The sequence below is a fragment of the Oncorhynchus tshawytscha genome, linkage group LG25 (assembly GCF_018296145.1).
Source record: "Oncorhynchus tshawytscha isolate Ot180627B linkage group LG25, Otsh_v2.0, whole genome shotgun sequence".
Classification (NCBI taxonomy): Eukaryota; Metazoa; Chordata; class Actinopteri; order Salmoniformes; family Salmonidae; genus Oncorhynchus; species Oncorhynchus tshawytscha.
In genome coordinates, this window is record NC_056453.1 from 7,283,658 (window position 1) to 7,427,836 (window position 144,179).

The 144,179-nt window shown below is 43.9% G+C and overlaps 4 protein-coding genes across 8 annotated transcripts in view; 1 reads left to right on the forward strand and 3 right to left on the reverse strand.

The window, feature by feature from the left end:
- Window positions 1-21,523: 21,523 nt before the first annotated feature.
- LOC112224162 (ETS translocation variant 4) lies at window positions 21,524-61,764 on the forward strand. 2 transcript variants are annotated; one of them, XM_024387518.2, is made up of 12 exons: window positions 21,524-21,721; window positions 22,438-22,528; window positions 22,759-22,806; window positions 30,380-30,433; window positions 45,522-45,651; window positions 46,062-46,262; window positions 49,477-49,874; window positions 52,193-52,261; window positions 53,333-53,380; window positions 56,422-56,594; window positions 60,647-60,748; window positions 61,004-61,764. In XM_024387518.2, exons 1-12 carry the CDS (start codon window positions 21,665-21,667, stop codon window positions 61,229-61,231), a joined length of 1,599 nt encoding a protein of 532 aa, XP_024243286.1. In that variant the 5' UTR covers window positions 21,524-21,664; the 3' UTR covers window positions 61,232-61,764. The 2 variants fall into 2 exon arrangements, with proteins under 2 accessions (XP_024243286.1, XP_024243288.1); XM_024387520.2 differs by lacking the exon at window positions 30,380-30,433.
- A 2,402-nt stretch (window positions 61,765-64,166) lies between these two features.
- Window positions 64,167-93,736, reverse strand: LOC112224160 (ATP-dependent RNA helicase DHX8). Of its 3 annotated transcripts, none has more exons than XM_042305901.1 (23): window positions 93,617-93,736; window positions 93,051-93,136; window positions 92,877-92,946; window positions 92,629-92,717; window positions 92,396-92,493; window positions 91,970-92,278; window positions 91,723-91,867; window positions 91,398-91,601; window positions 91,219-91,306; window positions 78,791-78,888; window positions 78,524-78,671; window positions 77,905-78,086; window positions 77,567-77,761; window positions 77,280-77,465; window positions 76,986-77,196; window positions 76,684-76,865; window positions 76,412-76,552; window positions 75,827-75,982; window positions 72,739-72,876; window positions 72,355-72,483; window positions 67,358-67,554; window positions 65,204-65,383; window positions 64,167-64,932 (listed from the first exon to the last, which is right to left on the reverse strand). In XM_042305901.1, exons 3-23 carry the CDS (start codon window positions 92,905-92,907, stop codon window positions 64,713-64,715), a joined length of 3,327 nt encoding a protein of 1,108 aa, XP_042161835.1. In that variant the 5' UTR covers window positions 92,908-92,946; window positions 93,051-93,136; window positions 93,617-93,736; the 3' UTR covers window positions 64,167-64,712. The 3 variants fall into 3 exon arrangements, with proteins under 3 accessions (XP_042161835.1, XP_042161834.1, XP_042161836.1); XM_042305900.1 differs by having other exon boundaries at window positions 93,568-93,728; XM_042305902.1 differs by lacking the exons at window positions 91,219-91,306; window positions 91,398-91,601; window positions 91,723-91,867; ... (4 more) ...; window positions 93,051-93,136; window positions 93,617-93,736 and having other exon boundaries at window positions 78,524-78,709; window positions 78,791-78,886.
- Window positions 93,737-94,106: 370 nt separating this feature from the next.
- LOC112224161 (ATP-dependent RNA helicase DHX8-like) lies at window positions 94,107-116,115 on the reverse strand. The gene is made up of 22 exons (XM_042305899.1): window positions 115,928-116,115; window positions 112,439-112,524; window positions 109,911-109,983; window positions 108,328-108,419; window positions 108,108-108,211; window positions 107,653-108,015; window positions 107,397-107,541; window positions 101,401-101,604; window positions 101,228-101,315; window positions 98,802-98,899; window positions 98,542-98,689; window positions 98,030-98,211; window positions 97,724-97,918; window positions 97,419-97,604; window positions 97,111-97,321; window positions 96,613-96,935; window positions 96,336-96,491; window positions 96,070-96,207; window positions 95,850-95,978; window positions 95,437-95,633; window positions 95,148-95,327; window positions 94,107-95,012 (listed from the first exon to the last, which is right to left on the reverse strand). The coding sequence occupies exons 1-22, from the start codon at window positions 116,109-116,111 to the stop codon at window positions 94,793-94,795; spliced, it is 3,702 nt and encodes a 1,233-aa protein (XP_042161833.1). The 5' UTR covers window positions 116,112-116,115; the 3' UTR covers window positions 94,107-94,792.
- Window positions 116,116-128,024: 11,909 nt separating this feature from the next.
- LOC112224754 (thyroid hormone receptor alpha-like) overlaps window positions 128,025-144,179 on the reverse strand; it is a 197,796-nt gene continuing 181,641 nt past the window's right edge. For both annotated transcript variants that reach the window (XM_042305904.1, XM_042305903.1), the window contains one exon: window positions 128,025-137,899. In XM_042305904.1, coding sequence (XP_042161838.1) covers window positions 137,649-137,899 — 251 coding nt within the window. In that variant the 3' untranslated portion in view covers window positions 128,025-137,648. The remainder of the gene's footprint in view (window positions 137,900-144,179) is intronic.

The following is a 144,179-nucleotide window of genomic DNA, read 5'->3' on the forward strand; positions in this document are numbered from 1 at the left end:
TCAGCAGTCGAGCCGCTCCAGGGGGCCACGTTGTTTTCCAAGCTGGATCTACGGAACGCCTACCACCTGGTGAGGATACGGGAGGGGATGAATGGAAGACCGCCTTCAACATGGCCAGCGGCCATTACGAGTATTTGGTCATGCCGTTTGGCCTCACCTATGCCCCTGCTGTGTTCCAGGCTCTGGTAAATTATGTTCTCCGCGACATGTTGAACCGGATCGTCTTCGTCTACATTGATAACATCCTCGTCTTCTCCCGCTCCACCCAAGAACATGTTCTTCACGTCCGACAGGTTCTTCAACTCCTCCTGGAAAAGTGTGAGTTCCATCACTCCACCATCCCCTTTCTGTGGTACATCATCTCTGCTGGGAGTGTCCAGATGGATCCCGGGATGGTGAGAGCGGTGGTGGATTGGCCCCAGCCTTCGTCCAAATCAAATCAAATGTTATTTGTCACATACACATGGTTAGCAGATGTTAATGCGAGTGTAGCGAAATGCTTGTGCTTCTAGTTCCGACAATGCAGTAATAATCCAACAAGTAATCTAACTAACAATTCCAAAAAAAACTACTGTCTTATACACAGTGTAAGGGGATAAAGAATATATGTACATAAAGATATATGAATGAGTGATGGTACAGAGCAGCTTAGGCAAGATACAGTAGATGGTATCGAGTACAGTATATACATATGAGATGAGTATGTAAACAAAGTGGCATAGTTAGTGGCTAGTGATACATGTATTACATAAGGATGCAGTAGATGATATAGAGTACAGTATATACGTATACATATGAGATTAATAATGTAGGGTATGTAAACATTATATTAGGTAGCATTGTTTAAAGTGGCTAGTGATATATTTTACATAATTTCCCATCAATTCCCATTATTAAAGTGGCTGGAGTTGAGTCAGTGTGTTGGCAGCAGCCACTCAATGTTAGTGTTGGCTGTTTAACAGTCTGATGGCCTTGAGATAAACAGCTTCTTTCAGTCTCTCGGTCCCAGCTTTGATGCACCTGTACTGACCTCGCCTTCTGGATGACAGCGGGGTGAACAGGCAGTGGCTCGGGTGGTTGTTGTCCTTGATGATCTTTATGGCCTTCCTGTAACATCGGGTGGTGAAGGTGTCCTGGAGGGCAGGTAGTTTGCCCCCGTGATGCGTTGTGCAGACCTCACTACCCTCTGGAGAGCCTTACGGTTGTGGGCGGAGCAGTTGCCGTACCAGGCGGTGATACAGCCCGCCAGGATGCTCTCGATTGTGCATCTGTAGAAGTTTGTGAGTGCTTTTGGTGACAAGCCGAATTTCTTCAGCCTCCTGAGGTTGAAGAGGCGCTGCTGCGCCTTCTTCACGATGCTGTCTGTGTGAGTGGACCAATTCAGTTTGTCTGTGAATTGTATGCCGAGGAACTTAAAAGGGTGCAGCTGCAATGTTTCCTGGGGTTCGCCAACTTCTATCGCCGCTTCGTACGGGGTTACAGCACCATGGCTTCCCCCTGTCTGCTCTCACCTCTCCCAAGGTTCAGTTCACGTGGTCCCCTACTGCGGACCGTGCGTTCCGGCACCTCAAACACAGCTTCACCACTGCTCCCATCCTGTTTCATCGCTGCAACTCCCGTACGGACTCGGGAGAGGCGAAGGTCGAGAGCCGTGCGTCCTCCGAAACACGACCCAACCAAGTCACACTGCTTCTTGACACAACGCCCGCTTAACCCGGAAGCCAGCCACACCAATGAGGAAACACTGTACACTTGGCGACTGTGTCAGCGTGCATGCGCTCTGACCTCCACAGGAGTCGCTAGAGTGCAATGGGACAAGGACATCTCTGCTGGCCAAACCCTCCCCTAATCCGGACGATGCTGGGACAATTGTGCGCCGCCCCATGGGTCCCCCGGTCGCAGCCTGCTGCAACAGAGCCTGGACTCTGCTGCCATCTTATCTTGGCGATGGATTTAAAAGCCAGCGAAGATGGATGAAAAGCCAGCCAGTATATTATCCATGTCCTCTTTCAGCCATGACTCAGACAAACAGAATATTACAGTTTTTCATGTCCCATTGATTGGATAGTCTCGAACGGAGCTCGTCCAGTTTGGCCTCCAGTGATTGTACGTTTTCCAACAAAATAGAGGGCAATGGTGTTCTAGATGCTTGCCGAAGTAGTCTTATCATAACGACGCCTAGCTTGCCTCTCCTCCGTCACCTCTTCCTCATTCGAGTCCCGGGGATCAGGGCCTGGTCCAAGCTTTGCATAATGCCCAGATCTGCCGACTTGTTGAAGTAGAAATGATAATTCATATTGAGGTTAGTGACTGCTGTTCTGATGTCCAGAAGCTGTTTTCAGTCATAGGAAACAATGGAAACAGTGTAAAAAAAACACACAAAATAACACAATTGGCCAGGAGCCCATAAGACGACAGCTATCCACTGCAGCGTCATCTTTCTACCATAGTATTAGCAGGGAGGGTTCTTTTGATACCATTCATAAAGGCCTCATTTTATGAATTGTTTATTACTTTCATATTATATAATAGGTGACTATACCCTCATTGGCGCTTTTGACTGAGGTAATAGAGGGAAAATAGATGGGACAGTATATGACGAATGTATGGTCTTTTCATGCTTTTATCCGTTGTACCTGTTATGTACTATACAGCATTTACCCCATACTGGAATTTCCAATGTCATGGTCCCAATCAACTGAGCCATCAAGCCAGATTTATGCAGTGTGCTAGGTCTTTGTGTCACGCCCTGACCTTAGAGATCCTTATTATTTCTCTATGTTTGGTTAGGTCAGGGTGTGACTCGGGTGGGAAAGTCTATGTTTTCTATTTCTTTGTTTTTTGCCGAGTGTGGTTCCCAATCAGAGGCAGCTGTCTATCGTTGTCTCTGATTGGGGATCGTATATAAGTTGTCATTTTCCTTTTGGGTTTTGTGGGATCTTGTTTTCTGTTTAGTGTCTGTGCCTGACAGAACTGTACACTTTCACGTTTGTTATTTTGTTTAAGTGTTTTTTGAATATTAAAATCATGAACACTTTCCACGCTGCGCCTTGGTCCACTATTCATTCCACAAACGAGAGCCGTAACACTTTGGTTACAACACATACTGTTATGCTCTAATATATTGTCACTCTTGCACGTTACAAATCAAATCAAACTTTATCAAATCAAACTTTATTTGTCACGTGTCTACAGGTGTAGACCTTACCGTGAAATGTTTACTTACAAGCCCTTAACCAACAATGCAGTTTAAGAAAGAGTTAGGAAAATATTTACCAAATATACTAAAGTGAAAAAAATATAAAAAGTAAAAAGTAACACAAAATAGCAATAACGAAGCTATATACATGGGGTACCGGTAGTGAGACAATGTGCAGGGGTGCAGGTTAGTCGAGGTAATTTGTACATGTAGGTAGGGATAAATTGACTATGCATAGATAATAAACAACAAGTAGCAGGAGTGTAAAAAAATGGGGGGGGTCAATGTAAATTGTCCAGGTGGCCATTTGATTAATTGTTCAGCAGTCTTATGGCTTGGGGGTAGAGGCTGTTAAGGAGCCTTTTGGTCCTAGACTTAATGCTCCGGTACCACATGCCATGCGGTAGCAGAGAGAATAGTCTATAACTTGGGTGACTGGTGTCTTTGACAATTTTTGGGGCTTTCCTCTGACACCGCCTAGTATATAGGTCCTGGATGGCCGGAAACTTGGCCCCAGTGATGTACGGGGCCGTATGCACTACCCTCTGTAGTGCCTTACGGTCAGATGCCGAGCAGTTGCCATACCAGGCGGTGATGCAACCGGTCAGGATGCTCTCGATGGTGCAGCTGTAGAACTTTTTGAGGATCTGGGGATCCATGCTAAATCTTTTCAGTCTCCTGAGGGGGAAAATGTGTTGTCGTGCCCTCTTCACGACTGTCTTGGTGTGTTTGGACCATGATAGTTCATTGGTGATGTGGACACCAAGGAGCTTGAAACGGCCCGCCTTTTCCTGTAGTCCACGATCAGCTGCTTTGTCTTCCTCACATTGAGGGAGAGGTTGTTGTCCTGGCACCACACTGCCAGGTCTCTGACCTCCTCCCTATAGGCTGTCTCATCGTTGTCGGTAATCATGGCCTACCACTGTTGTCATAAGCAAACTCAATGATGGTGTTGGAGTCATGTTTGGCCACACAGTCATGGGTAAACAGGGAGTACAGGAATGGATTAAGCACACACCCCTGAGGGGCCCCAGTGTTGAGGATCAGTGTGTCAGATGTCTGTTAACTAACCTTACCACCTGGGGGCGACCCGTCAGGAAGTCCAGGATCCAGTTGCAGAGGGAGGTGTTAAGTTCCAGGGTCCTTAGCTTAGTGATGAGCTTTGTGGGCACTATGGTGTTGAATGCTGAGCTGTAGTCAATGAACCATATTCTCACATAGGTGTTCCTTTTGTCCAGGTGGGAAAGGGCAGTGTGGGGTGCAATTGAGGTTGTGTCATCTGTGGATCTGTTAGGGTGGTATGTGAATTGGAGTGGGTCTTGGGTATCCGGGATGATGCTGTTGATGTGAGCAATGACCAGCCTTGCAATGCACTTCATGGCTACCGACGTGAGTGCTATGGGGCAGTAATAATTTAGGCAGGTTACCTTCACTTCAGGGAACCTTCACGGTGGTCTGCTTGAAACAAGTAAGTACTAAAGTCTCAGTCAGGGAAAGGTTGTAAATGTCAGTAAAGACACTTGAAAGTTGGTCTGCGCATGCTTTGAGTACATGTCCTGGTAATCTGTCTGGACCCACGGCTTTGTGAATGTTGACCTGTTTAAAGGTCTTGCTCACATTGGCTACCGAGAGCGTTATCACACAGTTGTCAAGAACAGCTGGTGATCTCATTCATGCTTCAGTGTTGCTTGCCTTGAAGCGAGCATAAAAAGTATTTAGCTCGTCTGGTAGGCTCGCGTCACCGGGCAACTCGGGGGTGTCACGATCATCGTAGTGAGGAGACCAAAGCGCAGCGTGGTGTGAATACATCTTCTATTTATTAATGAAGACGAACACTAAACAAACTATACAAAATAACAAAACGACCGTGAAGCTATCTTACAAAAGTGCAGACACAGGCAACTAGACATAGACATAGACGAAATACCCAAAGAAGATGGCTGCCTAAATATGGTTCCCAATTAGAGACAACGATAAACAGCTGCCTCTAATTGAGAACCAATCTAGGCAACCATAGACATACATAAACACCTAGATGGTAAACAACCCCATAAACCTACAAAACCCCTAGACAGTACAAAAACACATACATCACCCATGTCACACCCTGACCTAACCAAAACAATAAAGAAAACAAAGAATACTAAGGTCAGGGCGTCACAGTACCTCGCCCCCAAAGATGTGGACTCCCGGCCGCACACCTAAACCTGTATGTGAGGGTGTGTGTGGGCATGACTCCGAGGTGGCGGTTCTGGCTCAGGACGTGGACCCCGCTCCATTTCTGACTCGTCACAATTACTTAATGTCTCTGGAGCGGGAACCTTCACCGCTGACCACGGATTAGAGGACGCCACTGGACTGATGGTCGAGTCCGGCGGATCCGGACTGGAGGGAGGCTCCGGCGGATCCGGACTAGAGGGAGACTCCGGCGGATCCGGACTGACTGGAGGGAGACTCCGGCGGATCCGGACTGACTGGAGGGAGACTCCGGCGGATCCGGACTGACTGGAGGGAGACTCCGGCGGATCCAGACTGACTGGACGCTCTGGACTGGATACTGTAGCCAGACGACTGGACTGGGTACTGTAGCCGGACGCTCTGGACAGGGTACTGTAGGCCGGATGCTCTGGACTGGGTACTGTTGCCGGACGCTCTGGACTGGGTACTGTTGCCGGACGACTATGGACTGGCCGGACGCTCTGGCGCACTGTAAGCCTGGACTGCGTGGCTCTGACCGTACTGTACTGGTGCACTGTAAGCCTGGTGCGTGGTGCCGAGGACAACAAGCACCTCAGGGCGAGTGCGGGGAGGAGGAACAGGGCGTACAGGGCTCTGGAGACGCACAGGAAGCATGGTGCGTGGTGTTGGCACTGGTGGTTCTGGGCTGGGGACACACACCTCAGGGCGAGTGCGGGGAGCAGGCACAGGACGCACTGGGCTGTGGAGGCGTACTGGAGGTCTGGAGTGTAATGCTGACACAACCCGTCCTGGCTGGATGCTCATTCTAGCCCGGCCAATGTGAGGAGCTGGAATATAGCGCACCGGGCTAGAAATGCGCTCTGGAGACACCATGCGCATCTCTGCATATCATGGTACCTGACCAGTTACACGCTCCCCACGGTAAGCACGAGGAGTTGGCTCAGGTCTCCTACCTGACTTAGCCAATGTCCTTGTGTGCTCCCCCCCAAAAAATTATTGAGGCTGCCTCTCGGGCTTCCGTGCTAGCCGTGTACCCTTATATCTTCGCCGTTCCTCCATTCTCCTGTATCCCTCCTCGCAATGTTCCAAAGAATCCCACGCAGGCTCTGGCACTCTCCCTGGATCGATCAACCAACTCTCAATTTCCTCCCAGGTTATTACCCATTCGTCCTTCTCCCTGGTCCATTTCTCAATTAAGCGCTGTTCCTCCCAATCACGCTGCTTGGTCCTTTTATGGTGGGTTATTCTGTCACGTTCGTCGTAGTGAGGAGACCAAAGCGCAGCGTGGTGTGAATACATCTTCTATTTATTAATGAAGACGAACACTAAACAAAATGACCGTGAAGCTATCTTACAAAAGTGCAGACACAGGCACAGGCAACTAGACATAGACATAGACAATAACCCACGAAATACCCAAAGAAGATGCCTGCCTAAATAGGGCGTGACAGGGGGTGGGTTTCCCTTTGTAGTCCATAATAGTTATTAAGCCCTGCCACATCTGACGAGTGTCAGAGGCGGTGTAGTAGAATTCAATCTTAATCCTGTATTGACCTTTTGCCTGTTTGGTGGTTCGTCTGAGGGCGTAGCGGGATTTCTTATAAGCGTCCGGATTGAAGCGGCAGCTCTAGCCTTTAGCTCGATACAGATGTTGCCTGTAATCCATGGCTTCTGGTTGGGGTATGGTTGGGGTATGGACATCACTGTGGGGACGTTGTCGTCAGTGCACTTATTGATGAAGCCGATTACTGAGTTGGTGTACTCCTCAATGCCATTGGAGGATTCGTGGAACATATTCCAGTCTGTGCTAGCAAAACAGTCCTGTAGCGTAGCATCTGCGTCATCTGACCACTTCCGTATTGAGTGAGTTACTGGTACTTCCTGCTTTAGTTTTTGTTTGTACACAGGAATTGGGAGGATATAATTATGGTCAGATTTGCCAAATGGAGGGCGAGGGAGAGCTTTGTATGCGTCTCTGTGTGTGGAGTAAAAGTGGTCTAGAGATTTTTTTCCTCTGGTTGACATGCTGGTAGAAATTAGGTAAAATGGATTTAAGTTTACCTGCATTAAAGTCCCCGGCCACTAGGAGCGCCGCTTCTGGATGAGCATTTTCTTGTTTGCTTATGGCCTTAAATAGCTGGTTGACTGCAGTCTTAGTGCCAGCATCGGTTTGTCGTGATAAATAGATGGCCATGAATAATATAGATGAGAACTCTCTTGGTAGATTGTGTGGTCTCCAGCTTATCATAAGGTACTCTACCTCAGGCGAGCAATACCTCAAGACTTCTTTAATATTAGACATCGCACATGTCAAGGGGTTTCCTAGAGGCGAAGTCAGGTGCAGGGGAGTAGTGTTAACAGGCGCACTTTTATTTTCATTCCAAAAACGAGAGCACTACATAAATCAAACGTGCTCAATACAGGGAACATAACAAAAGTCAAGCACGTAATAAAACACCACATAACATGAAACAATTACACACAAAGACATGTTGGGAAACAAAGGGTTAATGTAGATAAATGTAGATGAATTGGAGAATGAAAACCAGGTGTGTATGGAACAAGACAAAACAAATGGATATATGAAAAATGGAGCTGCGATGGCTAGAAAGCCGGTGACGTCGATTACCGAACGAACAAGGAGAGGCTCCAACTTCGGTGGAAGTCATGACAGTACCCCCCCCAAATCAAAATCGAATTTATTTATTTAGCCCTTCTTTACATCAGCTGATATCTCAAAGTGCTGTACAGAAACCCAGCCTAAAACCCCAAACAGCAAGCAATGCAGGTGTAGAAGCACGGTGGCTAGGAAAAACTCCCTAGAAAGGCCAAAACCTAGGAAGAAACCTAGAGAGGAAACAGGAAAATGAGGGGACGCCAGTCCTCTTCTGGCTGTGCCGGGTGGAGATTATAACAGAACATGGCCAAGATGTTCAAATGTTCATAAATGACCAGCATGGTCAAATAATAATAATCACAGTAGTTGTCGAGGGTGCAGCAAGTCAGCACCTCAGGAGTAAATGTCAGTTGGCTTTTCACAGCCGATCATTAAGAGTATTTCTAACGCTCCTGTTGTCTCTAGAGATTTGAAAACAGCAGGTCTGGGACAGGTAGCACGTCCGGTGAACAGGTCAGGGTTCCATAGCCGCAGGCAGAACAGTTGAAACTGGAGCAGCAGCACGGCCAGGTGGACTGGAGATAGCAAGGAGTCATCATGCCAGGTAGTCCTGAGGCATGATCCTAGGGCTCAGGTCCTCCGAGAGAGAGAAAGAAAGAGAGAAAGAGAGAATTAGATAGCGCACACTTAAATACACACAGGACACCGGATAAGACAGGAGAAGTACTCCAGATATAACAAACTGATCCAAAACATCTGCAACCGGAACCCAGCACCTCTCCTCCGGGCCGTACCCATCCCACTCCACGAGATACTGAAGGCCCACCGCCCGACGCCTCGAATCCAGGATGGAACGCACGATGTATGCCGGGGCCCCCTCGATGTCCAAAGGGGGCGGAGGGAGTGGACCAGCCACCACCGGCCTGAGGAGAGACACATGGAATGAGGTGTTAATATGATAATCAGAGGGAAGCTGTAATCTGTAACCTCCTTCACTGTCCTCAGGACTTTGAAAGGCCCCACAAACCGCAGACCCAGCTTCCGGCAGGGCAGGCGTAGGGGCAGGTTACGGGTCGAGAGCCAGACCTGGTCCCCCGGTGCGAACACCGGTGTCTCGCTGCGGTGACGGTCCACACAGGCTTTCTGGCAATGCGCGGCTCGCTGCAGGTGTACACGGGTGGCCTCCCATGTCCCCTTCTTGTGCCTAAACCAATCGTCCACTGCAGGAGCCTCGGTCTGACCCTGATGCCACGGCGCCAGAACCGGCTGGTACCCCAATACACACTGAAAAGGGGAAAGGTTAGTGGAGGAGTGGCAAAGCGAATTCTGTGCCATCTCGGCCCAGGGCACGAACGCCGCCCACTCCCCCGGCCCGGTTCTGGCAATAAGACCGCAGAGACCTGCCCACATCCTGGTTGACTCTCTCTACCTGCCCGTTACTCTCGGGGTGAAAACCTGAGGTAAGGGCTGATCGAGACCTCCAAACGTTCCATGAATTCCTTCCAAACTCTCGACATGAACTGGGGACCCTGATCAGATACTATCCTCAGGCACCCCATAGTGCCGGAAGACGTGAGTAAACAGGGCCTCTGCAGTCTGTAGGGCCGTATGAAGACCGGGCAGAGGGAGGAGACGACAGGACTTAGAAAAACCATCCACAACGACCAGGATCATAGTATTTCCCTGTGAAAGAGGAAGATCTGTTAGGAAATCCACTGACAGATATCACCAAGGTCGTTGTGGAACGGGTAAGGGTTGTAACTTACCTCTGGGCTGGTGTCTCTGAGCCTTACACTGGGCACATACCGAGCTGGAGGAAACATAAATCCTCACATCTCTTGCCAAGGTGGGCCACCAGTACTTCCCAGTCAGACAATGCACCGTCCAACCGATCCCAGGATGACCCGGGGAGGAAGACGTATGGGCCCAATAGATCAACTATACGGAACGTATATATGCCCAATGGGACACTGAAGGGAGCGGGCTCTGTACGTATCGCCTGCTCAATGTCCACATTCAGCTCCCACACGATCGGCGCTACCAGGCAGGAGGCTGGGAGTTTGATCCATGGACCGCTCCTCTGTGTCATACAGCCGGGACAGTGCGTCTGCCTTCGTATTCTGGGAACTTGGTCTGTAGGATAGGGTAAACACAAAACGGGTAAAGAACATGTCCCACCTTGCCTGACGAGGTCTCCTCGCTGTCCAGATGTACTCCAGGTTGCGGTGTTCAGTCCAGATGAGGAAAGATGTTTAGCCCCCTCAAGCCATTGTCTCCACGTCTTCAAAACGCTTTAACCACAGCCAACAAATCCCGGTCCCCCACATCCTAGTTACACTCTGCCGGGCTGAGCTTCTTCGAGAAGAAAGCACAGGGGCGGCGTTTCGGTGGTGTATCCGAGCGCTGTGAGAGCACGGCTCCTATCCCTGCCTCGGAAGCGTCCACCTCCACTATGAATGCCAAAGAAGGATCCGGATGGGCCAGCACGGGAGCCAAAGTAAACAGAGCTCTTAGTTGCCCAAAAGCCCTGTCCGCCTCAGCCTACCACTGCAACCATACAGGACCCCTTTACCAGCGAGGTAATGGGAGCAGCAACCTGGCCAAAACCCCGGATAAATCTCCGGTAGTAATTGGCAAACCCTAAGAAGCGTTGCATCTCCTTTACCGTGGTGGGAGTCGGCCAATTACGCACGGCTGCAATGCGGTCACTCTCCATCTCCACCCCTGATTTTGAAATGCGATACCCTAGGAAGGAGACAGACTGCTGAAAGAACAGGCATTTCTCAGCCTTGACATACAGGTCATGCTCCAACAGTCGTCCCAGTACCTTGCGAACCAAGGACACATGCTCGGCGCATGTAGCGGAGTATATCAGAATGTCATCTATATACACCACTACACCCTGTCCATGCAGGTCCCTGAAAATCTCTTCTACAAAGGATTGGAAAACTGATTGAGCATTCATCAACCTGTACGGCATGACGAGGTACACATAATGCCCTGTGGTGGTACTAAACGCTGTCTTCCACTCGTCTCCCTCCCGGATATGCACCAGGTTATACTCACTCCTGAGATCGAGTTTCGTGAAGAAGCGCTCCCCATGCATTGACTCAATCGCGATATGACGATAAGAGGTATCGGGTAACTGTACCTCACCGTGATTTGATTGAGACCTCTATAGTCAATGCACGGGCATAAACCTCCATCTTCACAAAAAATAAACTTGAGGAGGCGGGTGAAGTAGAGGGCCGAATGTACCCCTGAGGCAAGGATTCAGAGACATATGTATCCATAGCCACCGTCTCCGCTTGCGACAGGGGATACACGTGACTCCTGGGAAGCGCAGGGTATGCCAGGAGATTTATCGCACAATCCCACCGTCGATGAGGTGGTAATTGAGTCGCCTTCCTTTTACAGAAGGCGAGAGCCAAATCGGCATATTCTGGGGGGATGCGCACGGTGGAGACCTGGTCTGGACTTTCCACCGTGGTAGCACCAACAGCAACCCCTACACACCTCCCCGAGCACTCTCGCGAACACCCCGTGAGAGCCCTCTGTTGCCAGGAAATGGTAGGGTTATGATGAGCCAGCCAGGGAAGGCCTAGTATGACAGGAAACGCAGGAGAGTCAATGAGGAAGAGGCTGATTCTCTCCTCGTGATCCCCCTGCGTCACCATGGCCAAGGAGATGGTGGCCTCCCTGATTAGCCCAGACCCTAATGGTCGACTATCCAAGAGTGTGTACCGGGAAGGGTCTAACTACAGGAAAAATGGGAATCCCTAAACTAATTGCTAACGCTCTGTCAATAAAATTTCGAGCTGCGCCTGAATCGTACGAGCGCCTTATGTTGGGAATGTGGGGAAAACTCAGGGAAACAAACAGGTACAAACATTTGGTCAACAGAGGACTCTGGATGAGTGTGGTGCAAACTCACCTGAGGTGACGCCAGAGTGCCCTGCCTGGTACCTCGACTCCCAGAGGAACCGACACGGCACCGACCGGCAGTGTGTCCTCTGCGGCCACAGATGGTGCACGTGATGGCTCCACCTCCAGTCTCCCTAAACGTAGCCCCTCCCAACTCCATGGACAAATCCACCAGATGGTCGAAAGAGATGGTGGCAAGCCTGCAGGCCAACTCTCATTGGACATCCTCTCGCAGGCTACACCGATATTGGTCAATGAGGGCCCTGTCGCTCCAGCCTGATCCGGAGGCCAAGGTCCAGAATTCCAGGGCGAATTCCTGAGCGCTCCTCGTCCCCTGCCTCAAAAGGAAGAGCCGTTCCCCCGCCACTCTCCCTTCGGGCAGATGGTCGAAAACGGCCCGGAAGCAACGGGTGAACTCTTCGAAGTGGTCCAACGCCGCGTCATCTTCTCCCCATATGGCGTTTACCCACTCCAGAGCTCTCCATGAGAGGCATGAGGTGAGGGCTGACACTCTCTCCCTTTCCGAGGGAGCTGGGTGTACAGTGGCCAGGTAAAGTTCCAGTTGTAATAAGATCCCCGGCACTGTGTGGCTGTCCCATCATACCCCCTGGGATGGGAGAGACGTATCCCACTAGGACTGGCTCCAGATGGGACGGGTACTGGTCGAGGCACTGGAGAGACTGCTCGTCTCTTCCAGTGGTCCATATTCTGGACAACGCGATCCATCATGGTACCAAGATGATGTATCATAGCCGAATGTTCCTGGACGTGCTCCTCGACTCCTTTAACCGGGGTACCTGCTCCTGCTGACTCCATAGTCTGTGTGTAATTCTGTCAAGGGGTGTACTAGAGGCAAAGGCAGGTGCAGGAGAGCAGAGTAGTGTTAACAGGCGCACTTTTATTTTTGTTCCAAAAACGAGAGCACTATATAAATCAAACGCGCTCAAAATACGGAACATAACAAAAGTCAAGCACGTAATAAAACACCACATAACATGAAACAATTACACACAAAGACATGATGGGAATCAGAGGGTTAAATACATGTAGATAAATTGGGGACTGAAAACCAGGTGTGTATGGAACAAGAAAAAATAAATGGATATATGAAAAATGGAGCGGCAATGGCTAGAAAGCCGGTGACGTCGATCGCCGAACGCCGCCCGAACAAGGAGAGATGCCGACTTTGGCAGAAGTCGTGACAGCGCACCAGCTGTTGTTGACAAATAGACACACACACCCACCCCTCGAGGGAAAGATTTTGTGTATATAGCTCTGTGCTCCGTTTTAGTTAGTCTGCCTTTTTAATTAGTTTTTAGACGTAGTTTCTCTGTCCTGCCATTACATGGAAAATCCAGCCAGCTCTATATTATCTGTGTCATCGCTCAGCCACGACTCGGTGAAACATAACATATCATAGTTTTTAATATCCCGTTGGTAGGATAGTCTTGATCGTATATCATCCATTTTGTTTTCCAATTATGGCACATTGGCCAAAAGAACGGATGGTATTGGAGGTTTACTCACTCGCCTACCAATTTTCAGAAGGCAACCCGACCTCCGTCCCCTTTTTCTCCATCTTTTCTTCACGCAAATGACGGGGATTTGGGCCCGTTCCCGAGAAAGCAGTATATCCTTCGCTTCGGACTTCCAGTTCGAGGTGAGTAATCACTGTTCTGATGTCCAGAAGTTATTTTTGGTCCTAAGAGATGGTAGCAGCAATATTATGTACAAAATAAGTTCAAATATAAGTTACAACGCAAATATAAGTTACAAAAAACTAACAAAATAGCACAGTTGATCAGGAGCCAGTAAAATGGCAGCCATCCCCTCCGGCGCCATTATAGATGGAGTGCAATGGAGGAAGCAGAATGTTCTGTTTCCTCTTTTCACAACTGTTTGAATGGCTATTTCTACCCTGTAAGCACCTGCAATTTACCACAGATCAGATCAATTACACAGTAAATGAGAATCACCTGCCTCCAACCAAATTAATTCTGAATAATTTAGTACAGGGCAGTTTAGATGAGTTATTTCTTGGTTCTGTGCAGTTGTAAATCGAACAAATACACAAGAGAACACCAAAGGTGTTGTCCATTTCAACACATTTTAGAAGAAATAGTGAAATATTTTCTAAATGTGCAAGTGCCAATATATTAGATGGCAATTGTAATTTCAAAATTACACAGATAATGATTCTCCCTCCCTCATACATTGACTTTATTTCAATAGAGAAATAGATAGACCTCTAAATATTTGATTCAAACCAAACCTATTCAACGCTGTTTCCCATTCAAATCCAGGCCACTGCTAAAGCTATGTTCCACATTTACATACTTTTGCAGATACTCTTATCCAGAGCGACTTACGCTAGTGAGTGGATACATTTTCATATTTGTTTATACTGGTTCCCCGTGGGAATCAAACCCACATCCTTGGCGTTGCAAGTGCCATGATCTACCAACTGAGCCACACGGGATCAAATGTCCACCACTCTCACTCATTAGTTAGAATCCTCCCAGTAACCCACTGGCATTTCCATCCCTGTCCACTGGGTACATCTTCTTCATCTCCTATGTCTAATGGCGATAAAGCATGTCCACACTGCCACTGATCTGTCAGTCCCACATACACGGCTCATCCCAACAGGAGGTCATTCATATACCAGGCCTCACCAATACCCAGATGGCACCTGATGGCTCTAGTGCCAGTGTCACATCCATCTTCCTTCAAAGAGAACTGTGGAGTGCCAGGCATTCTCCACGTGTGGCCTATAAGCCTGGTATTAGCTTGGTACACTTGTGGCTGCAAAAGGTCACCTCTATCTTCAGTGTCTGTATAATCTTGTTGAGGTTGATGGTGGGTGCGTAAGATTTGTAAGAGTATTTAACTAATAGGACAGTGTGTTAAACGTGTATATGTCCACATACTGTATCGCTATATTTATATGATTTCATGTCATACTGATGTAATACGCATACAGGATGTTAGATTGAGCTTAGTTGCTTTGCTTAAGTCCATACCTCTGTTTTCCTAAGAGTGCTGTCTAACAAATGTGAGATTTCAAGTTACATAAGCATTGAGAATTGAGTCAACATGAATTACAGTAAAATATACAGTATGAAGAAACTAAAAACTACCAGCTGCAAAAATCCAAACCAGAACTACAGTATTTCTTGACACTCTGTCGTGCAGTAAATCTGTGATCAAGCTGAGTGACATTGTCTTATCAGGTCAGCCTAAACCGGATAAACCCAAACTAAACACTACCGCCCAGTTGTTTGGAATCCCAACACAGGCCCTCGTGTTTGAGGGGGAAGGTCTAGGGGCATTGTTTAAACGTGCAGGGTTCATAACTAACTACAACAAGAATTTTGACAAAATGAGTGAGGCTCCCTTGTGGAAACAAAACTATAGTGATGCTAAATCATGGAACCTCAACAATATTATTTAGGAAAAGAGAAGGGGTGAGGATGGGCGAGAAGACTGGTTAAATATGAGACTCCACTGATCAGTGAATCTGTGAGAAGTCTCTTCTTTTCTCAACATGCTCTTGTGTAGAGCTTTGATGTCTGTCTGAGTAGCACTCAAAGTGGACAGAGCCCTGCAGGGGGTTTCTGTACATTATGCACATCTATAGAATTATTTAACAAATGTATTCTTTTACAAATGATTTCTCAACATATCAACTTCTAATCAATGATGACCCATACTCAATCATCATGATTTCATATTGACATTTTCCACTGTAAAATTGATGATAAACATTCCACAATACTGAATATTCCTTCTATCCATATAGCCTCTTGATCAGACTAAGACAGTGATGAGGCACAGCACACGCCCCAAAGCCAAACCATTGGCTTTCCCCATGCGCCTAGATGATGCAGCTGGATTACTATAGCTGAAGTAAATGGGATTTTGTTTTATCCCCAAATTAGCATGGAAATGAAGTGGAATTTGGGATATAAATGAAAATGTGGGCGAGTTGGTTGGAGCGACAATAGAGAGTTTACACAAAACCAGTGCTGTGGAGCGACAGAGACAGCAACAAGGCTCCTCTGTGTCTCCTCATCTGAACCATCCCGCCCTAAAAAAAAGAAAGAACTTCCCAGCTCTTCTCTAAGGACTCCTGATGTGTGCTGTTGGCTCGTTGAGAAAACTGGAGAGGGCCAGTCTAAACCTTGAATAAAGGGGGGTTTGCTTTGTCTCTTATCTGGAACCTCAGCTGGGCCAGTGCAGCTGCATGGGGACTTTCAGCCGGCATCTGAAAACACCCCCATAAACGAGGAGATGATTGTATTCACCTGATTGATCTTTCATAGGGCAGTGCAGGCTATACAGGATGGCTTTGGTGGGGCATGGATGGTGGGGTTGACAAACAAGCAAGTCAGTGTCTGTGGCAGGAGACTGAGACTGCAGGTGCTGAGCATGCTTGGGTTGGCGCGCTAGTCCTCCTCAGATGCCAATGGTGACATTTCCTGCCTGTGACTATACACAGCAACGAAGCTATGTCCTGGGGGAATTAATAATAGGCCACCGGCGGGTACAGAGCACACACACACACACACACACACACACTCAGACAGTATACACACATAGATAGAGAACACACACACAGATAGACAATACACACACTGATGAATGCACACACACACACACACACACACAGCCGTTAAAGCTCATCTGTTGTTGTGGGGGAGGCAGGCTGAGCTAAGCCTGTCTGGGGTCTGTGTGAACTGCAGTGCCAGGCATTCCACAGGGTTGGCGGTGGGAAATCAATTTATGTGTTGCGGTCTAAGCCAGCAGCCAGTGACAATCCCATGCACCAGGCCCGAGCCAGGAGACATAAATCAGCTCATGACTTACAAGCGTTCATATCAGAGAAAATGCACCGCAAGTGACTCTCACTCCCTTCACTATTTGGGGCAAATCTGTTCACTATTCAGGTGTAGTCATAACAGGGCAAGTGCCTGACTGACAGGCAGCGGCAGACACTGACAGAAACAGAACAACACAACTCTCAAGGATGAGGGTTCAAAACCCTGATTTGAATTTGTGTAGTGTCAACACCTATTAAATCTGACCTCTTGGCCTTAATAAACATACTTGGCTCTGGTTTATGCTTGAGTTATTTTCAGGTGAGCATTGTTTGCTGTTCAGGAGGATGGAGGAAGTCCTGAAATGAATGGAGACGCCATTGGCCCAGAGGAGTCAGAACATAAGGGCAAGGCAGCCTGGCACAAAAAGGATGTGCGATAAGTCCATGCCCAAATGTGTAGAGTGTATTTTTAGTAGCTATTTCACTGGAAACGTTTGTTTAGCGCACACACACACACAGAAAGACACACGCGCACGCATACACACACATACATACACTCCCTCTCTCACGCACACACACACTCGCCCTGCACCTCTTTTCACACGCCAACTGTTTGGACTGGGAATCATCTTCCAGTTGACATGGCATGTGAGAGCAAGCTGCTCTTCCTCGAACGCCCGTCCCTATTGCAAACAACCAGGGCTGCCTGTCTTGTCTGGCCTCTGCCCTCTGCCTGAGAGAGTATGTCCTGTTTGTTTTAATGGCCCAGAGATTCACCCTCTATGGATGAGAAACATGGATGTCATGCACGGGGCAATGAAATGAATGGACACCCTCATGGGCATTAATGTATTATATTACAGTGTTTAACAATCACTTTGGCACTAATTTCAGAACATTGTGGTCATTTTTCAAAACTCTAGACACAAAACTCAAAACGGTCATCACTTGTAACACAGGATGTCCAATGTTCAAAACATTGCATTGTGCTTTCATATCGTTAAAGAAACCTTGCACTTGCAGAATCATTGGTTCAAATAACTCATTTATCATAGGAAAATTCATTTAGATCACCCACACACAAGATCGTACAATCATTAAATATTGTATGTGATACATGTTTCATTATGCTACTAGACTTAAATACATCACTGTAAAAGGACTAGTAGAGAGAATACTACAGACACAGTGGAATCATTGAACAAAATATGACATTTATTGATGAAATACAATAAAATCACAACATGAATCAAAGCAAAACAGAGGTCAACTGCAGTGTTCCTCTCCTGGCTTACTGTAAAAAGCAAAACAAATGATTGATTACTGTACTTCTATATTTCCATCAACCCTGTCTTGTGGATTTGGCCACAGGTTATCATCCACATCACAATGGATGTTTTCATTAGCCAAAAATCTTGGGAAGAATCTTCGGGCAAATCCAGGCCTGGCACTGGTCTGCCGTGATGTCATTGCATGCTTGAATGTCCAGACTCATTCAAGCTAACAGAAAGGCCACAAACGCTCAAATAACAGCTGTTTAAAACAGTGGTGTGCAGAAGGGCATCTCTTAACGTACAACACCGTGAATAATTCAGGCTGTTGTGGAGGCAAAAGGGGGTCCTACCCAGTACTAGATAGGTGTACCTAAAAAAGTGGCCGGTGAGTGTACAGTAATGTCAAATCTGAAAACATGGTCGGGAAAAGTGGTACATGGGACCATAAAAACGGTTTCTGATAGAGAATGATGAAATATTACATCCAGAGATAATGAAGTCCACGGTAATTTGGTGTCAATGGATCTCGTTATCCTGAAACTTTCATGATCTAAACATGGAATATTGTTTGTCAGTTTCCGTAAAGCTATGCATTAAGAGTAACGCAACAGTTACTTATCATTTTGAGTAGTTGGATCAATTGATCGTTAGATCATTGTAATGAAATGAATAGACAGTCATCTCAGATGTAATGTGTGAATTGCATTTTGAAATGGTAATACTTTGATGTTAAGTTGTGTCATTTTGAACAGGTGATTTTAGTTCAATGAACAAATGATCTTAGCTTTATGTGTATTGTATCCAAGCGATTGGAAAAAGTGTTCGAGTTTTGAAAAATGTGCATTTTGATCATTGGTTGTGAGTTTTGTGTCTAGAGTTTTGAAAAAGGACATCAACGTTCCGAAATGAGTGCCAAAGTGATTGTAAAAAACTGTAAGCATGCTAAATGTAGCATTATAAATATGTCACAATTTGGGGGAATGAAGATTAAAGAATGAAAACTACATGGTTTATAAATCGTAAATGTTTAGTGTCAATTTAGGAATTATGAACGTAGAATTCAGCGATATTATGGTTATTGTTACACAGTAACATAATACAATACTCTTTGAGATATGATCAAGGACAAGAGGATGTATATGGGGGTGGGGGGTGTGGTATTGGCAGAGATCTCGAGTAGCACACATGGTTTAGTTCTGGCATGGTCTGGTCTGGCATGGCTCGACTCTGGTATGGGAACTCATTAGATTCCCAGTGGGGATAATGGTATGTCCCGCCATGGAACCACCGACTTGACCCAGGGCAAGCTGTCTCATAGACACAATAAAAACACGTAGCCTGGCATTGGTCAAATGAATAAAATATTTGGTTGAAAATAAGAATGATTTTCAATAAAATGAGCGGTAAAAATAAGTTGCACAAGCACATCATTTCAGGACATAATCCAAATCAAATCCAACTTTATTCGTCACATGCGCCGAATACAACAAGTGTAGACCTTACCGTGAAATGCTTACTTATCAATGTTCTATATCTCAATATGAGTGAGCATTTGATAAAATACTGGTGTGGTTGTGTTCTATTTTGTATTAAAAACAGCATCCCTTCTACAGAACGCTTTAGAGAGCCTCCTTTCGCTCTCTGTGGACTCTTCTTAACCCTGCTGACACACATTGAGGTTTGCCTCAGACAAGCATACATGGCTATTAGTAAATGTTTTGGAAATGAGATAGACTATATGAGTACTTTTAAGATAATGAAACATCTCCATTAATTTCAGAAATTAACTACCACTATAAGCCACAGAAAGCTTTTTTTTATACCATTTCCCCCCCCTTTTATTTTCATTTTAGAGTGTATGTGATAGAATTGAATTGAATAGAGTATTTGTTTTAAATTGCGTCATAAAACATAATAACACGATAGTGACATGTTCCTTCCAACTCGGTATGATGTTTGTTTAAACGCAACCTGTGACATTTCGTGGCATTTTTTTCAAAAGGTGTTCCAAATAGCTGACCTCTGACTCAGTCAGTGAGCAAAGTAATTTCTAGTTGTACATTACATACTGTAAAACGTGTTATGTAGCCTAGTCATTAAAAGTGAGGAGAAGAAGTGTAAGAAGGTAAACAAATTAACTTATTTGACAGTGTCTGGGCAGGAGGGACATTCAAGCTAGGGCAGGTTTTTATGAATGGAAGTTTTTTCCCAACTTTACCTCTCTCTCTTTTTGTGAATGAAAAACAACAGGACATTCTAGTATAAAGGCTCTCTGAGTCCCAAGCTCTGATTGGCTGCCACTCCTCTAACTCCACCCATGGTTGCTAGGGACCTGGACAGCCTCATAGCCGATTGGTTCAAAGAGGGAACCTAGTTTTCATTCATAAATCAGGTCATTCATTAGGACAAAAGTAGAAATTCAACCCCTTGAAAGAGGAAATCAACCAATCACCCAAGTCATATGGCCAGAGCAAGCGTATGAAAGCAAGTCTATGTAGTCCAAATCAACACTCAAGTCTGGAAAATAATTGACAACACCCTTGATTTTTGGGGCATTTCCGAGCCAAGCTGATAACACACGGATCAAGCTTCTAGTTTGATTATAGAGCGAGAGTTATTTAGTTACCCTGTAAAGTCGAGACGCGACATTTGTTTTTTATTCTTCACATTATCCACAGTTCCATTTCCTCTCGCGTCGTTCGTGTAAATATAAAGTATAAGCTACATTTTTTGTAAGAAAAGCCTATTTTTTGTAAGTGCATGATCCTATAAAAATCCAATTTATTGGTTTTGCCTGTCGATTTTACAAATGAAAATTCAACATTATTAGGTAACACTTTATTTGGATAGTCCATCTGTAGATGCTCTACAGACTATCAGTAACATTTCAACTAAATATCTACTAACCCTAACCCTAGCTCTGAACATAACCTTAATCTTTATACTAACCCTTATTCCAAACCTAACCCTAACCGTAACCTTAGCAAGCAGTTGCTTGTCAACTGATAGGTTGTTGATAGTATGATCCAGGCTATCCAAATAAAGTGTGACCCATTATTTCCATAAATCCTGTATAAGCCATTTATAAACAACAAATAACATTTTAGAACTATAAGAGCAAAGAAGAGGCACATTGCATAGGCTTACTTGTTGAGATAATTTTGTGCGGTATCTGACGACTGTGCGAGATCTATCACGAACCAGCAGTAAAGGGTTTTTGTCTAGAAGGGATACAGCTTTTGTAAAAAAATGTATTTTCGTAGCAGGTTTAGGAGAATTTACCCAGCATGTCAGGATAATTGGGTTAAGGTTATGAAAAGGCTTAGGGTTAGCTATACCCCCCCCCCACCACACACACACACAAAATAACACTTTCGATGGCAATTTGACAAAGTTGTATTACATCTAGAGATGGCCGTTGTAAAGGGGGCAGCAGCTCCCTGAGTAAAAGCTCGCCATCGCTTCCCTCTGCATTTTGGGTGAATGGAGCTCATTATGTATGCAGCTTTCTCGCAGCTTTCTCGCAGCTCCATTCACAACTATCGCTCCTCTTGTCCCTCTTCCCTCTCTCCCTGCAGGCTGCGTGGATCTCATTCAACTCAGCCTAAATGACCACAAACGGTTAACGGATGGATTATAAAATGGATGGATATTTGGACCAGCAAGTGCCTTACACTTTAGCAAATGTACGTATGGATAAAGTAATGTATTTGTAAATGCGGTGCTCAGTTTTTAGGACTTGGCTACCGGGCTTTCTCTCTAATCGCCCTTTGCATGAGATTTGGCTGAAGCAATTGTGTGCGCAAAGAAAACTGTTTTCATTCGCTTCTAAACTATCAAAAGTTCTGCATAATTGTTTTACTACATAAACTAAATGAAAGCTTTTATTTTACACTGTTCATTAACACATTGCTTGTCTCTAGACAGGACATGTTAACAGTGTCCCCTAGCAAATGGGTTAACAATTTGAGAGGGCAAATGGAACTGTAGAGCGCGTTTGTGTTGCAACACTGTTGCAGTACTGTTGCAGTTTACGGTGACAAGCTGCGTTGGTATTCTGTTGTGGTTGTATTGGGTTGCTAATAGGTTATATGAGAGTAATTCTCAATGGTATTTGAAGGGACAATATTTGTTCAGTCTGAAATGAAAACAAAAAAAGAAAACCCCCAAAAGTTACAACTCTATAATAATAATTAGGATACAACTATTAATACAAAGTAGAATTATATCCTTTTAATAATGTAATATGTGATTATTTTAGTATTGATTGCCATATTGACTAATTACCTAAACCAATTAGTGAGCGTGGGAATGTTCTAGGTAGCCTATGACATCAAAAGGTAGGCTACATGTCATGTTTGTGTGTATTTCCCACTTCTGTAATATTTCTGATGCTTTGCAGAAGTCCCAAGGACATGGGCCCCTAAATAGACTGTTGATGGCTGCAAAAAGGAAATACATGGACACGGAATTACCCCCTCAGGAATCTGAAGGTAAAGTTAGAGTTCCAAAGGCGGCTCTCAATGTCCCCTTTAGGTGACACAAGTTTACCTCGTCAATGGTCTGCTTATCAAAGCATCATACAGATGTATGGCTCCTATTTATGGATTGATAAACATGACTTAACTTGATCTAGCCGACATGACCAGACCATCTTGTGAGTGAATGCTCTTTGACCTCGTCGTTCTGTGGTAATCATGTCGTTTTCTTCTTCTTCTTTCAGACCTCTTTCAGGATTTAAGCCAACTTCAGGAGACATGGCTCACAGAAGGTGAGACTGCCTGCAGCATTTACTTAAATTCGTTTTTTCGTTGTTGGATTAATTGCTATGTTTCAGTGAGAGTGGCAATGATAAATCATATCGCAACAGAGACTAGGGAAAGGTCAACAATATTTGAATATGTTAGATAGTATGTTTAAATATGCGTGTGATCTGTTGAACATTAGTGATATTGATATCCTGGAGGACCACCCTTGGTCAGACATATTAATATGGAAATGATCCATTACAAAAGGAGTCTGTTGACATAGCTGTGAGTGTGTTTGATCTCAATTTCTCAGTTGATGACTGCTAGGTTGATGAGAACACATACCACCACGAAGCAGTAATTAAATCCCTACAGACTTATTAATAAAGAGTGGGACTGAAAGAATGTACAGTATGATAATTACAATTAATTTGACTATTAGTCATGTGCAGGGGCACAACTTTGGTTTTAGAAGTGGGGGGGATGTTTTTTTACGAGTTACATTTTTTTGTTTTTTTAAACACTCCAGTCGGATAACATAAGCACTGTTGCCTCGTTTTATATCACATGCCAATGCTAAAACTGGGGGAGACAAAAATGTAATTCCAGAATGTGGAGGGGACCTGTCCCCGGTGAAATTTTCACCCCCTGGTCATCTGTACCAAATATTTAGTTGACATCAGGAAAGGCCTATTTTACTTTACTGTGGTGGTATTCAAACTTTTTCAGCACAATGTTTTCGACCAGAATATTTGCACAAACTTAAAATTGGTAAATTTCAATTTAATTGCATTTTCATCTCTTATCAAAATGAAAAGAAACCAATAAATACTCAATAAAATAATATTTTTTAAATTATCTTCTTGAAAAACGTTTTTATATTGTCCCATTCAATAATCTGTACTCTTAATTTTTTGTTCCCCAAAAAATGTAAATAAAATATTATTTACCCACTAGGGGTCGTAACCCCGACTTTGAATACCACAGCTTTAGTGAGTGTTAGACACACAGCACACAGGGTTGAGTAGCAAAACGTAGTTTCAGTGAAAATGTAGGCAAACGTAAAAACGTAGACAGTAAAACAAGGACCTTTTCACTTTAAGAGGTGAAGAAAGGCTCGGTGAGTTAAACATTATGTTGCAATACACATGGTCATTAGTGATATGTTACGACAGAAACATTTCCTTGGTGAACATAGACAGGACATGATAAGCTGTAAACATTCCCTATTTTGGCTGTGTTGGCATGTAGTGTCCTTGCGTGCCAATAATCCCAGCCAATGCAAACAAACAGCATGTTAGGCCCTTGTCACTAAAAGCACATAGCGATGAAATGGACCCAGGCAGGCATCATCAATTGTCAGCATTGTGGAGTTTGAAGGTACAATATGACGTGCGCTCTAAAGAAGCAATTATATGTTAGGACGGGACAACAACACTAAGGAATGACTCACGCATGTTTGGTAAATCTGGGGCCCAGAAGTGGAAGGGCAATATGTAACACTTAAACAACCTCTAAACAAGAAATGAAACCTGCTACAAAATGCCTGCCATCTTGAACCAGCCAAATTGATATCCTGTGATTTGTAGCAGACCTGGGTCAAATATACATGTATGCCAAATGCTTTCAAATACTTGAGCTTCGGTTGATTTTATTTGCATAATGGAGCCAATAGAAAAGTCCCCAAAAGTGCAAACTCCAAGCTGAATCAAGTGCACCTCAAATCCTTTCAGACCCGAGACTGGTTTACAGTATACATAATGTACATAACAAAACAACCAGATAACTTATGTAACATTCTTTTGTTTGGCTCGAGAGGGTATCTTATTGCCTTGAATGAACAGCAAAAAGCTCATCTCCATAAGTACATGTACAGGAGTCTTGAATTGCCAGTGCTGTGTTCATTGTAAAAGAGTAGTGGGTACACTAGTGATTACATGGGAGGTGCTTCCAGACTGTTGTTGTGCGGAAAGGGGATTTCTAAAGTTATGCATTTTTTTGCATGACTATCCCTAGACACAGCTTATCTGCTTATCTTGAAGTAACCATTTTTTTCATGGTAGAGGACAGTTCACAGTAGCATCCTTAGTATTGACCATGAGTCACACAAGACCAAAATCTATAACCAGATCCTGTGAGAAGTATTATTGACACAAACTACTTTAAGGAAGTTGTTGTGGATGCTTGAGTTGAGCTATACCTTTTTCACACTACTGAGCCGAGCTGTACTGTATTGGTCCGGTTACTCATCCACCATAATTGCTGGAACTGTGCTGGAAAAGCCAATGTGAAAAGAAACTACCCGAGCCAACACAGTACCGTTCGGGTCGGCACGCTAGCGTGAAAAGGGTTCAAGTCATTGAAATGGGCCTCGACTCTTATGAAAAATGATTGTTTATGATGCCCAGCAAACAATGCTCTCTTTGTATCTCGGCCTCGGGCACCTAATTCTCATGCAGCGTCAAACTGGCAAGTTCACACCACCACGCTCCACAGACAAAGACAGAGCCAGCACCAATAAAAGGGACAACAATGAGAACCATCCCAAAGTCTGATCCCTTTGATGGACATTCTATTTGTAGTTAGTCAACCATAAAGGTAACATCCATAGCAGAGCAGTAGATATGGCGTTCTGTTGTACTGCATCAACAGATTGCCAAGAGGAAGACTTGCTGGGCCATAGAGAGAATGAAAAAGCCCGAGCTGCCTGGGTGGAAGTCAGTGGCGTAACTATCGGTGTGTTATTTAACCCTAAATAGTAGCTTGTTTTTGAACTGTTCTGGCAGAACTCCTCTGTCCTGTTGCATTAATTAGAGGCCTATCATTGTGACTGATTGTGGTTGCAAGGGATTCACCCGCATTGTAAAAACTCGCTAGCTGGAGGGAGTTCTCTGCTGGAGAGTGTGGAAGAAATAAAGGAGACGGGAAGGTTACGAGAGGGAGGGAGAGAGAGAGAGAGTTCAGGTTCTTGTCACATCTTGTCATTGGCGTTTATGACAGAGTTCTATGCTCCTCCCAGGATCTCCCATTGAGGAAAAAAAAGTAATTCAAGGTGCCTAAAGTAAATAAAAAAAATGTAAAAAGGAAATTTGTCTTTGCTCATATAAACACATTTTCTGTCTTGTGCTGACTTGCATCTCAAAGCCTTTGACGAGGGTGTTCCTGGAAGCAAATCAGATACACACACACGCGCTCACGCACACACTCTCCCTCTGTCTCCCTAAGCACAGGGTTGTGCTCTTGTCTACGAGCCAGTCGCACTGACGCTCAGATATCCTTAATGTTTTCTTTCTTCTCTTCCTTTTTCTTAGCTCGATCCAACGGGTTCCATTTTAGACACGTTGAAACGGGTGGAAATGATTTATTGTTTGATCTGGTGGACTAAATATTGGCCTCTGCTCTTTCTCATAAAGCAGCTTTATCCTTCTCCTTAGGGCAAAAGTTAAAAGGGGTAATAGTATTACCGTATAGGAACAGGACGCAGCATTATATAAGAAATCAATGTCATTTATCTGAACATGCTCCAAGACGCCATCATCCGGTTTCCTCCTCACAGGAAGCGGTGCAGAAATACGTGAAAGTGGATTTGAATTTCCTATTTCCTCTTTTCGCTCCGTTTTCCCTGCTTTGTTTTGTGGACTGTTAGCTGAAGTGAGAGAGGGGGCCTTTTGGCTAGGTTTGGGCCTTTAACTTGGCTGGGTGATGTCACAGGCGCTGGCACTTACTAACTTTCTCTTTGTGGGTTCTATGATGTTGCCCTTGCTCTGTGTTTGAAGACAAAAGGGTTCTATGATGTTGCCCTAGCTCTGTTTAAGGACAAAAAGGTTCTATGAAGTTGCCCTAGCTCTGTTTAAGGACAAAAAGGTTCTATGAAGTTGCCCTAGCTCTGTTTAAGGACAAAAGAGTTCTATGAAGTTGCCCTAGCTCTGTGTTTGAAGACAAAAGGGTTCTATGAAGTTGCCCTAGCTCTGTTTAAGGACAAAAGGGTTCTATGAAGTTGCCCTAGCTCTGTGTTTAAGGACAAAAAGCTAAGTGTTGAGTAAATTTGGTTATGCCACATTTGAGGTTCAATTTGAGAGACTTTTTAATGTTAGTAAATGAAACTTCAGATTTGGTTACCTATAATACTATACACTTTCACTTTCCATATTCTCATTATTTTAAACCATTTTAGAGTGGAGAGGGGACATGTGCTTCCCATGTGGTGGCATTTTGTTTTCGTTCGTAAACCATCAACTTTTCCTAAGAATTGACGTGTACCATTACGTAAGTGCAAGACCAAAGCAATTAAAAGGCTTATGAAAAAGCAGGAACCTTTCAAATTGGACTCGTGCCTGTTGTAAAGGTTTCCAGACCTGGCTGCAGGCGAGGTTTAGGCCATTCAGCCACGGGTAGCGATTCAGATGCCAGTGTGCTCATGGCTCACTGGGTAAATTTGACCTTTTCACCCATTGGGACATTGGCAGTCCACTAATCTGGACTTCCTAACCTGTTTGTGTGGTTCAAAGTCCAGTGCTTGGGAGGACAATTGATATCGGAAATGTATTTGGATCTGAACATCTCAGCAAACAGAAAAGTACAATACTATCAAGCCCTGTTGCACCCATACATAATGGGCTGGTTTTACAAAACAACTGTGACAATTCAGTCAGATACGGCCTAGATGGTAGGATAAGGTTCATTTGACTATAATGTCAGTAATAAGATTGTAAAGTATGAATACATTAATATTTATTTCACCAGGTCCAGTGTTTCTGTAAATGTTGAACATTTGACATTTTTATGATAGAATTATTCAACAAAACATCACTCATTCATGCAGGTGGCCTTGTGACCAAGATCTAAATAGTGCTAACCTAAACTTGCCCTCAGCTCCCCCTACTTCTCTCTCAGTTCCTCGTCCTCCTACCACCTCTAGCTTGACCTTAAGAACAATATCTCAAAGGCTTCAAAGCAGGTGACGAATTCCAGAACACTTCACTAGCCGCAGAGCATCTAGATTGACCAAGAATGTCCTCTAGCTCCACTAAATGGGTGTAAGACCGACAGAAGACATCTGATTTCCTTCCTTGTTTAAAAAGCCTGTTTAGTCTGTCTGTGCTCTGTAATGGAAAGTACACAGACATAAGTAAACAACATGCACACATTTTACATGCCACTGACGTCTTGTCACAATTCACATCAATGAGGGCAAAACATATCTCTGTGGATATTTGGCCAGGATTTACAATGAGAAAACGATTCCAACTGAATGTCTTGAAATGGGATCCGTGGGTGGAGGAAAGGAAGGCAGCTCCACCTCTGTACTGATCCATTAATCACCACTTTGGTTCGATAGCTAGTCTGCGTGAGTGACAGTAACCCTGTCTCCACTGTAAGTGCACCTCTTAAGGTCTTAAATCACCCTGTGCTGCCATCGTTAGGCCTCATGTCAGAGCCGGTGGCATGTGTTCATGGATGCCAAGGGAAGTCAGGCCCCTCCCAATAAAATAATAATAATTTATCTTTATTAATTTTCCTTCAATTGGCAAGAGGCTGACTCTATCTCACCGGAGAAAGCATCCGAGCGAGCGAAACAGCACTCCTCTGTCTCTGTATTTGTAAGGCATCTATCTGATCCTGACTGGTCAAAAGAGTATACATTATTGCCACCCGTAGCATTTAATGCAAGGGAAGCCAGCGAGCATTTGGCCACCCTTGATCATTTTAAAATAAAATAATAGCCAATCACAGTTGAGTTGAATTGAGTGAGCTCAACTGTGAAAGGTCCTAGCGCACCAAAATAAAATTGTGAAAGGAAGCCAGTTTGGATTTGGCTTCCCTCAAATCACATCACATCGAGAGCAATACATCATTGACAGAAACAACTTGAATTGTTGCATCTGGTGGCTAGCTACTTAGCTAGCTAAAATTGTCCCTCTCCTAAATTAGCCATGGATGGTTATAGGGATTTGGACTTGTGGTTTTACTTAATTCTCCCAGTGGCCAATGATTATAACGACAAATCTGATACAACCATAAATTCATGCATTGTGCCCCTAGCCTGAGAGGATAGAAGTTCAATATGTAGCTAGATGTAGAAGCTAATGTTTACTAGCTAACGTTTCCCATAAAAAGGAAGTTAGGCTAGCTAGAGCGAGCAAGCATTTTTAGGCAGGTAGCCCAGGACAACAAAAAATAAAATTGTGTACTGTATAACAGAATCATAGACCGTTTCGTCAACATGAAAGAGAGGAGGATGGCATTGGCATTTCTCTACAAATAGGGTGAGTTAACATGTTTTCTCTACTTGCACGCACACACACACACACACACACACACACACACAGAAATCATAACAGCCACATCTTATTTAGCTTAAGTTGATTGGACTAAACTGTTTTTGGTATCTTTTAGTTGTCAATGTATTAGACTAAGCATAGGTGATTAGAGGATGTTGAAATGTTGAAGTTGAAATGGTGCTGGACTAGTGGAGGCAGCTCGTTTTCTTTGCGACTTATTGTAACTCTCCGTGGTTCTAAATCAATAGTTGTTTAATAGTCCAAAAATGTCAGAAACATTAACTTTCTTGACCATTCTGTAGGTCATGTAACTGTTTGTTACATGCAATATGCTTGGTGGACTTCACCAGACAGAGTTTGCTCTCCGGTTTTGTGATGAAACTAAGGTGTGGTTGAATTTATTCTGCCACCATGTCTTCTTATTGTCTCAGCCTTTAGGCTTATATATCACTGTAGCAAGGCATGTGAACTAACAGGTTATAGAGCAAACAACACAATTATCACAACACATAGGCTGTAATATGGCTTTTTTTCTGGCTTGGCTTCGCCAGTTATTTTACCCACGCACCGCTACTGGTCAGGGCATCGTCCTTCATACCAAAAGGAGTTATCAGAAGGGACCCAGAGTTTTTCCTGGTCAGGTCATGAGGTCAGGAAAAACTCCTGACACTAATTGAGGTCAGAACAAAAATTAGACACAGTCAATAGTCACAGTAACGATGCTTGACTGCGGTCAAGGCATAACTGAGGTTAAACCCTTCCAAGGCGCAGCTCGAAAGGTTAACGAATAAATCAGTGTTTGCGCCATCAAGACGTTAAATGCCACATGAAATGAGGAGAGCGAGGTAGCATGTAGCTGTGACTGAGTCCAACAGCTAAGCTTCATTCCCCCCTTGACTATGTGGTATTGATCTGTCGCTCATGGAAAAGTGCTGGCACACTGGAAAGTGTGGAAGTGAAGGTTGCTTGGCTGGACCCAGGCAGTGACTCAGGTTTCATGGCCAAGGAAAGAGTCTGATGAGGCCCAGCACCATGACCGCCAAGGACCATGGGCAGGTTGAGCTGAGCTTCCACACTCGCAAAGCTGCTGGACAGCATGAAGCACTAAGACTGGCTCAGTTAATGGAGAGATGTAGCTAGCATCAGACAGGCTAAGCGTGCATGCTAACGTAGTGCTCACTCGCCTAGAAAGGCTAGCATAGTGCTCACTCTCTCTAGATAAATTGACAGACCGACCACCAAGGCTAGCAAGGCTAGCTACATTATGCTCAACCCATGACATGACTAACGGTTTCTATTTCTTTTCTGATTTCAGCTCAAGTTCCTGACAGTGATGAGCAGTTTGTTCCTGATTTCCACTCCGAAAACTGTAAGAAAAAAATGCACGTGTCACTGCTAAGAATTCTGTGTGTGTGCGTGAGGGAGAGAGAGAGAAACTTAGATACGGGGTCAGCGTTGGGATGTTAAACTGTTCAAGGCTTGGGCGGGGCTACTGTACTTGTCAAAGTTACGGTAATCTTTGCCTGTGAAACAAAGCATTTCCAAGACACATACTTAATACGACCTACTCATCATGGGTGAATTTGGATGCTACTATTGTCCTCCTCCATCCATTTGCATAGTTATGAAAGCTGAATGGATCGGTCCAGGAAACCAGTAAAAGATCATTCAGAGTCCAGGTACAAAGATTCCCTTTTGTGTATGTCTGAGGTGTAAGAGGGGAAAGCAAATTCCCGTACTACACAACTGCGTGGCTAGTATTTGAATGGGTTTCCCTTTTTGTTGTGTGTCTAGACAATGGGGATTCAGGATCTGTAGGGGAGTGTGCGCTTTACAAACAGCGTCCTCCGTGCCCTTTTCATTTAAAGCCATTCATAGAGTTAGGCCCTTTTTACATTGACGAAAGTTGGAGATTCTCGAGAGGAGATTCTCGAGAGGTATCAAAATAAATTGTGAGACAGCAGTGCCACCAGAGACTCTGGGTTCGCGCCCAGGCTCTGTCGTAACCGTCCGCGACCGGGAGGTACGTGGGGCGACGCACAATTGGCCTAGCGGGAGGTTTTGGCCGGTAGGGATATCCTTGTCTCATCGCGCACCAGCGACTCCTGTGGCGGGCCGGGCGCAGTGCGCGCTAAACCAAGGTTGCCAGGTGCACGGTGTTTCCTCCAACACATTGGTGCGGCTGGCTTCCGGGTTGGATGCGTGCTGTGTTAAGAAGCAGTGCGGCTTGGTTGGGTTGTGTATCGGAGGACGCGTGACTTTTAGCCTTCGTCTCTCCCGAGCCCATACGGGAGTTGTAGCGAAGAGACAAGATAGTAGCTACTAAAAACAATTGGATACCACGAAATTGGGGAGAAAACGGGGTAAAATTCCCATTATTATTATTTTTTAAATAAATTGTGAGAATATATACTTATTAATAATGGAATTTAAAGCTGCGAATTGCTCACATCTCGACCGCTAGATACCTTCAGGGGTAGCGCACAAGCAGGGCAGTGTAAACAGAACTGTCTCATTGAGTCCAGCACTCCTACAGTAAAAATCATAATTGCAGAACAATGTTTTTGGAACAGCTGAAATGCAGACATTTTCCTTATATTTGAGACTTGTAATTATTGAGTTTTTACCTGAAATTGCAGTAACAGCCTGTTACATTCTACATTTGTAGCCGTAGCTTTAAGAAAAGTAATCTCAACAGTGTATCCCCCCTTGCTTGGCTACCCTGCACTGAGCCACTTTCCAGGCAGGAAGCCATTTGATCTAGCTATGCAAGCAAGACCTGATCAGCTCCAGAGGAAATGATCAACGTTTTAGTCGCAATTTGTGTTTACCTCATATAATGACTTCCATGGTGTTGATCAAATGAAGCCTGGTTTGCAGGGTTATTCAACCAGGGGGTCCGCAAAAAAATAATAATAATAATGTTTTTATGAATATCGATAGCAACAACAGAATAAACAAATGTAGAATTACATACATACAGCAGAAAAGCAGAATATCTTCTTTCTAATGTCAACTTTTTTCTTAACTCCTAATATTGAGCAAATTACACAGAGTTTCTACTGTCGTTGGTATTAAACTTCCTGGAATATCTGACATAGGCTTTGAAAAACCACCCATGAACATGCTACCACTGCGGCAAGTGCTGCTGGTAAGCTTTGTTGACTTGGACATAAATGTTTGCCAACACATGGCCAAATTTTTTGTTTAACCAGCTAAACAGCTGCTCTTAGCAAAACCGGGTTTGGAGTTAGCCTATTAGCTAGAAAGGTATGTTAAAGTTTACACTTCCTCTTCCAATTATAATGTGGGGAGGTCAGAACAATAAAAATATATATATATACCAAATCTATTAATTTTTAAATGTTGATTACCTCTCTCCTTGTCATTATCATTCTCACCTGAGGATAAGACAAGATGTGAAAATGATTTTTTGCAAACATATGATGGGGGACCCTGGGTCGCGGGTTTGCCTGGGGTGTGGGGTTCCCTGGGCAAGAGAAGGTTGAAGACCCCAGTTTTAAGGGAACTTTAATACGCTGATATTGTCATGTAGAACTAAGAGCTAGCAATCTAGCTATGGTCAGCATTCAGCTAACTGGTTAACATTAGTAGCTAGCTATTATGATGTAGATAGCTAATGAGAATACAGAAAGTATTTTGTTTAGCTTGCTTCCTAGCAAGCTCTATACAATACTATGAATGACACTGTATGATAATGCTACTGTATTTTATATTCGTATGAGAGAGGTAAAAGTTCATGTTTGATATGCTAACATTACTAGCTAGTGGTATCTTAGCTAACTGTGCTATTGTCTTACGTGCTAGGTACATTTAATGTGTGTACGAACAAGAAAATAAACCCTTTAATTGTCTGCACATGCTTGTGAATTGTTGCATTATTCAAGAGAGTAATATGCTCTGGATGCATTATTGAAGAGTGTAATATGCTAGGGTTGCATTATTTAAGAGTGTAGCTAAAATGTTTTAACTAAATGAAAAGTTGCTTGCATTGTTGAATAGTTTGCATGCTCACTGGCTAGTGTCTACTGTGATATTTATGGTAAATTTGAAGCTAAAAAGCAAGAATGTCACATTGCCAGCCATGTCGAAAGGTAAAGCAAGGATGTAATGTAAATTGAAAAATCGAAATACACTACATAGCCAGAAATATGTGGACACCTGCTCTTCGAACATCTCATTCGAAAATCATGGGCATTAATATGGTGTTGGTTCCCCCCCCCCTTTCTGCTATAACAGTCTCCACTCTTCTGGGAAGCCTTTCCACTAGATGTTGGAACATTGCTGCAGGGACCTGCTTCCATTCAGCCACAAGAGCATTAGTGAGGTCGGGCACTGATGTTGGGCGATTAGGCCTGGCTCACTGTTGCTATTCCAATTCATCCCAAAGGTATTCGATGGTGTGGAGGTCAGGGCTCAGTGCAGGCCAGTCAAGTCCTTCCACACCGATCTCAACAAACTAATTCTGTATGGACCTTGCTTTGTGCACGGGGGCATTGTCATTCTGAAACAGGAAAGGGCCTTCCCCAAACTGTTGCCACAAAGTTGGAAGTACAGAATTCGTCTAGAATGGCTTTGTATGCTGTAGCGTTTCCCTCTACTGGAACTAAGAGTCCTAACCCAGACCATGAAAAAGAGCCCCAGATCATTATTCCTCCTCCACCAAACTTTAGTTGGCACTATGCATTTAACCACTTTGCGGCTGAGCCGTTGTTGCTCCTAGACGTTTCCAATTCACAATAACAGCATTTACTGTTGACTGGGGCAGCTCTTTCAGGGCAGAAATTTGACTAACTGACTTGTTGGAAATGTGGCATCCTATGACTGTGCCACGTTGAAAGTCACTGAGCTCTTCAGTATGGACCATACTACTGCCAATGTTTGTCTATGGAGATTGTATGGCTGTGTGATTTTATACACCTATCAGGACCGGGTGTGGCTGAAATAACCGAATCCACTGATTTGAAGGGGTGTCCACATGTTTTTGGCCATGTAGTTTATCTTCACCAGTCTGCTCCTCAGACTCTCTTCCAATTTTCATCAATCTGAATAGGCCCTTATGGGTGAGTCCGTTCAAAATGATGACGAAGAGGACATTGGTATATTTAACAGAATTTTTTTTTGCAGAATTAACATAGAAATTTAAATGGATAAAGTCTCAATTAAACATGTTTTTAACATAATTTAAACCTGAAAATAAGTCAGAAGTTGTATAGTGTGAAACTTAGCAACGGAGTTCCCCCTGGCCCTGCTCAAAACCCATTAGCACCAGTGACACATGCCCAGTGAAACATATTGTTCCTGTCTGTGGAACAACAATGAGGAGGAGGAAGTGGCGATGAACCCTAGGGCACGCAAGGGTCATGTCTACTTAACCCTATGCTAACCCAGCCAATCACTGCCAGCTTGCTGCCCATGGTTGACCCTGGTATGATCCGTAGGGTCATTGGGGATTCACTTTGACAGGCAGCTCACTTATATGCAGTAGTCTGAGCAGAGATGGGCTCAGGTTGACAGACAGCACTCCTGCTAGCTCCTGCTGTTCGTACTCAATGGCCAGAACACTCTTTTGGGCTTCTCTATTCAACGTGATGGCAAGCTCCAAGTAGACAGGCTGCCATTGACATAAAGATATTCTTCTACGTGTTTGTGGTTGCGACTGGTAGCGAGTCTATTGAAGCCCCCTGCGGGTTAAATGAAAGCATTGTCTGTTCCCATACCCGGTTATGCATTATTCCATCAAACTCATCACTCTTCAGCCTTGTAATATAGTTCTAAACAGGTGAGTCAGATGTTATGGTAACTCAGAGTACAGGGCGCAAAGCTGGCAAACAAAGTCCTAACGTTTTCTGGAGGCCGTATTGAAAAGGCGCCACAGCAAATCAAAAGTTGTTTTCTGAGTCAGGTTGTTACCTGTATGGGTGTGGAAGATAGAGGGAAAGGGAGCGAGAATGACAGAGAGAGCGAAAACGAGAGAGCGAGAGGGATGAAGAGAGTAAAAACAGAGCGCCAGGCTTTGGGACACTGGAATGCTAGATGAAGGAGATGGGAGGAGGGGGGGGGGGACAATAAGTTATTGTGCAATACCTGCACATCTGGTAAATCTATCTGTTCCCTTCTCCCTCAATAACAGATAACAAGCATGCTCTGTCTGCAGAGTTCCACTGAGGGAAGGTTATGTAAACACATGTCCTTTACCTCTGAATTATACTGTGTATTTGATGGAACTTGACCTTCAAGCTTTAATACAATACATGTGTGTTCCTTAACATATGATTCACTGAATACCGTTATGAAATGAAGTCAATTCTAAAGACGGGGATGACTTTCAGCGATAAAGTGATACCTAAAAGGGAGGAGGTATGTTGACTTTTGGGGGTTTGACAAATCCCCCTATCTGATCTGTAATGAGGCTGTTGGATACTGACAGGCCCATTTGTTTTCAATGCATCTGGCTGCAGGGAGGGAACTCAGTCGATTGTCAAACAAATCTTCCACACACTGACTGTTTACTTAGTTTCTACATTTGAAGGTTTTTAGAATTGTCTAAGAGAGAATAAATAAGCCATTGATAAATGTGTTGTTACTGAAATACAAATTGTGTGGCAAGCAAGAGTTCTTTGGGTTCCGTTGGATGGGGAGCAGCCCAACAGACACATCCCATTCATACATTTTCTCCTGAGTGTAAGAGGAAGTGTGTCTCCCCCTCTCCCCATTCATAAAAAAAAGTGCTACAGTACTACGTTACCCCCTTTGTGACCCCCCTCTCTACGAGTGGATTCTCTGACCCCTCCCTCTTCCTGCCTCTGTACAAACTAAGCTGAGTTTTAAATCTGGACACCCCTAACTACCCCCCTCCCTCTCTCTCTCTCTCTCTCCTTTCCTCCCTTCTACCCTCTCTCTTTCTCTACACATTGAGTGTTCCAAGATGTGAGCTGATCCAGTCATTTCGGAGCTGTGTGGGCCGATTGTTTAGTTTTGGGCCTTGTAGTAATTATATAGGAAGTTGTGGCTGTAGATGCCGTTCCAGTCTTTTAGAGAGAAAAGGGGAAACAGAGAGAGAGAACGGAAAGAGAAAGAAAGAGATAGGGAGTGTAGTTGAGTGAGAACGCTCACAGCAGTTTGTCTCATCGGTAGGAAGCATTCTGCCTCGACATTCATTTTCAACCTTCTCTCTTGTTTGTGTTGTTGTGTTCCCCTGCTCACTCATTCGTTCAGAGCTGGCCCAATCAGTCCCCATTTGGTGCAGAGGGAGAGTAAATTGGTGAGTCTCTCCCTCTGCTCTCTCTCCACTCAAACGAAAAGAAATATGCAGCCTAGTGTTCTCAACTTTCCAAAATACAGCTGCTATGCAACAAGTCTGCAAAAACATCCAGGTGACTGCCAGATATGCATGGATACCATTCGCCCTGGGAGGACGATTCCTCTTCAATGTGTATGCGTCCATGCGTGTGTGTGGTTATATGAGTGAATAGGTCATTTCTCTCTACAAACACACATGCATCCTGCCCACCTACACATGGTACGCACACACACATACACACTACGCAAGCACACATACACACTCTGCACACACTTCAGCCCCACAGTTTTATGAATGGGCTGGTTGTGAGAGACTGGCTGAAGCAGCACATTGGGTCAAGGAGAGGGAATCTCAATTCATGAATTGGAGGGCCATTATTCTACGACTAACACTACAAAAAGAGAGGGAGAACAATGCTTTATCTCTTTACATTTGGTTTCTGCTAATGTAATCCCTTAAATATATTTTCCAAAAAGTGTCTTATGTCTTCTCGATGTAGGGATTTGAAAGAATCAATGATGTTTTCCCTCTTGTCATGCACATACTAACATAATACTTTTGCCACATAATACTCACTAAAAACGGGCTTCTATGGATGGAGTAAATGTTGATTCAGACCAGTCCTCCAGACCAGGGACTGTATATGTAGAGGGGGGTTGCATGTACGGGGAGAGAAAGGGGGGCTCGAGGAACTGCTGTGCTTTAACGTTCTCCGCAGCTGGAATGTTTTCTCTTTCTAAGGTGAGAACAGAGGAGAACAAGGAGGAGCAGATACAGGCAGGGATGAGGCCTAAAAATAACAGGCCAGTTAGTTCCACGTTGAGCAATAATACATGACTGACGAGAAACAAGGAGGGCACGTCAGCAAACCACACATGGCATCACAAAATAGCACCAGCGTTAATTGGTGATGCCATAGTTTTTGCCAAGGCAGGCAGCTAGGGCTATACCTCTATTTTCTCTTCTTGACTGAGTCAGTCATACCTGGGAGCTGTTCAATAGGTAGAAAACACTTTGAAAAGAAGTGAAACTGGGACCTGCACCTGAACTTAAGAACACCAGTAAGAACACAGATCTTCTATGTGTCTTACTAAACATGACCCTGGTTTGCTCATTGTTTACAACCGCCACATGTGACTTTAAGACGGGATGGCTGATGGCTGAGGCTGTGGTCTTGCTATAGTGACTTGCTGACAGAGGACAGGACGTGTGTGTGGAGTGAACCTAGTAGTGCTGTATTGATCCTAAAGATTCCCCAGACGGGGGAGGAAGAGTGGGAGGCGGAGGGATAGATGAAAGGATAAAGTGTGGATAAATCAGGAAAGGGGAGAGAGAGAGAGGAAGAAACAGAGAGATTGAAGGGAGCGATAGGGCGAGAGGATCTGTGGACGTGGCATGTGCTCTGATAATTACAGGGAGGTGTCCGGCCAGGCTTTCTACTACGACTGGATGGGAACAGTGCAGCACGTGTTCTATATCTCCAGTCAAGATAAGCCTGGTCTGCCCCCATATCTCCTCCCCTCCCCATCCCATCCCCTCCCTCACTTCAGCACTAGACAGATATCAGCCAGGTCACTGGGAGCTCATTATATCATTTCGGTAATGGCAAGGGGGGACGGGAATCAATCAGCACATTAAACATTAAGAGGGGGCAGCTATATTGGGGACTGAGGGATCGAGAGTGAAGAGTCAATATTGTGCCACATTAATCACACCCCTTGCTTTCTGCGAAGGAACGTCCCGCTCGCTGCCCATGTCCTGGGATGGGGATGTATTGTATTGTGTCCACTAAACAGCAATGGGGGAGAAAGATTTATAGACGGTCAATGGCCATTCATAAAATACCACTGCAACGCACTGGGGATGAAATGGACAATGGATGAAGTGTGATTAATCTAAATGTTTAAAGAGATACAGGTCATGTTTTTTGTCAATAGGAAGGCAATGGCCAACTTTGATTGAACTTAGATTTCAGTGTAGCCGCGTAAACTTTGATTCTGTATCACTGTACATGTTGTTATTTACCATGCTATTATCCACAACACGTCCTGTTGTCAGTGCTAATCGCTATTAGGTTCATTCATCGAGAAGAGGCGAAGTAGGTTAAGGGATCATTCTGGCGGAAGAGCTGCCTTTTTCTAAATCCTGTGTCCACTCCTCCTTGTCTTGACCACAGGATGGACATGACAGTCACATGCGCACACACATTCTGATTCACGGTACCGTCTCTTTACTAGCTACTCCTGAACTGTTCTAGTTTCTCATGCAGGTCCTACAGTCATATTGTCCTAAGGATATGTACAGTATGCTACAGTCATTGGTGGGTGACATTTCATTTAAAATATTAAGCACACGGGCTATGAAAAAGGAATTTCCACGGTCAAAAAAGGCAACCTGACAAAATGTTGAAATGATCTAGAAGTAAGAAGTGAAACTTGGATGATTGAACGTGTGACACTCCATACTCTGGTCACATGAACTGGGTTTCGTTCAAGTCCGCCACATCCTCTTACCCAAAACAACATCAAGCTACACCCAATAATATGAAACCAAAATACATCGAACACTTCCGTTTCTCTTAAAGCGTCTTGATATCTCTCACATAGTTAATCGGTTTTGAAGCAAACAAAGCCAAGGGAGATAAAGGGACCTGCCACTTCGCTTTACCTTCCAATTGCTTCCTGTTGATACTTCAGTACTGTCTATCTATCGTGTCAGGCTCATTTGGCAGGTATCTGACAACAATACTTTAAATATTCAAGGAAGTCAAGTCGTAAAAACAATATCTGATCAGAATGGGGGACCCGTAAATCAGATAGGAGAAACGAATGGTTAAATGGACCAAGCGTTGGCTTTTAAAGATGCCGAGTTGTCAGTTTGCCCATTGCTCTCTCTGCTCTTTCTGATTGTGCATTGACCTGAGAAGCACACATGTCCAGCACATGTTTCCATGTGCCAGTGGAGTAGCTGCTGGATTGTCTCTCTAGTCTCTCTAATGATGTGGAACACATTGAATCGTCGTCGTTGACTCGCCATCACACTGGATTTTCCACTGATGCACTATTACACTGAACAAAAATATAAACTCAACATGTAAAGTGGTGGTCCCATGTTTCATGAGCTGAAATAAAAGATCCCAGAAATGTTCCATACGCACAAATTTCTCTCAAATGTTGGGCAGAAATTTGTTTACATCCCTGTTAGTGAGCATTTCTCCTTTGCCAAGATAATCCATCCACCTGACAGGTGTGGCATATCAAGAAGCTGATTAAACAACGTGATCATTACACAGATGCACCTTGTTCTGGGGACAATAACAGGCCAATCTGAAATGTGCAGTTTTGTCACACAACACAATGACACAGATGTTTCAAGTTTTGAGGGAGAGTGCAATTGGCATGCTGACCGCAGGAATGTCCACCAGAGCTGTTGCCAGAAAACTGAATGTTGATTTCTCTACCATAAGCCGCTTCCAATGTCGTTTTAGAGAATTTGGCAGTACGTCCAACAGGTCTCACAACCGCAGACAACGTGTATGGCATTGTGTGGGTGAGAGGTTTGGTGATGTCAGCTTTGTGAATAGAGTGCCCCATGGTGGCGGTGGGGTCATAGTATGGGCAGGCATAAGCTACGGACAATGAACACAATTGCATCTTATCGATGGCAATTAGAATTCTTAGAGATACCGTGACGAGATACTGAGGCCCATTGTCGTGCCATTCATCCTCTGCCATCACCACATGTTTCAGCTTGATAATGCACAGCCCCATGTTGCAAGGATCTGTACACAATTCCTGGAAGCTGAAAATGTCCAAGTTCTTCCATGGCCTGCATACTCACCAGACCTATTGAGCATGTTTAGGATGCTCTGGATTGATGTGTACAACAGTATGTTCCACTTCCGCCAGTATCCAAACTTCACACAGCTATTGAAGAGGAGTGGGACAACAATCCACAAGGCCACAATCAACAGCCTGATCAACTCTATGGGAAATAAATGTGTTGCGCTGAATGAAACAAATGGTAGTCACACAAGATATGACTGGTTTTCTGACCCACGACCCTATTTTTATTTTTTATGTATCTGTGACCAATAGATGTTTATCTGTATTCCCAGTCATATGCAATCCATAGATTAGGGCCTAATGAATGTATTTCAATTGACTGATTTACTTATATAAATTGTATCTCAGTCAAATCTTTGAAATTGTTGCATGTTGCGATTATATTTTTGTTCAGTATACATTATACACACAGTACTTTCAATGTGTGGGCCAACATACTTGGAATTAAAATGTCAGCGTTTAAATTTCACCTAAATGTTTACAGTGAGTGAAATGGAGTGCCATTATTCTGTACTTGATAGGGTTGAAAGTTACAGCAGTGGCAACAAGCCCAGTTGAAAGTAAGAATCACTTCAACAAAAAAGGTGCCAGAATTAGGTGTAGGTGAAGCAGCATATGTTGATATATTTTCACCTTTGCCATCATAACATATAAAACTATTGTTGAGCCAGTCCACAAAGTCAGAGAGAAGAATGCTATATAACATATCTCAGAAATCCATTTAGTTCCTTTCAAAACCTTTAGAGCCATTGTGATATTATAATCCTTGTTGTTTTTATTGATCTGTCATCGTTGGGATCAATTGGCCAGTGGGGGACCAGGTCTCTCTCTCTCTCTGGCTTTTTAGAAAGAGTCATGCACTAATGCAAGAAATGCCATATCATTAACATTCAAGGAAAAGTCCTGTGACCGTTGAAATACACCTACATTCATTCTCATGGTTTACCTATGGCAGTAGTTTGCAATACTATTCACCCTATTTGACATTGCCCCCCTCCCCCACATCGTGGGCCAAACATTTTAGTGCCCCCCCCCCTCTTGACGGTGAAAATACAAATGTTTTTAAAGTAATTTCCTGCAATTCTACACATTTTACCATGACTTATACCATGTAAATTATATTTAGGTGAGAGGGACTAACCAAATCAATAGTGGCTCCCTAGAGGTCAGGGCCCCTGGGCATGTGACCAGTCAGTATTCAGCCATGATTGCAGCAAGTTTAGATAGCTGGCTAGACTAATTTACCAATCTAAAAATTGTTAGCTAAAATGGCTAATTGAGTGACTTCCAGTGACTGGCATTGCTGACTACTGGTGCACAACCAAATGTCGAACTTGTGTATTCTACTATTCTAACTCTCAACAGTAAGTTGAGTTTTGGGGGGGGCCCCCTAGCCACCTTGGGACCTAAGTGACCGCTTATGTCGCTTTTGCCTGGAATCGGCCCTGAACCAGAATGTTAAGTCACTGGGAAGCTCACTGGCTGGCTGGCGGGTACAGAAGCTGTCACGGCCTGCAGACTTCCAGAGACTTCCCATCCTAGAGATGTAAAGTTCTCCAGATCCTCTCTCACTTCAGGTTTAAATTCCCCTAGAGGAGAACCTTTAATGGTAGGAAATGCTCTGTATAAAATAAACGGAGAAGTTTACAGGGGAGGGGAGTTTCCTACCTGGCATTCAACCCTGGCTGCCACTTGTTTGATCATTGCCATTAGCTACCAAGCTATGATTGGAATCCTGAACAAACTGAAGATCACAAGAGGATAGTGAGACGAGATAATTACCCTATTTATTTTATTCTTTCTTGATACTTTACGTTTTCAACTTGAAGTCTCTTGATGATGCAACACTCTGAACCCTGAATTCCTCTTTGCGTTACACAATGTAGTAGCATGGCTATGACAAGGTATTTCTTTAGCACTTCCTGTCTTAAGCCTCAGAGCTATGTCCCATTTCAGACGAGCTTCGGGCGGCTCCTCAGTCCTGAGGAGTTCCTACTAGTACCCCCATGTGTTCCAGCTGAGCACCCTTTTGTGAGGGCGGGGAGGGGGTGTGGTGGAGTGTTGAAGGGGTTGGAGGTCTCCGGTCCTGACATTTTGTTTGTGGTGGGTGTTGACTGAATAGTGCCCCCCTTCCATAATAATCCTGCCACTTCCTGAAGCACTCAACCATGACCATCACCTTTCACCCTGCATCCTCCCCCAAGGCTTCACCATTTACATATGTAAAGTCCTCCTGCTCCTCCCTCCACCCCCCACCCCAACCTACAGGGGTAGTCAGAATGAGAGTGAATGTTGAGACACGAAGAGAAAGCATAAATCGAAAGATTGGAAGAAAAAAAACAAATCAGAAAGAGGAGGAAACACAAGATGAAAAAACATTCAGCTTTCACCACAAGAAGAACGCTTTCCACATGCCCTGTAGCCCGACTCCGTTTATTTTGTGGGGAGAATAAGACAAGCGCATCAGCAGTGAACGTCTCTAAGGTTACCGACCCCCTACCGAATGATGTTGAGATATTAGGATGTGTTCACATAATACGCCCCCCCCCGCCCCAACACCCATTCCAAATATTAAGAGAGGACACACGCATCCCCTCTCTGCTTTAACTGAACACTTGAACACTGAACACTTCTCTAGGCCATTATACAGTCCAATATGTTTAAGTTCACCACACCCCCTTAGAAAAAAACTCCTTGAAGTAAAATATGAGGATCTTGGAGAAAAAGTGATGCAACTACTAACAGGGCTGTAGAGAGAGAAACCGGAGCCTATAAACTGGGGTCAAATGTCCCAAAATGAAACCAGCAGGGAAGGGCAATGCTGTCCAAACTGTTTATATGACTGCCACTACTTTATAAACTTTGGCGGCAAATTTGATATAATTTGAACTGGATTAACCTCAATAATGTACGTTTTTTCCAAGATTTGTAAAACCGTCATTTGTTAACCCGTTTTGAAACCGCACATTTTAGGAATCAACCTTTTTCTATTTGAAATAAATCATAATTTTTCTGTCGTGTCATTCATTTAAGATAGTCTTTGGAGAGGTCGAGTTTCAGAAGTTTTCTGAAAATGGGCAGGGACTCTGCTGTCCTAGCTTCAGGGGGAAGCTGGTGCCACCATTGCGCTGCCAGGCCAGAGAAGATATCAAAAACAACTGAAACAATTCATATGCTCAAATTTTGGGATATTTCTATAAGCATCAAGGGATGGAGACTAATCCAATGTCTCCCATCCTTTGATCCTGGGCTTGATAAATCATTTGATTCATTAGGGCTTCGTTAACGGGGAAGTCAGCAAACTTCTGCTAATTGAGGAAGCGTGCCAGACAACAACAGCAGCAATCACACACACTCACAGCCATCCCATGCTCATTTACAAGAGTAATTAATATTGTAGATCCTGACAGACTAATCTCCACCAATTCACTATTGAACAGTGCTGTGCTTCATTCTCAAACAGTGACCCATGCTCTTGGCTCGATGCTGTTCAGAGCACTGTGCAGGTTCTGAAATGAAACATGTGTCCTCAGAAGTGGGGCCACATCAAAAGGCAAAATGTCTGCCAATCATATTAGCTGCTCCACTTGGGCTGCATTGTGGCTGGACTTGTTTACAGTACACACTACACACCACGTATTGTTTGCCATTCATAAGTGTGGCACAAAGTGAGAGGGTCAATATGTGAGACAAACACATCCCACACTCTCATAGACGTATTCGAAAGTCAGTCAGTCATGTGCCGCCCTGGGTATTAAGAGAAGTGAAGAGAGCAGAGGGATTTGGAGTGCTGCAATCTTAATGTGTCTGTGTGGGAAATCTGGGTAAATACTTTCTAATCCTTTCTGATCGCACTCTAAAGCCAACACTTCCTCACCTGCCCGGGTTTGTCAAGGAGGGGAGACTAAAATAATAGGATTCCCTCTGTTCTACATGCTGTCTGCCTGCCTGTCTTTTTGTCTGTCTGCCTGCCTGTCTTTTTGTCTTTCTTTCTGTCTGTCTGCCTGCCTGCCTGTCTTTTTGTCTTTCTTTCTGTCTGTCTGCCTGCCTGTCTTTTTGTCTGTCTGCCTGCCAGTCTTTTTGTCTTTCTTTCTGTCTGTCTGCCTGCCTGTCTTTTTGTCTTTCTTTCTGTCTGTCTGTCTGCCTGCCTGCCTTGCTGTGTGTCGCTTTCTCTCTCTCTTTCTCAGTCTCTTTCATTCTGTCTACATTTCTCCCCGATTGTCTCTTTCTTTTGGCCTCTCTCCATTCCTCTCTAGCCTTCTATTCTACTGTGTTGCTCTCTTTGAATAGCTGTAGAAGTTCCTTTTGCATCCTTTTACAGTCAGTCTCTGCATTTTTCTCCTCCCTTTTTGTGAATGGGATACAGACAGTACGTAATTACCTGGTCTCGGGTTTCAGCGGGGCCTGTTCTGTCAGCACCACACCCACTGCAGTCACACACAGTGCGCACACACACACACACACACACACGCGCACACACACACAGGCCTCACCAGCTGGAAGTGCACAGCTGCTGCTGTTTACCCTCTCAGGGCCAGAAAAACATCCTGTGCTGTACAGTCGGTGAAAACCTCCCCTCACATAATAAACACATTCTCGGCACAGTTTGAAGCCCCACTTTTGGTGATTTGTGTGGCCTTTTAGACAAAGGTCCTCACCAAGAGTTGAGCTTGATAGAAAGTAGACGTCTTAGGTGGAGTTTGGATTGGACACGAAAAAAAATATAGACTGTGCAGAAAAGAAGCGTCAGAATGTTTGCAAACGAAGAACTAAACCAAGACAAAACATTGTATCTAGCCATTTAGCCAAGAAAGTTCTTAACTGAAATACCAAAAATGATATAACATTGTCTGCCAAGGAAATAAAGAATGTATTATGTCTCAGTCAAGCATCATGCTGACCAAAGTGTTACATTGCCTTTTGCTCATCTAAAGACAGTGTCTTGGCCAGTGTCGTTGTTTAGGTTTGGCTTGACTTTGTGTTGGTACATAGGATGTTATGGCTGGTGTTTTGTCTGGAGGAGCGGACAGAAAGTGGGCGAGGACACCAACGGCTTCCAAATGAACTGCGGGAATGTGTGTACGCACATGTTACACGTGTGTTTAGATGTGTCTGTCTGCATCCCTTGTTTTCAATTGACTGTCACTTGAGTGTTCTGGCTCGTATTAGAGATTCCTGTGTGGATCAGAAGTATTTGCTTAGCCTTTGAGCTTGACAACACCACAGAGGGGAAAAGAAAATGATCCATGTGCGCCAACCTCCTTTTCGGGTCTCTGTTTCTTCTACAGCAGTGGCATTCCACAGCCCGCCAGTCACCATCAAGAAGGAACCACAGAGCCCAGGTTCCGACCCCAGCCAATCCTGTAGCCACAAGCAGACCTTCACCTACACCAATGGAGAGCAGTGCCCTTACGCCAGGTACCCATGTCAGCACAACGGTGGCATTGTTGTGACTTAGATGAAGATCAGATCAAATTTGATGACCAATTTATGCAAAAATACAGGTAATTCCAAAGGGTTCACATAGTTTGTCTTGCCACTGTATAGTACACAGCTAATTATGGCCCGTTTACAAACATTTTAGAGTTAGACGGTCCATAGCAAGTCAATAGTCATCCAATTCCAGTCAATTATCAGGCATAAGTCAGTGCGGCAAAGAGAGTGACCACAAGCTATTGACCACAACGCCAGTATCTACAAAACAGCCATCCTCCATAAGCCCAGTTTGGCTTACTGACCTGTATTATTAATGCTAGGGCCTACTACTGTTGCCATGCTCATAAACCACATTGGGATTCATAAACCATGTTTGTGTGTGTTTTTTCCAGTGCCTACGAGCAGAAGAGGGCTCCAGGACCAAATAAGAGCTCCTGCACCCAAGGGACACCCATGTCCCCCATGCAGCACCATTACTCCCCCAAGCAAGTCGGAGGCACTGGTGGAAGGCCTGACAACATGGCCTACAACATGAACCACCCTGCTGCCTCCCAGCCACTGCCCAGCCACAACAATTACCCCATGAACACCAGGTATTACCCCCTGTACTGTACGAAATACTTAAATACTTAAGTATTAAAAAAGTGCGTGCCTTTGGTGGGTAATAATGTGCTTTTGACGCGGATGCTACAAGACTGTTTTGCTAGCTACCATCATCTAATGGCATTGAGGAGAATACCACCTCAGTCATCGGCTTCATCAATAAGTGCAATGACAACGTCGTCCCCACTGTAACGGTTTTGACTTGAGGTTATTATTTATAGGGGTGCCAGGTAGGTTGTGCCTACCAGAGAAAACATTGGTTTCTCCTTTTAGTTTGGGTGGGAATGAGTCCCATCTGGTCCGTCAAGTCTACACCAATACAAAGGACTTATGTAAAAGTCAGGATGGAAATAAACTTTTCATAAACCCTTAAAACATTGGAAAGAACTTCAAAAACAACTATATTCTTTTGCTTGGGTTGTATTAGCAACAGCAATGATTACACACACACATATAATAATATCACAATGAGTTCTGGTTCCTCCAGAAATGTCCTGTACCTCGGGCCTAAAAAGAGTCCAGCCCGGTAAAGGAGTTCAGTGAACTCAAGTGATTTTTGTCACGCAATGTTTGTCCGTTCATTCAGTGTAGCGTAAACCCAGTATTTAAACACACCCTCAATATAACAATTATTTTACCACAGAACTTTAAAGCGTATCAACTCTTACTAAGTCCTCAACTAACTACATAAATCATCACAGTATACCTCACATCAAAACAAATGAAATACCGTATACAAAAAGGTGGTAGTCAGTCGGTCAGTCAGACAATCCAATCCGCCAACAGATCTCCAGCTGAGAAAGGCCACGAAGAACGGAGAGGTGTAGTCCACGGACGCAAAGAGTGGATCCGGCCCTGGGTAAACTCTATTAGGCTACAAAACACACGTTTAACGGCAACAAAACAAACGGAATTTAGAAGCTTCGGAACTGAGGGTTGAACACGTCCTCATTCACGTCTCCATCACAACCCCACTTTTGCGCAGCTGAAGCTGGCTATTTAATTGGGAATTAAAGGGAAAGCGCCCTATTGGAAGGAGCTGCACTGAGACGGTTCAGAATAATTCAGGGCCGTCACACCACAGTGACCATACGTACATATCCCAACCAGAAGCCATGGATTACAGGCAACATCCGCATCGAGCTAAAGGCTAGAGCAGCCGATTTCAAGGAGCAGGACACTAATCCAGACGCTTATAAGAAATCCCGCTACGCCCTCAGACAAACCATCAAACAGGCAAAGCGTCAATACAGGATTAAGATTGAATCATACTACACCGGCTCTGACACTTGTCGGATGTGGCAGTGCTTGAAAACTTTTGCAGACTACAAAGGGAAACCAAGCCGCGAGCTGCCAGTGACGCGAGCCTACCAGATGAGTTAAATACCTTTTATGCTCGCTTCAATGCAAGCAACACTAAAGTATGTATGAGAGCACCAGCTGTTCCGGACGACTGTGTGATAACGCTCTCGGTAGCCGATGTGAGCAATACCTTTAATAAACAGGTCAACATTCACAAAACCGCGGGCCAGAAGGATTAGCAAGCATGCATGGACCAACTGGCAAGTGTCTTCACTGCCATTTTCAACCTCTCCCTGACCGAGTCTGTAATACCAACATGTTTCAAGCAGACCACCATAGTCCCTGTGCCCAAGGTAGCGAAGGTAACCTGCCTAAATGATTACTGCCCTGAAGCACTCACATCATGGCTCACATCAACAGCATTATCCCAGATACACTAGACCCACTCCAATTCGCATACCTCCCTAACAGATCCACAGATGATGCAATCTCAATCACACTCCACACTGGCCTTTCCCACCTGGAAAAAAGGAACACCTATGTGGAATGCTTTTCATTGACTACAGCTCAGCGTTCAACACAAACCCCTTAGCTTAGTGCCCCACAAACTCATCATTAAGCTAAGGACCCTGGGACTAAACACCTTCCTCTGCAACTGGATTCAGGACTCCCTGACGGGCCACTTCCAGGTGGTAAGGGTAGGCAACAACACATCTGCCACACTAATCCTCAACACTGGTGCCCCTCAGGGGTGTGTGCTTAGTCCCCTCCTGTACTCCCTGTTCACCCACGACTGCGTTGCCAAACACAATTCCAACACTATACTAAGTTTGCTGATGACACAACAGTGGTAGCCTGATTACCGACAGCGATGAGACAGCCTATAGGGAGGATGTCAGAGACCTGGCAGTGTGGTGCCAGGACAACAACCACTCTCAATATGAGCAAGACAAAGGAGCTGATCGTGGACTGCAGGAAAAGGCGGGCCGAACAAGCCCCCATTAACATCGACGGGGTTTTAGTGGAGCGAGTCGAGAGTTTCAAGTTCCTTGGTGTCCACATCACCAATGAACTATCATGCCCCAAACACACCAAGACAGTCATGAAGAGGGCACGACAACACAGCTCGTGGTTGCGTTTCCCCCTCAGGAGAGTAAAAAGTTTTGGCATGGGTCCCAGATCCTCAAAAAGTTCTACAGCTGTACCATCGAGAGCATCCGGACCAGTTGCATCAACGCCTGGTATGGCAACTGCTCGGCATCTGACCGTAAGGCGCTACAGAGGGTAGTGTGTACGGCCCAGTACATCACTGGGGCCAAGTTTCCTGCCAATCAGGACCTATATCCTAGGCAGTGTCAGAGGAAAGACCAAAAAATGGTCAAAGACTCCAGTCACCGAAGTCATAGACTCTTCTCTCTGCTACCGCACGGCAAGCGGTACCAGAGCGCCAAGTCTAGGACCAAAAGGCTCCTTAACAGCTTCTACCCCCAAGCCATAAGACTGCTGAACAATTAATCAAATGGCCACCCAGACTATTTACATTGACCCCCCACCCACCCATTTGTGTTTACACTACTGCTACTCACTGTTTATTACCTATGCATAGTCACTTTACCCCTACCTACATGTACACATTACTTTGACTAACCTGTACCCCCGCACATTGACTCGGTACCGGTACCCCCTGTATATGGCCTCGTTGTAGATATTTTGTTGTGTTACTTTTTTATTATTTTTTACTTTAGCTTATTTGGTAAATATTTTCTTAACTCTTTCTTGAACTACATTGTTGGTTAAGGGCTTGTAAGTAAGCATTCCACGGTGTTGTATATGGCGCATGTGACAAATAAAGTTTGATTTGATACTGATAGTTTTTCATTGCCCTCTCTTCCCTTCTCTCAGTTCCAGGTATCAGGCCCCCTCAGCAGACATGAGCCCCCAAGGGTTCCCCCCCCAAGGGCAGGCCTTCCAGCGAATGCACGCTGCCCCAGCCGGAGGTGGTGGCGGTAGAGGAGGAGGTGGAGGACCGGGTGGAGGTGGTGGTGGTGGCGGGGGTGGCTACCATCGGCAGCACTCAGAACCCTGTCTGCCCTACCTGCAGCAGAGCTTCAAGCAGGAGTATCTGGACCCTCTGTATGAGAGGGCAGCCCACATGGCAGGACAAGGACACGGGCCTGGGCCAGGGCATGGATCAAGGCACCTACCTCACCAACCCCAAAACTCCCACCCCCATCCTCACAGGTTCGCCCCTGCCCACATGATGGTGAAGCAGGAGCCAACTGACTACACCTATGAGCCTGGTGAGTAATTCAATCATGGTGGGCCCGAGAGCAGAATGACAGAGATACAGTATGAGAATGTTTTGAATGGCAGCAATCCCTTTAGTATAAATAGTCTATCTATAATGAATAGCTAATGGGTTTTTTTGGAGAGAAGCTAATCTCTAATGGAAGTCACTGAGCATCATTCCTCCCTGACAAATCACAACACACCGAACACTGCAAAACATACCCAAACTAATCCTATGTCACTCAAAAGAACATGTAGGCCTTCTGTAGAACGTAGGATGTATACAACCCAATTACCTACGCATTGAAATGTTATGTACATATTGCTTTGTGGCTTTTGCTCTCGGTCCTACAAAAGTTCCTTTGAGCCAACCTGTGTATGGCTAACCTTGGAACAAAATGTCCAAAAGCAGACACTTCTATATCTACAACAGACTTTTCCCTACCCCCTCCCTTCGTCCAAACTCCTCCTTTCAACTCCCTGACACTTTGCAAAAAAGGTCTCGACTCGTCTGTAATTCTGTTTTTTCCCCTCCTCTACACTCCTCCCCACTCCCTCTCGCCGCTCGCTCGTCTCACCGAAAGGAAGGCAGAGGAATTTCATTGAGAAAATGGAGGGCACTGGAAAGACTAGAGTCCCCAGTGGAGCACTCTGGGGTGTTGGGTTGCAACAGCGTCTTTCTTTCTGCAGGCAGATGAACTCATAATGGAAAAATGAGCGTGGCCGCAGTAACCCGAACCTCTCACTGGCTGGGATGTGGAGGGGAGGGGGAAGGAGAGGGTGGGGGTAGCTATGGGCCTTGGCAACAACAAACTGAGAACCAGCCCTACCACCACAGCACAGCCCCAAAGCCCTGGCGGTTCCCTTTAAGCAGTGCTAGGATGCAAACACAAGGGCTGGAAATGCAATACGGTGTATAAGGGACATACGGCATGGATGTTGTGCATATAAGTGACAGTCAACTGGGAGCAGAGCTGTCTTTGTTGTGTTTCCCTTGGGTCTTATGGGCACAGTGGACAAACACAGCTACAAAGTGAGCCTCCCAGCGCTGAAACCAGCATACATCTCAATACAATAAGGCCGACGATCGAAATTCTTTTGACTTTTTAATGTTTTGATAGAAGCCGGATAGTGCTCAGAAAGTTCAACTTGGTGCTTGAAGGAATCTGCCAGAAAAAAAAAGGACGTCTGTGGATAAACTGGACTCTGTTGGTAGGAGGAGGAGTTGAGGGAGCTGGTGGGCCTGCCTGAGTGTTGTGCCACAAATAAGAGCTGGCCAGCTATTTTGCCTGTTCAGAAATTCTATCACAAGGACCTCATAGTCCTAATATGACCAAATCAAATCAAAATGATAGATAAGTGCGCCACTAGGCCTTAGGCAGTTATGTGGTTCAGGCTTGCGAATAAAGTCTTTTTCACATTTCCGTTTCGTAAAATAATGTGTGCCTACTAAAGCTAGCTACACCAGCCAGCACACAATTGACACTGTTGCTATCGCCCCAAATCTCCCCATCACTGGCTGGCAGTGATATTATTTACAGTGTGAAAGAGTGCTGGCCCGGGAATGAAGAGTCTGATTTCCCCCAGTGACATCTTATCAGAGCCACGGCACTGCAACTGAATTCCCCAGGAGTGAGTCACCAAACTCACCACACTGCTGAGGTGCAGGAGACTAGAGCTTCACCCACTTTTGCCTGCTCTTGCCCTTCGGCCACTCATACAAACAAACACACCGATGCATGTGCATGCACTCACTCACACAGGCACACATACACTATACTGTATATGAGATGAGACCAGGTCGTCACCAACCGGACCACAACCATTAGCAACAAGGAGAAACATCCACCACCCACCCCGGATGAAAGAGGTTTTCAATTTATACAACTTCCGGAAATAGAAATGTGATTAAACGATTTGATTAGGGATTGATAGACATATAAAGATCTCATCCATTTGCGGTGTGGCTGGTTGTCAGGGTGTGTCCAGTTACTGACCTGTGTATTACTAATGCCAGGTGGATGGGCAGAGTGCCGACACCGCAGACTCACCATTCTCTACCACTGTACTACACTATACTGCTGCTCCCCACTAGGTGCTTACTCATGGCTTAAAAATACTTTCGAGGACAAGTGTTATTATGACAAATGAAGGTTTTGTCCTTGCAGGGCTAGAGGCGATCAAACCAAAAATATTCACATTAATACTCTCTCTCTCCCTGTGGATATTGGCCTGGTATTTATAGACTGAGGAAGAAAACCCATCTGTACATTGAAAAAGTTCACACTGCATTGAGCAATAGGTGTATGCTTGTGTCTCTGTCCTATAGACGTGCCTGGATGTCCTTCAATGTACCACCACAACGAGGGGTACCCCAACCCCCAGCACAACAATGAAGGTAAGCAAAAACTCGGGTAACTAGGTTATACGAATTATGACTTGTCAGAAGCACGTATAAACCCTTCATAGATACTTCATAGACACGTATGACTAATGTTATAATGCATTAGGGGCGGCAGGGTAGCCTAGTGGTTCGAGCGTTGGACTAGTAACCGGAAGGTTGTAAGTTCAAACCCCCGAGCTGACAAGGTACAAATCTGTCGTTCTGCCCTGAACAGACAGTTAACCAACTGTTCCTAGGCCGTCATTGAAAATAAGAATTTGTTCTTAACTGACTTGCCTAGCTAAATAAAGGTCAAATTGACCCCCAAAAAATTATGACTGCATCATGTTTTTTGTGTTTTTTTTTTACATTCATGCCTTATTACCAAAAGTCTGTGCCCCCGGTTCATTGCACTGTACCGAATCTCCCTCTCACATTTTTTATTTATTTAAATGAGGCCTTGCTACTGGCTGTAGCACTGCGGTCATAGGCTAACCGGCCCCGTGTCCGTATTTCCATTGGCTAACCGGAGGTGTCGCTATGTTTCCATTGGCAGAGGCTCTGGCCCCTTTTCCTGCCTCAAGGATCTCTGGATAAACATTTCTACTGGAAAAAGCCTGTGTATTCTTCCTTGAGAAAAGAAAAACACTCCTCCTCTTCACTCCCTTTGTTTGTCACACCATTCTAGTTATTGTCCAGGATCATTTCTTAAACAAGTGAGAACTCAGGAACTGCCCTTGAACAGCCATTCCCAAGACAGACTGTATTACTTAGGATCATCAGAGTATTAAACACTTCAAATGAAATATGAAAACAAAAGGAAGAAGGACGATGGGGTCCTTTTGAGATATTTACATGAAGGAATCCTCCCCTTCTCACTAAGTACTCTACTCATCTGTGTTGAAGTGGATAAGCACATCCAATAAAGAGTGTTCTCTTCTCAACCACTTCAACATGTGTCATGGGCGAATTCACCGTTTTCATACTCATTCATTTTGCCACAATGTGATTCAAGATTTGGCATACAAGTTAAAGCCACACAGGACAACTTGATGAACTAATTATAACACCTGTCTTGTTTTACAGGCTATCTCTTTGAAAACGACTCCTGCGTCGTTCCGGAGAAATTCGAAGGTGAGCCTTACAACCTGCTATCGACCGTCCAGGAGTCACCTCAAGACACAGAGCCTAAAACTTGCCCACTCCAATCCACTTCAATAGGTGTCACTGAGATCAGATAATGGTTATGGGTGATGGCACTGAGGGTGTCCACTGTCCGTTCTCCATAGGAGAGGAACAGAATCCATTCAATCACATCACGTGTCTCTCCGTTTGGTATCAGCACACTATAAGTGCCAATCGTATCAGATAGAGTGTCGCTGACTGAACAATAAGCTTTAGAGTTTTTTTTTTTTTTGCGCGACAGGCTCTTGGTTGGAGCTGAGTTAGCGGGTTTTGTTTCCCCGTGCGTGAGGTAGGGACCAGGCTCCTGTGTCATGGAGAGCAAGGTGACAGTCGGTTTCCCATTGTGCGCTGGGGGTGATTGACGTGAGGGGAGAGCCTGAGGGCTACTGCACAGGTTGAACCGGCGAAACACACTGCGTTAGAGCACCATTTACTTACAGCGGCTTGCCCCAAGTTCCCACACATATGGTGCTTATCCAATTAGACTTACCCCCACACCAGTGGGTTACCACTGTCTTCTGTTAATGGTGCCTCTAGTGTTACTGCGTTTCCATCAGGAGTGTGACACTTTTTTATTTAGTTTATTTAACCAGGCAAGTCAGTAAAGAACACATTCTTATTTACAATGATGGCCTACCAAAAGGCCTCCTGCGGGGATGGGGGGGGCTGGGATTAAAAATAAAAATATATACAATATAAATATAAGACGAAACAACACTACATAAAGAGAGACCTAAGACAACAACACAGCAAGGCAGCAACACAAGACAACACAGCATGGTAGCAACACAACATGGTAGCAGCACAAAACATGCAGCAAACATTATTGGGCACAGTCAACAGCACAGATGTCAATAAGGTAGAGACAACGATACATCACACAAAGCAGCCACAACTGTCAGTAAGAGTGTCCATGATTCAGTCTTTGAATGAAGAGATTGAGATAAAACTGTCCAGTTTGAGTGGTGGTTGCAGCTCGTTCCAGTCGCTAGCTCCAGTCGCTAGCTGCAGCGAACTGAAAATACGAGCAACCCAGTGTGTGCTTCAGGGACCTTTAATGAATGTGACTGGCAGAACGGGTGTTGTACAGTGGGGCAAAAAAGTATTTAGTCAGCCACCAATTATGCAAGTTCTCCCACTTAAAAAGACGAGAGAGGCCTGTAAATTTTCATCATAGGTACACTTCAACTATATCAGACAAAATTAGAAAAAAAATCCAGAAAATCACATTGTAGGATTTTTATGAATTTATTTGCAAATTATGGTGGAAAATAAGTATTTGATCACCTACAAACAAGCAAGATTTCTGGCTCTCACAGACCTCTTCTTTAAGAGGCTCCTCTGTCCTACACTCGTTACCTGTATTAATGGCACCTGTTTGAACTTGTTATCAGTATAAAAGACACCTGTCCACAACCTCAAACAGTCACACTCCAAACTCCACTATGGCCAAGACCAAAGAGCTGTCAAAGGACACCAGAAACAAAATTGTAGACCTGCACCAGGGTGGGAAGAATGAATCTGCAATAGGTAAGCAGCTTGGTTTGAAGAAATCAACTGTGGGAGCAATTATTAGGAAATGGAAGACATACAAGACCACTGATAATCTCCCTCTATCTGGGGCTCCACGCAAGATCTCACCCCGTGGGGTCAAAATGATCACAAGAACGGTGAGCAAAAATCCCAGAACCACACGGGGGGGCCTAGTGAATAACCTGCAGAGAGCTGGGACCAAAGTAACAAAGCCTACCATCAGCAACGGCATTGAAGATGAAACGTGGCTGGGTCTTTCAGCATGCCATTGATCCCAAACACACCGCCCGGGCAACAAAGGAGCGGCTTCGTAAGAAGCATTTCAAGGTCCTGGAGTGGCCTAGCCAGTCTCCAGATCTCAACCCCATAGAAAATCTTTGGAGGGAGTTGAAAGTCCGTGTTGCCCAGCAACAGCCCCAAAACATCACTGCTCTAGAGGAGATCTGCATGGAGGAATTGGCCAAAATAGCAACAGTTTGTGAAAACCTTGTGAAGACTTACAGAAAACGTTTGACCTCTGTCATTGCCAACAAAGGGTATATAAAAGTATTGAGATACACTTTTGTTATTGACCAAATACTTATTTTCCACCATAATTTGCAAATTAATTAATTAAAAAATCATACAATGTGATTTTCTGGATTTTTTTTTCTCATTTTCTCTGTCATAGTTGAAGTGTACCTATGATGAAAATTACAGGCCTCTCTCATCTTTTTAAGTGGGAGAACTTGCACAATTGGTGGCTGACTAAATACTTTTTTGCCCCACTGTATGTGGAGGATGAGGGCTGCAGTAGATATCTCAGATAGGGGGGAGTGAGGCCTAAGAGGGTTTTATAAATAAGCATCAACCAGTGGGTCTTGCAACGGGTATACAGAGATGACCAGTTCGCAGAGGAGTATAGAGTGCAGTGATGTGTCCTATAAGGAGGTGCATTGGTGGCAAACTAAAGACTTGTGGCGAGCAGAAGCAAACAACCTCCACATCATTCAAGACTGTTGCTTTGTGAGAAGGTGTTAAATAAAGTTCACAGTTAGCCGCTGCTATGTAAATGAAAGCTGAAAAGTACCCAGGGCCTTCCCTTGAAGTTAAAGCAGATCCGACGGAGCCGTGACCCAGTGAGACACGGGTACCGGCCCGCATAGATGGAAACCCCCAAAAAATAGGATCATTTGGGGTAAATCCTCAGTGGAAATGCACCATCACCCTGACTCTCAAGATAATCAACTCTCCCTCACATGGTTGCAGTTACTACAGTGTCTTAAGCATGTCAAGACAGCCATTGATTGGACTCAACCCAAAATGACAGTGTTATCCATATCCTATTAGTAAACAAGCTTTGCCCACATTACCATGCTTGTTAGTAGCGGTCTTATGTCAATGGTAGCTGCCTACTTCCTTAAACCAGCCTGAGCCTACAGCCTAGTCCAACCTCCGGTGTCCCTATTCCTCTCCAGGTGAGGTGAAGCAGGAGGCGGGTAGTGTGTTCCGTGATGGGGCCCCCTACCAGCGCCGGGGATCCCTGCAGCTCTGGCAGTTCCTGGTGGCCCTGCTGGATGACCCGGGAAACGCCCACTTCATCGCCTGGACCGGCCGCGGCATGGAGTTCAAACTCATCGAGCCTGAGGAGGTAAGGCCCAACCTACAAGTCGAGATCTAGAGTAACTAGAACGACAGTAATGACATCTCTAGCGGAACTATATCTACTGTAAAACAAAATGTATCACGTCCTCTTTGGAAAGAATTGTTAGAAGTAGGCTTAACCGTTAGAACAAGGCTAAGTTCACTTGTTTGGGAGGTTAGAGACAGACATAAGAGGTATTTCATGCGGAGTGTGCCTTGTAATGGCATCTCCCAAATTGGGATCTTTTCTCTTTGTTAAGAAACATTATAGGCTTGACCATCAGAAGTAGTCCCCCCTGCTATGTGTTGCAGGGTCTGACGTAAGAGGTATGTAAAGGGGCAATCTGCAGTTGCTACATTCCGTTCTGGGCTTATAAATGAATGATTATGGACCCATTGAGTCTTGAATCATTTAACTTATAAATGCCTCATGAACTTAGTTCAACTGTCGTACCACATCAGAACCCAAAATACAAGCTTGTTTTACTCAAATGTTTGTAAACAAAGTAATTGTTAAAAAAACATTTTTTTTAAACACTACCCACATGAAAAAAATTGTATCGTATACTATGTTTAAATACTATAGTATTCACTGTAGTGTTTTTACAGACTTTACTGTAGTATTTACAGTTTACTAGAATATATACTGAACATAAAAATACACACAACATGCAACAACTTCAATTGTTTTACTGAGTTACAGTTCATAAAGAAATCAGTCAATTGAAATAAACAAATTAGGCCCTAAACTATGGATTTCACATGACTGGGCAAGGGTGCAGCCATGGGTGGGCCTGGGAAGACATGGGCCCACTCACTTGGGAGCCAGGCCCAGCCAATCAGAATGAGTTATTCCCCAGAATGCGTTATTACAGACAGAAATACTCCTAAGTTTCATCAGCTGTCCGGGTGGCTAGTTTCAGACGATCTCGCAGTTGAAGAAGCCGGATGTGGAGGTCCAGGGCTGGCTTGGTTACATGTGGTCTGCAGTTGTGAGGCCAGTTGGACATACTGCCAAATTCTCTAAAACGGCTTATGGTAGAGAAATGAACATTACATTCCTTTTGGTGTCCCCAGCACAAGGTGCACCTGTGTAATGATTACGCTGTTTAATCAGCTTCTTGATATGCCACACCTGTCAGGTGGATGGATTGTCTTGGCAAAGGAGAAATGCTCACTAACAGGGACGTAAAGAAATGCGTGCACAAAATTTGAGAGAAATGAGCTTTTTGAGCATATGGAAAATTCTGGGATCTTTTATTTCAGATCAAGAAACATGGGACCAACACTTTACATGTTGCATTTATATTTCTGTTCAGTATAAATACTGTAGTAAGAAAAAAACTGTAGTACAGCGCCTTCCGAAGGTATTCATATCACTTGACTTATTCCACAGTTTTGTTACAGCCTGAATTCAAAATGGATGTAAAAAAATCTAACCCATCTACACACAATACCCCATAATGACAAAGTGAAAACATGTTTTTAGAAATGTTAGCAAATTTTCTCAAGCTCTGTTACATTAGATGGGGAGCGGTGGTGAAGAGCAATTTTCAAGTCTTTCCACAGATTTTCAATGTCATTCAAGTCTGGGCCACTATAGGACTTTCACATTCTTGTCCTGAAACCATTCCAGATTTGCTGGATGTATGCATGGGGTCATTGTCCTGTTGGAAAGTAAATCTTTGCCCCAGTCTAAGGTCATTTGCACTCTGAAGCAGGTTCTCATCCAGGGTTGACCTGTATTTGGCTCCATTCATTGTTCCCTCTATCCTTACCAGTCTCCCAGTCCTTGCAGTCAAAAAAAAATCCCCATAGCATGATGCTGCAACCACCATGCTTCACGGTAGGGATGGTGTTAGGTGGGCGCTTTGCATTCAGACCACAGAATCTTTTAGCTTATACTCTGTCTTTCACGTGCCTTTTTGCGAACTCCAGGCGTGCTCATGTACCTTTTTCGCAGGAGTGGCATCCATCTGGCCGCTCTCCCATAAAGCCCAGATTGGTGAAGTGCTTTAGAGACCGTTTTCCTTCTGGCAAGTTCTCCCATCTCAGCCAATTCATTTTGTACAAAGGACCAAGGATATACAGTGTGCCTCAGAGCTCCTGCTCTTTTGATAACCTGTAGGGAACACAATATATGGTCTATAATTGGCTTTTAGGTTTCTCACTTATGGGTGGCACAAATTTGGATATGGGGAGGGGAATGGGCAGGGTATATGCAAATTAAATACTGTAGTGTTTTTGCAGACATTTCTTTAGGATTTACTGTAGTGTTTCTGCAAACATTATGGTAGTGTTTTTGTGGTAAGTAGTATACTGTAGTATTTACAATAGTATTCTACATATAGTATTCTACAATATACTACAACATTCTCTAGTAAGTACTACACATGTTATAGGTATACTAGTGTTTAGTATAGTATTCTACAGTTTACTACATAATTCTATAGTAAGTACTGTAGTATTCTATGGTAAACTGTAGTATTTTTTAATGTGGGTCTATAGCCTCAAAACGTGGCTAACACTATCATTTTGATATCATGGACGATAAGTCCATAGCTGTCGATGAATTTGAGAGTGGTTGGATTTCTCCAACCCCAGCTTTTTACCGAAACAGGGGAGAGGAGTACACTTTATGGTTTCAAGCACTGATTGCCCCTTTAACGCTGATTGAGCTTTCTCTAGAAAAAGGTTTCAATGTTTGATATTGCTCCCCCCTCCCCCCTTCTAAACCATCTCTGGGGCCGTGGACTGATCTAAACTGCCAGTTGCCCATTAACCTCCATGCATTATTTACCACACGTAATAACAGGAGATACACACACAAAATGGAAGATGAGCTCCATCACCTCATATTCACTACACATCACCTATAAGTAAATGGACTGGTTGAGAGATGCTTTTGAAGTTGAGCTGTTGACTTGAAGTTTACTCAAACAGATAACTGAATTTACAAGACATTTAGAAAACATTCTGATACACAATGATACTTCCATTATCTGGCTACTGTACATAAATAATTCATACTACAAGAGCAGCTAAGGTTGAGTGTCCACTCAGGATCAGAGAGAGTAGTCTGCTCAGGGAAATCAGCATTCCCTAATCCCCTAAGTCAGGAGTCGACTACGCCTTCTCAACGTGTCCTCTATCCACACTCAAGTCTTCCGATAGTGACCAGGCTGTTTGTCATCAACACACATCTCAGACGGCGCGGTTCCATTCTGGTCTCGTTTGGAGATGTGAGACATTTCGTAGGTATTGGAATTAGCAGGCTGTCAGTGGGGAGTTCAACTTGAGGTTGAGACAATATTTCACGATGCTGCCTCTATGACAACCTGGCACCAGGGTCATTTCACTGCGCACATTGTGGGACTCTGGTTGCATTAAAGTGGTGATGGGTTATATAAAAAGGAAGTGAATCCACATGTGGGGGCTTTTGATATGATGAGCCAGTTAACTCAGAGAGAAAGAGCCTCAAATCTGGTCACCGAGGATCCCCTAGTGGTGGCATTGGAGATTTGCAGGCAGAAGGGAGAAAAATGGTGTTGTTCCCTACAGGGCAAATTATTTGGAATTCATTCATATTGGCCCCAGCAGCTTTTCCCCTAGGATTTGTTTCTTCAGTGGTGGCCAGGGAGGCTAAGATTACTACTAGCGTTAGCGCAGTTATATGCTAGCTATTCCATTGCGCAATGACATGCTAGCTGTTCCCATAGACTTCCAGTCATTGAGCCAACGACTATCCATTTGAAAGTGCGTCTCCGCAAAAATACATATATAGCCCCAAAAGAATTTGGGCAGAGGGGGCAACAATTAACACCCCTGCTAAATGAATATAGAATATATGAATATATACACAGGTCCTCACTCCATCTGACCTCAATCCATAAAATAATATAATAGGAGTGTCCTTTGGCAGATGCTTAAAACTTCATCTCCTTTAATGTGTGTTCATTCACCCGTGAAGAGCAGAGGGCCTGGAGCTGAACAGTCCCAGATGTAACCACCTCTTGCTCTCTTCCCTCCCTCCCCCTCTCTCGTTCCCACTCTCCTCAGGTGGCCAGGCTCTGGGGCATGCAGAAGAACCGTCCAGCCATGAACTATGACAAGCTCAGTCGCTCCCTGCGTTATTACTACGAGAAGGGCATTATGCAAAAGGTACAAACTAAAGGCATTTATAAACCTAGCTGTACAATATGCTTTATTCAGTAGATCAAATGTGTCTCAGAGCGATGGGTCTGCCGATCATATGGTTGGCTCTTCCATTTAATTTAGAAGCAATGTTTTACATTAAATGGCTAATGTGTATATCGGATTTATTTGATTAGATTTGTTACACACACTTGCATTAGTATAATGACACCGACTAATGAACATATCTAACAAAGGAATTCCTTTCCTTCGTATTGGCAGGTGGCAGGGGAGCGCTATGTTTACAAGTTTGTGTGCGAGCCCGAGGCTCTCATCTCCCTGGCCTTCCCCGACAACCAGCGGCCCAGCCTGAAGGCAGAGTTTGAGCGCTACGTCAACGAGGAGGACACTGTGCCCCTGTCCCACATGGACGAGGGGGCCTCCTATCCCAGTGAACAAGCCCCACCAAACATGGGCACCCAGCCCTACTCCAAAGGTTACATGTACTAATGCCACCACCCCACCCCACCCGCTATCCTCTCTGTCGGGTGTTGGCAACAGGCGGCCCGTGGGCCAAAACCGACCGACAAGTGTTTTTTTTGGGGGGTGTCAAAGACTAACATCACCTGGAATTCAGCCCAAAATGTGTTTCATTTAGGACATTTGTTCCCAAGTATTCCCACAAATAAAAAGAGGTGATAATGTCTCAATGTAATCAAGGTATGAAAGTTGTTTTTTTTTCAAATACAATCTCTTTTTTGGGCTTAGTTGTGGTCAATTTGCAGCGTACAAATGATTATGTTCCGGGACCCCCGACCATCCGCTCCGAAAAAAAATAGTCCCGCGTCTGAATCTAATCTAGTTGCCTACCCCGGCCCCGGCACCTATTGCACATGTCCACCCCATTCACTTGTATATAAAAAGGCTATGGTGTTTCTTTGAGTTTTTAACAGCTGCATTCCTCTCACTTCTGAGGCCTATTTAATCCATACACATGACTGTGGTTAAAGAGATTGCTTAATAAAGACACAATATTACTACTACTCTGTGCAAAGACATATATTCTTTCTCTGATAACATTGTGACAGATTTGGAATGGCTACACAGAGGGAGAATGGGTGTTATTTCAACACATGGAGTAATTTACAGAATAGATCATGAGCATGAAAATCAGTTAATCTAACTTCAGTCTATGGCAGACTCTCAATTGCATACTACTCGAGTCCTCTGGCTTTCTCATCTAATGGGTTTTGAGGGGAGTACGTAAGGAGTATGCAATTGAGATTCTCCCAAAGTCGTTGACAAAAGAGCACATGCATTTCCGACCTCACATGCTCACATTATCAGTGGTCACACCTTATGTGAACTAGGAAACGTGATTACTACGAAGGTTCTTATAGGTCAGACTGTTCCACTCCTAATACAGTGCATTCGTAAAGTATTCAGACCCCTTCCCCTTTGTTACATTACAGCCTTAATGTAAAATTACTTAAATAAATGTTTTCCTCATTAATCTACACATAATACCCCATAATGACAAAGCGAAAACATGTTTGCAAATGTATTCACTTTATTTTTTAAAGACACACTACTGGTCAAAAGTTTTAGAACACCTACTCATTCAAGGGTTTCTCTTTATTTTTACTATTTTCTACATTGTAGAATAATAGCAAAGACATGAAATGAAATAACATATGGAACCATGTAGGAATCATGTTTGCCTTGACAGCATTGCACACTTGACATTCTCTCAACCAGCTTCATGAGGTACTCACCTGGAATGCATTTTAATAAACATGTGTGCCTTCTTAAACGTTAATTTGTGGAATTTCTTTCCTTCTTAATGCATTTGAGCCAATCAGTTGTGTTGTGACAAGGTAGGGGTGGTATACAGAAGATAGGGCTATTTGATAAAAGACCAAGTCCATATTATGGCAAGAACAGCTCAAATAAGCAAAGAGAAACGACAGTCCATCATTTCTTAAGTCATGAAGGTCAGTCAATACGGAAAATGTGAAAGTTGAAAGTTTCTTCGAGTGCAGTCGCAGAAACCATCAAGCACTATGATGAAACTGGCACTCATGAGGACCACCACAGGAATGGAAGACCTAGAATTACCTCTGTTCATTAGAGTTACCAGCCTCAGAAATTGCAGCCCAAATAAATGCTTCACAGAGTTCAAGTAACAGACACATCTCAACATCAACTTTTCAGAGGAGACTGTGAATCAGGCCTTTGCGGTCAAATTGCTGAAAAGAAACCACTACTAAAAGGACACCAATAAGAAGAAAATACTTGCTTGGGCCAAGAAACACGAGCAATGGACATTAGACAGGTGGAAATGTGTCCTTTGGTCTGATGTCCAAATTGGAGAATTTTGGTTCCAACCGCCGCCGCGTCTTTGTGAGATGCGGTGTGGGTGAACGGATGATCTCAGCATGTGTATTTCCCACCGTAAAGCATGGAGGAGGAGGTGTTATGGTGTGGGGGTGCTTTACTGGTGCTATAGGACTCTCAGATCATGACAAAAAATATTCTCCGGTCTGATGAAACAAATATTGAACTCTTTGGCCTGAATGCCATGCGTCATGTCACGTCTGGAGGAAAGCTGGCACCATCCCTATGGTGAAGCATGGTGGTGGCAGCATCATGCTGTGGGGATGTTTTTCAGCGGCAGGGGAGACTAGTCAAGGGAAAGATGAACGGAGCAAATGACAGCGAGATCCTTGATGAAAACCTGCTCCAGAGTGCTCAGTACCTCAGACTGGGTCAAAGGTTTACCTTCCAACAGGACAATGACCATAAGCACACATTCAAGACAACACAGTCCGAGTGGCCCAGAGCCCAGACTTGAACCCAATCAAACATATCTGGAGAGACCTGAAAATAGCTGTGCAGCGATGCTCCCCATCCAACCTGACAAAGCTTGAGAGGATCTGCAGAGAAGAATGTGATAAACTCCCCAAATACAGGTGTGCCAAGCTTGTAGCGTCATACCCAAGAAGACTCGAGACTGTAATCGCTGCCAAAGGTTCTTCAACAAAGTGGTGAGTAAAGGGTCTGAATACTTATCTAAATGTTATTTCAGTTTATTTTTGTTTTATATAAATGTGCAGACATTTCTAAAAACCTGTTTTTGCATTGTCATTATGTGGTATTGTGCATAGATTGATGAGGGAAAAAAACTATTTAATCCATTTTAGAATAAGGCTGTAACGTAACGAAATGTGGAAAAAGTCAAGGGGTTTGAATACTTTCCAAATGCACTGTATCTGCACACAGCTGTAATGGGACACCTGAACATTCATAAATTAAAATCAGTTGACTTTTGCTGGTAGTTCTGCAAGGGCCAATTCTGTAACTTGTCTGTACTATACTTTCCATTCCCATCATTGGCGGACCAAGACAAGTTTAATTATAACAGCAACAAGACAAAATCAGCAGACATGAGACCATCCAATATTTAATATGGAAAAATATGGTCATTTAGATATCACTCATTTCAGTTCGCTTACATTTCCGTCATCTTAATAAAACCACAGATCTGGTAATTGTTGACCACAATCAAAGTCCGATCCATTTCCCTAGATATAAACTATACTACATGAGACCTCTAGACTAAATGGACTCTGAGCATTGTGTCCTCATAAACAGACAGACTTCCACTGACTGATCAGATTACTGCCCACTTAAAGTGTCCAGTCTCCTTCCTAATCACTTAATGGTCATTTTCTTTGAGGGAATCCGTAATGTTCTGTTTTGAGATAATTTATACATTGGACAAAAAAAACTTTTTGGTAATATATGGGCACTTTTGATTATCTGTCTGATGGGAGGTAAGTTAACTGACATTGACCATGAAGCCAAATGACTCGGAAGGAACACAGCAAGGAACAATGGACAGGGTATTTCTCAACCAGTTGTCAAGGACAGTCTCCCTCTCTCTCCTGCTGTGGTGTGAGCCTGTGTGTAAGGGTATAGGGATACACCTCTACTTCCTGCGAAAGGCACGGGAGATTCTCCAAGCGTTGGGCTCTTCGTAACGGTTGTAGAGGGGCTCGAGGCGCTGCATCTTCTTCTGTTTGCTGAGACGCGTGGGATCGGCCACTTTGAAAAAGGCCGGCGAGAACTCTACCAGCCAGCGTGGGTCAATGGTGGTCACCTCCCTCATGTACTCCTTAGTAGTCAGCACCAACTCATGGTACACTAACCTGGCGATATGGGGATGAAAGGAGTGGGGGAAATTAGTGTACAGAAGAGCATGTTTTTAACCTTTCTGGAGCTCTATTGCCTGATCATATATATTTAAAAACTATCAGTCTATAAACTTATACAGTACTCTTTACTTTCCAAAAATGTTTGATCTATAAAATGACTCTACTACATAGAGGCAAGGATGTCAAAAACTTTTACGAGTAACAATTGACGAATGTCAATGTAAACTTGAGACTATGCCTATAACCACCACGGGTATAGACTCACCACTCAGGCTGGCGGTTGAACAGGGAACTGGAGGGGTGGATGTACACCACCTGCTGGTCAATGAGGGTACGGTAGCCCTCCTGGGGATCCTTTTTGGCTGCGTTCCGGAAGAAACCACTGCAGATGGCCTTCTGTATACGCACTGTGGCCTTGCCACAAGACACCATGTCCAGTTTATGCCTGATAAAACAGGTCAAAGTAAAGGTGAATTATTGGTCCTATGTCTGACATATTGATACAGTAAGGCCTGTAGATTTTCTATGAAGTAAACTGAGCAAAAATATAAATGCTAAAAGTGTTGGTCCCATTTTTCATGAGCTGAAATAAAAGATCTTAGAAATGTTCCATATGCACAAAATTCAAATTTCTCTCAAATTTTGTGCACATATTTGTTTAGATCACTGTTAGAGAGCATTTCTCCTTTGCTAAGATAATCCATCCACCTGACAGCTGTGATTAAACAGCATGATCATTACACATGCGCACAATAAAAAGGCCACTAAAATGTACAGTTTTGTCACAAAAACACAATGGCACAGATTTCTCAAGTTTTGAGGGAGTGCAGTACATCCAACTGGCCTCACAACCACAGCCCACGTATAACCACACCAGCCCAGGACCTCCACAAACATCTTTACCTGTGGGATCATCTGAGACCAGCCACCCGGACAGCTGATGAAACTGAGGAGTATTTCTGTCTGTAATAAAAGCACTTTTGTGGGGGAAAACTCATTCTGATTGGCCGAGCCTGGCTCCCCAGTGGGTGGGCCTTCCCACGCCCACTCATGGCTGCACCCCTGTACAATCCATAGATTAGGGCATAATGAATTAATTTAAATTGACTGATTTCCTTATATGAACTGTAAATTAGTAAAATTTTGAACAATTATTATTTTCCTCATCAATCTACACACAATACCCCATAATGACAAAGCGAAAACAGCTTTTTAGAATTTTTTGAAAATGTATTAAAATAAAAAAAGAGAAATACCTTTGTTGTTGTTTCTACAACTTGGAGTCCACCTGTGGTAAATTTCAATTGACTGGACATTTAGAAAGGCACACACTTGTCTATACAAGGTCCCACGTTTGACAGTGCATGTCAGAGCAAAAACCAAGCCATGAGGTGAAAGGAATTGTCCGTAGAGCTCCGAGACAGGATTGTGTCGAGGCACAGATCTGAGGAAGCGTACCAAATAATTTCTGCAGCATTGAAGGTCCCCAAGAACAGTGGCCTCCATCATTCTTAAAAATCAAGTAGTTTGGAACCACGAAGAACCCGATGGTCACTCTGACAAAGCTCCAGAGTTCCTCTGTGGAGATGGCTGTCCTTCTGGAAGGTTCTCCCATCTGCAGCACTCCACCAATCAGGCCTTTATGGTAGAGTGGATGGAAATCACCCCTCAGTCAAAAGGCACATGACAGCCTGCTTGGAGTTGGCCAACAAGTTCCTAAAGGACTCTCAGACCATGAGAATGGGGGAATGTTTTCAGTGTCAGGGAAACTACTCCGAATCGAGGGAAAGATGAACGGAGTAAAGTACAGAGAGAGATCCTTGATGAAAACCTGCACCAGCGCACTCAGGACCTCAGACGGGGGCGAAGGTTCACCTTCCAACAGCACACAGCCAAGACAATGAAAGAGTGGCTTTGGGACAAGTTTTGGAATGTCCTTGAATGGCCCAGCAGGAGCCCCGACTTGAACCCGATCGAACATCTTTGGAGAGACCTGAAAATATGTGTAAATACCCAAGAAGACTCAAGGCTGTAATTGCTGCCAAAGGTGCATCAACAAAGTACTGAGTAAAGGCTCTGAATACTTATGTAAATGTGATATTTCAGGTCTTTATTTTTAATAAATCTGCTAAACATTCTAAAAACCTGTTTTTGCGTTGTCATTATGGGGTATTGTGTGTAGATTGACGAGGAAAAAAAACAAATGGAATACATTTCAGAATAAGATGTAACATAACAAAAGGTGGAAAAAGTCAAGGGGTCTGAATACTTTCCGAATGCACTGTAGATAAGGTTAAATTGAGGCCCTAGAGATTGCTTCTTTGAGTCACAGGATTGATATGACTCACAAGTAAAGCTACCATTTGAGAACTTTGCCGGATATAGAATTAATTACATATGCTTATGATGAGTGTCCTACCTGTCCATGATACCCAGCATCTGTTTGCGGATATCCTGGGCTCTGCGCAAGGAACGGGCCTGGATGAAGTTCTCGAAGCACCAGGGGTTGGAGAACTTGTTGTTCTTCCAGGAGTTATAGACAGCCAGCAGAGTAAGGTGGTCTCCCTCGGCCTGGTGGAACTTAGCTTTCTTCTGGTCAGCCATCTGCTGCTTGTCCTGGGGCACCAGAGAATACAATTACTATAAGGACCTGGCCACCAACTGATCAACATTAAATCACACTAGGCTACAACTGTCTCATTATGGTTGGAGATGTCAAGCAACATATGACAAGTTAGGAAAGTCAGTCAACCATAATTCACCACCATCAACAAATGTGACAGCTGTGACAGCAGTTGATTATTGTTGTAAACCCATAAACCACCCCCTGCCCAAGGGTATTCTAATCCTACAGAGGGTGCATGCGCAATGGCCTCCCACTCCTCTTTCTATTCTGGTTAGAGCCAGTTTACGCTGTTCTGTAAAGGGAGTAGTACACAGCGTTGTACGAGATCTTCAGTTTCTTGGCAATATCTCGCATGGAATAGCCTTCATTTCTCAGAACAAGAATAGACTGACGAGATTCAGAAGAAAGTTCTTTGTTTCTGGCCATTTTGAGTCTGTAATCGAACCCACAAATGCTGATGCTCCAGATACTCAACTAGTCTAAAGAAGGCCAGTTTTATTGCTTCTTTAATCAGAACAACAGTTTTCAGTTGTGCTAACATAATTGCAAAAGGGTTTTCTAATAATAAATTAGCCTTTTAAAATGATAAACTTGGATTAGCTAACACAACGTGCCATTGGAACACAGGAGTGATGGTTGCTGATAATGGGCCTCTGTAGATATTCCATAAATCAGCCGTTTCCAGCTACAATAGTCATTTACAACATTAACAATGTCTACACTTTATTTCTGATCAATTTGATGTTACTTTAATGGACATTTTAAAAAAAAACTTTAAAAAAAGGACATTCCTAAGTGACCCCAAACTTCAACGGTAGTGTGTGTGTGTGTTATATACACACACACACACACACACACACACACACACACACACACAGTTGAAGTCGAAAGTTTACATAGTCGTGGCCAAAAGTTGAGAATGACACAAATATATATTTTCACAAAGCCTAATGCCTCTGTTTCTATGATGGCAATTTGCATATACTCCAGAATATTATGAAGAGTGATCAGATGAATTGCAATTAATTGCAAAGTCCCTCTTTGCCATGCAAATGACCTGAATCCCCCAAAAACATTTCCACTGCATTTCAGCCCTGCCACAAAAGGACCAGCTGACATCATGTCAGTGATTCTCTCGTTAACTTCTTGGTGACAGGGGGGCAGTATTGAGTAGCTTGGATAAATAATGTGCCCAGTGTAAACTGCCTGCTACTCAGTCCCAGATGCTAATATATGCATATTATTAGTAGTATTGGATAGAAAACTGTTCTGCCTTATTATTATTCGACCATGCTGGTCATTTATGAACATTTGAACATCTTGGCCATGTTCTGTTAAAATCTCCACCCGGCACAGCCAGAAGAGGACTGGCCCCCCCACATATGCTCTCTCTAATTCTCTCTTTCTTTCTCTCGGAGGACCTGAGCCCTAGGACCATGCCCCAGGACTACCTGACATGATGACTCCTTGCTGTCCCCAGTACACCTGGCCGTGCTGCTGCTCCAGTTTCAACTGTTCTGCCTTATTATTATTCGACCATGCTGGTCATTTATGAACATTTGAACATCTTGGCCATGTTCTGTTATAATCTCCACCCGGCACAGCCAGATGAGGACTGGCCACCCCACATAGCCTGGTTCCTCTCTAGGTTTCTTCCTAGGTTTTGGCCTTTCTAGGGAGTTTTTCCTAGCCACCGTGCTTCTACACCTGCATTGCTTGCTGTTTGGGGTTTTAGGCTGGGTTTCTGTACAGCACTTTGAGATATCAGCTGATGTACAAAGGGCTATATTAAAAATAAATACATTTGATTTGATTTGACTGATGTCTGTGAGTAAAACAGAACTAATATAGCAGGCGAAAACCTGAGAAAAATCCAACCAGGAAGTGGGAAATCTGAGGCTTGTATTTTTTAAATTTTTTAAAACTCTGCCCCTATTGTAGATACAGTGGGATATTGGTTGTTGCCCTTCCTACATCTTCCACTAGATGTCAACAGTCTAGAACTTTGTTTGAGGATTCTACTGTGAAGTGGGGGCTCATAAGGGCTGTTTGAGCCAGGTGTCTGGCAGATTGCCACAGGCTCTGAGGCGCTGTCACAAGGGAGTTAGCTCTCGTTCCATTGCTTTTCTACAGACATAGGAATTCTCAGGATGGAACATTATTGAAGATTTATGATAAAAAACATCCTAAAGATTGAGTCTATACTTAGTTTGACAAGTTTTTACGGGCTGCAACGGAACCTTTTGAACTTTTCGTCCGACGTTCGGCGGGACCTGAACGAGCTTTTGGATTTGTTTACCAAACGCCCTAACAAAAGAAGCTATTTGGACATAAATGATGGACATTATCGAACAAAACAAACATTTATTGTGGAACTGCGATTCCTGGGAGTCCATTCTGATGAAGATCATCAAAGGTAAGTGAATATTTATAATGCTATTTATGACTAATGTTGACTACCCAGTATGGCGGATATCTTTTTGGCTGCTTTGTTGTCTGAAAGCTATACTCAAGATTATTGCATGGTTTGCTTTTTCCGTAAAGTTTTTTTGAAATCTGACACTGGTTGCCTTTATGGGAAGTATATCTCTACTTTCATGTATATTAGTTGTATTTTCATCAACATTTATAATGAGTATTTCTGTAAATAGATGTGGCTCTCGGCACAATCGCATGTTTTAGAACTACTGAACGTAACACGCCAATGTGAAATGAGATTTTTTTTATATAAATATGCACTTTAACGAACAAAACATACATGTATATTGTGTAAGATGAAGTCCTATGAGTGTCATCTGATGATGATCATCAAAGGTTAGTGATTCATTTGACCTCCATTTGTGCTTTTTGTGACTCCTCTCTTTGGCTGGAAATATGGCTGTGTTTTTCTGTGAGTTGGTGGTGACCTAACGTAATCGTTTGTGGTGCTTTCGCTGTAAAGTATTTTGAAATCAGACACTGTGGCTGGATTAACGAGAATTTTATCTTTAAAATGGTGTAAAATACTTGTATGATTGAGGAATTTTAATAATGAGATTTTTGTTGTTTTGAATTTGGCCAAATTGTGCCAAACACGCACTTTCACTGGCTGTTAGCGAGGTGGGTTGCTACCGTCCCACATATCCCAGAGAGGTTAACACAGGTGTGAGTGTTGACAAGGACAAGGCTGGAGATCACTCTGTCATGCTGATTGAGTACGAATAACAGACTGGAAGCTTCAAAAGGAGGGTGGTGCTTGGAATCACTGTTCTTTCTCTGTCAACCATGGTTACCTGCAAGGAAACACGTGCCGTCATCATTGCTTTGCACAAAAAAGGCTTCACAGGCAAGGATATTGCTGCCGGTAAGATTGCACCTAAATCAACCATTTATCGGATCATCAAGAACTTCAAGGAGAGCGGTTCAATTGTTGTGAAGGCGGCTTCAGGGCGTCCAAGAAAGTCCAGCAAGCACCAGGACCATCTCCTAAAGTTGATTCAGCTGCAGGATCAGGGCAACACAACATCAGGGCAGCTTGCTCAGGAATGGCAGCAGGCAGGTGTGAATGCATCTGCACGCATTGAGGCGATGACTTTTGGAGGATGGCCTGGGGTCAAGAAGGGCAGCAAAGAAGGGCAGCAACTGATATTCTACAAAAGGTACAGGGATTGGACTGCTGAGGACTGAGGTAAAGTCATTTTCTCTGATGAATCCCCTTTCCGATTGTTGCATCCGGAAAAAAGCTTGTCCGGAGAAGACAGGGTGAGCGCTACCATCAGTCCTGTGTCATGCCAACAGTAAAGCATCCTGACACCATCCATGTGTGGGGTTGCTTCTCAGCCAAGGGAGTGGGCTCACTCACAAAAACACATCCTCCGAGAGCAACTTCTCCCAACCATCCAGGAACAGTTTGGTGACGAACAATGCCTTTGATGACGGAGCACCTTGCCATAAGGAAAAAGTGATAACTTAGTGGCTTGGGGAACAAAAATATCAATATATTTTGGGTCCATGGCCAGGAAACTCCTCAAACCTTAATCCCATTGAGAACTTGTGGTCAATCAAAACCCCACAAATTCTGACAAACTGTGGCCCAGAAGTTAATTGACAGCATGCCAGGGCAAATTGCAAAGGTCTTGAAAAAGAAGGGTCAACACTGCAAAAATTGACTCTTCAACTTCATGTAATTGTCAATAAAAAGCCTTTGACACTCATGAAATGCTTGTATTATACTTCAGTATTCCATAGTAACAGCTGACAAAAAATATCCAAAGACACTGAAGCAGCAAACTTTGTGGAAATTAATATTAAATTAATATTTGTCGTTCTCAAAACTTTTGGCTATGACTGTACCCTTAGGTTGTATTCATTAAAACTTGTTTTGCAACCACTCCACACATTTCTTGTTAACAAACTATAGTTTTGGCAAGTCGGTTAAAACATCTATTTTGTGCATGACACAAGTCTATTATTTCACTGTATCACAATCCCAGTCGGTCAGACTCGTTTTACTGTGGATATACTTTTCTAGATACTTTTTTGATATAGGATTCGTTTTACTGTGGATATAGATACTTTTCTAGCAAAACGATTCCTATATCAACAACCTGAAAGGCCACTCAGCAAGGAAGAAGCCACTGCTCCAAAACTGCCATAAAAAAGCCAGACTACAGTATTCTAATTTGAATAGCTACCATCATTGTCGAGCTGCAGAAGGTTATTTATTTTATCCGTGCATGGTTTTTATGTAATATTTCAGTTAACACACTGGCCTGGTTACACAGTATTTATGGACCGGTGATTTGCCGTACCTTGGGCCTGTAGAAGACGTTCTGCACAGACAGCATGGAGACGATGGTGAGCATCTCCTCACTGCAGCCCAGGTGGACGGACATGATCAGCATCTTACACAGCATGGGCTCCAGAGGGAACTCCGCCATCTGATACAAACATAGAGACAGAGGGAGAGGAATGGGGAAGTGTATAACATTTAACCACATTCATAACAACAATATTGTGGTTGGGGTCAAGTCAATTTTAACTCAGACAATTCAATGACCATGAACTTCCAAATTTTAATACATGTTTTTCAATTTTTCATATTAACTACTGCATCAATTCAAATATAATTGCTTGCCTGATTTTCATCTTCAATACATTGAATAGATCGCTTGTTGTTCAATACTCCATCTTACCCTGCGTCCAAGGCGAGTGAGCAACCCCTCATCATCCAGAGCCCCTAAAGTGTAGAGCTGCTCCATGGCTGTGATCATTGTCTCCATGGGTGGAGCGTCCATGAAATCAAACGATAGCAGGTCATTGATGCCCATGGCCTGAAGGAAGTAAAGGGATGGCATTGGAAGATATATATATCTATATATATATATATATAACGGGTGGTTCTAATCCTGAATGCTGATTAGTTAAAACTGCATTCCAGCTGATGTCTATTCCACAAATTACCACTGGCTAAATCTATGATGTTAAAATGCCTATTTACTCTGTTCCATCTGACTACGCAATCCACTTTCTCATCAGCCCAGCCAGGCACTTTATAAACTTGATCTCCACTATAAAAAGCATCTAGACATTCTCAAATTTCTTTTAGACTAACATTTAGTTTTCAACAGCAGAGATTTGTATAAACCTTGGTGTCTGTCTCTCTGACATTTGTAACACTGTTTCAATATTCAAATTCGATCTCCAGCTGTCCCATAGAAATGAACGTGTCGGGACGGGACAGGCAGGCAGACGGCGTTTGAAGAAATGTCAAAACAAAAAAGGTAAAACGAAGTGCAGCTAGTTTGCAGTCTTTCCAGCTTCGGTTTGAAGAGATTGTTAGTTGCGTTGTTGGCTAGCTCCTCTGAACAACAGTGTCTTGATGAGTGCGCACATGATGAGTGCGCGCATTTTCTATGCCAGGCAAAATTGCACCTCATTAGCTCATTAGCTAAATAAATGTCACTAGAAAACCGCTTGAACAAATGCAAATGCAGCTACGTTGCTGTCATTCTGGCTGCACTTTAAAAAAGAAATATATATATTAAATTTGACCCCTTTTTCTCCCCAATTTCGTGGTATCCAATTGTTTTAGTAGCTACTATCTTGTCTCATCGCTACAACTCCCGTACGGGCTCGGGAGAGACGAAGGTTGAAAGTCACGCGTCCTCCGATACACAACCCAACCAAGCCGCACTGCTTCTTAACACAGCGCGCATCCAACCCGGAAGCCAGCCGCACCAATGTGTCGGAGGAAACACCGTGCACCTGGTAACCTTGGTTTAGCGCGCACTGCGCCCGGAGTCGCTGGTGCGCGATGAGACAAGGACATCCCTACCGGCCAAGCCCTCCCTAACCCGGACGACGCTAGGCCAATTGTGCGTCGCCCCACGGACCTCCCGGTCGCGGCCGGTTACGACAGAGCCTGGGCGCGAACCCTGATGGCACAGCTGGCGCTGCAATACAGCGCACTTAACCACTGCGCAAACCCGGGAGGCTCTGGCTGTACTTTTTGACGAGACTAAGTTAGCCGTAGTTGGCTAGCTAGCAAGCAAGGGATAAGAACGTTGCCAGCCAGTATGGCAATGGAACCTTTAGAACGAATGACTGTTCTGTATCTATGGATGCGACCCAAAAACACTCTAGCAACCGAACCGATAGAATGAACGACTGGCCGGCTTGGGTAGCAACCTTAGATGTGTGTCGGGATTATATCTTGTGGAAGGATGAAATAGTATAAAGAAATTCACCCAAATAATGTTTTAAAATGAAAATGTCAATCGTTACTTGAATATGTTGGTAACCAGTTGTATAAAAGTGATAATGTCCTCGAAGCTGGTGTTTGGTGGATATATTGGCATGGTTTGCTGGGCCGAGACAAAGTCGAGGGCCTAACACCCGTGCCAATATATCCTCCAAACACCGGATTCGAGGGCATTATCACTTATACACACATCTAAATAAATAAAATATATCACATATAGCGCATTCGGAAAGTATTCAGACCCCTGGACTTTTTCCACATTGTTACGTGAGAGCCTTATTCTAAAAATTGATTAAATAAAAAATGTTCCTCATCAATCTCCACACAATACCCCATAATGAAAAAGTGAAGAGATTTTTTTGACATGTATTATTAATTTAAAAATAACTTATTTACATAAGTATTCAGACCCTTTGCTATGAGAATCGTGCAACCTGTTTCCATTGATCATCCTTGCGATGGTTCTACAACTTGATTGGAGTCCACCTGTGGTAAATTCAATTGATTGGACATGATTTGGAAAGGCACACACCTGTCTATATGAGGTCCCACAGTTGACAGTGCATGTCAGAGCAAAAACCAGGCCCTGAGGTTGAAGGAATTGTCTGTAGAGCACTGAGACAGGATTGTGTCAAGGCACCGATCTGGGGAAGGGTACCAAATCATTTCTGCAGCATTGAAGATTCCCAAGAACACAGTGGCCTCCATCATTCTTAAATGGAAGGAGTTTGGAACCACCAAGACCTTCCTAGAGCTGGCTGCCCGGCCAAACTGAGCAATTGGGGGAGAAGGGTCTTGGTCAGGGACCTTTGTTGAAATGGGAGAACCTTCCAGAAGGACAACCATCTCTGCAGCTCTCCACCAATCAGGCCTTTACGCTTGGCGTTTGCCAATAGGCACCTAAAGACTCAGACCATGACAAACAAGATTCTCTGTTCTGATGAAACCAAGATTGAACTCTTTGACCTGAATGCCAAACGTCATGTCCATGTCATGTCCAAGCATTCCATGTGAAGCTAGTTTAGAGAATGCCAAAAGTTTGCAAAGCTATCATCAAGGCAAAGGGTGGCTACTTTGAAGAATGTCAAATATATCATATATTTTGATTTGTTTAACACTTTTTTGGTTACTACATGATTCCATGTGTGATCTTTCATAGTTATGACGTCTTCACTATTATTCTACAATGTAGAAAATAGTAAAAAATAAAGAAAAACCCTGGAATGAGTAGTTGTCCAAACTTTTGACTGGTACTATGTGTATATATAGAATAAGGCTGTAATGTAACAAAATGTGGAAAAAGGGAAGGGGAAAGTCTGAATACTGAATGCACTGTATATATTAATATTCAATGTGTTTTCCATCTAGTCCTCCAAACAGTAGAGAGTGGGCTTGGGGCATAATACAAGAAAATATATATAAAAATATTTTAAGAAAAAGAGTGTTGCAATTGTTAATGAGGGCCCATGGTTACAGAAACGTTGTAGGCCAGTCAGTGTCTGGCTGTATGTGTTACGTACCTTGAGAGACAGCATGGTACTGGCCAGGTTTGTTCTCTGGATTTCAGGCACATTGCTGGTGAGCATCTCGTCTCTGTAGGCTCTCTCTGTAAATAGCCGGTAGCATTTCCCAGGGCCAGTTCTTCCAGCCCTACCAGAACGCTGCTTGGCTTGGGCCTGAGAAATATAGAGAAAGCAATTCATTTAGATTGGATGTCAATGCTCTGGACTACACAAAGAACACGGAGTGTGAAAAACACAGCAGCGTTGCAATTCTTGACACAAAACGGTGCGCCTGGCACCTACTACCATACCCCGTTCAAAAGCACTTAAATCTTTTGTCTTGCCCACTCACCCTCTGAATGGCAAACACACGATCCATGTCTCAGATTGTCCCAAGGCTTAAAAAGACTTATTTCACCTGTCTCCCCCCGTTTATCTACACTGATTGAAGTGGATTTAACAAAATAAATCAATAAGGGATCATAGCTTTTCACATGGATTCACCTGGTCAGTCTATGTCATGGAAAGAGCAGGCGTTCAACGTTTTCAGTGTTCCTTCTCCATGTATGATAATGATATCTGCATATGTCTTATTCAACCTACCTGTGATATGGGGGTCACCACTAATTGGTCGACGCCAGTCTTGGAATTGTAGACATTCTGCTTCACAAAGCCTGGGTCCACCACATAGTAAATCCCATCAATAGTCAGAGACGTCTCAGCAATGTTAGTGGCAATGATTACCTGCAGAATCAAATAACACAAAATGATTAGGCTTAGTCCTACCTCCGATATCGGGCATGTGTGGCAGCAGGAGATTGTGTGTGTGGTTTTGGGACCGTTCTGGTTTGTGTTTGGGTGGGCACGACTGATACCTTCCTGCTGCCGGGGGGAGCAGGGTCAAAGATACGGGTCTGCATCTCGCTTGGCAGCGCAGAGTAGACAGGTAGAATGATGAGTTCGGGCACTTCAGGTCCCAGAGACTTCATCCGTTCATACAAGATCTCACAAGCGGTGTCAATCTCCTCCTGACCCGTCAGAAACACCAGGACATCACCTGCAAACAAGGAGCGAGAGAGGACAATGGGTCACTGATCGCCGAATCCTTAACTACGGATGTCAATCAAGGAGTTCAGTCCTTGCGGATGCATGCATTGTAACCGTGTTTGAACCGTACCTGGAGGCTCGGTCAGGTGGATCTGCATGACGGTGATGAGACTGGCGTCCAGGTAGTCCGTCTCAGGCTCTTTGCAGTAGAGCACCTCCACTGGGAAAGTGCGTCCTGGGATGGTAAAGATGGGCGCCTCGAAGAAGTACTGGGAGAACTTGACGGCATCTAGTGTCGCTGAGGACACAATCAGCTTCATGTCTGGGCGTTTCTTCACTGTCTGAAATTGACAGAGAGAATTCAAAGGAATTAACACACAGTGAAGGAAATATTTAGACTGTTCTGAACAAGACCCTGGTATACCTTCTTGAGCAGACCAAAGAGCACGTCAGTATGGATGGTCCTCTCGTGGGCCTCGTCCAACATGATGATGGTGTACTGACCCATGTCCGGATCTATCAGACATTCCCTCTGCAGCATTCCATGTGTCATGTACTTGATCACTGTCTCAGGGCTGGTGCAGTCCTCAAAACGGATGGTGTAGCCCACCTGGTGTGGAAAAGAATTGAGAGGTGAGAGGTCCCTCAAAAAAGGAAGTCATTGTCTATAAGCAAATTATAAGGAATACCAAGCTAAAACTGCTCACTCACCTCCTGGCCCAGACAGCAACCGTACTCTTCAGAGACTCTCTTGGCCACGGACATGGCTGCCACACGACGGGGCTGAGTGCAGCCGATCTTCCCCCGAGCGGAGTAGCCCGCCTCGGCCAGGTACTGGGTGATCTGGGTAGTTTTCCCAGAGCCAGTCTCTCCAACCACAATCAGGATCTGATTATCGTGGACAGCCTAATAATGGAAAAGAGAGGTGACCAAAGTCAGATAAAATGGATCATTGAAACTGTTGAGGTCACAATGAAGCAGGGTAACATTAGAAATAAAGCAATGTTGACAACTTTATTTCTCCCTATAGGGAAATTACTATTACAAACCTGTATGAGCTGCTCTTTGAGCTTGAAGATGGGCAGGCTCTCTCTCTGCTCCAGGATGGAAAGCACTGTCTTCTTGCCATAAGAGGCCTGGTTGCCTCCAAAGGCATGTTTCTTCCACTCCGGGACGCCGTCTGGCATCATGCCAATTCCTCTCATGTTGGCTGCAATCTGCCTTCCATCAACTGTGTAAGAGGGAAGCGTCTTTAATTGAGATGAACTGGTGTGATATTTAACCTCCAACCCTTCAGATGACTGGTGATCCAGACCCAGTCTAGGATCCTGGGAGGAACCTTTACACCCACAAAGCCTCCCCTGTAACCCTGGGCCATGGAGGACACGGCACACTACAGCAGGCCACTCTATCCGGCCTGTTAGGATGCTAAAGGAAACCAGATAACTATTGATGTAGTGCTGTCTATTAATGGTCGGTATTATGTCAAGTTTCATGTGAACCCCAGGAAGAGTAGCCGAGGAGGAACACTGGACAGGACCGTGTTTTACTATGTGGTAGTGACCTTGTGGAGGGCAGAAAGGGAAGCATGATAAACCGCATGGTTGGAAAGTATACTGTATGTCTGGCATCCCTAATGCACTGCTTATGTGTGGTCCAGGTCCTTACAGTCAGGCAGGGGGTCTACCCAGTGCTTGTTGAGGCCAATAGGTATGCAGTCCATCTCAGCCATTCGCTGAGCCTGCTTCACCTCTCTCCTCTCCTTAGCCAAAGCACTCTGCATCATGGCTGCCTGGGACAGCGAGCCATCTGGATTCTGACAGAGGCAAACCGAGAGAACGGCATTTGTTCACACTACACGGGACAGGAGAAAACAGTTAGGCCTAGAAAAAGGTAGGATGAAAGTAGCGTGGTGCAGAGGAATATAAAACATACCTTAACAATCTTGACAGGGCTCATGTCCATACTCTGTTTAGTGTGTCCTCTCAGGAACGGAGGCTCCTCCTCCACCAGCTCAATCTCCAGGTCCTGATCTGAATGAAATAAAATTTGCACTTAGGACACTGCAGTCAATGTATGCTTTCTAGGGGTGTGCATCTTCCCTTTCAAAGACGGTTCGACACACATCTAGATACACGAGCTCCAATGCGATACAGAAACGATACGTTTTAGTTTGAAGCGATTCAGTTTGATTAGGAGGACGAAATTGATGCGATACGATTTTATTCGAACATTTATTGCATGAAGACATTAATTTTCCATTCGAAAATTAAAATCTGCTTCTGATGGAGCTCAGGAGCTGGGCGACTCTAAGCGGACTTCTCTGAGCGAGTGCGAGTGTGTATGGAACAGCCTGGATGTGGACATGGTTGCCAGTTTCTACTATCTGGTCATAAAAAAAGCTACAAAAATGTTCATATTTGTTGTTGAAGAAATATTTCCATTTCATGTCAATTCTTCCCTCCGTCCCCTAAATGGTAGGCAAATATCGTCATGAATCAATGTAATGTTCTTCCAGCATAATGTCACTGCAGGTTAGTATAATTTGCAGTCAATCACCCGCATTCTTATGCCACAAAAGGTCACAGCAGGTAGAGGTCAGGCGATAAAATTCACTTTTATTGTCTAAGTTGTAGCAATTTGACCAATTAAACCATTCTATCCATACAATGGAGACTTGTCTGGTGAATTTCTGTGAGCTAGTCCTGATTGTGTCCATTGCTCTATAAGCTTAACAATATAGCCAAAGTTGTGCTTTCTAGTATGAGCAAATAGCTTACTGGGCAGTGGGCGGGGAGATGAGGAAATGTGACAAACATGGCGTAACATTACCCGTTTAGAGTAATAAAAATTTTTGCTACGGTGAGCGACTAATGAATAGACCCCAGGTTGTTTCATTGGTTGCTGATTCTATTCATCCATAGGAACAAAAAAAAATGTGTCTGCCACTTTAAATATATTATAATGTATCAATTTAAATGTTCTTTTAAGCATAATATCACTGCAGGTATAATTCTCAGTCAATCACCTGCATTCTAAAGCCACATAGACCATTGACAAGGTTAAAAAGGGGATACTGTTGAAATCCCCTTTTATCACCTAAATTGTAGCAATTTTACGAAATGAACCCATTCTACCCACACAATGGAGACTTGATTTCACAGTTGATGAAAACTTAGGTGTGTGTGCGTTATGGGTTATTTGTGGAAGCCTATATGAGAATGCAGCATGGCTGTGGCTGCATACAGAACGGAATGTTCCCTTACTCAAGAGAGAACACCCAGTCTTAAAATGGAACAGGTAGTAATGAGGACAGGAGTATGTGTGTTCAAAAGGACAGCGGCACGTCTAACCATAACTTTAAAGTGAAACCGCAACACGGTTCTTATACCAAAAAGCTGAAATGTGTTGTTCTTGAAGTTGAACATCTCAAGTAAATGTTTCACGGAGTGAGCTTCTCTTTTCCTCCAACAATGCAGTTGGGCAAAATGATTGCGGTCCTTTTTTACAAAATGAGCTGCCAACTTTGCCTATTCATGTAAAGATGACCATATACAATGACGGTTTAAAGTGGTAATCATAATTTGAAACAGTAACAAAGCGTTCTCCCCACCCGTTTCAGTAAAAAGCTGGAGAAATGCAAATTCACGCACAGAGCATTGGATGCAAGGACTGACCATCCATGATATCAAAACTAGTTTGAATCTATATTGTGTTTGTTTACGCTTACTTTGTTTTCAAGCTTATATTATGGGTTCTGATGGGGTACTAAGCTCATGAGCCATTTATTTATAAGTTATAAACTTCAAGAATCCATTTCATAAATCATCCTAAAATGGATGAAGCATCTGCAGATTGCACCTTTAAGGCAACACTACCAAAAGCTATTTCTTTTTCTTTTTTTCGGCATGCAATGACTTGTAGATCGACGACTGGCATACGCAGTTACAGTCGCAAGTGAAAGTCTACTTCCTTTGCAAACTATTCACATTTTTGTGGTCTTAAAATTCAATCTAAAAAGGGATTATAATTAGCTTTTTCCCCCCGAATAATCTACACATTTTCAAAGTGAAAGAGAAGTTAAGAACCTAAAAAAGTTAAATGTCTGGATTGCGTATGTTTTCGTATCCCAGAGTTAATTCTTGGTGGAAGAACTTTTGGCAGCCATTACAGCTGGGAATCATTTTTTTAAAGATTCTACCTACTTTGCACAACATACAGAGGATTCAGAAAGTGTTCATATCCCTTAAATTTGTCCACATTTTGAGTTACAGCCTGAATTTACATTTAGATTTTTTTCACTGACCAACACACAATACCCCATAATGTCAAAGTGGAATTATGTTGAGACATTTTTACAAATTAATTTAAAAAATGAAAAGCTGAAATATCTTGAGTAAATAAGCATTCAACCCCTTTGTTATGGCAAGCTTAAATAAGTTCAGGTGTAAACATTTGCTTAACAAGTTACATAATACGTTTTGCTTAACAAGTTACATAATACGTTGCATGGACTTTGTGTACAATAATATTGTGTATCATGATTTTTGAATGACTACCTCATCTCTGTACCCCACACATACAATTGTCTGTAAGGTCCCTCAGTCGAGCAGTGAATTTCAAACAGACACCAGGGAGGTTTTCCAATGCCTCACAAAGAAGGGCACCTATTGGTAGATGTGTAAAAATAAAATAAAAAAGCAGACTTTGACTATCCTTTGAGCATGGTGAAGTTATTAATTACACGTTGGATAGTGTATCAATTCTACCAGTCACTTAACTCTGGAAAACGGTTAAAGAATTTTGAGAATAAACCCTCCTCGTCACAGCTGCCCATGTACCTTAATGTTGATGATGTGGCTGTCACTGACAAGGAGCACATGGCTGAGCTCTTCATTCACCAATCTGGTTTTTGTGAAAATGTTGCCTGCTGATGCTAACGCTAAATGCTACGCTAGCTGCGCTAGCTGTTACACAAATGCTTGTTTTGCTATGGTTGAGAAGCATATTTTGAAAATCTAAGATGACAGTGTTGTTAACAAAAGGCTAAGCTTGAGAGCTAGCATATTAATTTCATTTCATTTGCAATTTTCATGAATAGTTAACGTTGTGTTATGCTAATGAGCTGCGGGGATAATTACACTCCTGGATACAGGTTTTTTTCGTAGCTAAACGTGACGCACCAAACGGAGCGATTTCTCCTAAACAAATAATCTTTCAGGAAAAACTGAGCATTTGCTATCTAACTGAGAGTCTCCTCATTGAAAACATGTGACAGTGTTGTTAACAAAAGGCTAAGCTTGAGAGCTAGCATATTAATTTCATTTCATTTGCGATTTTCATGAATAGTTAACGTTGCGTTATGGTAATGAGCTTGAGGCTGTATTCACGATCCCGGATCCGGGATGGCTCGACGCAAGAAGTTAAGTCAGGATTCCTATTTGACTCAGCCATGCCTCCTTGCCCGTCCAACATTTCCTCATCTCCCACCCCAACATTTCCTCATCTCCCACCCCTTCTAATGCGACTAGCCCCGACGCTCCTCCCTCTTTTCCCCCTGCCCCTTCTAATAAGTTTCTCCCTATAGGCAGTCACTGATTCCGAGGTGCTAAAGGAGCCCCTGAAACTTGAGCTCCTGAAACTTGACCCCCCCCCCCCATCTGGGTCAGATGGTTTAGATCCTTTCTTCTTTATTTTTATTGACTTGGCCAAAGATTTTGATACGGTAGACCATTCCATTCTTGTGGGCCGGCTAAGGAGTATTGGTGTATATGAGGGGTCTTTGGAATGGTTTGCTAATTACCTTTCTCAAAAGAGTGCAGTGTATTAAGTCAGAACATCTGCTGTCTCAGCCACTGCCTGTCAACAATGGAGTACCCCAAGGCTCGATCCTAGGCCCCACTCTCTTCTCAATTTACATCAACATAGCTCAGGCAGTAGGAAGCGCTCTCATCCATTTATATGCAGATGATACAGTCTTATACTCAGCTGGACCCTCCCGGGATTTTGTGTTAAATGCTCCACAACAAATATTTCTTAGTGTCCAACAAGCTTTCTCTGCCCTTAACCTTGTTCGGAACACCTCCAAAACAAAGTTAATGTGGTTTGGAAAGAAGAATGCCACTCTACCCACAGGTGTGATTACTACCTCTGAGGGTTTAGGGCTTGGGAGTATGGCTAGATGGTACACTGTCCTTCTCTCAGCACATATCAAAGCTGCAGGATAAAGATAAATCTAGATTTGGTATCCTCTATCGTAATCACTCCTCTTTCACCCCAAGCTGCCAAACTAACCCCGATTCATGACCATCCTACCCATGCTAGATTACGGAGATGTAATTTATAGATCAGCAGGTAAGGGTGCTCTCGAGCGGCTAGATCTTCTTTACCATTCGGCCATGAGATTTGCCACCAATGCACCTTATAGGACACATCACTGCACTCTATACTCCACTGTAAACTGGTCATTTCTGAATACCCATCGCAAGACCCACTGGTTGATGCTTATTTATAAAATCCTCTAACGCCTCACCCCCCCTCAGTGTGCAAGATTCACAAGATCTTGCACACTGAGATGCTATTGAGCCCACACTATGACACTGTCTGAGCCAAGAACTACATGCTTTCTGGTAAATTTATATTACAATACTGGGTGGGGTGAATATATTTCATATGACATACATGATTTTTTGTTAACTAGTAAATAGTAGCCTACAGCAAAGTGTGTTTAAATCATTTATAACTTGTTAACAATTTCTGCTAGATAGTTGTTGCTACCATGTGGGTTTTAGCTTGCTTGAGCCTGCTAACTGAGTGTTAATTCACCTGTTTCCATATATGTTTCATTTTAAAACATTTATCTTACAAATGAGTTGTTTAATCTAACTGCTTAACTATATCAGTACAAGGAATTGTATTCGTTCTTTTTTTCCTATTTTTTTCTCATCTTTACAGGAAAATTCGACGGTCATTATCTGATATGTGGAGACATTTCACTGCAGCTAATGTAGAAGGTAAAGCTGTGTACATTTGCAAATACTGTGCGAAATCATGTGAAGAATGCAACAAAGATGCAGAATCATCTGACCAAGTGCATAAAGTTCCCTCGGCGCTCACAACAAGCAACCTCTGACAAAAGTCCCTCTACTTCTATTCAAGGTGAAAATTATGAATCAGACACCTTATCGATAGCAACAGCTCATGGTCCTCCTGGAATCAGAAGTTGTTTTTGACTCAATGGAGGAATCTAGTCAGAGAGATGCTGATGAATGTCTTGCTCGAGCTGTGTATGCAACTGGTTCACCTCTGATGCTCACAGGCAATGAGTACTGGCAAAGACTTCTGAATGCTCTTCCCCCAGTATACACCCCTCCAACCAGACAGGGTTTATCTACTAATTTGCTGGATACAGAGTTCAACAGAATTCAAGTGAAGGTCAAGCAAATCATAGAGAAAGCAGACTGCATTGCAATCATCTCTGATGGGTGGTCGAATGTTCGTGGGCAAGGAATAATTAACTACATCATCTCCACCTCTCAACCAGTATTCTACAAGAGCACAGACGCATGGGACAACAGACACACCGGTCTCTACATTGCAGATGAACTGAAGGCAGTCATCAATGACCTTTGACCACAGAAGGTATTTCCACTGGTGACAGACAATGCTGCAAAAATGAAGGCTGCTTGGTCTAAAGAGTCCTACCCTCACATCACACCCATTGGCTGTGCTGCTCATGCATTGAATCTTCTCCTCAAGGACATCATGGCACTGAAAACAATGGATACAATCTACAAGAGAGACAAGGAAATGGCTAGGTATGTGAAGGGTCATCAAGTTATAGCAGCAATCTACCTCACTAAGCAAAGTGAGAAGAATAAGAGCACCACATTGAAGCTAATCAGCAACACCCGTTGGGGTGGTGATGTCATCATGTTTGACAGTCTCCTGGAGGGGAAGGACTCTACAAGAAATCGCCATATCACAGTCTTCCGATATGGACAGCCCCATCAAGAGGATCCTCCCGGATGATGTATTTTGGGAGAGAGTGGTAAGCAGCCTGAAACTCCTGAAACCTACAGCAGTAGCCATTGTACGGATTGAGGGAGACAATGCCATTCTGTCTGATGTTCAGACTCTGCTTGCAGATGTAAGAAAGAGAAATCCGTACTACCCTGCCCACTTCACTGTTGCTCCAAGCAGAGGAAACTGCAGTTTTGAAATACATCAAAAAGCATGAAGACTTCTGCCTGAAGCCCATACACACCACAGCGTACATGTTGGACCCCAAGTATGCTGCAAGAGCATCCTGTCTGGTGCAGAGATCAACAAGGCCTATGGTGTCATCACTACCATGTCTCGCCACCTTGACCTGGATGAGGGCAAGGTTATTGGCAGTCTGGCGAAGTACACTTCAAAGCAAGGGCTTTGGGATGGAGACTCAATATGGCAGTCGTGCCAACATATCTCATCAGCCACCTGGTGGAAGGGACTGGATCTGAGGCTCTTTCCCCTGTTGCCTCCATCATCCTCCAAATCCCACCAACATCAGCCACCTCAGAGCACAACTGGTCCTTGTTTGGGAACACACACCAAAGCACGCAACAGGCTGACCAATACAAGGGTTGAAAAATTGGTAGCCATCCGGGCAAATTTGAGGCTTTTTGAGCCTGACAACGAGCCATCCTCAACAAGGTTGGAAAGTGACAGTGAAGATGAGGCCTCAGAGTCTGACGTTCAAGAGGTGGAGAAGACATGGAAGCCTGAGAGGAAGACAACCAAAGCTTTAGTTTCTAGACTATCATTTTACAGATGTATGTTGAAAACATTTTTGGGAGATACGATGGATCATTGGGGATCCTTCAATATTCCCTTTTGTTGTTCAGTGAAATCATCCCATGTGAAGAGTCACCTCATTTAATTGAAGTTAAATTTGTAACTAAATTGTTATTTTTATTTCTATTGGAATGATTTAATCATTTGCAATTATGTCTACTTATGATAAGGTAAAAGGTTTATGTTTCTGTCTCCATATGATATGGTAAATATAACCAATGCAAAAAATATCTACATTAATTTGCATATATTTCCGTTAATTCCCATACATTCCCGTTAATTCTCACAGAAGGTTTCCACCTCTGAATATTACCCAAAATGTGCAATCTTGCTTACAAGCCCATAACTATTTCTTGAACTAGATTGCTCCGCTTTTCAGTTTGCTGCAGCTGGCAACTGGAACGAGCTGCAAAAAAAACACTCAAACCTGGACAGTTATCTCCATCTCTTCATTCAAAGACTCAATCAGGGACCCTCTTACTGACAGTTGTGGCTGCTTCGTGTGATGTATTGTTGTCTCCATCTTCTTGCCTTTGTGCTGTTGTCTGTGCCCAATAATGTTTGTACCATGTTTTGTGCTGCTACCAAGATGTGCTGCTGCCATGTAGTGTTGCCACCATGTTGTTGTTATGTGGTGTTGCTACCATGTTGTTGTCATGTTGTGTTGCTACCATGCTGTGTTTTCATGTGTTGCTGTCTTAGGTCTCTCTTTATGAAGTGTTGTCTATCTTGTCCTGATGTGTTTTTTCCCCAATATATTTAAAAAAAGAATCCTGGCCCCCGTCCCCGCAGGAGGCTTTTGCCTTTTTGTAGGCCATCAATGTTACTAAGAATCTGTTCTTAACTGACTTGCCTGGTTAAATAAAGGTTAAATAAAATAAATAACTTAGTTGCGGGAGAGAAAGGAAACCGCACAGGAATTTCAGCATGAAGCCAATTGAAACAGTTACAGAGTTTAATGGCTGTGATGGAAGAAAACTGAGGATGGATCAACAACATTGTAGTTACGCCACAATACTAACCAAATTGACAGAATGAAAAGAAGGAAGCCTGTACATAATAAAAAATATTCCAAAACATGCATCCTGTTTGCAACAAGGCACTAAAAGTAATACTGCAAAAAATGTGGCAATGCGATTAACTTTTTGTCCTGATTACAAAATGTTATGTTTGGGGCAAATCCAATTCAACATATTACTGAGTACCACTCTCCATATTTTCAAGCCTAGTGGTGGCTGCATCATGTTATGGGTATGCTTGTGATCGTTAAGGACTGAGGAGTTATTTTCAAGATAAAAAAGGTAACGGAATGGAGCTAAGCACAGACAAAATCCTAAAGGTATATCTGGTTCAGTCTGCTTTCCGCCAGACACTGGGAGATGAATTCACCTTTCAGCAGAACAATAATCTAAAACACAAGGTCAACTCAACACTGCACTTGCTTCTAAGAAGACAGTGAATGTTCCTGAGTGGCCGAGTTACAGTTTTTACTTAAATTTGCTTGAAGATGTATGGCAAGACATGAAAATGGTTGTCTAGAATTGATCAACATCCAATTTGAAAGCACTTGAAGAATTAAGAAAATTGTAATTTTATTTTTATTTTTTAAATCGGCAAATGTCACACAATCCAGGTGTGGAAAGCTCTTAGACTTACCCAGAAAGACTCAGAGCTGTAATCTCTGCCAAAGGTGCTTCTAGAAAGTATTGACTCAGGGGTGTAAATCAGTGGAAGATCCTCAGAGGAGGAAGGGGAGGATCATCCTCAGTGAATTTCATAAAATAAAAATAGTAAAAGTTAAAAAAGTTATCAATTTTAGATAAAAGTATACTAAATATATTCACGTGACCAATAATTTATTAAAACACTCTGTTTTGCAATGAAGGTCTACAGTACAAAATGTGGTGAGTAGTTGACAAAGAGAGAAAAAGAAAAATAGTTGAACAATTTTGAACAAATTAATTTCTTTAAAAAATGGAGAAGCAAGGAGAGCTATTTATATATTTTGGGGGTTTTCCTTTTTGACTTTCACTTACTTAGCTAGTTTAGCCTACCCAAACAGAGAGGGATGCCATGTTAGCTTTGGATATCCAAGGTAAGCTTTTGGTTTTATTAATTTATTGCCTCCGGGGCCCGCCGGAGTAACTGCTAAACTGCTTGCTAACTGTACAATGTACTGCATGATTGTACCGGATATACTAACGCGTTAGTTCTAGTAGCTATGTTGACTGACGTCAGCTAATATGGTGACAATGATGTAAGCTGTGTGTAGTGTTTAGCGGTTATGATAAGAAGGTTTGGCTTGGAAAGGTTATTTCACCTGTTCACAGACAGCTGATGTGTAGTGCACTGAAGTGAAGGGAAAAGGTGAGAGGAGGAGAGCATGTAGATGCAAGAAGGAATTAACGAGTAAAGTGATCATGCTGTTTGTATGTGGCTAGAATGAAAGTGAACTGTGAACTGAAAAACGTTTCTTTGACAGAAGCAAACTGAAAAAATGGGGATAAACATACCTGAATTTGTCCAATAGAAACTCTCATTTGCAACTGTTGGGCTAATGATTACACCCTAGATCAGCTAGATGCAGTGAAGAGTGTGATTAGGCTACTCAAACGTTTCTCTCGACCTGTGTATCTACATTGAAGACTTTCATTCCTAGGCTACGTTGGCGCAACCTCATGATGGGTATAGGGAAAATGTGAGTATCATGTAATAACCTAAACCAATTGATGTTACATTGAGCAGGGTAAATGGAATATGAATGACAGTCATCCAATAGGCTGTAATAGATAAGGCCATGCACCCCAAAAAAGAATCGTCCTCCCTCATCTTAAACTGCACCGACCGCCACTGGTGTGTAATAGGATATTTTCAAAAAACATGTTTTTACTTTGTTGTTATTGGGCGATTATGTTTTTAATCGATTTAGAATTTAGGCTGTAACAACAAAATGTGGAATAAGTCAAGGGTGAATCATTTCTGAAGGCACTGTTTATCCATTGCTTTTCTCAAAATTGCTCATGCAGTACATTCGGTAGGGAACAATTGATAGACAGCAAAATTCAAACCTTCTCTGATTTTCAAGGAAATTGATGTCAGGACTGAGACTGGACCACTCAATACCTCTTGAAAAGCCATTCTAGTGTGTTTTTGGCATTAAGATGTGTCCAAAATTGTCCCGCTGAAAAATATAACTATCCCAGGGTTAGGTTTTCAGAAGACTGAGGTGATTTCTCCTCTACATTTTTACCTGAGCTTTCATATGTATTTTGATCCTGGAACTCCCCAGGCCCTGCTGGTGACAAGCATACCTATAACATAATGCTGCCTTTACAATACTTAAAAAAATAGAGAGGGTTTCATTCTGTGTTGTATTGGATTTCACCCAAATCTTTAATTTTGGCAAACATTTTTTATTTATTTGCGGTGTTGTCTTGCAATATTAATAGCACTGAGCGACTAGTGCTTTTTGAGGTCAGTGCGATTATAAAAACAACCATGGTTTTCATTTTGGTTTCGATTCTTTGGGTTGAATGCTTGTAACACAGAACAAAACAATGAATAAAAGTCCCATAATGGTAGTGACTGCCCGTTACTGCTGATCACTTATTAACCATTTATTCACATTACTTTAAAAAATCTATTTAAATTGTTATGTATATTACATTTGATGACTTAATCATTTAATTCCAAGTCCTCTCATTTCTACAGAGCTACTGCCTATCCTGTCTGACAAAATCACTATTTTGAAGTAATTCAAAGTAAATAAGGCATACTTTTATGACTGCTGAATATCAACAGCTGCTCTCTATATCCCCTCACGACCGCGTCTTCTTTTCTCTTCCCGTAACAGGCATAAAAGAAACAGACTGGACAGGTAGATGAGCAATGGATTATGGTCGTAGTTAATTACCATGTTTTATGCGCTAAACTATGTAGAATATTGGCCTGTTGAGAAACTACAACATCAAACAGTTCAGGCTGGATCTGATTTATCTCTAGAGAAACCAAAGACAGTACAGCATGAAGACAGGCTGAAACGGGCTTCTCCGATAGAGCACACATGTAGGCGATGTCATGGCGACGTTGGCTAGCTAAGCTCATGCATAGAAACATGACATCTGGTCACGCCTAACTGAGCATGTGCAGTTGTTATAAAGTTGTTTTTTGACGGTATTGAAAACATGTCAGTTTGTCACTACCACGAGGTTGGAGTAATAACATGTTCAACGACTTAAGACAGAGCTTCAATGCCATACAACTCTCCTTCCGTGGCCTCCAACTGCTCTTAAATACAAGTAAAACTAAATGCATGCTCTTCAACCAATCGCTGCCTGCACCTGCCTGCCCATCCAGCATCACTACTCTGGACGGTTCTGACTAAGAATATGTGGACAACTAGAAATACCTCGGTGTCTGGTTAGAATGTAAACTCTCCTTCCAGACTCACATAAAACATCTCCAATCCAAAATGAAATCTAGAATTGGCTTCCTATTTCGCAACAAAGCCTGCTTCACTCACGCTGCCAAACATACCCTCGTAAAACTGACCATCTTACCGATCCTCGACTTTGGCGATGTCATTTACAAAATAGCCTTCCAATACCATACTCAACAAATTGGATGCAGTCTATCACAGTGCCATCCGTTTTGTCACCAAAGCCCCATATACTACCCACCACTGCGACCTGTACGCTCTCGTTGGCTGGCCCTCGCTTCATACTCGTCGCCAAACCCACTGGCTCCAGGTCATCTACAAGACCCTGCTAGGTAAAGTCCCGCCTTATCTCTGCTCGCTGGTCACCATAGCATGCGCTCCAGCAGGTATATCTTACTTGTCACCCCCAAAGCCAATTCCTCCTTTGGCCGCCTCTCCTTCCAGTTCTCTGCTGCCAATGACTGGAACAAACTACAAAAATCTCTGAAACTGGAAACACATCTCCCTCACTAGCTTTAAGCACCAGGTGTCAGAGCAGCTCACAGATCACTGCACCTGTACATAGCCCATCTATAAATAGCCCAAACAACTACCTCTTCCCCTACTGCATTTATTTATTTTGCTCCTTTGCACCCCAGTATTTCTACTTTGACACTCATCTACTGTTAAATCTATCATTCCAGTGTTTTAATTGCTATATTGTATTTACTTTGCCACCATGGCCTTTTTTGCCTTTACCTCCCTTATCTCACCTCATTTGCTCACATTGTATATAGACTTATTTTTCTACTGTATTATTGACTGTATGTTTGTTTTACTGCATGTGTAACTCTGTGTTTTTGTATGTGTCGAACTGCTTTGCTTTATCTTGGCCAGGTCGCAATTGTAAATGAGACTTGTTCTCAACTTGCCTACCTGGTTAAATAAAGGTGAAATAAAAATAAATAAATAAACATTTGGATTGTTTTTGACTGAAGCATCTTAAACAATTAATCCGTATTCCGATCTGTATCGATGAATCATTACACCCCTAATGCATTCAGTAGATCACTGTTCCCGACCCCCCCAAAAAAACATGCTGAAATGTTACCTTCTTCATCATCAATTTTTGGGAGGATACCCGTCTCCTCGTCAAAGTCGGGGAACTCCTCTTTAGAAAGAACATTAGCAGCAATCATCTGAGGACAGGAAAAATACCATGTATAGATCAACATCACACTACTAAAATGAGCAAAGATGTCTTGATGAACCCTACATATGTACACATACCTGGTTGATCTCCCACTTCTCAAGGTCAGATATCTTGGTCAGTCTCTTGCGTTCCAGTGTGTCATCCTCCAACTCAGGGGCGTGGCCCAGGTTGAGGTTGGTTGGGCGGTCGGGGTTCCTCATGATTTTCTCCTCCCCACCATCAGGGCCCTGGTTCCTCCTCCTGTTCGGGTTCAGGTCCTCCCCTGTTTCCTGGTCTACATCCTGGCAACCAAGAGTAGAGTATAAGTTTCAGTTATAATTTAATTTAGCTTCATGTCCTTCATCATGCTTACCAAAAGGCAGTTGGCTTTGAATTCATTCCTGCTCTGTGTTGCTGTCTTACCTTCATGCTGAGACTGGTCTTGGAGCCAGTAAAGGACAGCACCTTGATCTTGACTCGTTGACCTTTCTGGACCACATCAGCTACATTGGCAACACGTCCCTCTTTGCGTAGCTCAGAGATGTGGACCAACCCCTCCCAGCGTTTCCTACAATAAAAAACCAAAAAGGTTTTCAAAACATTAGATCACCGTAAGATACAGAACGTGTTGGATACATGCTTTCGATATTTTCCTATTCTCTTTACTAACCTCAGTCCCTCCAGTTGCACGAAGCAGCCAAACTGCAGGATGCTGGTGACTTTGCCGTTGAATATGTCCCCTACGGCAGGCTCTTCTGGTGGGGGCCGGTCCATGTGTTTGTCCTTACAGCGGTCAGAACCAACCTCAATGTCTCGATCCCTGGAGGGGCTCGGACTGCGATCACTCCAGCGGGAAACACGTTTTCGACCTCGTTTGAAGTCTCTGTCCCTCTCACGGTCGCAAGACGGAGAGCGTGAGCGTCTCTTCCTGTCTCTGTCTTGGCTCCGACTTCTGCTTCGCTGCCTTTTGTTGTCCAACCTAAAACAAGAGCCATAAAATAAATAAATAAATACCTATTTTTCATCCAATTCAGGGTTTTGCTATTCATAGTGCACCAGTAAAACTGCAAACCATGAATTATCAAAATGTCTTTACCTGCTCGTTGAGTTTGTTCCACTAACACTGGGCATGAACATCTCCAATTCTTTCATGGCAGCATCTGCTACCCTCACATCATCGTCTTCTAGCGGAATCTGTGGGTGTTTGTTAGAGAGCATTGGTCTACTGACAACCATATGCTGTGTGTGGGGAGTGGGACGTAATAGCAGCGCCTTGTTTAACCGTACTTGTTTAGCCACTATGTATGTACTAATTTCTGAGAGACTTACGGGAACTGGATTGTCTGGCCTGCACAATCCAGGAAACATCTCCTTCAGTTTGTCCTTCTCACTCTTCTGTTTGACCACAGGCTCAGAGGCTACCGCCATAAAATTAAAGAGATTCAGTATGACATTTTGAAATAATCAGATGCAGTATGTCAAATTGTATACCAGCATTGTATAAATCATACTTGAATGTAAGACATCAGCTGCATTCGACACTAACCAGAGTTATACACAGCATATGATCAACTAACCTTTGCTCGTAGATGCTTTTGACGGCCGCATAGTTTGAATAAGTCTGAGCAAATTGCTGATGAGAGAATCCTATGAAAGAGTGAAAGTGGATTCAAAACCAGAAAGAAAGAGTATTGAATGGCCCGGGCTAATTTTAAACATATCAAACAGCTACATCACACTATAACACTTACTGTGAAGTCTGCTCCATTTTTCAGCAGAAGTGATTTGAAGCCATCAAATGTTGGTTGCTTTTCAGCAAGGCAGATGACAAACTCAGCTAAAAGAGACAGCAAGAATAATCAACTTCAGAAGAGAGAAAAAAAATGGTAGGCTACTGTATTCGCTTAGGGTAACTATGCCACTATCATAAATAACTGATCAGCAGCAATTTTTTTTTCTTGTTTTGCCAAGAATGCTCACATGAAACATGAACTAGCTAGCTTTTATAGAACTCAGGGAAATGTCACATGCTTAAACATGTTATGGGGTCCAGACCACCCACCACACTTGCAAGGCAAAGTAAACATCTTCTTTACAATAGATAACGTTATGACTAAATAAAAATACGTTTTACAATCGGAATTCGGGAGTAAAATTTACGTTAGCTAGCTAAAACCAAAGGTAGCTAAGCTAGCTAGCTTAGCAGCAAGCTAGTAAGATTATTCCAAATGTGGGGTGACAGAAGTAGTGTGTGACGATTCAACTTGCCAAGATCTTTCTCGCATATACCAAGATGGTTGTCAAGTTCTGTACACACTTTGGACACCAAAGACAGGTATTCAAGCCGCTTAAGCTCCTCAACTCCAAAGTCTGCCATTGTGTCCAGTGTTTGTTTTGTTTTCAGAAAACGCAGGCATTGGTAACACGCACGTTACGTTACGAACTTTGAACTTAGACCACACTTCCGGGTAATTATTTTATTGGTCACCAGGTGGGGGTAAACTTATTGCCAATATGACAACCTAAACTCCAAGTTCATTTTTTTAACCTTTATTTCACGAGGCAAGTCAGTTTAACAAATTCTTGTTTACAATGACCACCTAACCCGGACGACGCTGGGCCAATTGTGCACCGCCCTATGGGACTGCAAATCACGGCTTGTGATACAGCCTGGAGTCGAACCAGGGTCTGTAGTGACACCTCTGGCACTGAGCAGTGCCTTAGACCGCTGCGCCACTCAGGAGCCACAAAACTGACATTGTGGATGTCAATAAAACATTTCTAAATCAAACATTAGCAACAAAAAGTATGAGAACATGCATTTAATGAGTGCAGAAAATGTTAGGATTACACTAGCACAGTAAAGCAATCACACAAAGCTAAACCAAAGACAATGCCCAAGTATTAAGTTCCATCCTGGTATCTCCCTTCATTGTATAAAAATATAGCCTACTATAAAAGACAAACTGTCTCAGAGCACTGTGCTTTTTAAACAAAGACGTTCACTGCCTTGTCAAATTACTGCCCAGTCCCCTTCCTATTCAATGTATCATTTTTCAGAAGTTTACACACAGGTCAGATGTGACATTCAAGTAAAACAAACATGTTTCGTTGTCCATGATACTCAAATATAAGATTGATTCTCCTCAGGGGGATGAGACATTTTTATTCATGTTACCCAGGTAAGCCTGTAAGGACAGGAGAGCAATGACCTAATTTTACTAGTTGACTGCTATACAGGTCAAGAGAAAGAATTCAGCCCACCAGAATTCAGCTCAAAATTATAGAATTGCAGTTAATAGAAAACAGCTGAGCACATATAACACATACTTTACACATGTCCAAAACAAGTAGATCATGACCCAGCTTTATCAAATTGTATGTCACAGCTAAAAAGGCCTGTTGGCAGACAATGTCTCTCCATGGTATTTCTCAACCAGCTGATATAGGAATCTGTCCCTCTCTTTCTGTGTTGCGATACAAGATGCATATTCTAGCGCCGCCGAAAGGCGCGGGAGATTCTCCAAGCGTTGGGCTCCTCGTAACGGTTGTAGAGGGGCTCGAGGCGCTGCTGCTTCTTCTGTTTGCTGAGGCGCGTGGGGTCGGACACTTTGAAGAAGGCCGGCGAGAACTCTACCAGCCAGCGTGGGTCAATGGTGGTCACCTCCCTCATGTACTCCTTAGTGGTCAGCACCAACTCATGGTACACCACCCTGTGGAGAGAGGAATAAGAGTATCAGGCAAGAGGAAAATAATGTCCAGGATGGCTCAGTAACAGTTGACATTCAATGTAAACTAGTGACTAATCCATTACTCCCCGTGGTAATCAGAAATGAGGGTCGACTCACCACTCAGGCTGGCGGTTGAACAGGGCACTGGAGGGGTGGATGTACACCACCTGCTGGTCAATGAGCGTACGGTAGCCCTCCTGGGGATCCTTTTTGGCTGCGTTCCGGAAGAAACCACTGCAGATGGCCTTCTGCACACGCACCGTGGCCTTTCCACAAGTCACCACATCCAGTTTATGTCTGAAAAGAGGTAAACGTTTTTGGATTTGTGTGAGAAGATTTCTAGTAAGTGAGGATTCCTTACCAGACATACAATTAACTTGATCATCAAATTGACAGTGGAACCTACCTGTCCATGATACCCAGCATCTGTTTGCGGATATCCTGGGCTCTGCGCAAGGAACGGGCCTGGATGAAGTTCTCGTAGCACCAGGGGTTGGAGAACTTGTTGTTCTTCCAGGAGTTATAGACAGCCAGCAGAGTAAGGTGGTCTCCCTCGGCCTGGTGGAACTTGGCCTTCTTCTGGTCAGCCAGGGCCTGCTTGTCCTGAGACACAGAGAATAAAATAACTGTTAGTCATCCAATTATCAACAATGGCACACCATATAATTGCCTCATTGAGGTCTCCAACCATAATGGTAAACCTCAACAACATTCAACTGTGCTGCAAAGAAAAAAAAAAGAAAAAAAGATCTAATCAGGATACCCAGAGGAGTGATATGACCCTATTTCAGTGTTTATGAGTCTTGTGATTTGCCGTACCTTGGGCCTGTAGAAGACGTTCTGCACAGACAGCATGGAGACGATGGTGAGCATCTCCTCACTGCAGCCCAGGTGGACGGACATGATCAGCATCTTACACAGCATGGGCTCCAGAGGGAACTCCGCCATCTGACAGAGAGACGGAAATAATGAATTGGTAATTAATCCTCACTTTTGCCTTTCTTAACAATAGTCTCCTTTTTTTGGTATAAACTCTTACCCTGCGTCCGAGACGAGTGAGCAACCCTTCATCGTCCAGAGACCCCAGAGTGTAGAGCTGCTCCATGGCAGTGATCAGTGTCTCCATGGGTGGAGCGTCCATGAAATCAAACGATAGCAGGTCATTGATGCCCATGGCCTGAAGGAATATGGAGAAAGGGACGTCAGGGGATGATACGGGAGGAGTAGGTCTCAGCAGACAAGTATAGATCACAGAAGCATGTACAGTGAAACAAGGTTTATCCCCTTTTGTGACTGTGTGCATACCTTGAGGGACAGCACAGTGCTGGCCAAGTTAGTTCTCTGGATCTCAGGCACGTTGGTGGTGAGCATCTCGTCTCTGTATGCTCTCTCGGTGTACAGCCTGTAGGTCTTCCCTGGGCCAGTTCTTCCAGCTCTACCAGCCCGCTGCTTGGCTTGGGCCTAACAGAAGTTACATTGAAGCTCTTAGCATACCAAATCGTAATTGCTTGAGAGAGACAGAGGGGTTACAATCTTGGTAGGTTTAGAAAAGAAATATGAACTGAGTGATTAACCAGTCTACCTGTGAAATGGGAGTCACCACCAGCTGGTCAATACCAGTCTTGGAGTTGTACACCTTTTGCTTCACAAATCCTGGGTCCACAACGTAGTAGATACCGTCAATGGTCAGAGACGTCTCAGCAATGTTAGTGGCAATGACAACCTTTCTGCTGCCGGGGGGAGCAGGGTCAAAGATACGGGTCTGCATCTCGCTTGGCAGCGCAGAGTAGACAGGTAGAATGATGAGTTCGGGCACTTCAGGTCCCAGAGACTTCATCCGTTCATACAAGATCTCACAAGCGGTGTCAATCTCCTCCTGACCCGTCAGAAACACCAGGACATCACCTGCAAACAAGGAGCGAGAGAGGACATAAAGAAGGTTGATAACTCTTCACAATCAAGGGTGAATCTCAAACTGACATTTTATAGCAATGGATTTGCATTCATGCAGTGATTTAGGTCAATGACTATGAATTACAGTTAGACTGTACACTGGGTTTAACCTTTGTTAAAACCGTACCTGGAGGCTCGGTCAGGTGGATCTGCATGACAGTGATGAGACTGGCGTCCAGGTAGTCCGTCTCAGGCTCTTTGCAGTACAGCACCTCCACTGGATAGGTACGTCCTGGGATGGTAAAGATGGGCGCTTCGTAGAAGTACTGGGAGAACTTGACGGCATCTAGCGTGGCTGAAGTGACAATCAGCTTCATGTCTGTGCGTTTCTGCACTGTCTGAAAAGAGGGAGAGTTAGCTTAATACAAAACTTTCCTTTAAAATATTAGCGCTGTTTAGACCCTGAAGTCAAGGGGAAACAAGACCCTGGTATACCTTCTTGAGCAGACCGAAGAGCACATCGGTATGGATGGTCCTCTCGTGGGCCTCATCCAACATGATGATGGCGTACTGGCCAAGGTCCGGATCTATCAAACACTCTCTCAGCAACATACCGTCTGTCATGTACTTGATCACCGTCTCAGGGCTGGTGCAGTCCTCAAAACGGATGGTGTAGCCCACCTGGTGTAGAAGAACAGAGACACAAGTTAGAAATAACTAGGGCCAGACGTTTGAGATTGTTCTGCCATCAGATGTATTCGGCATCGTCTCATGGTCACGTGGGCCAGGAGATCACTCACCTCCTGGCCCAGACAGCAACCGTACTCTTCAGAGACTCTCTTGGCCACAGACATGGCTGCCACACGACGGGGCTGAGTGCAGCCGATCTTCCCCCGAGTGGTGTATCCCGCCTCGGCCAGGTACTGGGTGATCTGGGTAGTTTTCCCAGAACCAGTCTCTCCAATAACAATCAAGATCTGGTTATCGTGGACAGCCTGTAATAGAGAAGCAGAGATGTGAGCAAAATGTTATGCCATAAATGGTCAAAAACAGCTGCTGAAATAGAAATAACTAGCGATATATAATTTGCAAACTTTTGCACAAACCTGTATGAGCTGCTCTTTGAGCTTGTAGATGGGCAGGCTCTCTCTCTGCTCCAGGATGGACATTGCCGTCTTCTTGCCGTAAGAGGCCTTGTTGCCCCCAAAGGCATGTTTCTTCCACTCTGGGATGTCAGTTGGCATCATGCCAATTCCTCTCATGTTGGCTGCAATCTGCCTTCCATCAACTGTGTAAGAGGGAAGCGTCTTTAATTGAGATGAACTGGTATGATATTTAACCTCCACCCCTTCAGATGACTGGTGATCCAGACCCAGTCTAGGACCCTGGGAGGAACCTTTACACCCACAAAGCCTCCCCTATAACCCTGGGCCATGGAGGACACGGCACACTACAGCGGGCCACTTTATCCGGCCTGTTAGGATGCTAAAGGAAACCAGATAACCATCTCCAGCCCTGGAAACCCTGAGGGCTGCTGCTGCTACACTGGAGGAAGTCTGATGTAGTGGCTCAGACTGGACTGTGTTGAGGATTACTGTGTGCTTCCATACGGACTTACCATCAGGCAGAGGGTCTACCCAGTGTTTGTTCAGGCCCATGGGGATAGAGTCCATCTCAGCCTCTCGCTGACACTGCTTCACCTCCCTCCTCTCCTTAGCCAATGCACTCTGCATCATGGCAGCCTGGGACAGCGAGCCGTCTGGATTCTGACAGAGGGAAACAAAGTGAGCTGCAATTGTTCACACTACTAAACAGGATGAAAACACTCAAACAAAATTGCCTTGAAAGTAGGTTGATCAAGAGGACATGGAAACATACCTTAACAATCTTGACAGGGCTCATGTCCATACTCTGTTTAGTGTGTCCTCTCAGGAACGGAGGCTCCTCCTCCACCAGCTCAATTTCCAGGTCCTCATCTGAAAGAAAGCGGTGGACAAATCAGCATCCAATACTTCGATGTGAATCTAAACCGACAGTGGTTTTCTATCAAGAAAATGTACACGAGGGCATGCTAAATTACTCTTTTAGCACGGCTGTGCTGCGGCCATAGGTACGAGGCGGAGCAGAGTACCGTAGATTAGCACAATCGTGCTAAAAAAAAACGTTTTTACACAACCGCAAGTGTACAATTGCTTTTCTATAATGGGTTACGAGTCAAATGGAAAATATATATATATTTTAAATCTAAATGTTCCATTGCCATGCTGGCTGGCAAAGCTATTATCCCTTGCTTGCTAGCTAGCCAACTACAACAGTCACGTCAAACTATGCTATAGTAGCAAAGTAGCTGCCTAAAATAAAGGGAACACTAAAATAACACATCCTAGATCTGAATGAATGAAATATTATTATTAAATACTTTTTTCTTTACATAGTTGAATGTGCTGACAACAAAATCAGACAAAAATTATCAATGGAAATCAAATTTATCAACCCATGGAGGTCTGGATTTGGAGTCACACTCAAAATTAAAGTGGAAAACCACACTACAGGCTGATCCAACTTTGATGTAATGTCCTTAAAACAAGTCAAAATGAGGCTTAGTAGTGTGTGTGGCCTCCACGTGCCTGTATGACCTCCCTACAACGCCTGGGCATGCTCCTGATGAGGTGGCGGATGGTCTCCTGAGGGATCTCCTCCCAGACCTGGACTAAAGCATACGCCAACTCCTGGACAGTCTGTGGCGTTGGTGGATGGAGCGAGACATGATGTCCCAGATGTGCTCAATTGGATTCAGGTCTGGGGAACGGGTGGGCCAGTCCATAGCATCAATGCCTTCCTCTTGCAGGAACTGCTGACACACTCCAGCCACATGAGGTCTAGCATTGTCTTGCATTAGGGGGAACCCAGGGCCAACCGCACCAGCATATGGTCTCACAAGGGGTCTGAGGATCTCATCTCGGTACCTAATGGCAGTCAGGCTACCTCTGGCAAGCACATGGAGGGCTGTGCGGCCCCCCAAAGAAATGCCACCCCACACCATGACTGAACCACCGCCAAACCGGTCATGCTGGAGGATGTTGCAGGCAGCAGAACGTTCTCCACGGCATCTCCAGACAGTGGCCAGTGGCGAATTTGCCAATCTTGGTGTTCTCTGGCAAATGCCAAACATCCTGCATGGTGTTGGGCTGTAAAGCACAACCCCCACCTGTGGACGTCGGGCCCTCATACCACCCTCATGGAGTCTGTTTCTGACCGTTTGAGCAGACACATGCACATTTGTGGCCTGCTGGAGGTCAATTTGCAGTGCTCCTCCTGCTCCTCCTTGCACAAAGGCAGAGGTAGCGGTCCTGCTGCTGGGTTGTTGCCCTCCTACGGCGTCCTCCACGTCTCCTGATGTACTGGCCTGTCTCCTGGTAGCGCCTCCATGCTCTGGACACTATGCTGACAGACACAGCAAACCTTCTTGCCACAGCTCGCATTGATGTGCCATCCTGGATGAGCTGCACTACCTGAGCCACTTGTGTGGGTCGTAGACTGTCTCATGCTACCACTAGAGTGAAAGCACCGCCAGCATTCAAAAGTGACCAAAACATCAGCCAGGAAGCATAGGAACTGAGAAGTGGTCTGTGGTCACCACCTGCAGAACCACTCCTTTATTGGGGGTGTCTTGCTAATTGCCTATAATTTCCACCTGTTGTCTATTCCATTTGCACAACAGCATGTGAAATTTATTGTCAATCAGTGTTGCTTCCTAAGTGGACAGTTTGATTTCACAGAAGTGTGATTGACTTGGAGTTACATTGTGTTGTTTAAGTGTTCCCCAGTATATTATATTTTTTTGAGCAATATATATATATATATATATATATAGCTGATTCATGACTGACTGGCTGCGAAAAGATGACTGTCTCGTCCTGACACGTTCATTCTCAATAAGACAGTGGAGCTGGAATTTCAATTATGATACAATGTTGCAAATGTCGAGAGACTGGCAGCAACGTTTATACAAATCCCTGTTGTTGCAAACCAAATGATAGGCTAGAAGCAAGAGGAAATAACGTCGATATACTTTTTTTTTTACAGTGGAGATCAAGTTAATGAATTGGCTGGCTGAGCCGATGAGACAATGGATGGGCAGGGATTTCTCAGATGGAACAGAAAAAAAGATGCCCATTTTTGCATCATAGGCTCACCCGTGCTAAACAGTTTTTAGTATGGCTTAGAACACGTCTCAAGCAAATCACAAAGCTTGTTTTGACCAACCTGCTGTGGAACACACAATAACATAAGTCATGTTTTACCTTCTTCGTCATCAACTTTGGGGAGGATACCAGTCTCCTCGTCAAAGTCAGGGAACTCCTCTTTAGAAAGAACATTAGCAGCAATCATCTGAGAACAGAAGAAAATAGCATTATTAGATCAAAAATCACATTGATAACAGTCAAGGTCTTGATAAAAACCCTTTCACACATACCTGTTTGATTTCCCACTTCTCGGGGTCAGATATCTTGGTCAGTCTCTTGCGTTCCAGTGTGTCATCCTCCAACTCAGGGGCGTGGCCCAGGTTGAGGTTGGTTGGGCGGTCGGGGTTCCTCATGATTTTCTCCTCCTCACCATCAGGGCCCTGGTTCCTCCTTCTGTTGGGGTTCAGGTCCTCCCCAGTTTCCTGGTCCACATCCTGTCAACCAAGAGGAGAGCCAGTGTTTCAGTAATAATTAAACATGTCTTTCATAGTGCTTTCCAAATGTTCCAAAGCCTTTAAAACTTAGTGGCACTCCAGTCTCCTTTTCACCTAATTTAACAGCTGATTTCTTAACAGAAAGGGTACATCTCAATATGTGGTACAAGGTAAGTCATGCCATAGCACCCAAGTGTGTGTGTGTGGGGGGGCTTTTCTCTTTTGTTCCTCAAGCAAGGGGAATGACAAACAAACTCCTTGAAGTTTCCAGTTGTCAAAAAATAAATATACATTTTTAGGATAATAAATATAAAATTGAATATACATTTTTTCAACAGGAAAATTACTTTAAATGCCCATAATTTTACCAACATGATTACAGGGATGAAAACTGGTGAGCCCCCAAAAAGGTGATGCAAATTTCTGTGTGAAAAAGATCTATTTTCAGTGTGTTTGTCACAACACCAACATTTACTAATGATGTGATACCAAGCAGTATCGTGATACCATAGGGTTTGCCCTGTGGTATCACATGGAACTCTTTGGCCTGAATGAAATGCACTATGTGTGGAGAAAACCAGGCACAGCTCATCACCCGTCTAACACCATCCCTACTGTGAAGCATGGTGGCGGCAGAATCATGCTATGGGGGTGCTTTTCAGCAGCAGGGACTGGGAGACTGGTAAGGATAGGGAGAACGATGAATGGCGCCAAATACAGGCAAATCCTTCATGAGAACTTGCTTCAGAATGTAAATGAACTTAGACTGGGGTGAAGATTTACAATCCAACAGGACAATGACACCAAGGATACAGCCAAAGCAAAGCTGGAATGGCTTCAGAACAAGAATGTGAAAGTCTGAGTGGTCCCACCAAAGCCTAGACTTGAATCCCATTAAATCTGTGGAAAGACTTGAAGATTGCTGTTCACCACCACTCTCCATCTATTGTAACTTAACAGAGCTTGAGAATATCCACAAATCCAGATGTGCAAAGCTGATATACATACCCAAGATGACTCAAAGCAGCTATCATCGCCACCAAAAGTGCTTATTAACTCAGGGATGTGAATACTTATGTAAATTAGATTAATGAATTTAAGAAATTTGCTAAAATGTCTAAAAACAAGTTTATTGGGAATTGTGTGTAGTTAGGTGAGGGGAAAAAAATCCACTTAATCCAATTTGAATTCAGGCTGTAACAACCTTCTGAATAAGTTAAAAATGTCACTGACAGAAAGGGCTGCCTTGCTTCTTGCTCTTAGGAAACTCTGCAGATGTTTTTTTTTTTATGTATAATTTCTTACATTGTTAGCCCAGAAAAAGTTGTGTTATTACATACAGCCGGGAAGAACTATAGGATATCAAAGCGCCGGTAACTCATTAGCACTACCAGGAATACGACTTTCCCGAAGCAGGTCAATTGTTCGCACCCCCCAGGGCAAATTAACTGATTCCAGAACCCAAAACAACTCCGGCGAAGGAGAGGTACTCGGAGTGGTCTTTTAGTCCGACTTAAGAGGCGCACACGCCACCCACCGCTTCCAAGCATATTACTATCTGGAGAATAAAGTTGAGGAGCTCATGGATGGGGATCTCTTTCCAGAGAGACAGGGATTGTAACATACTCTGCTTCACGGAAACATCTCTCTCGGGATATACTGTCCGAATCAGTCCAGCCAGTTGGAATCTCAGTTCATCGCACAGACAGGATTAAATATCTCTCTGGGAAAAAGGAGGGCGGTGTGTTTCATGATTAACTACTCATGGTGTAATTGTGATAATATACAGGAACTCAAGTCCTTTTGATCACCCGATCTAGAATACCTCAAATCAAATGCAGACCGTATTATCTCCCAAGAGAATTGTCATTGGTTATAGTCACGGCCGTGTATATTTCCTCCTCAAGCTGATACTGCGACAGCCCTCAAAGAACTCCAGTTGACTTTATGCAAACCAGAAACCGTATGTCCTGAGGCTGCATTTATTGTAGCTGGAGATTTTAACAAAGCAAATTTGAGAAAAAAGATGCCAAAAATTCTAGCAACATATCGACTGTAGGACTTGCGCTGCCAAAACTCGACCACTGTTACTCCAACTTCCGGGATACCTATAACCCCCCCCCTCCGCCCTCATTTCCTCCCTTCCTATAGGCAGAAACTCAAACAGGTGGTACCCTCGCTAAGGACTATTCACCACTGGTCTGACCAATCGGAATCCACGCATCAAGACTGTTTTGATCACGCGGACTGGGATATGTTGCGGGTAGCCTCTGAGAACAACATAGATGAATAGACTGACTCACTTTAGCAGGAAGTGTATAGGAGATGTTGTACTCAATACCTACCCTAAACAGAAACCGTAGATATATGGCAGCATTTGTGCAAAACTGAAAGTGCGAATCACTGCATTTAACCATGGCAAGGTGACTGGGAATATGGCAGAATACAAACAGTGTAGTTATTTCCAAACAGGGCAAAATGTCAGTATAGAGACAAAGTGGAGCCACAATTCAACGGCTCAGACAGCAGACCTATGTGACAGGGTCTACAGATAATCACGGACTACAAAAGGAAAACCAGCCACGTCATTCTTTGCTTGCTTTGAGGATAACAGTGCCACTGACGCGGCCCGCTTCTCAGTGGCCGTATGACATTTAAGCGTTTTAACCCTCACAAGGCTGCCGGCCCAGACGGCATCCCTAGCCACGTCATCAGAGCATGTGCAGACCAGCTGGCTGATGTGTTTACGGACATATTCAATCTCTCCCTATACCAGTCTGCTGTCCCCGCATGCTTCATGATGGCCACTATTGTTCCTGTACCCAAGCAAGCAAAGGTAACTGAACTAAATTACTTTCGCCCCGTAACACTCACTTCTGTCGTCATGAAGTGCTTTGAAAGACTCGTCAAGGATCATATCACCTCTACCTTACTCGTCACCCTAAACCCACTTCAATTTGCTTACTGTCTCAATTAGATCCACAGACGCCGCAATCGCCATCACACTGCCCTATCCCATCTAGACAAGAGGAATACATATGTAAGAATGCTGTTCAATGACTATAGCTTAGCATTCAACACCACAGTACCCTCCAAGCTCATCATTAAGCTCCAGGCCCTGGGACTGAACCCCACCCTGTGCAACTGGGTCCTGGACTTCATGATGGGCCGCCCCGAGGTGGTGAAGGTAGGAAAAACCTCCACTAGATTGATCCTCAACACAGGGGCCCGTCAGGGGTACGTGCTTAGTCCCCTCCTGTACTCCCTGTTCACCCATGACTGCGTGGCCAAGCACACCTCCAACTCAATCATCAAGTTTGCAGATGACAACAGTAGTAGGCTTAATTACCAACAATGACGAGACCGTCTACAGGGAGGAGATGAGGGCTCTTGGAGTGTGGTGCCAGGAAAATAACACTCACTCAACAAAACAAAGGAGATGATCATAGACTTCAGGAAACAGCAGATGGAGCGCCCCCCCATCCACATTTGCAGTCTCGCAATGGAGAAGTTGGAAACCTTCAAGTTCCTCCGCGTAGACATCACTGACAAACTGAAATGGTTCACTCACAGATAGTGTGGTGAAGTCACAACAGCGCATCGTCAACCCCAGGAGGCTGAAGAAATTTGGCTTGTCACCTAAAACCCCCAAACTTCTACAGATGCACAATCGAGAGCATCCTGACGGGCTGTATCACTGCTTGGTATGGCAACTGCATCGCCCACAACAGCAGGGCTCTCCAGAGGGTGGTGCAGTCTTCCCAACGCATCACAGGGTGAAAACTACCTGTCCTCCAGGGCACCTACAGCACCCGATGTCACAGGAAGGCCAAAAAGATCATCAAGGACAACAAACACCCCGCTATAATCCAGAAGGCGAGGTCAGTACAAGTGCATTATAGTTGGGACCCAGAGACTGATCTCAAGGCCATAAGACTGTTAAAATAACCATCACTAGCACAGAGGCTGCTGCCTATATACACATAGACCTGAAATCACTGGCCACTAATAAATGCAACACTAGTCACTCAAAAATGTCTACATATCTTGCATTACCCATCTCATATGTATTTTCTGTATCCTATTCTATGCCGCTCTGACATTGCTCGTCGATATATTTTTATATTCTTAATTCCATTCTTTTACTAAATGTGTGTGTATCGGGTATATGTTGTGTAATTTGTTAGATATTAGTGCACTGTCTGTCGGAGCTAGAAGCACAACCATTTTGCGACACCCGCATTAACATCTGCTAAACACGTGTACAGTGCCTTGCGAAAGTATTCGGCCCCCTTGAACTTTGCGACCTTTTGCCACATTTCAGGCTTCAAACGTAAAGATATAAAACTGTATTTTTTTGTGAAGAATCAACAACAAGTGGGACACAATCATGAAGTGGAACGACATTTATTGGATATTTCAAAAAATGTTAACAAATCAAAAATGCAAAAATGCACCTGCACTGTGATAGTCTCAGAGGTCCGTTAAAAGCGCAGAGAGCATCATGAAGAACAAGGAACACACCAGGCAGGTCCGAGATACTGTTGTGAAGAAGTTTAAAGCCAGATTTGGATACAAAAAGATTTCCCAAGATTTAAACATCCCAAGGAGCACTGTGCAAGCGATAATATTGAAATGGAAGGAGTATCAGACCACTGCAAATCTACCAAGACCTGGCCGTCCCTCTAAACTTTCAGCTCATACAAGGAGAAGACTGATCAGAGATGCAGCCAAGAGGCCCATGATCACTCTGGATGAACTGCAGAGATCTACAGCTGAGGTGGGAGACTCTGTCCATAGGACAACAATCAGTCGTATATTGCACAAATCTGGCCTTTATGGAAGAGTGGCAAGAAGAAAGCCATTTCTTAAAGATATCCATAAAAAGTGTCGTTTAAAGTTTGCCACAAGCCACCTGGGAGACACACCAAACATGTGGAAGAAGGTGCTCTGGTCAGATGAAACCAAAATTGAACTTTTTGGCAACAATGCAAAACGTTATGTTTGGCGTAAAAGCAACACAGCTCATCACCCTGAACACACCATCCCCACTGTCAAACATGGTGGTGGCAGCATCATGGTTTGGGCCTGCTTTTCTTCAGCAGGGACAGGGAAGATGGTTAAAATTGATGGGAAGATGGATGGAGCCAAATACAGGACCATTCTGGAAGAAAACCTGATGGAGTCTGCAAAAGACCTGAGACTGGGACGGAGATTTGTCTTCCAACAAGACAATGATCCAAAACATAAAGCAAAATCTACAATGGAATGGTTCAAAAATAAACATATCCAGGTGTTAGAATGGCCAAGTCAAAGTCCAGACCTGAATCCAATCAAGAATCTGTGGAAAGAACTGAAAACTGCTGTTCACAAATGCTCTCCATCCAACCTCACTGGGCTCGAGCTGTTTTGCAAGGAGGAATGGGAAAAAATGTCAGTCTCTCGATGTGCAAAACTGATAGAGACATACCCCAAACGACTTACAGCTGTAATCGCAGCAAAAGGTGGCGCTACAAAGTATTAACTTAAGGGGGCTGAATAATTTTGCACGCCCAATTTTTCAGTTTTTGATTTGTTAAAAAAGTTAATATCCAATAAATGTCGTTCCACTTCATGATTGTGTCCCACTTGTTGTTGATTCTTCACAAAAAAATACAGTTTTATATCTTTATGTTTGAAGCCTGAAATGTGGCAAAAGGTCGCAAAGTTCAAGGGGGCCGAATACTTTCGCAAGGCACTGTATGTGACCAATACAATTTGATGGGGTATGAATACTTCCTGAAGGCACATACCTTCATGCTGAGACTGGTCTTGGAGCCAGTAAAGGACAGCACCTTGATCTTGACTCGTTGACCTTTCTGGACCACATCAGCCACATTGGCAACACGTCCCTCTCTGCGTAGCTCAGAGATGTGCACCAACCCCTCCCAGCGTTTCCTACAATGCAAAACAGATAAGGCTTTCAACATTGCACAATCAAACGCGAACCAAGTTCATCACTATTGAATTAAAGACTTTTGCCGAGGCATTAACAACTCTTTTCCTGACCTCAGCCCCTCCAGTTGCACGAAGCAGCCAAACTGCATGATGCTGGTGATTTTGCCGTTGAATATGTCTCCCACGGTAGGCTCCTCTGGTGGTGGGCGATCCACGTGTTTGTCCTTCCACCGGTCAGAACCTTCCTTTGTGTCCCTGTCTCGGTCTCTGTGGGGGCTGGGGGTGCGACTGCGCTCACTCCAGCGAGACGCACGTTTCTTACCACGGTCGCGGTCCCTCTCACGGTCTCGGTCTCTCTGACGATCACGGTCCCTAGATCGAGATCTAGAGCGAGAGCGGGACCGAGAACGATGACGCCTCCTCCTGTCCCTGTCTCGGCTCCGGCTTCTGCTGTGCCGCCTCTTTTTGTCCGACCTGAGGAATACAATCTATGAGCTCCAATCTATGTAACTGAGGAAAATGTACACTTGAAGCCAATCAGAGTTTATTTGGGGAAATCACTTTACCTGCTCTTGCTCTTTGAGTCTGATCTACTCACACTGGGCATGAACATCTCCAACTCCTTCATGGCGGCGTCTGCGATTTTCACGTCGTCTTCGTCTAGTATGGCCTGGGGGGGGGGTCAGAAATGGTAGGCCAAATATCAGTAGGTCACACAGTCAACCAAAGTAGTCTACAATGTATATTTTACCTGCAAATTAACTATGTTAAAGCACAAAGACTTACCTTAGGAGCCGGATCGTCTGGCCTGCATAACGCAGGAAACAACTCCTTCAGTTTGTCCTTCTCACTCTTCTGCTTGACCACAGGCTCAAAAGCTAGAATCATAGAGTAAAGAGTCAGCAAGTCTACAACATAGTAACAATAGCATAAACAGTGCATTCGGAAAGTATTCAGACGCCATTATATTTTCCACATGGATTAAATTGTTGTTTTCCCATCAATTTAGAATAATACTGGTACGTAACAATCTACACACAATAACCCCATAATGACAAAGCAAAAACATGTCAAATGTTTTGCAAATGTACAAAAAATAAAAAAATAAAAAGATGAAAAAAACAAAATTAGTAATTCAGACTCTTTACTTTGTTGAAGCACCTTTGGCAGCGATTACAGCCGAGACTTCTTGGGTATGACGCTTCAAGCTTGGCACACCTGTATTTGGGGAATTTCTCCCATTCTTCTCTGCAGATCCTCTCAATCGCTGTCAGGTTGAATGGGGACCATTGCTGCACTGCTATTTTCACATCTCTCCAGAGATGTTCGATCGGGTTCATGTCTGGGCTCTGACTGGGCCACTCAAGGATATTCAGAGACTTGTCCCGAAGCCACTCCTGTGTTGTCTTGGCTGTGTGCTTAGGGTTGTTGTTCTGTTCACTCCCAGTCGCAGGCCCTGAGCGCTCTGGAGCAGGTTTTCATCAAGGATCGCCCTGTACCTTGTTCGGGTTATCTTTCCCTCGATCCTGCCACCACCATGCTTCACCATTGGGATGGTACCAGGTTTCCTCCAGATGTGACGCTTGGCATTCAGGCCAAAGAGTTAAATCCTGGTTTCATCAGACCAGAGAATCTTGTGTCTCACTTTCTGGGAGTCCTTTAGGTGCCTTTTGGCAAACCCCAACGGGCTTTCATATGCCTTTTACTGAGCACTCCACCAATAAAGTCCTGATAGCTGGAGTTCTGCGGAGATGGTTGCCCATCTCCAAAGAGGAACTCTGGAGCTCTGTCAGTGACTATCAGGTTCTTGGTCACCTTCCTGACCATTCTGCCCTGATTGCTCAGTTTGGGAACGTCAATGCTGCAGAATGTTTTTGGTACCCTTCCCCAGCTCTGTGCCTCGACACAATCCTGTCTCGGATCTCTGCGGGCAATTCCTTCGACCTCATGGCTTGGTTTTTCTCTCTGACATACACCATCAACTGTGGGACCTTATATAGACAGGTGTGTGCCTTTCCAAATCATGTCCAACCAATTGAATTTACCACAGGTTGTAGTCAATCAAGACGCAGAAACATCAAGAATAAACAATGGAAAAAGGATGCAACTGAGCTCAATTTCAAGTCTCATTGCAAAGGGCCTGAAAATTACAAGGTATGTGTACATTTTTTATATTGTGTAGATTGAAGAAAAATGTACTTAATTCATTTTAGAATAAGGCTGTAAAGTAACAAAATGTGGAAAAAGTCAAGGGCAGGGGTCTGAATACTTCCCGAATGCACTGCACAAAGCCCATAGCTTTGCAATTGTAAGTGAAAAGCATACATCACCATAAATCAGACGATATAGGTGGAATATAGCTCACATACCTTTGTTTGTAGATGTCTTTGATGGAGGCCGCATCGTTTGAATAAGTCTGAGCAAATTGCCAACAAGTGAATCCTGAAAGATCGAAAATAAATTGAACACGTAGTTAAAGTCGGGAAGTTTACATGCACTTCGGTTGGAGTCATTAAGACTCGTTTTTCAACCACTCTACACATTTCTTGTTAACAAACTATACTTTTGGCAAGTCAGCTAGGAAAATCTACTTTGTGCATGACAAGTAATTTTCCCAACAATTGTTTACAGACAGATTTCACTTAATCACAATTCTAGTGGATCAGAAGTTTACAAACACTAAGTTGATTGTGCCTTTAAACAGCTTGGAAAATTCCAGAAAATTATGTCATGGCTTTAGAAGCTTCTGTTAGGCTAATTGACATAATTTGAGTCGATTGGAGATGTACCTGTGGATGTATTTCAAGGCCTACCTTCAAACTCAGTGCCTCTTTGCTTGACATCATGGGAAAATCAAATGAAATTAGCCAAGCCCTAAGAAAAACAAATTGTAGACCTCCACAAGTCTGGTTCATCCTTGGGAGCAATTTCCAAATGCCTGAAGGTACCACGTTAATCTGTACAAACAATAGTATGCAAGTATAAACACCATGGGACCACGCAGCCGTCATACCGCTCAGGAAGGAGACACGTTCTGTCTCCTAGAGATGAATGTACTTGGAGCTGGAGGAAACAGGTACAAAAGTATCTATATCCACAGTAAAACAAGTCCTAAATCGACATAACCTGAAAGGCCGCTCAGCAAGGAAGAAGCCACTGCTCCAAAGCCGTCATAAAAAAAGCCAGACTACGGTTTGGCTTTTAACTCAACTGCACATGGGGACAAAGATCGTAATTTTTGGAGAAATGTCCCCTGGTCGGATGGAACAAAAATAAAACTGTTTGGCCATAATGACCACTGTTATGTTAGGAGGAAAAGGGGGAGGCTTGCAAGCCAAGGAACACCATCCCAACCGTGAAGCATGGGGGTGGCAGCATCATGTTGTGGGAGTGCTTTGCTGCAGGAGGGACTGGTGCACTTCACAAAATAGATGGCATCATGAGGGAGGAAATTATGTGGTGTGGAAGGACCACCAGAGGGCAGGCTGGGCTCATGGATAGTAGCCCAACAAGGCATGGGAGACAAGGTAACCAGAGGCAATTAAGCACAGCTGACGGTACTAATGACATACTCTCCTTCCCCTATAAGAGAGAGAATGGAACCAGCAGAGAAGGGGGAAAACTATCTCTGGAAGATGGCCACCGAGAGAGAGGAGCTATCCAGGAAGAACCACTAAGACGGTGACAATCCCGTGACTTTTTGTTGTAGTTTAAAGATAAGCCTATTGTGTTCCGGTTTCATCCGGAGAAGAAGATGTATGTTTTTCCTTGGAAGATTTTCATTGATTATGTTGGACTGTTTGTGTTGACCAAATGCCCTCAATAGAGAACTGTGTTCAATCAAGAAAACCTACTCCTGACTCGTTTATTCCACCTTCCCGCTTTAGAGTGACGCCCAATTACTTGGTCCGCTCACAGTGGATATATTGAAGCAAAATCAAGACTTAAGTCAGGAAGTTAAAGCTTGGTCGCAAATGGGTCTTCCAAATGGACAATGTATGACCAAGTATGATACCAAAGTTGTGGCAAAATGGCATAAGGACAACAGAGTTAAGGTATCGGAGTGGCCATTACAAAGCCCTGACCTCAATCCTATGGAAAATGTGTAGGCAGAACTGAAAAAGCGTGTGCGAGCAAGGAGGCCTTACAAACCTGAATCAGTTACACCAGTTCTGTCAGGAGGAATGGGCCAAAATTCACCCAACTTATTGTGGGAATCTTGTGGTTAAAAGTTAAAACATTTAAAGGCAATGCTACTAAATACTAATTGAGTGTATGTAAACTTCTGACCCACTGGGAATGTGATGAAAGATATAAAAGCTGAAATAAATCACTACTATTATTCTGACATTTCACATTCTAAAAATAAAGTGGTGATCCTACCTGACCTAAAACAGGGAATTTTTACTACGATTAAATATCAGGAATTGTGAAAAACTGAGTTTAAATGTATTTGGCTAAGGTATACGTAAACTTCCGACTTCAACTGTAGCCATCAGATCATACCCGCTTGCTTACAGTTGCACTAGGGTCGGACAGACGTTCTGTGTAGATTAAGACACCACGGAGCCAGCGCGAGATATGGCTTGGAAAACGTACCTCAATTCAGGGATGAGAAATGTGTTGTACTCCCGACTTGTTCCATTATCCCAACTGTTACACAGAGAAGATTGAACTACCAGCCAATAGCAGCCGTTCAATCTTCTCGGTGTAACAGCACAAGCATTTCTTATCCCTGGATTGATGTGCTTTTTCCAAACCTTAACATCTTGCGCAGGCTCCGCAGTGTCTTAATCTACACAGAAAGTCCGTACGACCCTAGTGCAGCTGTACACAAGTGGGTCAGATCTGCTGGCTATCTAGCTAGTTACAGTAGATAGCAGTGGACAGTACTTACTGTGAATTCTGCGCCATTTTTCAATAGAAGTGATTTAAAGCCATCAAACGTTGGTTGCTTTTCAGCAAGACTGATGACAAACTCGGCTGTGTGGCAAAGAAACGACTCATTAGTTCAGGGTTAACCTGATTAGCCAAGTAATGTTACTCCTAAACATTAAGAATGTACTCGTTTGCTTGTTAAACAGGGCTATCACGCCAGCTAGCTAGCCAACTTTAAGGTCAGACATAGCCCTTGAGCATGACTCAGTTCCATTACACATAAGAGTCATTGAATGAAGAGATCCTCTTACAGGGACGTTTTGTTAAGACCATTAACACTCGTTGCTTGCGGTAGGGTATCGGAAGCATAAGGACTTCATCACATATAGAACAATGACCCAGATCGTTCACTGGATATATAAAATGTGAAGCTTCCAGGTGGCGTTTCCACTCACTACCAAATATTGTGATGAGGAAGCCAAGTGACCGGCAGTGGGAGAACATGGAATTTGGCCAACATTCTGCAAATTTACTCATCGATGAAACATTTGATCTCCATCTCTTTCAAAAACTAGAATCTGTAACAGAGTGTTTTGTAGACTTCACCTTTTGCTAAAGTTTCAAAACATTGTTGTTTAGAAGGAGTGCAAGGGCGAATTGAGTTATTGCACACATCAGGGTAGGCGTTCCCTCGCGAAAATATGCAAATAAATGCTAGAACGTGCCAATGGGAACTCACTAGCTTGTGCTTGGCTGGGCCCACCTCCTTGCTTGTTCTGCCCACTATGATTAATTTGCTCCCATTGGAAATGACAGGCTCTGGTCTGTTGAGTTAGTGATAAAAATCTTTGACCTCATCTTCCATAAATATACACACACACTACCAGTCAAAAGTTTTACTATTTTCTACATTTTAGAATAATAGAGAAGACAAAACTATGAAATAACACATCATGTAGTAACCAAAAAAAAGTCAAAATAGATTTTATATTTGAGATTCTTCAAAGTAGCCACCCGTTGACCTGTTGACTGCTTTGCACACTTGGCATTCTCTCAACCAGCCTCACCTGGAAGTGTATGTGATTTGGAATGCTTTTCCAATAGCCTTGAAGGAGTTCCCACATATGCTGAGCACTTGTTGGCTGCTTTTCCTTCACTCTGCGGTCCGACTCATCCCAAAATCCTTCATTATGTGGCCCAACTCATCCTAAACCATCTCAGTTTGGTTGAGGTCGGGGGATTGTGGAGGCCAGGTCATCTGATGCAGCACTCCATCACTCTCCTTATTGGTAAAATTGTCTTTAAACAGCCTGGAGGTTTGTTGGGTCATTGTGCTGTTGAAAAACGAATGATAGTGCCACTAAGCCCAAACCAGATGGGATGACATATCGCTGCATAATGCTGTGGTAGCCATATTGGTCAAGTGTGCCTTGAATTCTAAATAAAATGACAGTGTTCAGACAACAGTAGTAGGCTTGATTACCAACAATGACGAGACAGCCTGCAGGGAGGAGGTGAGGGCTCTGGGAGTGTGGTGCCTGGAAAACAACCTCTCACTCAATGTCAAAAAAACAAAGGAGATGATTGTGGACTTCAGGAAACAGCAGAAGGAGCAACCCCCTAGCCACATCGACGGGACCGCAATGGAGAAGGTGGAAAGGATCAAGTTCCTCGGCGTACACGTCACTGACAAACTGATATGGTCCACTCACACAGATAGTGTGGTTAAGAAGGCGCAACAGCGCCTCTTCAACCTGAGGAGCCTGAAGAAATTTGGCTTGTCACCTAAAACCCTCAAACTTTTACAGATGCGCAATCAAAAAGCACCGATGTTAGATATTACTAGGTAGATATTACTGCACTGTCAGAGCTAGAAGCACAAGCATTTCGCTACATCCGCAATAACATCTGCTATACACATTATGTCACCAATAAAATTTGATTTGAACTCTGGGTATTCCATTTCTGTGGCGGTCCTCATGAGAGCCAGTTTCATTATAGCTTGATGGTTTTTGCAACTGTACTTGACGAAACTTGAAAAGTTCTTGAAATGTTCCGTTGGCAGAGTTGCAAAGAAAGAGCCAAATCTCAGACTGGCCAATAAAAATAAAAGATTAAGATGGGCAAAAGAACACAGACACTGGAACTCTGCTTATAAAGCCAGCATCCCAGAGTTGCATCTTCACTGTTGACCTTGAGATTGGTGTTTTGCGGGTACTATTTAATGAAGCTGCCAGTTGAGGACTCGTGAGGCATCTGTTTATCAAACTAGACACTAATGTACTTGTCCTCTTCCTCAGTTGTGCACCAGGGCCTCCCACTCCTCTTTCTATTCTGGTTAGGGCCAGTTTGCGCTGTTCTGTGAAGGAAGTAGTACACATCGTTGTACGAGATCTTGGAATAGCCTTCATTTCTCAGAACAAGAATAAACTGATGAGTTTCAAAATAAACTTTTGTTTCTTTTGAAACTGGCCATTTTGAGCCTGTAATCGAACCCACAAATGCTGATGCTCCAGATACTCAACTAGTCTAAAGGCCAGCTTTATTGCTTCTTTAATAAGCAGTTTTCAGCTGTGCTAACATAATTGCAAAAGGTTTTTCTAATTATCAATTAGCCTTTTAAAATTATAAACTTGAATTAGCTAACACAATGTGCCATTCGAACACAGGAGTGATTGTTGCTGATAATGGGCCTCTGTACACCTATGTGGATATTCCATTAAAAATCTGCCGTTTCCAGCTACAATAGTAATTTACAACATTAACAATGTCTACACTGTATCTGATCAATTTGGTGTTCTTTTAAATGGACCAAAAGTGTGCTTCTCTTTCAAAAACAAGGACATTTCTAAGTGACCCAAACTTTTGAACGGTAGTGTATATACATAAATTATTACATTGATGCACACCTTGATATAGTGTTCCCACACTGCCATATCCATGTTACATTATTTAAAAAAGAAAACAGACAGAAGACAAGAGGCGACCACTTGTGCTAATTGTCCATCTAGCATTCGCATAACACCTGTGTGTAAGTGTAGCGGAAGTGTTTCGTAGATTGAGTCACCCATAGTTATAACGTTATGGATCTGTCCAAAACGGATACCGTAAGTGTATATCTTTTTATTTGAGGATTCTTCATCGCTTATGGAAGACAAGTGCCAATGATTATTTAAGTTCCTAAACGTTAAAACAACGTCGGGATTGCAGTTCACATGAGGCAGTCGTAGGCGAAGCTAATTTTCCAGGGAGAAGCCAGAATGCCGCCTTGAGATTGAGAACTAATTTAGCTAGCTAGGTCAGACAGATGTCAATGCTGTGTTGGTTAGCTAACTAACGTTAGTCCGGATACGTTTGTATTGGCAACAAGACAACCACAACAGTGCCAAGCGAGTTACTGGGACTCATTTGGGGTATAAGACCGTAGACAGTTAACTTAGGTAGCTAGCTATCGTTGGATAACATGTAGCTGGTTAGTTAGCTGCTAAACAACTTGCGGTTTTCATACCTAGATCTTTATCGCTTATCCCCAGATGGTTGTCGAGTTCTGTGCACACTTTGGATACTAACGAAAGGTATTCGAGCTGTTCTAGCTCGTTATCGCCGATGTTTGCCATTCTCCACGAGATTGTTTTGTTTTCAGAAGAAACCAGCAGCAGACATGTTTGGAATTTGATGGAGTATGACACCATTTCCGGTTCTGCCGGAAATTAGTGTGTGTGGTGTAGTTCTTCATTTTGTCACCTGGTGGTGCTAAAACCATTCCCAAAAGGGGACTCCCTAAAAACACTCCAGTCCGATACAAGACACTTCGTAGAAGGTCAAATTAGCAGAGAATTTTCGCAAATCCTAATCTTAACCTAATTATTCTAATTTCTTGCGTAAATCCTCCTAATATGCTACGAAAAGACGTAACTGTATCGAAGGGGCGTGTTTTTAGGGCTCTCCCAAGATGGACACTGTCTCTATGGACACTGACCGGATGTTATGACTGCCACAGTGACAGACATACACGAGTTAGCCTAGTGCTTCGAGTGTTGGACGAGTAATCGAAAGGTTGCTAGATCGAATCCCTGAGCTGGCAATGTAAACATCTGTCGTTCTGTCACTGTTCCTAGGCCATTATGGAAAATAAGAATTTGTTCTTAATTAACTGACTTGCCTAGTTAAATAAAGGTTAAATAAAAGAGGGAAAGTAATCAGGTTACATAAATGAGTTTGGGTAATCCAAAAGTTGTTACTGAATAAGATTCTGGACAGGTAACTGTAACAGATTACATTTAGAAAGCAACCTGCCCAACCCTGAACATGCAGCTGCACTGAACCACTGCTATCTAGGAAGAGCTGCTGCCACAAGTGCATCATCTCTCTTACGACACACTTTTTTAATGGGTTTTTATAACCCTAGAGATAATTGAATAGGTTTCCTTGTCTTTATGTATGATGAGTTACCCAACTGCCCTGAATTTCAAACTTTTTCTTTGCACTGCCGTCTCTGAGAACCATCTCCTTCCCTTCAAGAGACCCACTTGCTCCCCCTCCTCTTCTAAAGTCTTTTTCCTCTCCTCCTTCATTAAAGATTTGTGTATCCTTTATCCCCTTTCATTCTCTACCCCCTGGCTCACTGGTTAGGTCCCAGCCAAGGGCTTGTATAATCATCCCCCACTTCCCTCTTCACTTTTCCAGCACGGTGTAGCCTACATATTCCTATGTGTTTTGAAATGGATCTGTGGGGGGTGCAGCTGAGGCCCCCTCTCTTGTCCTTACCTGACCCAGCGGAGTGGAGCTGAGGAGGGAGTGGAGACTCTTTCACAATGGACTTATACCTGTGTGGGTTTAGCCTATGTGTGAGTGAGTGAGTGAGTGAGTGAGTGAGCGAGAGAGAGAACCCCTGTCAAGAGTACATTCTTTCCTGATTGTTTACAACCAACTCGGGGGGTCATCTCCGTGTCTGTTTTTACATTTCCCAGTTTAACCATCATGGGAAAAGATCCCTGCACTCATACATTAAAAAAAGGTGGATGGAATGCAGGTTCCCCCCTCCTCGTGTTTATGTTTATTTCTTGTCACTTCATCCGAGCTCTTTGCTACATTAGTGAGCGTGGGGCAAAAAAAGAGCGACAAGATGGGGTTCCAAACAAATGTGCCGTTGACCTACAGGCAGGAAGTGAATTCACAGTGGCGCTATATGTTCAGTATGGCAATGTGTTTGTGTCAGAACGAGCGGGTGAGAGAGGGGAGGAGTGTACGAGAGAGGTGAAGCCTCTGTATGCGCGTACACATGCGTGCATATACTTGAATTGACAGCACAGCTGGCTGAGATGTTTGCCTGCCGCTGCGTGGAAAATTCCTGCTACAACTGAGGATGGAGAGAGGGAAAATAGGGAAGAGAGGAGGAGGGAGCCGCTGAGGGGGCCGTGCTAGGGTCCGAAAAGCAAGGGAGGGATTGGTTGGCAGAAAAGCTGCCTTTGTGAGATCACAGCCCCCACAACAGCTTCCCACCCACATGACAAGTGAGCGGGCTCCCTATTAAAGATTCTGAGACAAGAAAAGTATCAATGAGAAAACACTGCGCATCTTATTATGTGACTCATTCATATTTACTGGCTAATGGACTGACATTCACATTGATGAACATGTGTTTAAGTAGAGCTAGGCCTTGTAAAAAAAAAAAAATTTAAAGAGAAGGAACATTTCATCATATATTGTCCACCCACTTCTGATTGTTTTTCAGTCATGTCGGGTGTATATGTGTGCAAAGGTGATAGCTTGCCCATACTCTTTTTTTAAATGATCTTGCACATGCTGACCTGAAGCTGTCAAGCTTGGGTAATGCAGTATTTCCGCCACCGGAGGGTGACAGAGTCAGGCTGGCCATGTCCTCACCTGAGGGACCCTCACATCATGCTGTCTGGGATTGTGAAATTGGAACGATACCCACCCGCACCAAGTGTTTATTGCTAGATTTCACCTGCAATCTACTGCGTGCAATCATCAAACAACAACATGAAAACATGAATAAAACTTAGACAGCACTCAGTCATGGGGGAGAATTCAGTGTGACGTACTGATGGACCGAACAGTGGTAGCAGTCCCTTCCATTCAGTCCCATAGCAATGTGACATGACAGGTTCTGTGTACTCATCATTTGCTACAATTCGTGCATGATGCATTTCCATCCTTGGCTGACTGCAAACTGAGCTGAGCAATGGTGCATTTCCAATGAGGATTTACCCCTGTGTTTTACCCAAAAGGCTCCGACTTTTCTGTTTCCATCTACAGTACGCAGGCTGACACCCGTGCATGGCTCCGGCGGACCAGCTCTAACTTAGGACCAAAGCCAGGCCACTGGTACTTTAACTGGCATTGACATCACAATGGCTAACTGTGTACTTTCACACCTTCTCACAAAGCAACAGTCTTGAATGATACGGAAGTTGTTGCTTCTGCTCACTGCAAGTCTTGAGTGTCACACTCCTGATGGAAACACAGTAACACTAGAGGCAACATGAACATAAAACAATGGTGACCCACTGGTGTGGGGGTAAGTCTAACTGGGAAAGCATCACAAATGTACTTTTCCCCCCCAGAACATTTCTGAAAGCCTTGAAGATCAACAAATATAAAAGGGCCGTGCAACTGTATAGTCTGTTTATATGTGTTGTTATTGCAGTGAAAATGTATGGCGTATTGAAATACAAAGATCCCAGAAAGCAAATTGACGTTGAAAATACATATTTTAGATGTCTTTTCCAGACGTTGACGTCAGGCGCATTTTAGGTGCTGAATGAAAGTTGAAGATATTTTTCCGGATGTTGAAATCAGGTGCATTTTAGGTGCTAAATGAAATATGTAATTTACAGACATTGAAAATACATATTTTTCTGTCATTGATTTTTACGGCCATATTTCAACTGCACTTACAGTACCAGTCAAATGTTTAGGCATTCAAGGGTTTTCCTTTATTTGTACTATTTTCTACATTGTAGAATAATAATGAAGACATCAAAATGATGAAATAACACATATGGAATTATGTAGTAACCAGAAAAGTGTTTAACAAATCAAAATATATTTTATATTTGAGATTCTTCAAAGTAGCCAACCTTTGCCTTGATGACAGCTTTGCACACTCTTGGCATCCCCTCAACCAACTTCACCTAGAATGCTTTTCCAACAGTCTTGAAGGAGTTCCCACATATGCTGAGCACTTGTTATTTGCTTTTACTTCACTCTGCGGTCCAACTCATCCCAAACCATCTCAATTGGGTTGAGGTCAGGTGATTTGTGGAGGCCAGGTCATCTGATGCAGCACTCCATCACTCTCATTGGTCACATAGCCCTTACACAGCCTGGAGGTGTGTTGGGTTATTGTCCTGTTGAAAAACAAATGATAGTCCCACTAAGCGAAAACCAGATGGGATGGTGTATCGCTGCGGAATGCTGTGGTAGCCATGCTGGTTAAGTGTGCCTTGAATTCTAAATAAATCACTGACAGTGTCACCAGCAAAGCACCCCCACACCATCACAGCTCCTCCATGCTTTACCGTGGGAACCACACATGCGAAGATCATCTGTTCACCTACTCTGCATCTCACAAAGACACGGCGGTTGGAACCAAAAATCTCACATTTGGACTCATCAGACCAAAGGACAGATTTCCACTTCTCTAAGATATATTGCTCGTGTTTCTTGGCCGAAGTATGTCTCTTCTTATTATTGGTGTCCTTAAGTAGTGTTTCTTTGCAGCAATTCGACCGCAAAGGCCTGATTCACACAGTCTCCTTTGAACAGATGATGTTTTGTCTGTTACTTGAACTTTGTAAAGCATTTATTTGGGCTGCAATTTCTGAGGCTTGTAACTCTAAGGAACTTATCCTATGCAGCAGAGGTAACTCTGGGTCTTCCTTTCCTGTGACGGTCCTCATGAGAGCCAGTTTCATCATAGCGCTTGATGGTTTTTGCGACTGCACTTGAACAAACTTTTAATGTTCTTCTAAACCAAACACAGACCTCTGTAATTGGTTCAGATTTGGTCCAGTTCAAACCAAAAATCTACTTCCTTGGACGTTGAAATCAAGGCCAGTCCGAACAGAACCAAATTATTAGTAGTATAAAGAGACATCCAAAATATGTCGCTATCGATAAGTGCTTAGCGGGATGGGTCCCAACCGCACACTCAGGGAGCCAATGTGCACTCATAATCTGTCTTGGGTTTATATACAGTAGTAAGAAAAAGTATGTGAACCCTTTGGAAATACCTGGATTTCTGCATACATTCCAGGGTGGGAAAAGTATGTGAACCCTTGGATTTAATAACTGGTTGACCCTACTTTGGCAGCAATAATCTCAACCAAATGTTTTCTGTAGTTACGGATTAGACCTGCACAACAGTCAGGAGGAATTGTGGATCATTCCTCTTTATAAAACTGTTTCAGTTCAGCAATATTCTTGTTGATTTACTTCTGTGTTTTGGGTTGTCGTCCTGTTGCATCACCCAACTTCTGCTGAGCTTCAATTGGCGGACAGATAGCCTAATATTCTCCTGCAAAATGTCTTGATAAACTTGGGAATTACTTTTTCAATCAATGACTGTCCAGGATCTGAGGTAGCAAAGCAGCCCCAAACCATGATGCTCTCTCCACCATACTTTACAGTTGGGATGAGGTTTTGATGTTGGTGTGCTGTGCCGTTTTTTTCTTCACACATAGTGTTGTGTGTTCCTTCCAAACAACTCAACTTTAGTTTCATCTGTCCACAGAATATGTTGCCAGTAACCCTGTGGAACATCCAGGTGCACTTTGGCAAACTTCAGACTTGCAGCAATGTTTTTTGGGACAGCAGTGGCTTCTTCCGTGGTGTCCTCCCATGATCACCATTCTTGTTTAGTGTTTTAGATCGTAGACTCGTCAACAGAGATGTTAGCATGTTCCAGAGATTTCTGTAAGTCTTTAGTTGACACTCTAGGATTATTTTTTAACCTCATTGAGCATTCTGCGCTGGGCTCTTGCAGTCATCTTTGCAGGATGGCCACTCCTAGGGAGAGTAGCAACAGTGCTGAACTTTCTCCATTTATAGACAATTTGTCCTACCGTGGACTGATGAACGTCAAGGCTGTTAGAGATGCTTTTGTAACACTTTACAGCTTTATGCAGGTCAACAATTCTTCATCTTAGGTCTTCTGAGATCTCTTTTGTTCGAGGCATGGTTCACATCAAGCAATGCTTCTTGTGAATAGCAAACTCAAGTGAGTTATTTTTTTTATACGGCAAGGCAGCTCTAACCAAAATCTCCAATCACGTCTCATTGATTGGACTCCAGGTTTGCTGACTCCTGACTCCAATTAGCTATTGGAGAAGTCATTAGCCTATGCGGTCACATACTTTTTCCAACTTACACTGTGAATGTTTAAATGATGTATTCAACATAGACAAGAAAAATACAATAATTTGTGTGTTATTAGTTTAAGCACACTATGTTTGTCTATTGTTGATGAAGATCAGATCAAATTTGATGACCAATGTATGCAGAAAGCCAGGTAATTCCAAAGGGTTCACATACTTATTCTTGCCACTGTAAGGGTTTCAGTAAAGCAGTGTCAGGAAGGGATGGAGAGAAAGCTTAGGGGTTCTGGTGGGGGGACCCTGCCAAGCACTACCTGCTTTAGTTGCCAGGCTTTTCTTTTTGTGTTAAGACAAACTATCAGTCTGCTCTAGAATTCCCCTTTTTACGTTCCCACGGCGGTGTCTTTTCCTCAGGAGGGTGATGGGGTCACTGACTGAATGGGGAAAGGAAGACTGTTTCGATGTGTCTATGTCATGTCACCCTCTCCGGGGTTCGGCAACAACCGTATGCATCCGGGTTTTCAGGGGAAATGGAAAGAGAGCCTGTGATGCAAATTCCACTTTTGGAAGTTAACAAAGTTACAACATAACTCCTCCTCCACATTTTACTGGATTGGTACAATAGTGCAGAAGAGAACCTCGCCCAATAGTTTTTTTAAATTCTCATCCGGACCAGAAAGAAAGAAACAACGCTCAGTCATTTCTTTTACGCCTGCTACGTTAGGTTAATGTCAGGTAAACATGGGTGAAGTCAGTGAAGTCCAGACGCAACCACCCTCCCACCTTCCCTTCCCAAGCGTTCTTTTATAGTGGTCCGCTATCCACACAATAGGCCTGGCTACACTCAAAAATACTGTATGTCTAGCCGTGCTGCAGTAGGAAACACTGGATCTAAAATTACATTTCCAATGTGAGCTTCACATCTACCCAACTATCACAATTACTAGTCATGAATTAAAATAACAATCAGCAGTTTCTCTCTCTCCCCCCTATTTATTACCTGCCAGCTACTATTATATAATACCCACTCTGCAATGCACTGGCACAGAAATAGCTCGCTAAGCTGATACAAAGTTTTTCTTCTGATATATCTGCTTACCCCATGATATTGGCAGGCTCAGGTAACCAACTGTTAACAAAGGGATGGAGGAGAAGGCAATAACAGACCAGGGAGCGGGGGAATGTAAATTTAGTCACATATTTATTACATAAATATATAGTAAAATAGACCAGCGACAATCACCATAAAAATATCTTCCTTTGAAATCCTGACCATAAACAAAGGTTTGAAAAAAATCACATACTGACGTTTACAAACACGCTGATTGTCTGGACCTGTCATAAGCAGCCCACCACAAAAACCTGACATCACACCACCCACTGGATTCTTGGAGGAAGAGGGGGGGGGTTCAGATGCTAGGGCGAGAAGGGGGAATGGGAGGAGGGTACAGGTTCAGGAGGAAGGGGGTGGGAAACCCTGCAGTAGCTACATATGAGGACACCGAGGTGTATTTTATTCTTACATTTTTTTTTTTATGTGGAACTTAGTCGGGGTCTCAACTTACTGATGAATTAGAATAGTACCATTTCAAAACTTTGTTGTGCATTAGCAGTTTCCTCTTGTTATATGTAGCTCACTGTCAGCCAATCAATTAGCCCAATTAGGGTAGTTAATCTAGCCAGCTATCTAAACTTGTCTGACCTCTAGGGGGCCCCCATTTCAGATCTCAGATATCATATTAACATGGCATAAGTCATGGCAAAATGTGGGGGTGGGCCGAGGGCCTGGAAGTGCCTGCGACACTCCAGGACCAGGGTTGCCTACTCCTGGTCACTGGTTATGCTGGCAGACCAGCATGGTCAAGCTGGCAGACAAGCCTTCGTTGTGTTTTTGCTGGTGATCAGCATATTTTGTTTTTATGCTGGTGACCAGTCTTCATTGTGGAGTCGCTTGTGACCTGCCTTCGTTGTGTTTTTGCTGGTGATCAGCCTTTGTTGTGTTTTCACTGTTGACCACACTATAAAAACCATAACTTGTTTCTACAGTAACTTACTGGCAGCCAGTTACCTGGTTTAACAGTGCATTACTGTAAAAAAAAATGAATGTACTGTTAAACCAAGTTTCTTTGGAATTTACAGTAACATACTGTAACTTTTTGCACAGTAACATACAGGTACCTGGCTGCCAGTAATTTACCATAAAAACAATTTGGCTTTTTTTACAGTGTACTTTTAGTTTATGGTTTTTGCAGCTTTTTATCTACTAGCCAATCAGCATTTCTCAACGTGTTTAAAAGGACGTGAATGCTGGTATTTACAACTTCACAAAAATGTTGGAAAATGTTCACTTCCCACTTGGTTACAAACGCAACATTACTTTCACAGTACTTTGAAATGTAGGTGGGGGCAATGTGCAGGTGAGGGCTCATTAGCATATTTGTGGGCATGGTCTAAAATGTTGTATTTGTCCCAACCATTAGAGGAAGTGTTGTACCAGTTTAAGTGGTTTTATTGTTATGTTGTTGAAGGTTGAGCACCTCATTTGTCCACTCCCAGTTCTGTAGTATTTGCAAGAGCTTGTGACAATCAAGAGCTGCATTGTTAAGAGGTGACTGTGCATGTTCCAATAACATAATGGCAGTTGGTTACCGGGAAGTTCATGTTCAATAACATACTGTCAGCTTGTGGCAAGTAGTTATTGTAAAATTCACAGTAACTCATCTCTGACACAACCAAGACGCTGAGGCAAGTTTAGGCTGGGTCTCAAAGACTGTGTATTAGTTGTCAGCTAATGTTATAAGCTTTCTTGTAATCAGTGAAGGTACTGTGAACTTTTGGCAGCTAGTAAGTTACTGTGCTTTTACAATAACATCTTACTGGCAGTTAAGGCTGCCTGTAGGTTACTGGCAGTTAGTTTCTAACAGTTACTGGCTATTTAGTTCATGTGAATTTGACAACTTTCTGACTGCTGGTTGCCAATTAGGTAATACAAAATTCACAGCAACTTCCAGGCAACTAACTTCCATTAAGTTACTGTGCAATGCACAGTCACCAGTGCAGCTCTTTAATGTCACATGCTCTTTACAAAGATTTCAGAACTGACAGTGTTAAAAGAGGTGCTCAACCTTTGACAACATAACCATCATCCAATTAAAGTGGTAAAACACTTCTACTGACGGTTGGCACAAATACATGTATTTTAGTTCACACACAAATATGCTAATGAGCCCCACCAGTACATTGCCACCACCTGGATTTCAAAGTGCAGCGATGATTGTACCTTATATTCAAAATATTGGGTAGAAAAATGTGACATTATACTAGATCATCTGCACATGTCCCCTAAAAAGGAAACGACAAGTACCATGTGAGTATGACCTTTTTGTACCCCAGGGAACAACACTGTAGCCTAACCGTATCCTAATTTTGAGAGTTTGTGGTTATACAGTGCCTTCGGAAAGTATTGAGACCTATTGACCTTTTCCACATTTTGTTACGTTACAACCTTATTCTAAAATGGATTAAATAAAAAGAAAAACTCAGCAATCTATACCTCATTATGACAAAGCGAAAACAGGTTTTTTGAAATTATTGCAAATGTATTAAAAACGAAAAACAGATACCTTATTTACATAAGTATTCAGACCCTTTGCTATAAGACTCCAAAATTGAGCTCAGGTGCATCCTGTTTCCACTGATCACTCTTAAGATGTTTCTACAACTTGGAGACCACCTGTGGTAAATTCAATTGATTGGACATGATTTGGAAAGGCACACACCTGTCTATATAAGGTCCCACAGTTGCCAATGCATGTCAGAGCAAAAACCAAGCCATGAGGTTGAAGGAATTGTCCGTAGTGTCGTTGTGTCGAGGCACAGATCTGGGGAAGGGTACCAAAAAATGTCTGCAGCTTTGAAGTGGCCCAAGAACAGAGTGGCCTCCATCATTCTTAAATGGAAGTAGTTTGGAACCAGCAAGACTCTTCCTAGAGCTGGCCGCCCGGCCAAACTGAGCAGTCGGGGGAGAAGGGCCTTGGTCAGGGAGGTGTCCAAGAACCCGATGGTCACTCTGACAGAGCTCTAGAGTTCCTCTGTGGAGATGGGATAACCTTCCAAAAGGACAACCATCTCTGCAGCACTCCACCAATTAGGCCTTTATGGTAGAGTGGGCAAACGGAAGCCACTCCTCATTAAAAAGGCACATGATAGCCCGCTTGTAGTTTGCCAAAAGGCACCTAAAGACTTTCAGACCATGAGAAACAAGATTCTCTCATCTGAAGAAACCAAGATTGAGCACTTTGGCCTGAATGCCAAGTGTCACGTCTGGAGGAATCCTGGTACCATCCCTACACTGAAGCATGGTGGTGGCAGCATCATGCTGTGGGGCTGTTTTTCAGCGACAGGGACTGGGAGACTAGTCAGCATTGAGGCAAAGACGAACGGAGCAAAGTACAGAGAGATCCTTGATTAAAACCTGCTCCAGAGCACTTAGGACCTCCGACTGGGGCAGGACAATAACCCTAAGCACACAGCCAAGACAATACAGGAGTAGCTTCGGGACAAGTCTCTGAAATGTCTTTGTGGCCCAGCCAGAGCCCGGACTTGAACCCGATCGAACATCTCTGGAGAGACCTGAAAATAGCTGTGCAACAATGCTCCCCATCCAACCTGACAGAGCTTGAGAAGAATGGTAGAAACTTCCCAAATACAGGTGTGCAAAGTTTGTAGCGTCATACCAAAGAAGACTTGAGGCTGTAATCGCTGCCATAGGTGCTTCAACAAAGTATTGAGTGAAGGGTCTGAGTATTTATGTAAATGCAATATTTCAGTTTTTAATAATTTTGAGTAAATTAGCAAACATGTTTAACCTGTTTTTGCTTTTAAATAATGGGGTATCTTTGTTGATTGATAAGGGGGGATATTATTTAATACATTTTAGAGTAAGGCTGTAACCTAACAAAATGTGGAAAAAGTGAAGGGGTCTGAATACTTTCCTAAGGCTCTGTATGTTCTTGGTAATAAAGGTGTACCCTCTGGCACTGCTGAAACATTAATGCACTTCAGCCCAAAAGCTTACAAGTTCAAATCCCCAAAGCAATTATGCACACTTTACATCAAGTGTCCCTGAGCACTGCTATTTTTAAGTTTGTGTTGTCAGATTATCTGACAATGATTGACCTGATTCTGGGATAACTTTTAGCAAAGTGCAGAAATGTATTCTTGCCATTTAAATCTATGGCCAATCTCTGTCATGCCCACAGACCTGGCGGTGTAGCAGGAAATTCAGGTCATTAGCAACCAAGAGATGGTGAGTTCAAATCCAAGTGTGGTATAGTCTCAGGTAACCAGCATTCAGCAGCATACTGTCCTTTTACAGCAATAACGCCTTAATTCAGCTGTAAAACATCTGTAACTTGTTGTCGTTTAGCATACTCTCATTGAAACCAGTAGCCTGTAGTGTACTGTAAAATTACAGGAACTGTTTAACAGTGTAGCATTTTCATTGTATGAAAGGAAAACATGGTGGAGAGGGAAAGAACAGGATGGTTCTTCACAACCATCACAGCAGTAAAGAACCCTTCCCGATATGCCTGTATGCTTTGGTCCAGCATTGTCTAGCTGGCCAAGCTGGTCTGCTAAACCACGCCCATAATAATACCTATTTCCCAGCATGCTCTATTGCAGTTTTATTTTTTACAATTGTTTGTTTCAGTATCTGTGTTTTTGCATGTACATTGATTTATTAATCAAGTAACTATACAAAGATAAATAACTTTTTCTAAACTAATCCAATCTGTTAGTTGGATTTATTGCACCTGTTACTAAAATGGTTGTTCCAGTTTAGATGGTTTATTTGTCTTTCCAACCCAGGCGGTCATTCTGAATGCAGGTTGTGGGTGAATAAGATAGTGAATTGTTGGCTATCCCCCCTCAGACTGGATTCCAGTTAAGCAATAAGGGTGTGGTATCTGGCCAGTATACCACAGCTAAGGGCTGTTCTTATATAAGCATGACGCCATATACCACAAACCCTCAAGGTGCCTTATTATTATTATTATTAGAATAAACGGGTTACCAACCTAATAGGACAGTAAAAATAAATGTTTTGTCATACCTGTGGTATACAGTCTGATATACCACTGCTGTAAGCCAATCAGCATTCAGGCCTCGACCCACCCAGTTTATAATAGGAATGAGACGTCACCTTGCAGGTCAGCATAATGTGATTTGACGCAGGTTTTGTGGGCGACCAGCATATGCTGGTACGCTGGTGACCAGTTTCCAAAACACAGATAAGGCTGGTCACCAGCAACAACACAGAGAAGGCTGGTCACCAGCAACAACACAGAGAAGGCTGGTCACCAGCCTATGCAGTTTTTTTCAGCAGGGTACTGTGTGCTCTCTGGCCACCACCAGTTACGGCAGTCTCAGATTAAGACTACAGCCTTGATAGATTTACATGTACTGCTGGCTGAAGGTTTTGAATTCTGTTTTATCTAACAATAACCACAAATATAATGAGAAGTTAGGTAACGGACTGGATAAACAACTTTTTTGAAGAAAAAAAACAATTATCCATAAAAACATATCCATAAAAACAACATCAAGAGACACAAAAATGACTCGAATCAGAGAAAATACAATCCAACCCAGCCATATCGAGGCTCGCCTCTGCGTCTTTCCATTGGTCAAATTTGGTAAGATTAAAACCCAATAGATTTGAATCAGGTGTCATGTCGAAGTGCACCGTTCAAGACCTTTTCGAATAAAACTGGCACATGTGGCCTTTCTCTGGATAGAACAGTGGACTGCAAAAGTGCAGGTGATAGACGTCAACACAAAGAGATCACACACACCTGTACAGCAAAACATCGCCCAGAGTGTAGTCCCTATTCCAGGACTGGAGAACAGGCAGTTTGACATGGACCCTTCTGTCAAGACCAGCTACTGTAGACTGGATGGAGTAGTGGGTATTTGTGAACTATGGAACTCAATTAGACCCGTCTGTTTCTGTGTGGAACTTCTCTGTGAGAACGTTTGATCCCTTTTGCGGCATTATCTTCACTATCTTAACAGAGTATATCTCTGGCTGTCCATACAATAAAAGGCTATGGTAGAGTATTGGTCGATTGGATTGAGGTTTGATCTGTGCTAGGAGGGTACATGTCAGAGCAGTGCCATGAAAAGAAGACAGGAGACACATGGGAAGAGGAGGGGTTTAAGGAAAGCACCCTTTGAGGCCTCACATTCAAACCTGAGCAGTCCCGACCGATCAAACCTGTTTTCAACCTGACAAACTTTGCATATGCATTCATACATATGGGGTGTTAATTCTCTAAATATATATTTTTTTCATTAATAGTGTACATTCCTTGCTGTCTAGGCATAACATTTCCGATGCGCACCTTTTACAAAAAATATCTCCACAATTTTACAAATTGCAATAGACACATAGGATGTCCAAGCAGCATAAAGCTGACCAACCAACTATAATCACCTGCCTTCAAAAGCTCCTGAAGGCACTACCTAATAGTGCTAATAAGTATTTGGAAAAATATGTGAAAAATTTGGCCTAGTAAGTAACAGACTCAATACATCACAATCGGATGAATCGCCAGAGCAATTGCTTTACTCCCATTCAAAGATCTTCACACGTTCTAACTTGCCCAGCTGTCCATGCCTGAGACAGTGAGCAGGCCACAGTGCAGGTCAATGTGCCATAGAAGGGTCATAGTGCTTTTTAATGACTACAGTCATGTGCTCACTCTTACTCTTCTCTTTGAACAGTCCAAGCACTTCACAACACAAAATAGTCGCACAGAGCTGCGTGACCTACCTCTTTCTCTATATCACGCATACACACACACGCATGGACGCAGACGCGCACACACACACTAACTCCCTTGTCCCTGTTATTGTTGGCAGGATTAACATGGCAATCTGGTGATTTCATTAGAAAAATAGTTGTTCTGTTGCATCAGAATTGCCTCCACGGGGGTGTTTGCTCTAGTCATTTCTACTTCTCTGTGACAATATCCTCCTAATGTTATTCTTAGGAGACCGAAGCTGGAAAAATCAAGCAAACATACATATAGGCCTATCTTTCCCCCAAGAGCCCAACTCTATTGTCTGCATTTTTTCAAAGAAAACCAATGAAAGTCCACACAAATCATCGATCTCTACATAAAATACTGTAGTACAGTTTCACATGGGAGCAATACAAAACACAATCAGTAAGGCAGCCGTTTCAAAACCTGCAATGCCAAAAACAAGAGAACCCAGGACAGAGGTAACACTATCAACAGTCTGGTTTCCATTTGCAAGCATAAAAGTCCATCCAGTTGAGCCCCTTTTTAAAAAGCATTCCTACCAGCTCGCATTCTGCACTTGTGAGTTACAACCCCCCTCACCCACCCCCAAACGGTTCCCAAGCCTTTTGGGCAGCAGGTAGCCTAGCGGTCAGGGTATTGGAACAGTAACCGAAAGGTTGCTAGTTCAGAATCCCTGAGCCGAAAAGGTGAAAAATCTGTTGATCTGCCCTTGAGGAAGGCACTTAACCCTAATTGCTCCAGGGTCACCGTCAATAATCTCTGATCCCTGGCTGCGACCCCACTCTTCGAGGGTGCCTCAGGGGGAGTTGAGAATTGCAAAAAAACAAAAACATTTCCACACTCATCCAGGTTACCCACTTGTACATGGAGCAAAAAAGGACAAATATAAGCACCCCTATTTGACCCCTCAAACACATTATTGGCTACATTCTTCAAGGGAAATAAAAATGTGAGCCTATGACAAGGCTGTTTTACAGAAATCTGTCTCGTACTGCGGCCTCAAAAGATGCTTAGGGAGTTGGGGAGACCAAAGCGGGTCAATGGATGCTCAACACACCACAACACACACGTACAAACCGACGAAGACGGACACACACACATACACCACAAACAAATTTGAGCCATACCAAGCTTCCAATGCATCACTAAGTATTGGCATTAAGCGGACCTAAATAGAACACGTCTGTGGACAGAGGTGCAAAGCTTTTCCTCTGATGGTGAATTGCTGCCATAATGGATGGAAGCCATGCAAGTGGACCGTTCGCTAACTGTGCGGGGCAGCTGAGTATTGCTGCTTGCACTGTAGCTGTAAAAGGGGGAAAGCGCATAGACTGGAATATTAAACAGGAATCCACTGTCCGTGATTGTTACAATCTGTTTTGTACACTGTATGCGTGTCTGTATGTAGTAAGCAAAGGTGAGGCGTGATTCCTTCTGGACCGTAGGGTATAATTATTTTTGTCTGCGGGCAAGGAACTGGCCCAAATACAGAAAAGTCCTGCGTGAGTCAGAGTGTTTATCACCAAACACACGCACGTACATTCACCCACCGACACACACACACACACACACACACACACCGAAGCAGACAGACATTATAAATACAGGCAGACAAGAGGCGGAAAGACAGATATACTCACAAACCAACACGCGGGCAGAAGTACCCTCTCATTTAAAACAAAGCTATGAGGATGCGGTGCAGTTTCTTCGTACGAGGAAGGGTAAAGGGGGAAGGAACTGGGAAAACCAACGAGAGGGAGCACAGTGCAAACAGTACATAGCATAACATTCTCCATCCATAGGGCAACAAATATGAGCTAACAATTGTGGTTCATCTAAGGTCTATCATCATTTATCTAGAAAATTGTATTTTATTTTTTTACCTGAGAGAATCCTTCAATAGCTTTCTTACCCAGTCCGGAGAAACAAGGTGCGTGTCTGTGAGTGTGCATGTTTAGAGTAGGTGTTCTAGCCAACACTCTCATGGGTCATGCATATTCACATTGTCTCACAGTAAATCGCCTAATAGGGTCTGACAAGACTAGTTACACTACAGCACCACTCGCTCACGTAACGCACTTCATTCAAAACATTTGTAAAAAATATATATATATGTTGTCAACTGCTATGGCTTTGAGGATACAGCGACACTGATATAACGGTCCAACTAATTCTAAGTAATAGTTCAAATGTTGCAAGCGCTATTTGGTCATTATCGGGTGCAATCAGTATGTTTAAACGCTTTACGCTGACACAATCATTAACTGTTTTTATATTATTATGTTCTCCGGGAAAGACTCTCGAATCGAGGCTACTGAAAGTGCGTCTCAACTACGTACATGCTGCTATGTCAGTGTACAACAGGTTAAAGCTGTCCTGTTAATGTGTGGCAACTTGGTTTGTTCAACGATTGTGCATCAGTGCATTCGCTCGCGTCTCTGAGTGGTCTGGCCTTTGACCTCCATGAGGAGAGGTGAGAGATCATCCGGCCATTGCACAAGTTACTCGCATCTCGCCCACGTACGTCGCTCGACACCCACTGAGTGCCATGACGTCTTGAATGACATTCCCTTGGCCGCTAGATTAAATATTTGAAAGCTCATCTATGCCAGCGTTTTTTCTTTCTTATCCACTCGTCTTTCTAAAAGAACTCTACAAAAATGTAGGGACTCGTCTGAGGCTGCGTGGGCCTTGTTAGGTAGCACCAAATCGATCTGCTGAACCATGAGAGCGTTGCATCATGTAGACAAATACTGTAACACAGATACACACATCACACACACTGATTCTGGAGCAGTTTACAACAGCACAACCTTTCTATGACAGTGCCCTTCCAACACTTGGCCTTTTGTCATTTCAACAAGTAGACTTGCTGGACCCCAGGGATCAGCCGGTGAGCTGGGTCATGGTTGGAGAACAGAGCCTTTGAGTATCCCGTCAACCCTGGGCCCCACTCATTTGACAGCCCTGACCCTCAGCCCGCAACAGAGTAGCAAGGGCCTTTGTACCCAGATCAAATAAGGACCCATGGGATTCATGCAGTTGAGTTGGGTCAGGGGAATCCGGACAAGGTTGAAACTGCTTTAATTTAAACATGACTGCCAGTCTGCCTCGCCGGTAAAGGGAGCACGCATTTGAAGGGGTTGTAACGGATTTGCATAGACATCTCGAGTTCCTTTTTTTGTTTTCACAAAACTACATTTTGACATATGTGGAGCAAACACAGCCCCCCGCGCAAAAAAAATTAACATCACAGACATTCTCCTCCCTCTCCCCATGTTTCAGCTTGTTGGACTGAACCATCCCATGACTGCTGATGAAAGGACAGGGATGTTGGGGGATTCCATTAAATGGGCTATCCCAAGTTAAGATGTAGCGGGCAGTAGCCAGGCAAGCTGTGGTTTAGGCGTAGCTTTTATATTTATAACGGCAATATCCATTACACCTTCACATACTCTGTCTACTGTGGCTGCTACCCACTCCCGTCGTTAACCTGGAGAGACCAGTCTGTTGGTGGACACACACTGTATAGCCTTGACTGTATAGAGCTTAGAGTTGTGGCCAGGACATAATGTAGGGATGGCTAGCTATCTCTTTGCAAAGAATAGGAGGCACGGGGATGCTTAATGTCACGGGGTCACTTCTGAATACGGATCGACATGCGCGTGTGAGAGTACACACACAAGCACACAGATGTACAGTATGAAGCGTTAATATACATAACCCCCCCCCCCCGCTTATTTTACCAGATGGTGGGACGCAGGTACTGGCAAGTTGGTGCTCAAACATCCAGTTTGTGAGTGTTGCATATGTTTTTACATATACTGGTTTTTCATATTTCATTTTGTTGTATTTACATCCTTGGTTGTGGCCAAAATAAAACAAAAAAGAATGAAAAAGAAAAGTATTTACAAAAAAAACATACTGTATATACTGCACCTTGCAGATGGGCAATATTCTCAGTTTGTTTCCGTGTAACGTCTATGTGACACCACTGTCCATTCTGCTGGTGAGCGGAAGTGAGGTTGTGGGTACCGGGCTCAGATCCAGCCCCATCCTATCAGCTACATTCAATACCATAGAGCACTCAGCCATTACAAAATACCCCCCCCTCAAGCTCTGGGCCATTCACATTTGACTTCACTATCTATGGTCGTGGATACACCTGGGAGGGGCCAACTGCCAGCAATCCATTTCAGCACCTGTTGATGATGCGAGACTTTACTTACGTCGGGTCCACAATCTTCCAAGAACCAATTTAATAGGTAGCGAGCGCCAAGGCTTGTGGTTGAGTCTTTTTGTAATCGCTACAGATGCGTACACGCCACAAGCACATATATACCTCAATGTTCTTCCACATGTGCCTGTGAATCATCACTCCTCCCAAGTTCCTTCTTGAGTTTTGTGTTGTGTGAGGTATGAGAAGATTGTGTTTCAGTTCCGGTTGCATTATTTTTCCTGCTTGTGAATTTTTTTTCTTCAAAGTCTTCTTTCATAAAAAAGCAAACATTATATTTATATATATATATATAGATATAGATATAAAAAGAATATTCCTGTTTTTTGTTTGTTGTAAATTCCTCCTGAAAAGGGACGGACAATCAGACAGATGCACAGACAACAGAACAGTTGGCTTATCAACACAAACTATAGGTGATGGAAAATGTCTACGTTACGCTGCACGCGTGGTCAAAAAGTGACTACGGCTGTTCTTTTTCTCTCTCTTTTACGTAAAAGCAGTTTAAGCGTTAAAAAAAAATAATTACATAAACATCACACAAAAAAAACGTTGAGATACAATGACGGGAAAAAGATCTCCAAGTGTTCGACTTTTGTTCAGGAGTCTTTTTAAAGTCATATATTCCTCATTTCACTTTTCTGGGTACATAATCATTATCATCATATATGTCTTTCTCCATAAAAATTCAACTCAGAAGGTAAAAGCAGCATTTCAACCAACCATTTCACACACACACACACACACACACCCAATCGGCTCACAGGAACTAAGGACCTTTTTTTTCTGTCACTTCGTTCTTTGTCAACGAAGCTTGGAGTTTCATACCCGCATCCATTGAATGGCGCTTCTGTTTCTGTTGCCGATCGTCTCCATGTGAAAGTTGGTGGCTCTCCTTTATGGAGAGCCGAAGGTGGGGACTCGCTGGGAGTTAAGGGGGAGACCACCTGATCATCTCCCCATCCTCTGAGTTCATAACGGAGCTTTGACCACGGGCGACGGTCCCCATCCAACCCACGCCATACGAAGGACGGAAGGAAGGGCTGATGCCCCCACCTTCTTTCTGTCCCGCTCCCTTACGCTCTCTCCTTCACTCGCTCCCATTGCTGCTTTGCCGTTCACATTCATTCGGTAACGCCGCTCTAAGTGAGCGGTTATGGCCAGCCTTGTCTCACAAGGGAGAGGCATGGATTCAGTTTGGTGTACATTTTTCAGACCTACCGTTGGCCTCCTACATTGAGTTGGGTGAATGGGTGGTTGGGCAGGGGAAGGAGTATGTACTGGGGCTGGATCTGGGTAGACTTGGAGACCAATGCTGAGAGGATAGTGTATGAGTGACAAACAGACCCCGGACCATCCCTCCCTCACCCAGGGACGTCTCCAGCCCAGAGTGGATGAGGGTTGGGGAGGAGGGCTGTTGGTTTAATACTGAAAATGTGACATGGTTAGTTGGGAGCCCTGTCCCAGTGGCCTATGTTATACAGAGTCGGGCAGGACTCTCAGAGGAGGGGGCATGCCTGACAGAGGACTTGAAGCTAGGTTTGAGGATTAGGGGTTGTATAGTTGCTGATGAGGGTGGGGAGGGTTGAGAGAGGGGTTGGGACTACTGCAGTAGTGTGAGGGGGCTCTGGCTGCTCCACTAGAGTGCTCTGAAGTCTGGTAACAATCGATTTCGGGTTGATTCCACCTACGGCGGTTGAGGTTGCTGCAGTTAGGCTTGGCCGTCTGCTATGAGTACCCGCCATCCTGGTCCCACTCAACGCTCGGCTCCATGTCCTCACGCGTTCCTCCACATGCTCCCAGAATGCTGAAACGCATCCATCCATTCATCCCTCCCGCCGCCTCGTTCAGTCGTTCACAAACTACTGCTTAGCGTTCAATGAAAATTGGTTGTCTCTTTGAACTTTTTTTTGTTCCCTCAACAGTGCTAAACCCGCCCGTCTATGGCCTGGTAACCTTGGGGTTCTCCGCTTGCTCGCGGTGTATCGCTTCTCCAGCCAATCCTCTTCCATGGCGACAGCCGGACTGTACATGCAATTTCCTCCGTTGTGTGATTTATTGGCTTCTGTTTCAAAAATAAAAAATAGGGACTCCAAATTTGAATAGTGACACTTGGTCCCACATAACAAAAAAGAGAAAAGCCGAACGTAATGGTTACCATCCCCCGTTCCCCCGAAAAAGAGGAGAGAAGTCAGTGAAACCAATGAGGTCCCCATAGGGAAGGGCAGGCCCTCCTGTCTTCAGTGGTATTTAATTTCAACTGAGTGGTAGTACTGAGATTGTGTGTTTGAGGGATTCGTCTTAATGTATGTGTGCTTATGAGTTTCCACCCATGCACATATGTGTGTTTGTTGAGTATCCTTAAGAGTGTGTGTGTGTGTGTGTGTGTGTGTGTGTGTGTGTGTGTGTGTGTGTGTGTGTGTGTGTGTGTGTGTGTGTGTGTGTGTGTGTGTGTGTGTAGATGGGTGGGTGAGGAGGCTGGGGGCTGCTGCCCTGTGTCCAGAGGTGAGGTAGAGCCTGTCGGCACAGGAGCGATGGCGGCGCCCCAGCCTTGAAGGTGTGCCCACTTTGAGGTAAATGGCAGACGTCATTGACCTTGCCCTTTCTCAGTGACCGCTACCCTAACAACTGAGTATGGAAGCTTGGAGGGGCCATACTGAGCTGAGTCACACAGGCGCAGACTCGGACTAACTTACCCTGCAGGTCAGGGCTACATCACTGCAATGTGTACAGTCAACATGGCATTTGAGTTTCTGAGGTGAGGATGTGTGTGTGTGTGAGAGACATGAGTTGCCTGCCTTGTTCACTGCTATTCAGACAGGGTGTGGGAGTCTATATGGATGCTGTTCAGTCTCCAGCCATTGAGTCTACTTGCCAGTGATTTAACTCTCTCGCTCTCTCATCCTATTCCTCCCCTCTTCTCTTTCACTCGTACTCCTCTGAGAACTCTCCCCGTCAGTGGGCCCCCTTCCATCTTCCCCTCTTTCCTTCACTGCGATGACTTTCCTTGGAGAGAGAAGGGCTCAATTGTCATTCATAAGAGGGTCTACTGCTGGCTCCAGCAGCACAGGCAATGACAAGGCACGTCTGCCCAGTGTGTGTGTGTGTGTGAGTCACAGGAACCGGCCTAATGACAGAACTGAAGGTAGATACGGAGCCATGGTCTGTAGTTTTACACATTTCAGACAATTAAAGGAGACTTATAAACATAGCACCTGACTTGTTTCAAACATGATCACGCTCATGGCTCAGTTGCGTTGGGAGATGATAGTAGGTACTGGTAGCTTTGCTCTACGGTAGGCGCTATATGGCACACGCTCAGGACCTCTGCTTGTGTGTGACAGCGTCACCTGAATGATTGTTTTACACTAATTCTGAGACTGAAATTAGCGGACCAGTTTAAAACATGGTTTTGCCATCATTTCAAACCGGTGCAAAGCTGTGAAGACCACCATCTAGTGGCGAGTGACAAATGAGGTGCCGCCGATAAGGCTCTGGGAAGGGACCCAGAGTGTGTGTGCGTGTGCCTGCGCGCGCCTTGGCAAAGGGATGCAACTCCCACTGGATAAGACTGCTCAGACAGGGAGGGCCGCCAAACTGATTCCCCAAAACAGGTACAAAGAGGTGGTTGGTTAAAAGCTAAAATCATTGTTTGTTTGACCTCTGCTGCTGGTGTGTGGTTGTTGCCTGTTGTTTGTTGTTTACCATGTAAATGTCGGAGAAACACAAGTCCTGCCAAAACCCTCCCCCGCTCCAGAAAAACAGCCATTCCTTCCCAAGTCGCCACCCTACTATTTGGCAGCGGGGGGGCGCCACTCACACTTCCTGGTCCTCGAAGACCTCCAGGAAGAGCGGGGGGAAAAGTTCAGTTGGGCACTCCACCTTCATGTGGAGGAAGCGGCTGGCGTGGCACGCCCCGATCATACGCAGGTCCGTCACCTTCATCAGCAGCTTGGGCCAGAAATGGGGAATGTTGTGTTTGCGGTAGTTGATGTAGTGTTCAAATGCCAGCAGGTAGGTCTCCTGGCACTTCTCGATCTTGTCACTGCTCGTGAGGCCCGAGCGGTCTGTGACCGAGGAAGAGGGTGAGAGGGAGAGAGGGAGGAGAAAAAGGTGTGTGTCAGTAAACAGAGAGGGTAAAATTTCACCTAGCCTATCATGGGGAAAGGAGGACAAAAGAAAAAAAAATGTTTGTTACATACATACATTTGACATACTACCTTCATTGTACTTTTATATACAACATGATTGGACTCCCAATCACGGCCGGATGTGATACAGCCTGGATTCGAACCAGGGACTGTAGTGACGTCTCTTGCACTGAGATGCAGTGCCTTATACCATAGATGCCACCTTTCCAACACGTCAGTTTGTCAAATTTCTGCCCTGCTAGAGCTGCCCCGGTCAACTGTAAGTGCTGTTATTGTGAAGTGGAAATGTCTAGGAGCAACAACGGCTTAGCCGCAAAGTGGTAATCCACACAAGCTCACAGAACAGGACCACTGAGTGCTGAAGCACGTAGAGCATAAAAATGATCTATTCTCGGTTTCAACACTCACTCCCGAGTTTCAAATTGCCTTTGGAAGCAACAATAACTGTTCGTCGGGAGCTTATTGAAATGGGTTTCCATTGCAGCTGCACACAAGCCTAAGATGTGCAATGCCAAGCGTCGTCTGGAGTGGTGTAAAGTTTGCGAGGAGGAATAATGATCTGGGGCTGTTTTTCATGGTTTGGGCTAAGCCCCTTAGTTCCAGTGAAGGGAAATCTTAACGCTACAGCATACAATGACATTCTAGACGATTCAGTGCTTCCAATTTTGTGGCAACAGTTTGTTGAAGGCCATTTCCTGTTTCAGCATGACAATGCCTCCGTAGAAATGGTTGGTCATGATCGGTGTGGAAGATTTTGACTGGCTTGCACAGAGCTCTGACCTCAACCCCATCGAATACCTTTGGGATGAATTGGAACGCCAACTGCAAGCCAGGCCTAATAGCCCAACATCAGTGTCCGACCTCACTAATGCTCTTGCGGCTGAATGGAAGCAAGTTCCTGCAGCAATGTTCCAACGTCTAGGGGAAATCCAGAAGAGTGGAGGCTATTATAGCAGCAAAGGGGGGACCAACTCCATATTAATGCCCATAATTTTAAAATTAGATTTTCGACAAGTAGGTATCCACATACTTTTGGCCACATAGTGTATATCAATGGATAGATGGACAGCTAGATGTATATACTGAACAAAAATATAAATGCAACAATTTAAAATATTTTATTGAGTTACAGTTCATATAAGGAAATCAGTCAATTTTAAATGAATTCATTCACTAATCTATGGATTTCACAAGGCTTGGCAGGGGCACAGCCATTCGGAATGAGTTTTTCCCTATAAAAGGACTTTTACAGACAAATACTTCTCAGACACAGATCTGGGGAAGGGTACCAAAGCATTTATGCAGCATGGAAGGTTCCCAAGAACACAGTGGCCTCCATTATTTTTAAATGGAATAAGTTTGGAACCACCAAGACTCTTCCTAGAGCTGGCCGGCCGGCCAAACTGAGAAATCAGAGGAGAAGGGCCTTGGTCAGGCAGGTGACCAAGAATGGTCACTCTGGCAGAGCTCCAGAGTTCCTCTGTGGGATGGGAGAACATTCCAGAAGGACAACCGTCTCTGCGGCACTCCACCAAGCAGGCCTTTATGGTAGAGTGCCAGATGGAAGAAACTCCTCAGTAAAAGGCACTGCTTGGAGTTAGCCAAAAGGCACCTAAGGACTCTCAGACCATAAGAAACAAGATTCTCTGGTCTGATGAAACCAAGATTGAACTCATTGACCTAAATGCCTAAATGCCAAGCATCACATCTGGAGGAAACTTGACAACATCCCTGCGATGGCAGCACCATGCTGTGGGGATGTATTTCAGCGGCATGGACTGGGAGACCAGTCAGGATCGAGGGAAAGATGAACCGTGCAAAGTACAGAGAGCTCCTTGATGAAAACCTGCCCCGGTGCGCTACTGTGCAGGAGGACAATTACATTAGTGTCTAGTTTGAGAAACAGACGCCTCACAAGTCCTCAAATGGCAAATTGAGACTGGTGTTTTGCGGGTACTATTTAATGAAGCTGCCAGTTGAGGACATGTGAGGCGTCTGTTTCTCAAACTAGACACTCTAATGTACTTTCGCTCTTGCTCAGTGGTGCACCGGGGCCTCCCACTCCTCTTTCTATTCTGGTTAGAGCCAGTTTGCGCTGTTCTGTGAAGGAAGTAGTACACATCGCTGTATGAGATCTTCAGTTTCTTGTCAATTTCTCGCATGGAATAGCCTTCATTTCTCTTCCACTTGCCTCCTCCATTTTTGTAGTAATAATGCAATCGGTTGGTTGTGATTTTGGATTGAGCAAACGTTCCTATATATTTTCAATAGCTGCATGTGTGACAACTCCAGCAATCCTATTCATAATATCATTAATAAATAAAATACCATTAAAAATCCTGGTTTCATTCCTGGTTTCAATGATGTTTCTAGAGACAATATCTCTCTCTTCATCACTCAATACCTAGGTTTACCTCCACTGTATTCACATCCTACCATACCTTTGTCTGTACATTATACCTTGATGCTATTTTATCGCCCCCAGAAACCTCCTTTTACTCTCTGTTCCAGACGTTCTAGACGACCAATTCTTATTGCTTTTAGCCGCACCCTTATTCTACTCCTATGTTCCTCTGGCGATGTAGAGGTGAATCCAGGCCCTGCAGTGCCTAGCTCCACTCCTATTCCCCAGGCGCTCTCTTTTGATGACATCTGTAACCGTAATAGCCTTGGTTTCATGCATGTTAACATTAGAAGCCTCCTCCCTAAGTTTGTTCTATTCACTGCTTTAGCACACTCTGCCAACCCGGATGTTCTAGCTGTGTCTGAATCCTGGTTTAGGAAGACCACCAAAAATTCTGACATTTTAATTCCAAACTACAACATTTTCAGACAACATAGAACTGCCAAAGGGGGCGGTGTTGCAATCTACTGCAAAGATAGCCTGCAGAGTTCTGTCCTACTATCCAGGTCTGTACCCAAACAATTTGAACTTCTACTTTTAAAAATCCACCTCTCTAAAAACAAGTCTCTCACCGTTGCCACCTGCTATAGACCACCCTCTGCCCCCAGCTGTGCTCTGAACACCATATGTGAACTGATTGCCCCCCATCTATCTTCAGAGCTCGTGCTGCTAGGCGACCTAAACTGGAACATGCTTAACACCCCAGCCATCCTACACCCCAGCCATCCTACAATCTAAACTACCAGGTACCTCCCCAAAGCCTTAAACACGGGCACCATCATAGATATCCTCCTAACCAACTTGCCCTCTAAATACACCTCTGCTGTCTTCAACCAAGATCTCAGCGATCACTGCCTCATTGCCTGCATCCGTAATGGGTCAGCGGTCAAACGACCTCCACTCATCACTGTAAAACGCTCCCTGAAACACTTCAGCGAGCAGGCCTTTCTAATCGACCTGGCCGGGGTATCCTGGAAGGATATTGATCTCATCCCGTCAGTAGAGGATGCCTGGATATTTTTTTTTAAATGCCTTCCTAACCATCTTAAATAAACATGCCCCATTCAAGAAATTTAGAACCAGGAACAGATATAGCCCTTGGTTCTCCCCAGACCTGACTGCCCTTAACCAACACAAAAACATCCTATGGCGTTCTGCATTAGCATCGAACAGCCCCGTGATATGCAGCTGTTCAGGGAAGCTAGAAACCATTATACACAGGCAGTTAGAAAAGCCAAGGCTAGCTTTTTCAAGCAGAAATTTGCTTCCTGCAACACTAACTCAAAAAGTTCTGGGACACGGTAAAGTCCATGGAGAATAAGAACACCTCCTCCCAGCTGCCCACTGCACTGAAGATAGGAAACACTGTCACCACTGATAAATCCACCATAATTGAGAATTTCAATAAGCGTTTTTCTACGGCTGGCCATGCTTTCCACCTGGCTACTCCTACCCCGGTCAACAGCACTGCACCCCCCACAGCAACTCGCCCAAGCCTTCCCCATTTCTCCTTCTCCCAAATCCGTTCAGCTGATGTTCTGAAAGAGCTGCAAAATCTGGACTCCTACAAATCAGACGGGCTAGACAATCTGGACCCTTTCTTTCTAAAATTATCTGCCGAAATTGTTGCCACCCCTATTACTAGCCTGTTCAACCTCTCTTTCGTGTCATCTGAGATTCCAAAAGATTGGAAAGCAGCTGCGGTCATCCCCCTCTTCAAAGGGGGGGACACTCTTGACCCAAACTGCTACAGACCTATATCTATCCTACCATGCCTTCCTAAGGTCTTCGAAAGCCAAGTCAACAAACAGATTACCGACCATTTCGAATCTCACCATACCTTCTCTGCTATGCAATCTGGTTTCAGAGCTGGTCATGGGTGCACCTCAGCCACGCTCAAGGTCCTAAACGATATCTTAACCGCCATCGATAAGAAACATTACTGTGCAGCCGTATTCATTGATCTGGCCAAGGTTTTCGACTCTGTCAATCACCACATCCTCATCGGCAGACTCGACAGCCTTGGTTTCTCAAATGATTGCCTCGCCTGGTTCACCAACTACTTCTCTGATAGAGTTCAGTGTGTCAAATCGGAGGGTTTGCTGTCCGGACCTCTGGCAGTCTCTATGGGGGTGCCACAGGGTTCAATTCTTGGACCGACTCTCTTCTCTGTATACATCAATGAGGTCGCTCTTGCTGCTGGTGAGTCTCTGATCCACCTCTACGCAGATGACACCATTCTGTATACTTCTGGCCCTTCTTTGGACACTGTGTTAACAACCCTCCAGGCAAGCTTCAATGCCATACAACTCTCCTTCCGTGGCCTCCAATTTCTCTTAAATACAAGTAAAACTAAATGCATGCTCTTCAACCGATCGCTACCTGCACCTACCCGCCTGTCCAACATCACTACTCTGGACGGCTCTGACTGAGGATACATGGACAACTACAAATACTTAGGTGTCTGGTTAGACTGTAAACTCTCCTTCCAGACCCATATCAAACATCTCCAATCCAAAGTTAAATCTAGAATTGGCTTCCTATTTCGCAACAAAGCATCCTTCACTCATGCTGCCAAACATACCCTTGTAAAACTGGCCATCCTACCAATCCTCGACTTTGGCGATGTCATTTACAAAATAGCCTCCAATACCCTACTCAACAAATTGGATGCAGTCTATCACAGTGCAATCCGTTTTGTCACCAAAGCCCCATATACTACCCACCATTGCGACCTGTACGCTCTCGTTGGCTGGCCCTCGCTTCATACTCGTCGCCAAACCCACTGGCTCCATGTCATCTACAAGACCCTGCTAGGTAAAGTCCCCCCTTATCTCAGCTCGCTGGTCACCATAGCATCTCCCAGCTGTAGCACACGCTCCAGCAGGTATATCTCTCTAGTTACCCCCAAAACCAATTATTTCTTTGGCCGCCTCTCCTTCCAGTTCTCTGCTGTCAATGACTGGAACGAACTAGAAAAATCTCTGAAACTGGAAACACTTATCTCCCTCACTAGCTTTAAGCACCAACTGTCAGAGCAGCTCACAGATTACTGCACCTGTACATAGCCCACCTATAATTTAGCCCAAACTACTACCTCTTTCCCTAATGTATTTAATTAATTAATTTATTTTGCTCCTTTGCACCCCATTATTTTTATTTCTACTTTGCACATTCTTCCATTGCAAATCTACCATTCCAGTGTTTTACTTGCTATATTGTATTTACTTTGCCACCATGGCCTTTTTTTGCCTTTACCTCCCTTATCTCACCTCATTTGCTCACATCGTATATAGACTTGTTTGTACTGTATTATTGACTGTATGTTTGTTTTACTCCATGTGTAACTCTGTGTCGTTGTATGTGTCGAACTGCTTTGCTTTATCTTGGCCAGGTCACAATTGTAAATGAGAACTTGTTCTCAACTTGCCTACCTGGTTAAATAAAGGTGAAATAAAAAATAAAAAAATAAATTAAAAAAACGGTATATTTGAGTTTAACCATAATATTTGTTGTAATATTTGTTCTGTATTTTCTGGAAGATAAAATAGAAATTGTAACCAGCTTTGTACGGCTTGTTTAAGAAAGGGCGATACTTTGAACAAAGTAATTGAACAGATACATTTTCATATAATCAGAATCTTGCCTATTTTTGCTAACTTTCTCTTGAAATTGGTTGTGGTAAGTTCATTTCTATCTTTAGGGATATGAATACCAATTATGTCTACGTCACCATCAGACCATTTTATTGGTATACTACAAGATAATGTAAAAACTGTCTTTTTAACGATC

Coding starts and splice junctions, on each gene's coding strand:
- LOC112224160 (XM_042305900.1), bottom strand. CDS start 93,676: ATGGCAGACTTTGGAGTTGAGGAGCTTAAGCGGCTTGAATACCTGTCT. Junction 72,877..75,826: donor GTACCATGCTGTCTCTCAAG/GTACGTAACACA, acceptor TACTTCCTTCAG/GCCATGGGCATCAATGACCT. Junction 67,555..72,354: donor ACGTCTTCTACAGGCCCAAG/GTACGGCAAATC, acceptor CTGGTGCCCCAG/GACAAGCAGCAGATGGCTGA.
- LOC112224161 (XM_042305899.1), bottom strand. CDS start 116,111: ATGGTGTCATACTCCATCAAATTCCAAACATGTCTGCTGCTGGTTTCT. Junction 107,542..107,652: donor GTGCAACTGGAGGGGCTGAG/GTCAGGAAAAGA, acceptor TTTGCATTGTAG/GAAACGCTGGGAGGGGTTGG. Junction 98,900..101,227: donor CAAAGTTGATGACGAAGAAG/GTAAAACATGAC, acceptor GCTTTCTTTCAG/ATGAGGACCTGGAAATTGAG.
- LOC112224162 (XM_024387518.2), top strand. CDS start 21,665: ATGGATTATAAAATGGATGGATATTTGGACCAGCAAGTGCCTTACACT. Junction 22,529..22,758: donor ACCCCCTCAGGAATCTGAAG/GTAAAGTTAGAG, acceptor TTCTTCTTTCAG/ACCTCTTTCAGGATTTAAGC. Junction 30,434..45,521: donor TGATTTCCACTCCGAAAACT/GTAAGAAAAAAA, acceptor TTTCTTCTACAG/CAGTGGCATTCCACAGCCCG.